The 121,538-nt window shown below is 42.1% G+C and overlaps 1 protein-coding gene across 1 annotated transcript; it reads right to left on the bottom strand.

The window, feature by feature from the left end:
- Window positions 1-10,424: 10,424 nt before the first annotated feature.
- On the bottom strand, window positions 10,425-118,770 carry myom3 (myomesin 3). Its single transcript, XM_060847300.1, has 36 exons — window positions 118,671-118,770; window positions 111,197-111,336; window positions 105,693-105,843; window positions 102,841-102,998; window positions 100,661-100,753; window positions 99,047-99,135; window positions 97,395-97,439; window positions 95,634-95,774; window positions 88,176-88,337; window positions 86,719-86,860; window positions 85,375-85,574; window positions 79,461-79,511; window positions 76,263-76,390; window positions 74,411-74,594; window positions 69,523-69,697; window positions 67,931-68,052; window positions 54,586-54,773; window positions 51,935-52,061; window positions 50,047-50,225; window positions 46,822-46,936; window positions 45,258-45,414; window positions 44,490-44,596; window positions 44,358-44,402; window positions 42,244-42,380; window positions 39,109-39,253; window positions 36,904-36,963; window positions 35,986-36,053; window positions 34,205-34,315; window positions 31,162-31,249; window positions 27,091-27,129; window positions 24,679-24,784; window positions 24,156-24,319; window positions 23,999-24,035; window positions 21,953-21,975; window positions 17,503-17,558; window positions 10,425-12,509 (listed from the first exon to the last, which is right to left on the bottom strand). The coding sequence occupies exons 2-36, from the start codon at window positions 111,304-111,306 to the stop codon at window positions 12,267-12,269; spliced, it is 4,146 nt and encodes a 1,381-aa protein (XP_060703283.1). The 5' UTR covers window positions 111,307-111,336; window positions 118,671-118,770; the 3' UTR covers window positions 10,425-12,266.
- Between the last annotated feature and the right edge of the window lie 2,768 nt (window positions 118,771-121,538).

Here is a 121,538-nt window from a genome sequence, read left to right as displayed (position 1 = left end):
CTTGAAAGTGGAGTCACAGGTAGATAGGATAGTGAAGAATGCGTTTGGCATGCTTGCCTTTATTGGTTAGTGCATTGAGTACAGGAGTTGGGAGGTCATATTGCAGCTGTACAGGACATTGGTTAGGCCACTGTTGGAACATTGCGTGCAATTCTGGTCTCCTTCCTATTGGAAAGATATTGTGAAACTTGAAAGGGTTCAGAAAAGATTTACAAGGATGTTGCCAGGGTTGGAGGATTTGAGCTACAGGGAGAGGCTGAATAGGCTGGGGCTATTTTCCCTGGAGCGTCGGAGGCGGAGGGGTGACCTTATAAACATTTATAAGATCATGAGGGGCATGGATAGGATAAATAGACAAGGTCTTTTCCCCAGGGTAGGGGAGTCCAGAACTTGAGGGCATAGGTTTAGTGTGAGGGGGGGAAAGATTTAAAAGCGACCGAGGGGACACATTTTTCACACAGAGGGAGTATGGAATAAGCTGCCAGAGGAAGTAGTGGAGGCTGGTACAATTATAACATGTAAAAGACATTTGGAAGGGTTTAGAGGGATATGTGCCAAGTGCTGACAAATGGGACTAGTTTAGGATATCTGGTTGGCATGGACGAGTTGGACCGAAGGGTCTGTTTCCGAACTGTACATCTCCAGGACTCAATATAGGAGACTTCAAAATTCATATGTAAAAACTATTAAAAAATAATTGAGTTGAACTTCTGATTTGATTTAGAGGGACAGTTGCTTTTTTTTTATTTGGTTAACAGCAGATAGTGTTCAGAAAAAGGATGAAACTATGCTTTGTTGTGTGTTTTAAGATGGTTTCTATCTGAATAGCATGGATTGTGTTGTTTGCTCTCACCATTTGTGTGATAAACTTCTATTCTGTTGTTAAAGGAATGCTGCAACCTCGTGTGACGACGTTTCAGTAAATTGATTATAGATTAGATTCCTTACAGTGTGGAAACAGGTCCTTCGGCCCAACAAGTCCACACCAACCTCCAAAAAGTAACCCACCCAGACCCATTACCTGAACTGACATTTACCCCTGACTAATGCAGCTAACACAATGAGCAATTTAGCATGGCCAATTCAGCTAACCTGCACATCTTTGAACTGTGGGAGGAAACCCATGCAGACACGGGTAGAATGTGCAAACTCCACATAGATAGTCGCCAGAGGCCAGAATCAAACCTGGCACCCTGGAATGGTGAGGCAGTAGTGCTAACCACTGAGTCACTGCGCCATCCTTAAATAATTAAAATGCTAACTAAAATTTTTAACAAATCTATCAATCCATGTTTCATTCTGAGATCTGACTTAACCAGTTTTACCATCAGATGCACACATAATATGTCAAAAGACTATTTAATTTTTAATGGATTGTGCTGACACTGGGATTTAATCAATTAAATTCTGTATCATTGAAGTTAATACTTTGTATTTCCCTCAGAAACTGAAATAAAAGGTCTTTTACCTGGTATGAAGCCAAGTTTAAATAAAACATCAGCAATGAAGGTCTCTATTTACTCAATCTAACCTGTATTCTGGGCAAATAACCTTATGAGTCAAAATCCTAGTGGTTAAGTACAAAATGTTGACAGAAATGGGGTAACCTTCCAACGCTGAACATAGAGTCAGATGCTGCATGGTGGGACCTATTGAAAAAGAGTTGAAAGAGAAATATTGCCACATTTTCACTTTGACTTTTTCTTCATTTGGTTTCCTCTGTTTTTACTTCATCTTGTTCTTCTATTTGTCCAGGACTGACATCAACATAAGGAGTCAGCACTCAAACAGATTAATACAGTGAGGTTAAAATAAACAGATTCTCGATTAACATAGATACATTATCCACCCATTCTTACTCAAATCCCCTTTCCCTTCCCCTTTTACTGCCTTAAATTACCTTGGCATAAAACTAGAGGTTTTCACACTCACCTTTAGTGAATTATGTTGTAAGAGTGAGCACTCTATGGGACTGGTAATTCACAACATACATGTTTGAAACCCACCGTGGTAATTATAGAGTCATAGGGATGTACAGCATGGAAACATACCCTTCGGTCCAACCCATCTATGCTGACCAGATATCCCAACCCAATCTAGTTCCACCTCCCAGCACCCGGCCCATATCCCCCCCCAAACCCTTCCTATACATATACCCATCCAAATGCCTCTTAAATGTTGCAATTGTACCAGCCTCCACCACTTCCTCTGGCAGCTCATTCCATACACGCACCACCCTCTGCGTGAAAAAATTGCCCCTTAGGTCTCTTCTATATCTTTCCCCTCTCACCCTAAACCTATGCCCTCCAAGTTCTGGACTCCCCAACCCCAGGGAAAATACTTTGTCTATTTATCCTTTACATGCCCCTCATGATTTTGCAAACCTCTATAAGGTCTTCCCTCAACCTCCAACGCTCCAGGGAAAACAGCCCTAGCCTGTTCAGCCTCTCCCATAACTCAAATCCTCCAATCCTGGCAACATCCTTGTAAATCTTTTCTGAACCCTTTCAAATTTCACAACATCTTTCCAATAGGAAGGAGACCAGAATTGCATGCAATATTCCAACAATGGCTGAACAAATGTCCTGTATAGCCGCAACATGACCTCCCAACTCCTGTACTCAGCACTCTGACCAATAAAAGAACGCATACCAAAAACCATCTTCACTATCCTATCGACCTGTGACTTCACTTTCAAGGAGCTATGAGCCTGCACTCCAAGGTCTCTTTGTTCAGCAACACTCCCTAGGACCTTACCATTAAGTGTATACTTTCTGCTAAGATTTGCTTTCCAAAAATTCAGCACCTCGCATTTATCTGAATTAAACTCCATCTGCCACTTCTCTGTCCAATGCTCATCTGGTCAAGATCCTGTTGTAATCTAAGACAACCTTCTTTACTGTCCACTACACCTCCAATTTTGGTGTCATCTGCAAATTTACTAACTGTACCTCTTATGCTCACATCCAAATCATTTATGTAAATGACAAAATTAGAGGACCCAGCACCGATCCTTGTGGCACTCCACTGGTCACAGACCTCCAGTCTGAAAAACAACCCTCACTATTTTAAATCTAATAGAATTATGGCCGCTGGCCCCAAAGTGCTCCCCCACTGACACCTCAGTCACCTGCCCTGCCTTATTTCCCAAGAGTTGGTCAAGTTTTGCACCTTCTCCAGTAGGTACATCCACACACTGAATCAGAAAACTGTCTTGTACACACTGAACAAATTCCTCTCCATCTAAACCTTTAACACTATGGCAGTCCCAGTCTATATTTGGAAAATTAAAATCCCTGACCATAACCACCCTATTATTCTTACAGATAGCGGAGACCTCCTTACAAGTTTGTTTCTCAATTTCCCTCTGACTATTAGGGGGTCTATATTACAATCCCAATAAGGTAATCATCCCTTTCTTATTTCGCAGCTCCACCCAAATAACATCATTGAATGTATTTCCAAGAATATCCTTCCTCAGCACAGCTGTCATGTTATCCCTTATCAGAAATGCCACTCCCCCTCCTCTCTTGCCTCCCTTTCTATCCTTCCTGTAGCTTGTATCCCAGAACATTAAGCTGCCAGTCCTGCCCTTCCTTGAGCCATGTTTCTGTAATTGCTATGATATCCCAGTCCCATGTTCCTAACCATGCCCTGAGTTCATCTGCCTTCCCTGTTAGGCCCCTTGCAAATCATGCAATAAAATGTTTTTGCTAAATGCTACACCCAGCTGTTCACATTGTAGTTTTGTTTCATTCAAGCTTGGAAATTTTTGATCACATTTGCTCCTCAACAAACACTTTTTGTGTGTTTTAAATCTCCCAAATTTAGCTACACAACACTGCCTTTTAGAAAATGCTCTGGTGAAGAGCTTTTCAAAACATTACAGGATTTAAACTCTCACAGTCCAGGACGATTGGATGAAAGGCTTGGTGATGTGCCGGGGGAAATTTACCGGCTTGATTTCAGAAAGGTTTGGCTTGTCCATCAATGTCGATCAGAGTAGTGATCAATTCTGTTGCAGATTTATGAAATGTGTAATATTTAACAAGAAATTAAATAAATGGGATCCCTTTAAGGGAATTGGAGTGTTTTACTCAAATATTCTACAGTGTGGATTCAGTGAAGACTCGAGAGCATGCTGTTAAAATAATTGGTACAAAAAGTGAATCTGAATGTACCTCTGGCATTGTTTAATAAACCATGTGACTAATGTGTTTTTTTAAATTTAGTCCTTGTGGTTTTATCAACATTTATGGCTGAAGTGAGAGTGACTCGGTTGCCAGTGAGAATGGTGTGTGATTTAAGACTAATCATACCTTACATAAGTACATCAGGGTAATATAACAGAATGCAGAATACAGTGGAACCTCGATTATCTGGTATTTGATTATCCGACTATCGGAATATCTGGCAAGATGGCAAGGTCATGACGCTTGGCTAAACTATGTAATCCGGAATTCGATTATCCAGAATTTGATTAACAGAACAAAATACTCTCTGCCCATGTCCTTTCAATAGTTGAGGTTCTTTTGTAAAGTGTTACAGCTACAGAGAGGGTGCAGAGAAAAATCAACTCTAATATACAAGATGTCCATTCATAATTCTGGTAACAGCAGGGAAGAAGCTGTTCTTGATTCTGTTGGGACACGTTTTCAAACTTTTATATCTTCTGCCCAATGGAAGAGATGGAAAAGTGTATACCCGGGGGGGAGGGGTCTTTGATTATATTGGCTGCTTTTCTGAGGCAATGGGAAGTATCAATGGAGTCCATAAGACCATAAGACATAGGAGTGGAAACAAGGCCATTTGGCCCATCGAGTCCACTCCGCCATTCAATCATGGCTGATGTGCATTTCAACGCCACTTACCCACACTCTCCTCTTATCCCTTCATTCATTGCGAGATTAAGAATGTATCAATCTCTGCCTTGAAGACATTTAACGTCCCGGTCTCCACTGTGCTCCGTGACAATGAATTCCACAGGCCCACCACTCTCTGGTTGAAGAAATGTCTCCTCATTTCCATTCCAAATTGACCCTCTTTAATTCTAAGGCTGTGCCCATGGGTCCTAGTCTCCCCACCTAATGGAAACAACTTCCCAGCGTTCATCCTTTCTAAGCCATGCATTATCTTTTAAGTTTCTATTAGATCTCCCTTTAACTTCCTAAACTCTAATGAATACAATCCCAGGATCTTCAGCCGTTCATCATATGTTAGGCATACCATTCCAGAGATCATCCGTGTGAGTGTCCTTCCTGAGGTGTGGAGCCCAGAATTGGACACAGTATTCTAAATGAGGCCTAACCAGAGCTTTATAAGTCTCAGTAGCACATTGCTGCTTTTACATTCCAACCCTCTCGCGATAAATGACAACATTACATTTGCTTTCTTAACCATGGACTCAACCTGCAAGTCAATCTTTAGAGAATCCTGTACTAGCATTCCCAGATCCCTTTGTACTTTGGCTTGAGGAATTTTCTTACTGTTTAAAAAATAGTTCATGCCCGTATTCTTTTTTCCAAAGTGCAAGACTTCACACTTGCTCACATTGAATTTCATCAGCCATTTCCTGGACCACTCTCCTAAACTGTCTAAATCTTTCTGGAGCCTCCCCACCTCCTCAGAACTACCTGCCTGTCCACCTAACTTCGTATCATCGGCAAACTTCACCAGAATGCCCCCAGTCCCTTCATCCATTTCATTAATACATAAAGTGAACAGCTGCGGCCCCAACACCGAACCCTGTGGGACACCACTTGTCACTAGCTGCCATTTTGAAAAAAAACCTTTTACCCTAACTCTCTGCCTTCTGTCAGACAGCCAATACCCAATCCATGCCACTAGCTCACCTTGAACACCATGGGCCCTCACCTTACTCAGCAGCCTCCCGTGAGGCACCTTATCAAAGGCCTTTTGGAAGTCTAGATAAATAACACCTACTGGGTTTCCCTGGTCTAACCTACTTATTATCTCTTCAAAGAATTCTTACAGGTTTGTCAGGCACGACCTCCCCTTACTAAAACCATGCTGACTTGTTCTAATCCGACCCTGCACTTCTAAGAATTTAAAAATCTCATCCTTAATAATGAGGTCTAGAACCTTACCTACAACTGAGGTTAGGCTAATCGGCCTATCATTTTCCATCTTTTGTCTTGATCCTTTCTTGAACAAGGGGGTTACAACAGCAATTTTCCAATCAAATGGGACTTTCCCTGACTCCAGTGATTTTTGAAAGATTACAACCAATGCCTCCACTATTTCCTCAGAACTCTAGGATGTAGCCCATCGGGGACAGGAGATTTATCAATTTTTAGACCTTTTAGCTTTTCTAGAACTTTCTCTTTTGTAATGACTATCAAACGCAATTCTGACTCTCCTTAATTGTTGGGATATTACTCACGTCTTCCACTGTGAAGACTAACACAAAGTATTTATTAACTTCTTCAGCTATTTTCTTATCTTCCAGCACTAGCCTTCCTGCACCAATTTGGAGCAGCTCAATTTCTATTTTTGCCTCTCATTTGTTTCTTATGTATTGAAAGGAACTTTTACAATCATTTTTAATATTACTGGCTAGTTTACCTTCATATTTGACCCTCTCCTTCTGTATTTCTCACTTGGTTATCCTCTGTCTGTTTCTCTACTCTTCCCAATCTTCTGATTTCCCAGTGTTCTTGGCCACTTTACGGGCTCTCTCTTTTTCTTTGATACATTTCCTGACTTCCTTTCTCAGCCATGGCTGTCTAATTCCCACCCCAACCCCTCACCCTGGATAATCTTTCTTTTCTTTGGGATAAACCTCTGTATCGTGTCCTCAATTATATCCAGAAACTCCTGCCATTTTTGCTCTACTGTCTTCCCCGCTAGGCTCTGCTTCTAGTCAATTTTCATCAGTTCCTCTCTTATGCCCCTGTAATAACCTTTACTTAACTGTAACACCATTACATCTGACTTTGCCTTCTCTCTTTCAAACTGCAGACTGAACTCTACCATATTATGATCGCTACCTCCTAAGTGTTCCCTTACTTTAAGATCTCTTATAAAGTCTGGCTCATTACATAGCACTAAGTCCAGAATAGCCTGCTCCCTTGTGGGCTCCATCACAAGCTGTTCCAAAACGCCATCCTGTAAGCATTCCATGAATTCCCTTCTTTTGCACCCACAGGCAACATTCACCCAGTGCACCTGCATATTGAAGTCCCCCATAATCACCATGACCTTGCCTTTCTGACATGGCCTATCTATTTCCCAGTGCATCTTGCATCCCTAGTCCTGACCACTGCTGCTAAGAGGTCTGTACATAATGCCCATTATGGTTTTTTTTGCCTTTGTGGTTCCTCAACTCCACCCACACAGACTCCACATCATCTGACCCGAGGTCATTCAGTTCCATAGTTTTAATTTCATTCTTAACTAACAAGGCAACCACCCTCCCCTCCCCCCACCTCTGCCCACCTCCCTGTCTTTTTGATAAGTTGTAAATCCTTGGATGTTTAACTGCCAGTCCTGAATCCCCAGCAACCACGTCTCGGTGATGCCTACCACATTATAATCATTCACAATGATTTGTGTTGTTCATTCATTTGCTTTGTTACAAATACTATGATCACTTAGATAAAGCGCCTTAATGGCCAAGAGTCAATGGATGGAAGGCTGGTTTGTGTGATGGACTGGGCTGTGTTCATGACTCTATAATTTCTTGCGGTCTTGGGCTGACCAGTTGCTGTACCAAGCTGTGATGCTTTCTGTGGGCATCTATAAAGATTGGACATGTTGAACGCTCTTGACCTCCTGAAGAAGCAGGGTATTGGTGTGATTTTCCCCCCAGGCTCCCTCTGAGGCAGCTCTCTGTGAACAGGACCTCTGACTGTACTGTTCATTTCTTTTTTCCTCTTTTGTCTTTTTTTTGGTGTGCTTTCTTAACTGCAGTCTCATTGGGAACTGGCAAGAGGGCTATTTACATACATTAACATCTCATTACAATTCAAGATACTGTTTTATACAGAGAAGGCAATAGCCTGGTGGCATTACCATTGCACTATTAATCCAGATTGCATTCTGGGGCCTGGGTTTGAATCCCACCACAGCAGATAATGGAATTTGAATTCAATAAATATCTGCAATTAAGAATGTAATGATTGCCATGAATCCCTTGTTGATTGTTGGAAAAACTCATCTGGTTCACTCATGTTGTTTCGGGAAGGAAACTGCCATCCTTACCTAGTCTAGCCTATATGTGACTTCAGATCCACAGCAATGTGATTGACCCTTAATTGCCCTCTGGGCAATTAGGGATGGGTAATAAACGCTGGCTTAATTAGTGACACCCTCATCCTTTGCATGAATAAAGAAAATGAAAAGTTTCCTCCTCCCCCTTCCCATTCCCCAGATAGAGACAATTCCCGACATGAAAGTCCGAGTATGTTCCTGGAGACTCCAGTTCACCAGCGGGTGGCACAGTGGTTAGCACTGCTGCCTCACAACGTCAGAGACCCGGGTTCAATTCCCGACTCAGGCGACTGACTGTGTGGAGTTTGCACATTCTCCCCGTGTCTGCGTGGGTTTCCTCTGGGTGCTCCGGTTTCCTCCCACAGTCCAAAAATGTGCAGGTTAGGTGAATTGGCCAATCTAAATTGCCCGTAGTGTTAGGTAAAGGGGTAAATGTAGGGGAATGGGTGGGTTGCGCTTCGGCGGGTCGGTGTGGACTTGTTGGGCCGAAGGGCTTGTTTCCACACTGTAAGCAATCTAATCTAAAACCTCTTGCCCCTCTGGATCTCTATCAATCACCACCAGCTCATGGTACACTCCATAGATAGTGACAGTACATACACCCCCATCCACCAGGAAGCCCACGTGCCCATCGGCAGAGAGAGTGCCAACTCCCCTCTGCCCAACATAACTGGTGCAATTGACATGGATTGTGTGGGGTAGCTGTGGATGGCCAAGACTTGACCAGGTGCCCAGCTGGACTTTAGAGATGGTGCCAGGAATCCCAGGAGATCTCAGCAGTGAACAATGTTTCTGCCTGTGGTGAATGAGTGAAGATGATGAACCAGGTGCAATAGTGGGGCGATGCAGAGCTAATAAATTGGCTTGGGAAGAGAGTGGGTGAATCACTTGCCAGGGTTCATGGAGAGAAACAGTGCATGAATCTCTTCAAGAAATGACACTTACTGATTTCCAGAAAAATCCAGACCAAAATGCTCAGTCTGGGAGAGTTGGGCACTGTTTGGAATCTGATTGGCTCGGAGGAACCAAGGTAGGTGTCACAACATATTGGAACTGCTGATGGATCAGGAACAATGCTGCCCCTTGGTCTGACAGTGGGTTTGTCCTCTCTTTTGACCTTTGGAATAAAGCACTGTTCTCCAATTCCCTCTGCAATTAACTCCAGTCCCCTTACAATCACTCACGACTATTACAGGAGGGCATGGCCTGCTGGCAATATCACTGGGTGATTAATCCAGCATTCCAGGTACTGTGCAAGGGATCTGGGTTTGAATCCTGCTGTGGCAATGGTGGAATTTGAATTTAATGAAAAAGAAATGTGGAATATGGAGTCCAATAATAATCTTTGCCAATTGTTGGAAGAATGTGAATAGGAAGGGTTTAGAAGGAAATGGGCCAAGTGCTGGCAGATGGGTCTCAATTAGTTTAGAATATCTGGTTGGCTTGGATATGTTGGATTGTTTCTGAGCTGTACATCTCTAAGACTCAATGACTCTATAACTCACATGGTTCACTAATACCCCTGTAGTGAAGGAAATCCACCATCCTTACCTGGTCTGAACAACATATGACTCCAGACCTACAGCAATGTGGTTGAGAGAGTAATGTGGTGGCTCTCTCTAACAATACCCAATGAGAGAAAATCTCTGGCAAATGTCTTTTAATCACTGGTCATCCGTGTTACACACAAAAAAACATTCTGTAAACATGCCACAGGAAGGGTGCTTACTAAAACAGATTAATATTCTCAATAATTAATGATGGAACAGAAATCATTTCCAGCTTTATTACTGTGATGCATAACAAATCAGCAACAACACTGTTCAAATAATAACAAATTAAATTGTTTTAATTTAATTACTTGATGCTCATGTGTAAACAGAAGTTAGTGGCGAAGTAGGAGCTGCTGTAATGATGGTGAAAGCAACTGTTTGATTATCTCTGTAATTGTACAGCATCCATATCACACTTGCTCCACAGACACTTGGCCATTTCTAGAGAGCTCTCGTTGGATACTTGTCCAGAATTTAAATTAGAGTGGTGCTGGAAAAGCACAGCAGGTCAGGCAGCATCTGAGGAGCAGGAAAATCGACGTTTCGGACAAAAACCCTTCATCAGGAATGGCTTTTGCCCAAAACATCAATTTTCCTGCTCCTCAGATGCTGCCAGACCTGCTGTGCTTTTCTAGCACCACTCTAATTTAAATTCTGGTTTTCAGCATCTGCAGTCTTCACTTTTGCCTACTACTGCTCAGATTAAAGTCCATTCACAGTTGAGTGCTATCACTATCTCCAACCTTTGAGGTAGGGAAACAAATTTCATTCAGTGCTCACTTGGCACAACACCCTGGATATTTAAGCTGGGTTGCAATTTGAAAATTTCTAATATGTTAAGTGTGGGTTTTGCTCAGAAAGATGTAAAAATGTTAATCTTGGAGAATGGAACACTCATTGTTTCAGACACCTACATTCAGTACTTGACAATCACAGGTTAGATATTGCAGGCTTTGCTGCAGATTAGTTTCCTTGATCCTGTCATAACAGCATACTGTTTCTGTGCTGTACATCTCTATGACTACATGACTCTAAAAGCATACTCCACCTTCATGGAACACGCCACACTCAATTAGTGCAATTTTGTTCCATTCTCTCAATCAGTGTTCGCTGGAAATGGATAATATGGGGCCATACCCAAGCAGACAAAAAAACCCAAATAAACATAAACAGCAGCTCTGGTGACATCAGTGGTGGCAGAAGCAGAAAAGGACTCTTCTTTGAAAGAGTCTCATTGAACTTGCAACATTCTGTTTCTCTCTCTATAGAAGCTACCTGAGCGGCTGAGCTTTTCAAAGCAGCCCCTTCAGTTTTTGTTTGATTTCCAGCCTCTGCAGTAATTTGTTTTTACACTTTAATTGGAACGATAGCATTCGAACATATTTATTGTAGGATTCAAACAATCAGCGACGTGTATTGTCATCCTACTAATTTGGGCTGGATGTTAATCTAGATCCCACAGAGAAAGGTCTGTGTCTAATCCACTATGCCAATATTTGAGAGCTTTTGAATGCATGTAGTATATTTGATCAGGACAAATTTCCTACATGTGCCGTAAATTTGTACGGTGGAAGTGATTGGTTTACTAAAAGCAGTGAAACACTGTTTGGAAAGTAAGTATTGATAAGCATTCAGCACACTTGAGAAAAGGTCATGATGTCCTTTCAAAATCCCTGTACTCCCACTCAGGATTCCTGAGCTACAACTGTCAGCAAAGACTGTGGCCACTTTCAGTTCTTGGGTTTAGCAACACACATCTATGCTGCTCTTAACCCTAACCCTACCCCTGATTCTAATCTTAAACCCAGCTCTAATCCTAACCCTAACCCTATTCCTCTCTACTTCCACAGGAACAAGTGCAAGTGAATCTAGAACAGGTTATTAAAGAGCACACGATCCTTTTCATCAGATTTTCTCTTTTGCGTCATGGACAAGTATTTTTTAATGCTGAGATTGTTAAAATGAAAATCCAACTCCCACAATTTGGAAAATGAGAAGGTAGCTAGGATTGTTGAAGTTGTTAGCATCGAGAAAGAGCCTTTGACACATTTCTCACCAAAGCCCAGTTGTTGCATTCTCATCAAATCTCAGCTTCTTCTCTTTGCTGAAGTGCATCCAATTTTCTTTCGAAAATAGTTTCATTGATGCCGAAGAATTTCTTTATTCCCAAAACTTATCTTCCCCAGGCTCTGTCTTTACTCCCAATTTCCTAGATTTTCTGAAATGCTGTCACTCTCTGTCACTTTCTGAGAGATACTGCTCTCCATCATTTCATCAAAATGATTTCTATCTCACTCGATACCAGCTGCAAATTTCCATATTACTTTCAGAACCAAAGCACTAAAAAACACCACAAACTATAACATTCTGGAATTCAATATTTCACAAAAAAAAATTTTTTTTTTTTAAAACCAGTGAGCCTTTTACCTTAAATGCTGGACTATTCTAAATCCTGAACTAGAGATTTCATTTCAAAATTACTCACTCTTCCCCATGTTTATAGACACCTATTGTTACAGTAGCTGTTTCAGAACCATACTTGTTCTTTACAAATATGCTGTACTTTCCAGAATCTTCAGAGGTGACCTGTTGGATGGTGAAGTTAACAGTCATCTTGTCGACAGCAACCTGATAGTGCTCTCCTGAAGTGATTGCACGGTCATTTTTCATCCAGAATACCTCCGGAATGGGATCTCCCGAAATGGTGCAGGACAAACACAGAGCCTGTTCAAAACAATTAAATCTTTTAACTTTACTTTTTGGTTACTGTAGCATAATTCAGCTGTATATTATTTCACAGCAAAAAAGATGTTAGCATGAATCTAGTCAACATTCTCTTTAAATAATTTGTCACACCACCACTGTTGCTGTATCTAATATCTGTGAAGGATATTAGATTAGATTCCCCTACAGTATGGAAACAGGCCCTTCGGCCCAACAAGTCCACACCGACCCTCCAAAGAGTAACCCACCCAGACCTATTCCCCTACATTCACCCCTGACTAATGCACTTAACACTATGGGCAATTTAGCTCGGCCAATTCACCTGACCTGCACATCTTTGGATTGTGGGAGGAAACCCACGCAGATACAGGGAGGATGTGCAAACTCCACACAGACAGTTGCCCAAGGAGGGATTTGAACACAAGTTTCTGGCACTGTGAGGCAAAGTGCTAACCACTGAGCCACTGCGCCACCCCAGGACTAAAGGATTCCACTGGAATATTAAAGAAACTGAAATTTGGAGATTTCTCTCAAAACAGTTGCACTGAAGACCACAGTGGATCAGGCAGCATCCATGGAGAGAGAGCAAGCTCATGTTTTGAGTCAAGATGACTATTCATCAGAACTGATGTGATGAGTGCAGAAGGTCAGTATTTATACTATAATTGGTGGTGGGTGTTTGGAGGTGGTGCTGGTGGGGGAGAAAGGATGTTGATAGTCGTAATAACGTTTTGCTTTCTCCTTTTTAATAACTGTTTGGTTCTACCTCTAGTTATGCCTTTTTATGTTTATTTGATTCCCTCACAGTCCCTCTTTCCTCACAAATTCTTTTATCTCTTTCACGAATTGCATTAAATAAATTGGACTGTTAAGGCAGGACTTCACATACAGATAAATTCCACAGTATCACATTGAATACTCTTTGGGGATCTTAATTTCCTGTCACATTTTATAGAAATCAAAACATGGAAATAGACCATTTAGCCTCCTGCGTCAATGTTGCTAATAACCCTCCACATGCCCAGTATTCCTAATTGCAAGTATCTGTCTTGTTTTCACAATACATTATTTCACCTTTCCATCAACCAGGTGCATAAACAACATAATGCAGGTATAATTGTTGTTTCAAATAGGAACTCAGGTGCTGCATCTCACCATTAGAGGAGCTGGACCAGATCAAGATTGATGAAGTTGATGTGCTAGAAATTTTGGAAAACATTAAGATTGATAAGTCTCCAGGGCCAGGCCAGATTTATCCTAGGCTGCTCCGGGAAGTGAAAAAGGAAGTTGCTAAGAGGATTGGAAGGAGGCGAATGTTGTTCCTCTTTTCAAGAAGGGTAATAGGGAAATCCCTGGCAATTACAGACCAGTCAGTCTTACGTCTGTGGTCAGCAAAGATTTGGAAAGCATTCTGAGGGATAGGATTTATGTCTATTTGGCAAAGCATAGTGTGATTAAAGGCAGTCAGCATGGCTTTGTGAGGGGCAGGTCATGCCTCACAAATCTTATTGAGTTCTTTGAGGAGGTGTCAAGACAGGTCGACGACGGTCGAGCAGTGGATGTGGTGTATATGGACTTTAGCAAGGCATTTGATAAGGTTCCCCATGGTAGGCTCATTCATAAAGTCAGGAAGTATGGGATACAGGGAGATTTGGCTATCTGGATTCAGAATTGGCTGGCTGACAGAAGGCAGAGAGTGGTTGTAGATGGAAAGTATTCTGCCTGGAGGTCAGTGTTGAGTGGGGTCCCGCAGGGCTCTGTTCTTGGGTCTCTGCTTTTTGTGGTTTTTATAAATGACTTGGATGAGGAGGCTGAGTGGGTTAGTAAATTTGCAGATGACACAAAGGTTGGAGGTGTCATCGATCATATAGAGGGCTACTGCAGGCTGCAGCACGACATTGACAGGATGCAGAGCTGGGCTGAGAAATGGCAGATGGAGTTCAACCTGGATAGATGCAAAGTGAGGCATTTTGGAAGGCCAAACTCGAATGCTGAATATAGGATTAAAGACAGGATTCTTGGCAGTGTGGAGGAACAGAGAGACCTGGGTGTGCAAGTACATAGATCCCTCAAAGTTGCCTCCCAAGTGGATAGGGTTGTTAAGAAAGCATATGGTGTTTTGGCTTTCATTAACAGGGGGATCAAGTTTAAGAGCCGTGAGGTTTTGCTACAACTCTACAAGTCCCTGGTGAGACCACACTTGGAATATTGTGTCCAGTTCTGGTCGCCCGATTATAGGAAAGATACAGAGGCTTTAGAGAGGATGCAAAGAGGGTTTACCAGGATGCTGCCTGGACTGAAGGGCTTGCCTTACGAATAAAGATTGGATAAGTTTGGACATTTCTCTCTAGAGAGAAGGAAGAAGAGAGGAGACCTGATAGAGGTGTAAAAAATAATGAGTGGAATAGATAGAGTCAATGGCCAGAGACTTTTCCCCAGGGCAGGATTGACTGGTACGAGGAGTCATAGTTTGAAGATATTAGAAGGAAGGTATAAAGGAAATGTCAGAGGTAGGTTCTTTACACAGAGTTGTGAATGCCAGCTGTGGTGGTGGAAGCAGAGTCACTGGGGACATTTAAGCAACTGCTGGACATGCACATGGATAGCAGTGAGTTGAGGGGTCCGTAGGTTAAGTTACTATATTTTACATTAGAATTAAATCTCAGCACAACATCATGGGCCAAAGGGCCTGTTCTGTGCTGTACCTTTCTATGTTCTATACCACAGATACTAAAGTAATCATCTTGCAGTCACCTCAGTTTGACTGATAGAAGTGATGAAGGATTTATGATCTTTTTGCCCAAGTGCTCGTGCTAATGTTGTAATGGCAGGTAGATGAGACCAATTTCTTTTTTAAACGTATTCATTAGTGGGATGTGGGTGTCGCTGGCTGGGCTAGCATTTATTGCCTGTGCGTTTGAGAAGATGGTGGTGAGCTGCAGCAGTCCACCTGCTGTGGGTTGACCGTCAATGTCATTAGGGAGGGAATTCCAGCATTCTACGTCATTCATATGTCCTTCAGTAATAAGAGCCAGTCACATTCAAGTGCCTTTGGCAAATAGGGATTTGATGCTGTGGAATGACTAAAATAACTAAAGGTTTGCTTTAGCATGAACAATTGATTGTGAATCATCATACTGCTTATGTATTATTTAGAAAAACAAACATATATCCTTTAATGATAAAACTTGGAACATCCCTGAGGCTTCTGCTATAGCTATGTTTTCTAAAGATTGCCTTAAATACACAGAATAATCCGACCTCTGAAAATGACCATGTCCCATTAAGAAGTACTCAGATTGTATTAAAGTAAAAAAAACATTGAACTGCAGGCAAATTGCAAACAACAGATTCGAGTGCGGCTAGCAATCATTGTTTTGATTAGAGACTGTCAGTCAAATTATAGACACAGTGATTCCTGGATCAAGAATTAAATTTATAAACACTAACATTGGAATTCCTCCATCGCTCCAAGTGAAGTAAAGAATTAATTGGAATTGGGCTGGGTTACATTTTATTGGGATTTTGCCCAAATTTCATTGGAGGGGCCACCTTTTGCTCACTATCTCCTTGGTATAAATGTGATTGAGGCGAGACTGTGGGATGTCCAATTTGCTTTCTCTCTCTCCACTCTCTTCCCCCCCTCCCCCACTCCTCCCCCCACCCCCAAATATTAGATACATCTGTATTCAACAGGTTAAAGAATAATTAAGACCCAACCATCTCAGTACTGGGGCCAGCTGTAATTTTACAATTCCCATTGGGATAATGATGATTTGAATTTGTTGCTTTGAACAAGATATTGTTGAGGAAAACTCTTGCTGATCGGGTCAGCAAAATCATTCATGGCAAAGGGCTATGGTGATGGTCAAGATTAGAGTGGTGCTGGAAAAACACAACTGGTCAGGCAGCATCTGAGTAGCAGGAAAATCAATGTTTTGGGAAAAAGCCTTTCATCAGGAATCCTTCCTGTGGTGATGGTCAATTCCTTTTCTGAGACAGAGACAACAAATAGCTTTAAGTTTGCTCAGGGCTATGGCTGCTACAAGTAATTAGCACATAATCAAAATTAGTAGCTTATCAGGAAAACTGGTCCCACAGACTCACGGAATACAAACATTTTGCCATTGAGTACAACCATCGAGACGGATGGTAAAATTAGGCACATGGCAGAAACGAGATAGCATGGCAGCATACTGCACATCTCCACTGAAATGAACACTGACCAATGGACTGGGTATGAAATTGGCTGGAAATCTGTATTAGTAGCTGTCTTTCCCTGAATCTGCTGCTGCATTCAATGAACAGTAGGCATTCCAGCTATGTGTGAACAATTAGGTATCAAATTAATCAGTTTGGATCAATAATGAATGGATTAGCCTTTAATAAGAATTGATGTAAAGAGAAGCCTGGAAACTAAAGACCTAGGAGTCTGACATATGAAAGATAGGATTTATATGTACTTGGAGGGGCAAGGAATGATTAGGACCAACCCATCTTCCTCTGCTTCAATGACATTTCCTCTACCAGTGCCAAAAGTGGGAAGGTTCACTGATGATTGCATAATGTTCTGTACCATTTGTGACTCCTCAGGTTCTGATTTGAACAAGAAGGGTTTGGAGGGATATGGGCCAGGTGCTGGCAGGTGGGACTAGATTAAGTTGGGATATCTGATCGGATGGATGGGTTGGACTGAAGGGTTTGTTTCCATGCTGTACATCTCTATGACTCTAATGGTTCTGAAAATTGAGCCATTAGTTTACTGCACAAGCAGAAATTGTGTACAAAATATTAAACACTAACTGGAAACCCATCTTCCAATAACTACAAAAGCTGACATGCTTTTATTGGCAACAAATACTGTACTGTACGGAAGTAACAATATTAAATGAATTTTAAAGAAACACTGAGCGTTAAGCATAGTGGTTAAAACAGGCACTATAAAATACTGCATGAAATTTGATTGTTCTAAGCTTATATTTCTATTCTTTACCTTATCCTCCATGATGTTAACGACATCAGGTGGACCCTTGACCACTTTAGCTCTATCTGAAAGAAAGAAAATAGAAAATTAGATGAAAGTCCAACAAGTGACTGAATTAGAATCCTAGTGAAAAGAAGCTCCTTGAAAGTCCTGTGTTTATTCTGCCAAAAGTGTTTAAGGGGGAAGTGGAGACACTTTGGGTGGATGGCCCCTTCCCTCAGATGCCTGTTTAGTTCAAAGCTACTGACAGAGGCCAGATTGCTCTTTTCCTTTTATTTGTGACATGACAGGAAGATGAGAGACCTCAATGCAGGTGATGGACAGGTGGCATTGTCACTGAGTAACATTCCAAAGATCAGGAAAATGTTCCTCAGACCAGGGCTCAGGAGGTACAGCTTGATATTTGAAAAAGTAATCAAGAATCATAACTCTAATAATGACCTCACACCCACTGTCAGTTGTTCAAAAATCCACCAGGTGCACTCATGCTCATTCTGGAAGGAAATCTGAAATCGTCACAGACATGAAATCCTGTTTTCACATTATGGATAAGTGTCACCTTGTTGTGTGGTACTAGCACCATGCTAAATGGGATAGATTTCAAACAGATCTGGCAACTCAAGACAAGACATTCAGCAGGTGCTGTGGACCATCAACAGCAGCAGAATTCTAATCCAGCACAATCTGTAACCTCATGGCCTGGCATATGCCCCACTCAACCATTACCAGCAAACCAAGGGATCAACTCTGGTTCAATGGGTAGTGCAGGAGGGCATGCCAGGAGCAACATCAGACATGTTGAAAAATGAGGTGTCAACTTGATGAAGCTATTAAACAATATATGATTTGGAGATGTCGGTGTTGGACTGGGGTGTACAAAGTTAAAAATCACAACACCAGGTTGTAGTCCAACAGATTTATTCCGAAGCACTAGCTTTCGGTGTGCTGCTCCTTCATCAGGTGGTTGCGTGATCAACCAAAATCTCCAAATCAAAACTTTCAGTACAGCTAAAACACTGGCATCTATATAATGTGGAAAATTGCCAAGATATGCTCTGTATGCAAAAGAGCAGAACAAATAAAACCCAGCCAGTAAAACGATGGTAAGGATCGTGGAGGGGAACATAGCCGTTCCCATGTATCCCATTGGCCTTCTAGGTGGAAGTGGTTGTGAGTTTGGAAGGTGCTGTTTAAGGATCTTTGGTGAATTTCTGCAGTGCATCTTGCAGATGGTATACAATGCTACAGCTGTGCATTGGTGTGGGGGGGGAAGTGGATGTAATCAGTCAAGTGTGGTCATCAATGGTGCTACCACACATCATCTGCTCAGAAATAACCTGTCAGTAACACTGAGTTTGTGTTCCACCAAGGTCACCCAGCTCCTGACCTCATTACAGCCTTGGTTCAAACGTGGACAAAAGAGCTGAATTCCAGAGGGAAGGGGCGAGGGACAGCTTTTGAAATCAAGGCAACAATTGACTGAGTGAGGCTTCAAGAAGCCCGAGCAAGAATGGAATCAATCGGAATCAGAGGAAAAACTCTCTGCTGCTTGGAATACTGCCTAGCACATAGGAAGATGGTTGCAGCTGTTAGAGGACAATCATCTCAGCTCCAGGACAGGGGTTCTCTGTAGGAATAAGCGAGGACTGCTGCCTGACCTGCTGCGCTTTTCCAGCAACACATTTTTAAGCTTTATTCTCTGTAGGAATGCCTTAGGGTAGTGTTTTAGACTGATCCATCTTCAACTGCCTCATCATTACCTTCCCTCCATCATAAGGTCAGAAGTGAGGATCACCAATATTCAGAACCCATCAGATATTGAAGTCGACAATGTCCATGTGCAGCCAGACCTTGACAACGTGCATGGCTTGGACTAACAAATTGCAAGTAACATTCACATTACACAAGTGCCAGGCATTGATCGTGTCCAATAAGAGAGATTCTAACCATTGCTCCATGATTTTCAGTGGCATTGCCATCACTGAATCTTGCATTATCAACATCTTGGAGTTTTACCATTGAACCAAGACTTGATTGGACCGGCTACATAAATACATTGGCTACAAGAACAGGTCAAAGGCTCAGATTTCTGCAGCGAGTAACTCATCTCTTGACTCCCCAAAGCCTGACCACCATCCACAAGGCACAAATCAGGAATGTGATGAAATACTCCTCACTTGTCTGGATGGGTGCAGCTCCAACTACATTCAAGAAACTGGACATTAGATCAGCTTGCTAGGTTGATCACATCCACAAACATCCACTCCCCCCACTGCCAGTGCTTAGTCACCACAGTGTATACCATCTACAAGATGCAGTGCAGAAAACCACTAAAGATCCTTAAACAGCACCTTCCAAACCCACAACCACTTCCATCTAGAAGGCCAAGGGCAGCAGGTACATGGAAACATCCACATTCCCCTCCAAGCCACTCACCATCATGACTTGGAACTTTATCTCCATTCCTACAGTGTCACTCGGTCAAAACCTGGACTTCTCCCCCTTACAACATTGGGAGTTTACTGCAGCAATTCAAGAAGGCAGCTCACCCCCACCTTCTCCAGGGCAACTAAGGAGGGGCAATAAATACTAGACCAGCCAGTGACACCCACCTCCCATGGGTGGATGGGGAAAAAAAAAGATAAGATTTTTACAAGTTCTGTTTTAAGTGAGCCCTGGAACACCTTTTCCCGAAAGTGGAAACCCTTTGAGTGAAAAATTGCTTCTTTAACTTAAGTTACTGGCTACATGCCACCCACTAATTTTGGCTGCCTCTCTGATGATGAATGGTAGATTCAGTGCTGAAATAGAGTCAAAGCAAGAGGTCCCACCCACTTTCCTTCCTGATATTCAGGTGAATGGAATTTCCACCTCAGCACTAATACTCCCCACTGAGATCGGAAATGAATACCTCCCAAGTGGCACTGATCGAAGGATGATTCAGACAATGCTGAGAAGGCCTATAAGGAGAATTCATGCAGTCCAGCTGGAGGAAGCCAAAGAGAATAGGAATTAAAGTTCACCTGTGTGCAATTACTGCTTGTTTTACCTTGTCATTCCTTCAATGCCCATGATTTCTAATGGAACTGATGGATCAATCAGACTCAACCTGGAGCTTACGAAAACAACATCAAACTAACATTAATCATGAACTATTTAAGAGGGAATGGGGTGAAGTTTGGTTGAACTGGTGTACATAGATATGGAAGCAAGGCAGGAGATTGGCTCCTGGAAATTGAACTAGTGCAAGCATGGTGGGCCAAACGGCCTCCTTTTGTACATAACAATTCTGTTATTTGTGGCTGTTATCCACACTCAAACTGGGAGATACAGTCTGAATACAATAGCCCTGAAGCATCCCTTCTCAATGGTACAGAGTACACTCCTGTGTTCCTCAAATAAAGTTTGGACCTTCTCATTGACAAAACCCTTTGTAACTGTTGAAACACTTTGCTGCCAGGTTCCAAGCACCTCGAGTATTGAAGATCCAAAGCCTCGGGTTGCTCGCTGTTGTGGAAGTGGACAGTTTAGAAGGACTCAGCGTTTCACTGCTACTCTTGGAGGTGGACATGCATTCACTCCAATGTGTCCTCTTGGGCAGGATGACCAACTCCTCAGAAATAAAATAAAGAACACCTTAACCTTGTGAAATGGACAAAGGGGTGGTGGTGGTGGTGGTGGGGGAGAGGGATGTGTGGCTGGTGATCCCTAGACTCATGCCCACATAGCATTTTGAGAAATAAGGGATAGAAGGTGTACTTTTAGGGACATTAGACAAAGGGTGAAAATAAGGGGCAATTTAAATACAGGATAGTTGATCACCTTGCTGTTATGCATCTTATGAGCAGAACAGCTGCTAATGATCTGAGCAGTGCATTTCTTTGCTCCTTAGGAGGGAAACAATTGTTTAGCTGTTCCTCTAAAACTGCAGTCATTCCAACCTTAACACTGTCCCTTGTTGTATTCAAAACTTATTAAAATATCTCCTACTCAAACATTCTTTCTCAGGTCCTCCGAGTTATGAATTCCGCAGCACCCCTGCTCCTGAAACTGCTTTTACAAAATTTGAGATTTTAAAACTTGCAGCATTATATGATTGCTCACATTTCCTTGTTTTATTTCTCTACTGACACTGGTCGATAGTGGGGTTGTCCAGAGGCTATCAGGGATGTTGTGAGGGAAGAATCAGACTCAGTTATTGCAGCTACCTCTCCACTTCTAACCCATCCTTAAATTTTCCTTGTGCTTATTCAAACCTCTCACTCCAGGAGAGCCGGTATTCACTGGGTGAAAAAGGCTTGAAAAGGAAATAACAAACATTTAGAAGTTTGTAATTGGAATTAGTTGAGATATGGAAATTTTCTCTCTTTAATTTTGAACCTTCTTTATCCCAGTGTTAGAAAATGATTTGAAAGCTCTTCTGTATTTGAGCGAGTCATATTTGATTGAAGTTACTTACTTTTTTCTGCAATCGCTGCCTGCCTGAAAAATAGATAATATCAAAATCAGGAAACACTTAATAATTTGTTGTCGGAAGCACATATATGTCTAGATAGTTTCATTTAGACTTATCAGGAAGAGCAAGCTATTGGCTACCAATGAGGGTTCAGCTGTGGCCCAGTCTCAGCGCTGAGCTGGAAAGTTATGAGTTCAAGTCCTTCTCCAGGGAAATTAACACAAAATGCACGTTAACTCCCCCTGGATTACCGAGAGAATGCTCCGTATTTTGTTGGATGCAATGTAAAACCAAGGCCTTGCTTATTGTCTCAGTTGGGTGCACCAATAATACACAATAGCTTTCATCTAGAAAGAGCAGAGGAGTTCTTCCCAATGTCCTGGTCAATTTTTAAACACCCCGCCCTGGTCCAATATCTGTAAAACAGATGTAGGGTCTTTATCACATACTGGTTGTGTGAGGTCTCTGTGCTCACATCAATTACTGCTTTGTTTCACCTACTACAGTGGCTACACTACATTGCTTCATTGTTTCATTGGGTATAACTTACTACAGGGCATCTTGAAGTTGTGAAAGGTGCTATATAAATCTAAGTGATTTTTAAGAAAAAAATGCAATACTTATCAGGCTTTATCTTTCTAATCTGTGGCTGGGGTATAACAGCATGACACATTTACAACTTTATTAAAGTGCTCAAGGAAAATTATATTTTGCAATCCTGGAGAATTTATTTTTACAGTTCTGTAATTAACAACTTGTTAATAGAACTATGATATTTGAAATCATATGTTTGAAAGTCATGCTTTAGAAATTGGTTTGCACCATGTGTGTTTGAGAGGTGGATAACAGAAACTTATAGAGATTTAATGTAAAATTAAAGCAAATGGGTCTGGTAGTAGTGTATTGAAGTAGATAGAAAATTAGTTAGCAGACAGGAAACAAAAAGTAGGAATAAATAGGTCTTTTTCTGAATGACAGCAAGTGACGAGTGGAGTACCACAAGGATCAGTACTCAGACCCCAGCTATTGACACTGTATGTTAATAATTTAAATGAGGGAACTAAATGTAATATTTCAAACTGTGCAGGTGACACAAAGCTGGGTGAGAGGGTGAGCTGTGAGGAGGATGCAGAGATGTTGCAGTGTGATTTGGACAGGCTGTGAGATTGAGCAAATGCACAGCAGATCCTGGATAAATGTGAGGTTATTCACTTTAGTAGCAAAATGGAAAGACAGGTTATTATTTGAATGGCTATAAATTGAGAGAGGGAAAAGTTTAACAACTCTGGAGTGTCCTCGTGCAACAGTTGCTGAAAGTAAGTGTGCAGGTGCAGCAGGCAGTAAAGAAAGCTAAGTGTATGTTGGCCTTCATAGCGAGAGGATGTGAATACAGGAACAGGACATTGGTGAGGACACACCTGGAATACTGTGTGCAGTTTTGATCTCCTTATCTGAGGAAGGATGCTTTTGCTACTGAGGGAGTGTAGCAAAGGTTTACCAAATGGATTCCTGGGATGGTAGGGCTAATGTATGAGAAGAGATTGAGTTGGTTAGGATTTTATCACTGGAGTTTAGAAGAATGAGAGTGGAATCTCATTAAAACCTATCAAATTCTAACTGAACCAGGGAGGCTAGATGCAGGAAGAATGTTCCCGCTGGTAGAGTTCAGACCAGGGATCATAGTTTAAGGATAAGAAGTAAACCTTTTAGGACTGAGATGAAGAGACATTTTTTTACCCAGAGAGTGGTGGGCTTCCGGAATTCACTGCCACAGAAAGCAGCTGAGGCCAAAACATCATGTGTTTTCAAGAAGGAGGTTAATGCAACTCTTGTGGTTAAAGTGATGAAGTGATATGGGGAGAGGGTGGGATTGGAGTGTTGAGCTTGATGATCAGCCATGATCATATTGAATGGTGGAGCAGGCATGAGGGGTTGAATGGCCTACTCCTGTTGCTATCTTCTATGTTTCTATATGTTACTACCACAATTAGATGGGAAATTACATTGAAATGTAAATACATGAAAGGAATTGTTGAAAGAGAAACTTACTTTAGTCTTTGATGCTCTGTTATTGCTTCTCTAAATACTGAAAGATAATCCAACAAATCAGGTCTCAAAAATTAAATGCTAAACAATAAATGGTATAATGCATCTCAAACATTTAAAAAAGAAATGAAGGAATGTACTTAAAATCACAGTTTCATACCTTGTTCTGATAAGTTAAGGATGCGTTTATGTGTCTCTTTACCATCAAACAGATCCAGGGTATACTTCCCTTTGTCTGCTTCAGTTGGATTGAAGATCTGCAGCCAAATGTGTTCATTATCAAATCCCATTCTCCTTCTTTCATGAGACTCCAGGCTTTTTTCACTGAAAAGAGTGTGTGGTTTTTAATTAGTATGTCAGAATTCTATCATTTTAAACAAATCTGGAGTGTCAGCTGTACCAGGGCTGTTTTGGGCCATATTTTATGGGAGGTTCATAAGCCAGGAACAGGTGATTGTACCAAGGGAACAACTATAGATATTTATATAGACTGTCTCATCCTGCACAGGTGCACTCACACATCACAGAAACAAAGAGAATTGGATCAAATATTCTGTTGAATTACTTGAATATTTCACTCACATCATTTGTGATCACTATCAAGGAACAGTAGCCAATTTGCCAAATGTCAGAAGTTTTACCTTTTAATACTTTCTGAAATCTATTTAAAGCATTTTACTTACTTTAAATACCAGGTCTTTTTCATAAATTCCATGTTACACTTTATTAGAGAATATAGCTTTATTCCTTCAGCTGTGCCCTGTACTTTCAATGCTGATGCTGAAAAGCCTGTGGATAGGAGAAAATACAACTAAACAAACCTTCGATTAAGTCCAGTGCACCTTGAATGGCAAACACTGGGTATTAATAGAAATTTTAATGTGAACTCATTGCAGAAATAAATCAGTGTGCTGGACAGTGTTGTTACAAATAAGTTAGTGATACCCAATAGCAATAAAATTATATTTCTCTGGCTCCTTATAAGGTTTATCACGGTAATAATAATGATGAAACCATCAGTGCCAACAGACATTCACTTTGTGAAACTGAGTCTGAATATGTGTGGTTGAATGCAGAAATGTCAAGGTTGCTATCAGTGATCCTTAGCGTCTCCAGGCCATGCTTTGGTCAATTTTCTTTAGTCTGCAAACAATTAGAAGTCACTGAACTAATGAGAACTTCATCTTTCACATTCTGAGAAAGCTTTTCTGGTGAAATAGCAGTGAAATTATGTTCACTGTGTACCCAACCTTAGTTCGGGCACAGAATGAACTGTGAACTGCCCTGGCCTTCATATCATAAAAAAAATAAAGGTTATAGAAGCTCTGAAAAGTGATATACAATACTTCTACTAGAACCAAGACGCTACTCTGATCAAGGAAAGTTTAAAAGGTTGGTCCTTCTTCTGGGAATGTTGGAAGGAGGTGGTGTGACAATAATGTTAATACCCTGAGAACATGGATTCAAACCCCACTATGACAATAATGGGTGGCACGGTGGGTCAGTGGTTAGCACTGCTGCCTCACAGCACCAGGGGTCCAGGTTTGATTCCTGCCTCGGGTGACTGTCTGTGTGGAGTTTGCATATTCTCCCTGTTTTCGTGCGTGTTTCCGTCCACAATCCTGTGCAGGTCAGGCGAATTGGCCAAGCTAAATTGCCCTTTGTGTTAAGTGCATTAGTCAGGGATAAATATAGGGTAGGGGAAGGAATCTGAGTGGAGGGTCTGTGTGGACTTGTTGGGCCAAAGGGCCTGTTTCTATACTCTAGGGAATCTGATGTATTCCAGCTGTGGTCTGACTAGTGTTTTGCATCATCTTAGCAAGACAGCTATTTTTATACTCAATTCCCTTTGAAATACAGGCCAACATTCCATTTACCTTCCCAGCTGCAACAATTGCCAAATCCCTACAATCAACCTCAGCATTCCTGGGCTCAGGAAAGGAAGAAACCTGCTCCCGAATGTCACTCCTTATCTTGAGAGAGCTGACCTTGGCTTGATAAGAAGTATGAGCTGACCAGAAACCTACTGGGTAGATACTTCAATCAACCTGTTCAGAGATGTCATTGTGCAGCTCTGGAGTAGGTTGGGTTTGAACCCAGACCTCCCAGCTCACAGAGAGTAATGTGTCTCATGCCACAAGAGCCCTAAAGAAATATATGAGATATGATGGGTTGGTTTTCTTCAAACTCATTTCAATTTCGGGAGAACCTAACACTGCAGGTATCCCATGTGGTGTGGTCCATTCAAAATCCTTCATATGGTATCTTGCTTTTATTTCATTTTGATGGCCTAAATTAATGGTCAAGTACAAACAATTTCAAGCAGAAGATTAAATTGCAAATCCACGCAACAGCAATTCAGACTAATAGTCTTTAATTTATCTCCTAATGAAGGTTCTTTGACAGGATTTTCTCTGGATGTTTATATGCATGTTTGTGAATTGGATACTTCTAAACAACCAGATCAATGGAAGTATCATTGCTAGAATTGAGCAATGCAGGAAGCACCTCAGAAAATTAACCTCTTGTTAACCTGTACTGAAATAGCACCCCAGAAAAGTGACAAGTATAATGGATAACTTTACATCTGAATTTCTGAGGGAGCTCTCACACTGGAGAGATTGGTGACACACTATAAAAACAGTGGAAATATTGTTTAGTTCTGAAAAGGGGTGACTGGACCCACAACAGTGACTCTGCTTTCTACCCACAGATACAGCCAGATCTGCTGAGTTTCTCCAGCAATTTCTGTCTTTGTTTCAGACCTTCAGCATTTGCAGTTCGTTTTATTTCATTAAATTACTTTTTGTGCTGTTTCTCTGGTGTTTTCACCCATCCTTTGCCAAAGCTATGGTGAGATATTGGACAACACCTTTAAACCGGCCACCCTTTAATATTTAATTCTGCAAACAACATGTGGTCAAGGCCAAAAAAGATAAAAACAAAGAGAAACAAAGTGAATGTTGTGTCCAATGATCTTCATCAGAAATGAAAATACCTACTTTTGAAGGTCAAGTTTATTTTCAAAACTTGTATACGATGGAAACTTCAGCAGGAATTAAATTGTAAATTTGTCACCAAATAGAGTTACTTACCACCAGTTCTGCAGATTTCCTTGAGAATGTCATCAAATGCTGCAGTAAAGCAAACACACCATTAAAACAAAGACACTTCTGATTTACAGCCGATTAGAATATAGCAAATGCCATTATGGTAATTAGCATATTGGTAACATAGTTTGCAGGTAGTAATGTTGATTTTTAAAAAACAAAATCAAATGCTGCTTTGTATTCATCAGAAATGTTTCAGAAATCTCAAGGTGTTTGTTTAACTGCTCCCTGTCCTCAAGGAGTCTTCTCTAGCCTCTCCAAGTATTCATAACTGTCTTCCTGATGAAGGGCTCTTGCCCAAAACGTCGATTCTCCTGCTCCTTGGATGCTGCCTGACCTGCTGTGCTTTTCCAGCACCACACTGTTGACTCTAATCTCCAGCATCAGCAGTCCTCACTTTCTCCACAACTTCCTTCTAGACAAAGTCACCTCTCAGTTACAACGGGTCTCTCTCCGAATCAGCCCTGATTTTTGAAGCGCTGGAATATACCATAGCCGACCAACTTGTTTCTTTCTCTCCAATTGCCCCTCTCCTATCAGGGCAATGGTCTAGTGGTATTATTGCTAGGCTGTTAATCTGAAGACCCAGGTAATGTTCTGGGGTCTTGGTGGGATTCCCACAGCAACACATTGTGGAATTTGAATTCAATAAAAATCTGGACTTAAGAGTCTAATGATGACCATTGATAATTGTCAGGAAAAAAAACGAGGTCACTAGTGCCCTTTAGGGAGGAAATTGCTATCTTTACCTGGTCTGGCCTACATGTGACTCCAGACCCACAGCAATGTAGTTGACTCTCAATTGCCCTTTGGGCAAATAGGAATGGGCAATGAATGCTGACCTAGCAATAAAGAAAAGAGTCTGTCTTCCAACTCAGCTGGGACACTGAAACATCCCTGAACAAAGTGAGCAATAACATTCTGTTTGACAAGGGTGGCCCAGCTCTTCTGGGCTGGTCTGTCGGACCAGCCACTTCCAATGTTTCCTTCCATGCTCACTGCTAAGACCTGCTTCCACTGAGTTCAGAAATCCTATTTCTGGCAGTGACCTCTCTTCACTCTCTGACCTTTAGTTTATCTAGGTTCTTCTTGTTATTGGCTGGCACAGTGGCTCAGTGGTTAGCACAGCTGCCTTGCAGTGCCCGGACCTAGGTTTAATTCCAGCCTCGGGCTGCTGTCTGTTTGGAGTTTGCACATTCTCCCCAAGTGTGCATGGATCTGGTGCTCTGGATCCCTTCCACAGTCCAAAAATTGCAGGTTAGGTGAATTGGCCATGCTAAATTGCCCAGTGTTCAGGGATGTATGGATTAGGTGCATTAGTCAGAGGAAATATAGAGTAGTAGGGTAAGGGAATGGGTCTGGGTGGAAACTTATTGGAGGGACAGTATGGAGTTGTTGGGCCAAATGACCTATTTCCACACTGTAGGGATTCTATGATTATTTATTCAACCTTGGGTGAAATAGTTTGCAGGCATGCAGTTGGACTGTTTTTAAGCTAAGGATGCACTGTTTTACATGTGCATCACCACTCTTGACTCCATAACTGTTGCTGTCCTCCCCAACTCCTTAACAACATCTTGTGGATGAGTCAGAACTTCTGGGAACTTGATAGTAACAAGATTGAAACTATCCAGTTCAGCACGCTCACGTCTTGGTTCCGTACCCTTCCCAAATGCCTGCATAAGACTGTAGAGCATAAATTTGGTATCTTGTTTGACATCAAGCTGAATACACAGCTAGTTCATCATCAAAAACTGCCTAACCCCAGCTTAGAAATATGGATCTTCTCCATCCCACCTGGTCACCAAGGGAGTTGAGGCCATCGTCTTGGCTTGTCTTCGTTCCTGACTTCAAGCCCACCCTCGATAAACCCCTCCTCATCCAGAATCCCATTATTGACATCCATCTTCTTCATTTATTTTAGTTATTTCGAAGAGTAACACAGTCAAGGCCAGCATTTATTGCCCATCCAAACACCTTCTTGAAAACAACTGAAATGGCAGGATTCCATAAACATTTTCACCCCCGTCTTGCTGATTCTCATTATCACTACATCAAACTAATAATTCAAGTTATTGTATCTAAATCTGCCTTGCCCTATTTTGCAATCTTATCACTCTGTTTTTGCTTCATCATCAGTAGAAGAACTTTGAACACATTCCCCACCTCACACAAGATTACAGATCTTGGTCAAATACCACAAACTTGGTCACATGCATTAGCACAGTCAAACCAAATGCTCTATGCTGAGCTAACAGTAGGTGCTCTTCCTGCTGTGTAGGATGAGCAGTCTCTGTCATTCCATTGTCAATATTTTGTAATCAACTTGTTCAAAGATGTTATCACACACCTCACACCTCAGTTGTGACTTGAATCCGGGTCTTCTAAATCACAGATAGGGACACTACCACCTGGCTACAAGACCTCTCAAGAAGTAAGAACCATTGTGAAAACCAGAAATGTTAGCAAGTATGAGGATTAAAAACACAACCATGGTATTCTTCACACCATGTGGTTATCATGGTAACTAACCAGACACCATACTCTACAACCACACACTACCAGTTATGGGATAGTTCTGAATGCTCAGTTATTGAGATTGACTGATTAGAAATGGAAATGATTCAATTGTTGTGAATTAGAAAGTATTAGGTAATCAAGCATTTTTTACAAACATTTTTCTGCCTAATACTCTTGACTTTTTATTATGCAGTTACATTTCATATTTTTTATTTTAATTACAAATGTAACAGAAATTTATCCAGCCATAATTCTGCACTATAAAAAATTCTATCCATGGATGAATAAATTGCTCTAATTAACAGATTAACTTAGTCACAGGAAAATTTCTCCCGACAGAACTCAGAGCTAGCACTAAGTACTCATCGAAACCATTCCACTCTACAATCTAATGCAAATCTTTCTACATTAATAGACATCTTCAAGTTATACTGTAGCAACTTGTAAGAGTTCTTCAACAGGAACAACTTGTATGTCTTGTTAACCTAGGACTCTTACAAAACAGAAGGATAAGGGCAGCAGGCACATGGGAACATCACAAGTTGAAAGTTCCTTTCCAAGTAACCTAGCATCCTGATTTGTAACTACAGTTTATCACTGTTCATGCACTAACTCTGGATCAAAGTCCTGGAACTGCCTCCCTAACAGCGCTGGGTGTACCTACAGCATATTGACTGCAGGGGTTTAAGAGAATGGCTCACTACCACCTTGTCAAAGGCAATTAGAGGCAGGCAATAAAGGTTGGTGTTGCCACCAATGCCCTCATCCTATGAATGAATAAAAACAATGCTTTCAGTATTTCATACATTATTACATGTCTGTTGCAATCTTGCATATAAATTATCCTGGAGAATTAGATTTGATGATTATTGCTGTTCTCCACATTAATTGAGTATTTGGGGAATCAATAGACAACTATAAAATCTATTTGACTTTCATCCTGTTTCTGGGAGCAATCTCCTTTCTCAATTCTCCACTATTTTTCAAGATTCTTCTTAAACATCCTTAACCAAGGGCGTGATCACCTTTCTCAATACTTCATGTGTCCTGATGCCAAGGTTTGTCTGTAACAGCTCTTGTGAATTGCCTTGGGACATTTAAACCTGTTAAAGGCGTTATATAAATGTATGTTGTTGCTGTGTTGCTGTTGCATTCTTACACTGACTGCCAGACCTGTGATGTCTGTAGTGCCATGTGACTCCACTGTTACTATGGTGACTAGCACCCATGGGCACTGAAGCACTTTCCCATAGACACTTTCATTAAACAAATGGATGCTACTCAGCATCACATCAATAGGCAAGTGTTTATTATAGGTCAGCTGGTTGACACTGGGCAGTGCAGCCAATACAGGAAGTATTACATTTCCTCAGTTGGCTGCAGTCCTTCAATATTGAAGCACAATGTGATGATGAGTCACTTTCTTTCTTATTTCTTCACAGACTGGTTGTCACTCGATGCCCACTTCCTAAATAATCTTAAAGGTAATTTGTCTCTAAATAATTCCACATTTTAATTAAAACAAAACATTCATACCTTGATTGAGCAATTCAAGAACACTAGAATCTCGTCCCCTTTCATCTGCCACCACTGCTTTATAAACTCCTTCATCCTTCCTAGAGACCTGGAAGAAAAGTGATTCTGAGAAAACCAAATGAAAACACAATGGGATCTGTGCACAGAGATTGCCCTCTTCTGAGTGGGATTCCTGCCCACTGCTCTGGATTTGCCCTAACCTCATCTCATCCTCTGGGTGGGGCTCATTCTGAAGTTGGTCATTCCTGTTGGATTACTGTGAGCAACAGTGGGAAGTCTTGGTGGTGCTGAATTGGAAATGTGTATGTAGCAATGGAAGAGGCAGCGGGAAGCCCTTTGATAAACATATGGATGAAAATGGAATAGTGCAGGTTGGGTGGGCTTCAGATTGGTTCTGCAGGTCGGTGCAACATCAAGGGCCAAAGGGTCTGTACTGTGCTGTAATGTTCTATGTTCTAAGCCATTAAGAGACACAAGAGGCTGCTCAATATATGAGGAGGCTGCTACAAGACCTTCAGTCTCTGTGGACAATCCGACCAACAACTCCTGGGACTCTGCGGACCCACCATCAGCTTCCAAATAGCATCCTGAGGAAACATTTGTAACTGGGGTGGGGAGAAGGGATCTTTCTATGGATGGGAAAATCTTCTATTTGTATGTGACAGACAGAGAGATCTAGCAAAAGGTAACTTCCAAAATGTCGCATTGAGGTGCAGAACACTGTGTATGGCTAGAACAGCACCACAACAAAACAAAATACGGTGAATGTTGGAAACCTGCATTCAAAACTATCAGCAGGTCAGTCAGCAGTTGTGCAGGCAGAGAAAGTGAATGTTTCATGTTGATAATAATGGACCTTTCAGGAGAATCCAATGAAAGGTCATTGACCTAAAATATTAGCACACTCCAGCGATGCTGCCTGAGCTGTTGTGTATTTACAACACTTTCTGTACGCTTCTGGTAAAGAACTTTCTGCTCCTCAGTGGGAAATAATGGGAATGTTTTGAATAAATCATTTACAAAATTATAAAAAGAAGTTGTCTATGTTTGCACATAAATCTCAGTAGGAGCCACTAGCTTTTTATTAAAACTGGTCCTACTTTCTCTGGCTGTCAGTTCATTAATACACTTTTATAACAGAAAATTCAACATGAATCACTCGGATTAACATAAGCTGTTTTACAATAAAACCTAGGCTAAGAAACTGTCCACTGTTGTTCATCATTTACATAACCAATTTGGATGAGAATATAGGAGGCGCGGTGAGTAAGTTTGTGGATGACACTGAAATTAGTGGCATAGTGGACAGTGCAGAAGGTTATCGAAGGTATAATGGGATCTTGATCAACTGGGTTTATGGGCCGAGGAATGGCAGCTGATGTTTAAATTAGATAAATACGTGCTATTGTATTTTGATAAGACAAACCAGGGCGGGACTTGGCTAGTTAATGCTAGGCCCTGAGGAGTGTTGTCAAACAGAGAGATCTAGTGGTGCAGATACATTGTTCCTTGAAAGTGAAGTCACAGGTAGACAGGGTGGGGAAGAAGGCAGGAGCAAATGACTGCAGATGCTGGAATCTGAACTGAGAACAAATGCTGGAGGTCATAGCGGGTCAGGCAGCATCCATGGAGAAAGAGCAAGCGAATGTTTCGAGTCTAGATGACTCTTCATCAGAACTGAAGTGAAATGTGGAGGGGAGCAACATTTATGAAATGGTGGGTGGGGGGGGCGTATGGTTGGAGTGCTGGGGGAGAAAAGATATTGTAAATTCAGATTAAGTGATCAAAATGTGAGAATGGCAGAACAATATTGTGTCTAACTACCAGACTGCTTGCCTTCAATTGGTCAGAGCATTGAGTGAAAGAGTTGGGAGGTCATGTTACAACTGTACAAGGCATTGCAGAGATCATGTTTGGCATACTGTGTATAATTCTGGTCACCCTGCTATAAGAAGGATGTTATTAAACTTAAGGAACAAATTACTGCTGATGAAGAGCTCTGACAAAGACTCATCTAGACTCAAAAAGTTAGCTTGCTCTCTCTCCATGGATGCTGTCTGACCTGCAATGATCTCCAGCATTTGTTGTGTTCAGTGTTATTAAACTGGAAAGGTTGCCATAAAGATTTACAGGGATGTTCCCGAGACTGGAGGGTTTGATTATAAGGAAAGGCTGGATAGGCTGGGACTTGTTTCTCTGGAGTGTAGGAGGCTGAAGGGTGACCTTAAAGATTTAGTGGCAAGATAAAGTGAATAGGAAAGGTCTATTCCCCAGTGTCAGGGAGTTCAAAACTAGAAGGCATGATTTTAAGGTGAGAGTGGAAAGATTTTAAAGGGACCGGAGGGTTAACTTTTTCACACAGATTGCGATATGTACATGGAACGTATATGTCACCTCAGAAAGTGGTAGCGGTGAGTACAATTCCAACATTTAAAAGACATTTGGACAGGTACACAGAGAGGAAAGGTTTAGAGGGATATAGGATAAACGGGCGGCACAATGGCACAGTGGTTAGCACTGCTGCCTCACAGCGCCAGGGACCTGGGTTCAATTCCCACCTCAGGCGACTGACTGTGTGGAGTTTGCACGTTCTCCCCGTGTCTGCGTGGGTTTCCTCTGGTTTCTTCCCACAGTCCAAAGATGTGTGGGTCAGGTGAATTGGCCGTGCTAAATTGCCTGTAGTGTTAGGTAAGGGGTGGGTGGCAGGTCGGTGTGGACTTGTTGGGCCAAAGGGCCTGTTTCCACGCTGTAAGTAATCTAATCTAATACACACAGGCAAATAAGATGAGTTCAGTTTGGGAAACCTGGATGGCATGGAGGAGTTGGGCCAAAGGGTCTGTTCCCAAACTGTTTGACTCAATGATTCTAAATGACATAAAAACTTTGAAGTTGGAACACTAGTCAGCATTAACTCTTGCACTATTGTATAATTTCCACATGCTTTTCAGATAAACTTCATGATTGGGACTGTTGAGCAGAGAACACACAATGAGAATTTAAATGTGTTTGATAGACCCAGGAATGAAGAGAAACCAAACATTACCTGTGAGATTGAAAGGGAACTGAGACCAGTCTGAGGATCATATGTCACATTTGAGATTTTTTTTCCATCTTTGCACCACTCAAGAATGGTCTGGGTCTTAGTGTTTGCCACCTGTTTAATGAACAGAGTAAAACAAGAATAAAAAATTGAGACATTGTTCCGGTACTCCTCACTTTTTAGTTTTATGTTATGCTACAATAAATGATGATTAGTAAAGGGACCAAAGATTACAGAGAGAAAGCAGGAGAATGGGATTAATAAACGTATCAGGCATCATTGAAAGGCAAGGCCTAATTAATGGACCAAATGGAGTAATTCTGTTCCTAGATCTTCTGATTTTCTGGTTTTACTTATAAATGAAGCCATGAATGGAGCAGGGAATGTGGTGGTGTTGGGGAAATATCACAAGGTTAGTAACCTAAAGGTTCGAACTGATGCTCTGGGGCGGGGTTAAAATTCCATCATGGACATTGGGGTGAGATTTAAATTCAACTTCTTCAAAATCTGGTTTAAAAAGTTAACTTCAGTAGTTGTTGTAAAAATCCACTAATTGCATTTAGAGAAGGAAATTTACCATCCTGATAAAACCTGGCCTCCATACAATTCCAGATCCACAGCAAAGTGGTTAACTGTTAACTGCCTTCTAAACTAGCTCAGTGAGCTATTCATTTCATTGGAGTTCAGAGTAGGTTCAGGCCATTCAGCCCATTGAGTCTACTCTTCCATTCAATGAAATCATGATTGGTCTGATAATCCTCAAGTCTGCTTCGTGACCTTTTCCCTCTATTCCATAACTGATAAAAGTTCTGTCTATCCTAACCTTGAGTATTCATATTGACCCAGCCTCTGTAGAGATTCATTACTCTTTGAGAGAAGAAATTCCTCCTCATCTCTGTCCTAAATATGTGACCCCTTTGAGATTATGCCTCTGGCCCTAGACACTCCAAAGCAAATCACAGCAGTTACTCTGTCAAATAATCTTACATATATCAAAAAGGTCTCCTCTCATTCTTCTTTTCTTCCAGTCTAAGTGCATAAGATTATATTTTTCCACATTATATTCCATCTGCCAAGATTTTGCCTTGCACATAATCTGTCTGTATAATAATGATGGTCCTAGTACTGATCCCTGTGGCACTCCACTAGTTAGATTACCATTCTGAAAATGCTGCCCTTATGCCAACTTTCTGTCTTCCAGTCATTTGTTAAAGACCCATTCCTAAGTCCAACACCATGTGTTTTTGTCTTATTAATAAGTCTAATATGTGATACATCATGTGGATTCCACATTTTCCAATCCAAGAACATTTCTTGCTATCATAGTTATTACATCTTATACTAACAAAGCCACAACACCACTGTTTCCTTCCTGCTTGTCCTTCTGAAAACTCATATACTCCTAAGTGTTTATTTTCCACCTTTGATCTCAAGAGTAATTAGCGATGGGCAACTTTAAAACAAAACTTCAGTCACATGATGAGGGTGTTGCAGGCTAGGCAGCATTTATTACTCATCTGTAATTACTCAGGAGGCAGTTAACACTCAACCACATTGCTGTGGGTCTGGAGTCATGTGTAGGCCAGACCAGGTAGGAATGGCAGTTTCCTCCCCAGGAACGTTCCCAGGGTGTCTGGATTAACAGTCCAGTGATAATACCACCAGCCCACCGCCTCCCTTGAGTACCTGACCCACTCCCTAAATGTTGCCCTTGGCACTAATACCCACACCCCATGAAAGATTACTGAAAATAAGCAATTCATTCTGACAGAACAGGTCCATACCTTACAGGTGAGAAGAAGATCACATTCTTCAGTCACTTCCCAGCGCAAGTACTTCTCAAAATAAGGCCCTAAAATTTTGATTAAATAAATTTGAACATCAAACACAATTAAAATTGAGGTAACAAAATAATTCATCATAGTGAAGTGTCAAGGTTTCACTGTGGGAAAATGTGTCTGAAGAACCATTTTGCTGCTGTTGGGTTGAAAAGAACCTTCACAAAATTATTTTGTCTGTTTATGAAATGTCTTGAGATGTTTCTTCATGTGAAAACCAACATTATAATGCCACTGATTTGATCATTAAAATGCAGCATTCTGTGATAATGTAAACTAATGACAATCTCAGCAACAGAAAATCTAACCATACACATCATATAGAACAGAGTAAGGATAACAAAGTGGTAGATTACAAACGAAGTCTTCGATAAGTTTGGTTGGCTGTGTGGAATTAGTGCAGTAAGGTAAAGAATTGTCAATTTTAATAAACTTATACCCATGAAGGAAAGACAGTTTAAGACTGTGAACATGAAGGTTGTAATTCAACTAGCCTTTCATTTGACTCTTATATTCCATGTGCAAAACAAATATCTATTATTTGCTCTAGAACCTGTAACGATCTAAATGCTGAGTAAGTTTCTTAGTTTATGAATTCTCTCCGGTTCATTGCCAAATATGGGGAGGAAACATCCTTCCCTTCGGTTGGTTTAATTTAGTAAAAGTGGATATTATATCATTCTGCTGCAAAACAAAACTGGCTACAATACAGCCAGCTCCGAAGCATGCCTGTCATGCAAGGATAAAGCTGCAACATGAAACTGTAAATTAGTAACTAAACCAGGGCCAATGGCTTTGTGCAAAGGTCCTTCACCTGCAATGTAACCACACAAATAGGGTTAGTGACATTTTGGACTCAGTTACCTTGTTTTCTTTTCCATTCATTCTTCTGGAAATCAGACTGCGATAAAGTATCTCGGAACTCTGAAAAGATCAGACACAGAAAAGCATGTATTTTACATGTTTAAGTTCTATTTAAGTGCCTTTTAATTGATGAGCCAGTATATGTTTTTAGCAGAGAGTTAATCCCTAACCCCCAGTGAGATATTTGAAGCCTCATTCCTGGTGAGTGAAGTTGGGGAGTTGTATTCTGATTGGTATCCAGTGGGATACTGGAGTTCTTGAGAAGACTCTTTATCACTGGGATGTGAAAATACTGTCCTGAAATTTGGACTAACTTTTAAAGAATGTAATCACCCTGAGTTTTACTTAGTAGGCTAATGCTTTCACTACTTTCCAAAGCCAGACTATAGGTACATGATTTGTGAAGCTACTTGGCAGTTTAAAAAAATCCATTTATTAATATCTCATCAATATCAAGCTGACTTTTTTGTTATATGACAAGCAAAATAGCTATAAAGTTACAACTTCAAAATCAAGCCATTGTGCATCTAGGTCAGTGTGTATTCTCCAAATGTGTAAATAGTTCATATTAACTTATCATGTTTCCTTTCTCTCACCAGTCTAATCTAGATTTGGAGATGCCGGTGTTGGACTGGGGTGTACAAAGTTAAAAATCACACAACACCAGGTTATAATCCAACAGGTTCAATTGGAAGCACTAGCTTTCGGAGCGACCTGATGAAGGAGCGTCACTCCTTTAACAGTCTAATCTAAATTTGAATGCTGACAGGGTTTAATGTGTCAATCACTAATCTTATCAGTGAATTAAACTGTGTGTGTGAACAGGATTCAGAGGCTAGGTGCTCACATGGTCCTTTCTTTATGATTTCTCAATATTGGGAGTTAGGCTGGTTCTATCCGTCATGTTCGCTCCTTTCACCCTTTACAGTTCCTGTGCTTTCTGGAGCTAGCTTGCTCCTTTCTTTCCAAAAAGGCTTTTACGCAGAGGGTTGTGAATCAGTGGAAACTTAGTCTTTTGAGTAAGTTAGAAGTTGGTGGATTTCTGATTACGAATAGTGCAAAGGGTTGAGGTTGAGTGAGTAAAAGGCATGGAAGTGTTTGATCAGTATTGATTGCATTAAATGGTGCAGCATGCTGGACAGGCTAAATGGCCTAATGCTATTCTCCTGACCCTATGTTCCTAAAATTTGCACCAATCCAATTCTGGTGCTTTAGTTTTAGCATTTGCCACTCTCTAGTTGGAACTTTAACCTGAGGGTCATTACTCCCATGGTACTCATACACATTTACTTATCCATCTGATGGACAGCGTTACTCTTACTTTTAACTGGAAAACACAAGAATAGTCTGTGTACTTTACTCTCTAGTTTCCAAATACCAATTAAAGGCTGCATTTTAATAAAGAACCAAAAGGAAACTCATTTCTTTGCCAGTATTCACCAAGTAAAAATAAAGTTCGAAAAGCTTATATTTTTACTGTTTTTTCAACAACGCCCAATTATGGCCTTCATTACAGTAAACATTTGAAACAAGGTGCCCCGTGCAAAAGAATTGCTCAATTAAGGAACACGATTGAACGCATACATTTTGAGAAACATTGTAATGATGAGTAGAAAGATGGAATTGTTAGGGAGAGAGATCCAGGTTTCATCTGGGATGGCAAAGAGAGGGATTCCCCAAGATTCCAGGGTTGTAAGAATTCAGGGTAAGGCACAGAGTTAGAGGGAATTACTAAAGTAGGATGAACAAGGCCTTCTGGGGAATTTTAAAACAGACCTGGAGTTCATAGATGAATGGGAGAATGGGAGTATTACGTGAGTAGACAGGGAATGGGGCATAACATGGGAGGTCAAGCTTCAAATCATCTAAAAACCCATGTAGAAAACCTGGACAGGATGAGATTAGAGGTAATGAAAAGTAATAAAAGGTGACAGTTACAGAAAATGTGAGGGTGGGGAGGATGAAAAACATTGTGGAGCTATAAGTGGTTTGCTCAGGAGCAGGGCATGAATTTGAAACTTAGCTCCAAGTTAAATGGGAACAAATGCTCTCAAGCTCAGTATCTGGGAACAATGCAATGTGGGATTGTCTCATTGAGTTTGTGTTATGACATGTCAATTCAACCTGCTCTTGGCTGAGTGACTCTATTTCTGGATATAAAACGACAGTGTAATTCAAGAATACATTCAAGTGAATTTAACTTACTCTCATCAATCAGCACCAATGTGAACTGACCCTTGGCTTTTCCATCCTGTAGCTGGGCAGTGTAGGAGCCTTCATCTTCATCAGAAAACTTCTGAATGATCATTTCTATGATCCCATTGGCTTTATCAAAATTGATCTTGTGAGTCTGTGGAGAAAAGAGTCTAGTTTTTATCATTTCCTTTTCACATTCCAATCTTTCACTTCCACTTTTTTATCTTTTTGTTCACTGTGAATTTACATTTCCTAGTACTCAACCCTAGCCATGTCTATTTCAAAATTCCTCAAACTGATTAGATAAACAGATGCACAATTGTATCCAGCACCTCAATGGCCTCTATTCTCCAGTATATTGTCATTAGCTCACCCTCAGAGCAATTTCCCAGGTAATACATAAAACCTAAACATACACGGTCAAGTCTCTCTCAAAGTGGATGACACTAAATGCTCTGCTACAGACAATTATAGCCCATTTATAAAAAACAATATTAGCTGGCATTAATAACAAACACGACTGAATGCAATTGCATCAACATTCAATTTAGAGGAACAAAACTGACTAAAAACTTAATGATGGCTGCAGTATGTTTATTCATGGCTACTCTTAGGTTCAGGAATTCAGACAAATTCTGAAACTAGGGACTGAGAGCACTCTTGATTTGCCAAAAGGACCATTAACATTTATGAAGCTGCCGATTTCAGATCTTTTCTCTGAATGACAAACTTCACATCATTTTTTTAAAAATGTCTTCTATTACTTGTATGCGTTAGCAGCTACAAAAACCACAATAGTCTCTTGTTGAGTTGCCTGTAGCTGTAAACATTGTTTATCTACAGCACACCTTTAATCCCTCTTGGTATTTTTGATTGTAATTATTTCCATTTTTGCCAATTTCCATCCCTTTCTGTCTTGTAACCAAGTCGATTCTCACTAGGATACCGTTCTGTGTGTCAGCCTTCACTTGACCAATGTTGAAATGAGTGTGCTGGGCCCAATCCGGTCTCTGCTCTACACCCACTGCACACTGGGAAAAGCAGCTGCTGGATTGATATCAGGATTAGGAAGGAACTGAAATAACAGCAGAGGCCAATATCCCATCACCAAGTCACCCTTTATTTATACATGGAGAGTCCTTGACCCTGATCCAGTTGTCAGAATGATCATGACAGGAACATCAGTTCAATTTCTTCATTTACATTTGAGGTCAGCTGACCCATCAACACTTTAAAAAGACCATTCACGTGATGTGGCTAGATCAATATTCATTGCTCATCCCTAACTGCCCTATGCATGTGGAAGTGGTGAGTCACTTCCCAGTAAAGGGTCATGTAGACATGACTGGTTAAGAAAATTAGAGATCCATCAGTGACTTTTTTTTAAATGAGAATCCAAACCCATGGTCATTATTGATAGTTTTTAAATTCCAGATGTGTTTTGTCAATTGAACTTAAATTTCTTGGAAGCTGTGGTGGGACTTTGAGCACTTGTCCAGGCTTGCTCGTCCAGTAATATGACCATCGAATACTATCATCCTCATGATCGCAAAATACAGCAGGAATTGAACTCGTCTATGCTAATTTACAACTTTGAATCAATTCATGAAATAATCTAACATAAAAATGCTAATCTCAGGAATCAACTTGTGCTCACTGACCTACATTGGCCCCCAGTTAAGAAATGCCGTGAATTTGAAAATCTCATCCACATTTCTGATGTCTCCGTGACTTCACTCTACCTTTATAAACGCCTTCAGCCCGAATATGCAACAAGATGTCTTCATTCCAGTAATTCTGATCGGTTGACCATTCAGTATCATCCCACCACTGGCAATGTGTTAAACTACCTGCTTCTTAAACCCTGGAATTTTCCTTTTAAACATCTCTGCCTCTCTATCTCAAATCAAATGCCTTTTTTAGTATCTGCTCTGGAGATGCTAACCCTCCTGGAATGGCCAGCAGCCAATCAGATTCATCGCCAATTTCCCAGCTGCTATTAAAAGCAAGCTGGGAGCTTGTAGCTCTGCAGGGTTGCATTAATTCACTCCCAGAATTCTCACAGTCCATTCAGTTGATCAGAATAGATGATGTGCAATTACAGGCAGAGCTCCAGTGTCATCATGTAGTTGGGTCTGGCAGGGATGCCGAGAACAAAAGGGATTATGGGAATAGGTGATGGTGATGTTAATTAATGGAAGTACTTGACTGGGTGTATATAAATGGAGGAGGTGCTCTTGTGTGGCAGTGGTAATGTCCTTACCTTTGAACCAGGTGGCCTAGCTTCAAGACCACCTCCTACAGCAGTGTGTCAAAACACACATGAACAGGTGGATTAAACATATTTATAAGTGTCAAAGATGTGGCATGTGAGCTGAAATGAAACTCTGACTGGTAAAATATCTGACTGGACTTTGTCTAAACAGCCGCTGGTATTTAGCATGATACACAGATGCAGAGTATTGACACAGTTACATTGCAGTTCTGGAGGTATGCTGCACTCTGAATGCTCATGGCCGTCATTCCTCACTGTACTGCCAGGGACCAGTAGTGACTCTGACAGTGAGCACTAGTGAGCCTCAACTTGCAGAGTCGACCCAGTCAGTCTCAAGAGAGAGGGAGATAACGAGCAGTGAATCCAAACACATCCATCTTGCCGGAAGGTAACGTTACTAGTGGTGTGGCTGATTAAGCCATGGACCGTGTCTGCCTAGAAAATTCAGTCCAGAATCTAGAGAGCTTTAATGGCTCTCATGCTGGAAATGAAAAACCCCCATAGAGTTTAATTCAAACGGGTTTGGAAATGACTGGTGAAAAGACATTTTGGTGCATTCAATGCAAGTTGGTGTTGGGATCACATCCCTGCAAAGGCAGCTTGGAGATCATAAGTGTCAACATTTCCAGGAACAATTCTTCAACAATTGACAGAAACATGAATACGTATTTAATAAGAAAGAAGGTGGCTGTTTTTAATAATTAAAGCTGTATCAAAGTATACCATAGTGAAATATTAAATGATATGTCGCAGGTAAAGTGTGGATTTGCTTATAAAATAATGATTTATTAGAGCTAAGAGTGAGAAGTCACAGGAAAATGAAATGACAAATAAAACATTGTGGATTGAAACTATGAAACAAAACTTACCGGAGTGCTTGAAACTTCCTTCTCATTAAAGATGAACCGTAACTGCGCAGCTGGTGATAAACTCTCAACCTGCAACCAGAGACGAACAGCACCCTTCTCCAGATGCTCAATGGCCCAATTCGACTTCACCTTAATTACTGACAATAACACAAACCAGCCAACTGTGTTAACAGCTTTTACATTTAGATCACATATCAATGATATTTCCACCATGGCTTTGGTTACTGTCAATAATGATGTCCCCATCTATTGAAGATCAGCTGTCAGGCCATTACATTGTTTGTCCTTCACTTTTGCATCTTCATGTCTATTTCTAGCAGAGCTCCTGTGATGCTGCTCAGAATACCATAACAGGAGCACACCATTTATTATTTTTAGGAGGCTAAACCTGAGTAAGTCCTGAGTGGGGTGTGGAAGTTGGTTCATGTGGGAACTTGATGCATAGGAGAAAGGAGGTGAACAGGGAGGGGAACAGAGGTCAATGGGAGAGAGAGGTGCATGAGGGAGAAGGAGTGAATGGAGGGGGGAAGGGGTGAATAGGGGAAAGAGGTGAATATGTTAAAGGGGAGAATTAGGGAAAGAGTTGAATGTGTTAAAGGGGTGGGAATGGGTGGAAGGTATGCTTCAACTTCTACCAGTTTATCAATCTTCAGCAATTGATGAGTTTTGCTTCCTTTGTCCCTAAACTAGGAAGAGCAGGTCTCTGTTACATTACTTCAGCTGTATTGCTGAACAAAGACACATTTAACTGAAGCTTTCTGTGTTGTACTAAACAGGACAATTTGCAAGAAATGCCAAAGTAAAGTTGGGAAACTTTTTATACCGTATCAAAGAGAGTGTTGATATGTTGGCAAGTGTTCGCTGATCAGTGGAAGCATTCCCATGGAGAAAGCACTTTTTCAGGATAAGTAACAAGGTCAACTGATACACAAAGGAAGGACAGGGTAGCTCCAGTCCCAAGAACTCACATCTGTGCAATGTGGGAACTCCAGGATGCTTTCCGACTCCTGGATAGCCAGTTGGAAATCAGCAGCCTGAGGTCCAGTGTTAAAACGGTGAGCAGTGGTTGACCCTATGAAGGGATTTGGGAAGCTGAGAGCTATGTGGATGGTTATGGAGGTGACTCTGTAACTTAAGAGAGTACAGGAAGTGAGGGACAGGTGAATACCAGACAGTTGAGAATGATCAGGCAAATGGTACAGAAGATACTGAGTGCCTGGACTCTCCAAACAATAATCAGTTCAGAATACTGAGGCGAGGGACGGTTAATTAGGGAAGGGCATGACTCCATGGGATGTTCAGCTGCACAAGGAGCTACAAGAGAAATCTGGAAGAGTCATTGTGATAAAAGTTTCAATCGTTAGGGAAATAGATTAGTGGGTCTGCAGCTGCAGACGTGACTCCAGGCTAGTGTATTGGTTCCCTGATGCCAAGTCAAGCATGTCACTGAGCGACTGTGGAGTGTCCTGAAGGCAGAGGATGAACTGTCAGTGGTTGTGAAATAGGGCTGAGGTTCTGCAGTCAGAAGATTGAGAACTAGGTAGAAAATTAGTAAGCTGGACCTCAAAAGTAGTATTCTTCAGATTACTTCCAATGGTTAGAGGGAAGATTTCAGACCCTTGGGTCATTGGGACTGATTCTGGAGCACATGAGACCTGGGTGTGCTGGACAGGTCAGACATGAACATTTTGATGTCGACTGAGGGATGGACACTTGCCCAGACACAGGGGCAAACTCCCAGGCTCATCTTTAAGATATTGCCATGAGGTCCTTTATGGGGTCCACCTGAGAGGGCAGTTTTACACCCTATTCAACAATTCTAACAATGTAGCACTCCTTCTGTCCTGCATTGGAGTGTCAGTGTAGGTCAAGCTTTAAGAACTCTAATGCCAAGAAGGTTAGATGGACGGCTGGAATATGGTGCCTAATGAAGCCAATTGCGCAGGTTCAATGCCTGTGCTGGCTGAGGAAGTTCTTGGATCTTACCTTTTAGTGCTATTGTTGTATAAATGATGATGCGTAACCCTCAAACAGCAGCACATTACATGGATGGTGATATTACCTTCAATTTTCAACAACAGAAAAGAAATCTTATAACAACAACAAAAACTTACACGGGTTTCTTTTTTGATGGCTCAGTTTCTTTAGATTCTGCAACTCTGCAAAAAAAAAGTTTTAAATCTTTACACTTAAAAGTACTAAGGTAGGTTAGCTTGCTTTTCATAAGATTGGAGATAATAGTTTACCTTCATCTGTTAGAGTATGACTAGATGAAACTCCATCAGTTCCGGTTACAATGACAGAGTAAGTACCCAAATCTTCTTCTGAAGGATCAATCAAGATCAGTTTAGATCTAGAAAAAGAGATTTCAGTTCACATTTCTCACCATCGCTGTAAGGCAGTCTGTTAAGAGAATTTTCTCTTTTGAGCGTGAGATTTAAACCAAGTTTTCCCTTTGAATTTCTTCTCATTGGGACGGTAAATGGATGGGACTTAGACACTTCTAACAAACGTTTTTATTCTCTGAGTATCGGGACCATTACTCAGTGATCCAGACAACGCTGGGAAATAATTTCAAAACTTAATCCCCATTTTTCTTTCCTCATCATTTTGTTTTCTTTTCTTGTGCAAAAAATTATTTTAAACCAAAAGGAATGTTCACACTTTAACATGAATGCTGCAAACACGAGGAAGTTGAAAATGGATATTTAAAAGGAGGAGGTGATTGCAAAGTGGAAAATAAAACTATTGGAACTGAAGATTTCCTGTTCAGTTTGCCAAAATGTGAGAATAATCATCATTAGCATTTTTTAGTAAAATTTTCTAATCCTGGATTGAGAATAGAGCAGACATAATTTATCACCCATTCAAGTATCCATCCCCCACCCGGTGATCTTAGGCCAAGACTGTGGCAATCATGAGAGCGATGTAATTGTTGCATTGCAAATCGGGATCTATCTTGTTGCTTGTTGCTCATTTTGAGACTGAAATTCCAGAATGTTCCAGATTCTTACGTGTCTCCAGTTGTTTCAATCAGCACTCTCTCAGGGCTTGATATTTCTTCATAATCCTTGCACCAAATAAACTTTGATGTATCAAAAGCCTCAGGGGTCTGCAAAGCCAGGAAAATATTCCCATCTTCATCGACACCGACATCAATCTCTGAGGTGCCTGTGGAAGTTAACAGATCTGCCTCATTTCATGTTTATATATAAGTTCCACTGATTCATTTATTAAATTCCATTAACAGCAAATAAAAGTGTATTACATGGTGACTTACATTTTAGCCTGGCCTGTTATTCTTGTAAATATGTGGATTAATACTAGCCTTGTTCCAGTAACAAGCTGGCTATACAGGGTTGCAACAATCTTTCAATTATGTGGCTCAGAATAGCAATTTTTTTTATTCCAAATGAATAAATGCTAAAATTCTCAGGATAGTTTTTCTGAGGAAAGACTTTAGGAGAGTAATCCCATTTGAAAGAAAAGTTTGCATTTGCGTAGTACCTTGCCACAGGACATCAAGTAGCACTTTACAGCTAATGATGTGCTTTTGAAGTGTATTCACTGTCATAATGTAGGAAATGCAATAACTAATTTGTGTACTTCAAGATCCCATCCCGTATGGTGATTATGTCAAGATAATCTGATTTTGTGGTGTTGATTGAGGGATTAAGATAATTAAACTCGAGAAGGTTCAGAAAAGATTTACCAGGATGTTGCCAGGTTTGAGTTATTAAAAACAGGCTGGATAGGCTGGGACTTTGTTCGCTGGAGCATAGGAGATTGAGGGGCGACCTTGTAAAAGTTTATAAAATTGTGAGGAGCATAGATAGGGTGAACAGCAAAGGTCTTTTCTCTACGGTAAGAGAGTTCAAAACTAGGAGGCTCATTTTTAAGGTGAGAGGAAAAAGATTTGAAAAGGACATGAGGGACCATGTTTTTCTACAGCATGGAAATAACTGCCAGAGAACATGGTGGGTACAGGTACAATTACAGTGTTTAAAAGACTTTTGGACAGGTACATGAAGAGGGAAGATTTGGAGGGACATGGGCCAAGTGCAGGGAAGTGGGACTAGTTTGGTTTGGGAACACGGTCGGCGTGGACTAGTTGCAACAAAGGGTCTGTTTCCATGCTGTATGAATCTGTGACATTGTAGCTCTATGACACAAGGAAGAACTCCCCAGGTCTTTTTACAACAGCACCATTGGATCAATTATATTCACTTAAAAGAGCAGGCAAGGCCTCAGTTTAATAACAACAACAACTTATATTTATATCACACTTAATGTATTAAAATGTCCGAAAGCATTTCATTGGAGCATTATATGACACTAAGTCATGTAGAATACATCACAGCAGGTGACTGGAACCTTGGTCAAAGAGACAGGTCTCAAGGAGCATCTTAAAGGGGGAAAGTGAAACAGAGAGTCAGTAAAATTTAGGAAGGCAATTTCAGAGCCAGCAGCCAAAGGTACAACAACCAATGTTGGAGAAATCAACAGCTTTGCATCTTGGTGAACAGAACAAGCTTCAACGGAAATGAGTTTCTCTGGATATTCAGAAAGACACTGTACCTGGTCTAGTTTCTGTAAGAACAGGGTCAGATGGCAATGAGGGTAATCCAATTCCAGCTGAATTTAATGCCAACACTCGGAAGGTGTAGGTTTTGCCTTCTTCCAAGTCAGAAATCTGATAAAATCGAATACAAACATGTGGGTCACATAAATTGCACTTTATATCCACTGGTGGATTGGGGAAAACTATTTCAACTGCTGAGGAGTCTTGGACTCTGGGTCATCATCTCCGACTTTCAGCCAGAACAGTCAGAGGTGAAATAAGGAAACACACAAAGAGGGTACAAGTTTGTAACTCACTTCTGGCTTTGGCAATCATTGTGAGATCGATTATTAATTTTAAAATTCGTGGCTGGTAGTTTTTGTTGATCAAGTTAAGGGTGTGGACAAAGTAGGATAGGTCTCAGAACTGCTATGGATGAATTGAAATATGCTGAAAATGTGTTGCTGGTTAAAGCACAGCAGGTTAGGCAGCATCCAAGGAACAGGAAATTCCCTCAACTAGGAGTAGAGGGAATTTCCTGTTCCTTGGATGCTGCCTAACCTGCTGTGCTTTAACCAGCAACACATTTTCAGCTGTGATCTCCAGCATCTGCAGACCTCATTTTTTACCTGAATTGAAATATGGAAAGGCTTGAAGGCTCACTTCCTCGGAGTGACCTACATTATCCTTTCTGCACAGATCCCAGGGTTCCTGGGAGGTCGATCATATTCCCCCATATACAAGTCTGCGAAGTTCGTTCATTAGCGAGAGAAAAATGACCAGTTTCAAGTTCAACCTGTGAGCCAGCACTCCTCAGACAAGGGCTAACATTGAGAATGTGGAGCTCTCAATGGGAACCTCAGGTAGGGCTGGAAGTTAGCCCACACTGCTGGTGTCAGGCAGCATCACAAAGCAGCTGTCCAGTTAACTGAGCTAACCAACTGCCCATATCAAAGCTCAGTCACTGGACAGCTGCTGCAAAATCAGCTGGGAAACGAGGTTTAAAATATATTTAAAAAGGGATTGCAAAACATATTTCATTTGTGATATTGCTGCAATCCCAGCACCATCAGAAGAATTGTTTTTTTTTGTGAAAGTTTATGACAGAATAACTGACACAGAAGTAATCAGCCCCAAAGCTAAAATGAAGCAGAGCACTTGACAGTGACATATAAAATGTCAGCATGCAGAAAAACCTGCTCTGAAGGTCTTTGAACTGAGTATTCCAAATTCCAAAGCAGCTGTCATATTTACCTTTACTACTAAGCTCAAGTGCACACCTGCAAAGAAATATATATTAGGCTTTAAAATTGGAAATGTAGTAAATTAGTCTTTTCTTTTTTATGCTGTAATTGCATCTAGACCTGTCAGTCCTTGCTTAGACTGGAGGCTTGTGAATGAGGATTATGTCTCATAAGTAGGTCATATTCTCCCTCAGGTTTCCCTCCTGGCTAATTTCTTCCTTAACATACTCAGTGACCGGGGCACAGACTGCATACAGTCAAATCAGATGTTACTCCAAGCTGTTTGCCTGTTCCACTCCTCTGGAAGTGAGACAGTGACCTTCTTAGCCAACTCTCCACTATAGTCAAATTCTCTCCGTTGTCTGAAATGCTGCCAAAAGCAGCAGATTCGATGCAGTGAAAGTGAATGAATCCTAATTAGCAGCAGGAGACCAGGCTGACGTTGGCAGGGTGGGATACTCTTTAAAATGCTCACCAAAGCCACAAGGAACCTGTTCACGTGAAAAATTAACAGATATAAAGAGTTGGTCACAATCCTGAAATGGTGAGTTAGAAGCTTTGTGATGTCATCTTGTATAATCTTAAAGCAACCCAGGCAGGCCAGGAGACATTGAGCTACTCAAACTTATCGCATCACCATTCAACATGAACCCTAAAGATGAGCAACCAAACTCCCTATACCCAGCTCTGCCCACTGTCCCTTCACCCCACCAGACAGTAAGAAAATGATCAGTCTCAGATTTAAATTAAACCATTGATCAAACATCAATGGTCATTTGTGAAAGAGAATTCCAAATGTTCACCTCCCTTTCTGAGAAGAAATGTCTCCTAACTTTACTCCTGATCTGGGTCTCACACCTGAACTCTGCCTCCTGGACCTAGACTCATCAGCCAACAGAAACAGCGTCCCCAAATTGACTCAATTTATTCTCCTTACAAATCGGACAAGTTATATGAGTCCTGAAAACTTTGGGGCTTCCATTCCTCGCCCGACTTATTTATTATTTCTTTCCTGCACAGCTGTGCACCATAATATTTTCCTGAGTAAGAGGGCAGTTTATTTTTCTCATCAACATTTTTCAAAAACACTGATTTATGTCGCATTAATGTTAGTAAAACTTATTAACAGAAGACTCCCTGTTCCTCAGTCTCTGCTCTGGTATTCAACCAACAGTTAACAGTGTGTGCGACACCGTTCTGAGAATGAGTTAGAACATAGAACAGTACAGCACAGTACAGGCCCTTTGGCCCTTGATGTTGTGCTGGCCTTTTATCCTCCTCTAAGATCAGACTAACCTACACACCCTTCACTGTACTATCATCCATGTGCCTATCCAAGAGTCGCATAAATGTCCCAAATGTCTCTGACTCTGCTCCCACCGCTGGCAGTGCATTCCACACACCCACCACTCTCTGTGTAAAGAACCTACCTCTGACATCTCCCCTAACCCTTTCTCCAATTACTTTAAAATTATGCCCCCTCATGATAGCCATTTCCACCCCTGGGAAAAGCTCTTTGACTATCCACTCTATCTATGCCTCTCATCATCTTGTACACCTCTATCAAGTTGCTCTCATCTTTCTTCACTCCAATGAGAAAAGCTCTAGCTCCCCCAACCTTTCTTCATAAGACATGCCCTCCAGTCCAGGCAGCATCCTGGGAAATCTCCTCTGTACCCTGTGTAAAGCTTCCACATCCTTTCTGTAATGAGGCGACCAGAACTGAACACAATATCCCAAGTGTTATCTGAGTCTCTCTATTCTACCACAGGGAAAACCACCTGACCTTCTCCTCTTTTCACCACAATGATGGGGTTGATGAGACTGACATCTTAACATCCCATGGAATTGCAGAGGTTAAAATCCTGTGAATGTCATGGAGTGTCTTGAACAGAAAATGGCACCAGACTCATCTCATTCGCATTGCTGGAGTAACACTGTGGTGCTGAGAAGTCCCTCTGTTTAATAAGGAACAGACTCAGAAGATCATTTACCAACCCTCATGTGTGTTTTCGGCGTTGGCTCTTTATTTATGGTTTTCCACTCTTCTGAATCAGCTTCACACATCTGCACAATGTAGCCTGTGACAGGGCCTGCCCCTGTATATACTGGAGGCTGCCATAGAAGCACAAGCGAGGAGCTGCGTACTTCAGCAAATATCACATCGAAAGGTGGCCCTGTGGAAACAAGCTGCAAACTCACTTTGAACTTTCAAAAGCAATTTAACAATCACAACAGGATGGCACGTGCGACTCGGGTAAGAAGAAGAGGTGCTTCCACTTTGATAAACCACATTCATTTTATATCATTCATGTAAATTTAACCAAGTGTCTCACGTGTAACAGTGCTGGATATAGAAATGTAAAAACATAGGAACCAGGTGCAGGAGTAGGCCATTTGGCCCTTCAAGCCTGTATTACCATTTAATACAATCATGGCTGATCATGCAATCTCAGAATTCCATCCCCACCCTCTCCCCATACTCCTTGATTCCTTTAACCACAAGGGCCACATCCAGCTCCCTCTTGAACGTATCTAATGAACTGGTCCCATCAGCTTCTGCTGGAGTGAATTCCACAGGTTCACAACTCTCTGAGTGAAGAAATTCTTCCTCATCTCAATCCTGAATGGCTTACCCCTTATTCTCAGACTGTGACTCCAAGTTCTAGACTTCTCCAACATAGGGAACATTATTCCCATATCTAGCCTGACCAGTCCCAACAGGAGTTTATACGTTTCTGCAAGATGCCCCCACCCCCTCATTTTTCCAAATTCCAGTGAGTATAAGCCCAGTCAATCCAATCTTTCCTCATATGTCAGTCCTGCCATCCCAGGAATCATCCTGGTGAACATCCGCTGGGCTCCGTCAATAGCAGGATTGTCCTTCCTCAGACTAGGAGACCAAAACTGCACACAATACTCACCAAGGCCCTGTATAACTGCAATTGGACGTCCCTACTCTGATACTCAAATCCTGTTGCTGTGAAGGAGGGCACACCATTAGCTTTCATCACTGTCTATTCTAGACTTCAACATGCATAAGGGAGCACTAAAGGGAAAAGTGAGTACATGCCCAATTAGATTGCACTTAGAATAAAGTATGAAGTGATAAAACAATAAAACCATTAGTAATAGGAATTGGAGTAGGCTATTTGGCCCCTCTAGTCTTGATAGGATCATAGCTCATCCAACATCTCTCAGTTTCACTTTTCTGACTTTCCTCGTAACTCTTCATTGCCCTACTCAACATGAATCGATCTATAATGGCCTTAAATATACACAAGGTCCCTGCCCTCACAGCTCTCTTTGGAAAGGAATTCCAAAGACTCATAGTCCTCAGAAGAAATTCCTCCTCATCTCAGTCTTAAACTGGTGCCCCTTTATTCTGAGACTGTATCTCCAGTCCTAAACTCTCCCAAGAAGGGAAACATCCTCTCACTATTTACCCTGTTAAGCCCCTTTCAGAATCCTGCACGTTTCAATGGGATCACCTCTCATCCTTCCAAACTCAAATGAGTAGAGTCCCAATCTATTTAACCTTAGCTCACAAGTCAAACCTCCCAGAATGGGACCATCCAAGTGAACTTTCTTGGAACAGCCTCCTTAAATTATTAAGGATTATTGAAATAGTATTAAAATACTGCTGAAATAATCTTACATTATTTTTCTTATCTTCACTCACTTCTTTGTGAAGTGTATGAATCAATGCAGGATTAATCAATGCTAATTAATGATCTGAACTTGTTCATTGCTTCTGATGCTGTAACTATCTAAGACCAGCTGATAGGATGGTGAGTACAATATGGAGGTAGAGCTTTCTGGGCTACTTATTGCATCAGCATTCTATTTTTTGAAGTTTAGCTTAAAAAGAGAGACAGCAACTCACCAGGCTCTGGCATAGTCCACTCTTCACATTTAAATTGGTCACTGGCTTCAGACGGTTGCCCAACACCAGCCCAGTTCATTGCAAAGGCACGGAATTGATAGAAAGAACCTTCTGTTAAGTTTTGGATCTTCAGAGGAGAGAATTTCAAATGTTAATCTCACAGGCATGCTGCAGTGCTCAATATCAAGTTCAATAATTTTAGGGCCTGAACTCCCCCATATCCCTAGCCCCCTGCCACATACACCAGGCCTTGCCATTAGATAGTCTGCCATTACACACTACCTATTGTCAGTCTCCATTAACAGCTGTTCACCCACTCAGCCATTCCTTTGTCTGGGGTTTAGATCGGAGTGGTGCTGGAAAAGCACAGCAGGTCAGGCAGCATCTGAGGAGCAGGAAAATTGACATTTCGGACAAAAGCCCTTCATCATCATCTATTCCTGATGAAGGACTTATGCCCGAAAGGTCGATTTTCCTGCTCCTCGGATGCTGCCTGACCTGCTGTGCTTTTCCAGCACCATTCTGATCTAAACTCTGGTTTCCAGCATCTGCAGTCCTCACGTCTGCCTAGTTACTTTTAAATTTACTGCAAATGCTCTTGCAAGGATGGCTACCTTGAAGAAGCTCTCCTCCTCTCTCTACAAGAATCTCAGTGAGTCTCTCTCTCACTGCAACCCTCAGGTCATCTCCTCTACCCTGAAGCTCTTCAACCATGTACTGAAACAGACTTGTACCACAGCTATATTTGCTTCCTCAGTGGCTGCCTCCGTAACCAACTGGTCCCACATGGACTCCGGGCTACATTCATCCCAACACAGTTTGGAGCAGAACTTTTCTATTCCTGACGAAGGGCTTTTGCCTGAAACATCAATTTTCCTGCTCCTTCGATGCTGCCTGACCTGCTGTGCTTTTCCAGCGCTACTCTGATCTAAACTCTGGTTTCCAGCATCTGCAGTCTTCACTTTTGCCTAGCTGATTCGCTCCTTTGTCTGTCCAACTGTTTTTTCTCTCTCTCTTTGGGCTCTATCTCCACCTATTGCTTACTCCCTAACATCCCCACACCCACCACCCTACCTTTTGCATATAAATTGACACTTTCCTAGCTGCCATCAGTTCTGACTAAGGGTCATCGGATCCAAAATATTAACTCTGATTTCTCTTCATAGATGTTGCCAGACATGCTGACCTTTTCCAACAATTTCTATTTTTGTTGATAATCTCAGCAGGTCTGGAGGCATCTGTGAAGAGAAATCGGAGTAAATGTTTTGGCTCTGGAGATCCTTCCCCAGAACGGTTTTTATCAAGTGTTTATAGAGTCAGCAAGTCACAGAGATGTAGAGCATGGAAACAGACCCTTCGGACCAACCCGTCCATGCTGACCAGATATCCCAACCCAATCTAGACAGGAGTTGCATGCACTATTCCAGCAGTGGCCTAACCAATGTACTGTACAGCCGCAACATGACCTCCCAACTCCTGTACTCAATACTCCGACCAATAAAGGAAAGCATACCAAACGCCTTCTTCACTATCCTATCTACCTGTGACCCCACTTTCAAGGAGCTATGAACCTGCACTCTAAGATCTCTTTGTTCAACAACACTCCCTAGGACCTTATCATTAAATGTATTAGTCCTGTTAAGATTTGCTTTCCCAAAATGCAGCACCTCACATTTATCTAAATTAAACTCCATCTGCCACTTCAGAGCCTATTGGCCCATCTGATCAAGATCCCATTGAAATCTGTGGTAACCTTTTTTGCTGTCTACTACACCTCCAATTTTGGTGTCATCTCAAAATTACTAACTGTACCTCTTATGCTCACATCCAAATCATCGATCCTGTGGCACTCCACTGGCCACAGGCCTCAGGCCTCCAGTCTGAAAAGCAACCCTCTACCACCACCCTCTGTCTTCTACCTTTGAGTCAGTTCTGTATCCAAATGGTGAGTTCATTATTCTGTGGTACAAATTCAGGCAATTACTCTGGAACGAAGACTGTTCAAACTGAAGTAATTTTTAATTCTAAGGTTGAGAGCATTACCCTTCAATTTTAATTAGGTTTGCAAAGAAGTAAAGAATCATGGAGCTGATCTTTATTACATCATTACATTTTCCTCCATCAATTCACTGCCATTTTCATCATTCAGGTCTACACAGATAACATACAATGAAGGATTGTCCCGGTATTTCCCACTCGGTCTCTTTCATAGAAATCCTTGTGACCACTCTGTCCATCTTAGTTTGAAAATGTCTGAACTTAGCTTTGCCCTGGCTCCAGGTTTCTGAGCAGAGTTTAGAAACTTTATCTCTTTTAGTAAACCCCCCATTTCATGGTGTGGGTTATCACTGCATCATATGCCTTTGCGAAGCTGAAGGAAAGGTTTCACTCCTTGATGAGGAACAAACCACATGCATCCAAATGTTTAAATGCATGTTTAGTCGGTGCATTTTCCTGGACCAATCGCAGTTCACTTCTCATTTAATATCGCTGTTAATGTTAATCCATTTTATTGAAATCACTATCTTGGGAAAAGTGTAGAAACTAGTCAGAAATGCCCAGCCATCACCTATTTATTTATCTCATTTTGACAAAACAAGGACATGAAATAAATTGAGTTTATACCTATAGCCTCATAATATCTAACATACCTTGTAAAGTTTTGTTTTGATAGGTTTAATATTAATTTCATGCCACTCAGCATCTACCGCATCACAGAAATCCAGGAAATAGCCTAAAATCTCTGGTCCAATTGGAAATCTCGGTTCCTTCCAACCGATAACCATTTCGTTTTTTCCAGAGGACAGCTGTGTCAGGCCATAAGGAGCTGTTGGAAGAACTTCACAAGAAAATAAACACATTAGACAGAAACACAGCAATGATTATTAATCTTTCCAATGGAACTCCCTGCTGTACTAGCGATTCTATCTAACAATGTGTTGCGCTTCAAGGGAGTTATTCAATCTACTCTTGCTACAACCTCCATTGATATGCCAAACCAAAATCCAGCCTGCTTCTCAGTAAAGTCCTTGCTTTCCTATGCCTTACCGGAAACTATCCTTCATGATTTGTGTTCAAAAGTCTGCTAGTTTAGTTATCCAATACCAAATCAAATATTCCTCACTTCTCTTCTACACCTCTGAGCTACATTAATACACAATATTTTCTTTTTGCCTTCTTCTTTCCAATGAAAAGTCCCATGAACATTGAATCGACCCTGTTATTTTATTCTCCAGTTACCTAATAAGTCAGTAGCTGTTCTGTACCTTGTCCAAAGAATTCTTATTTATCCTGTAGTGTAGCTTTCAGAACAGCACCAACTACTTTAGTTGTATTCTCAACAATGTTCCCTGATAATCTTTGATCTGTGCAGTTTTGGAATTCAGTGCTCGGTCCTGAAGGCTGTAAGATCTGGGAAATGAGATGCTGATCTTCCAGCTTGTATTGAGCTTTGTTAGAACACTGTGGCTCAGACAGATACAGAACAGTTAGCAGGGGAGCATGGTGTTATGATGACATGGCAGGCAACTGGAAGCTTGGGGTAATATTTACATACGGAGTGTAGATGTTCCGCAAAGTGATTGCCCAGTCTGTATTTTGTTTCACCAATGTAGAGGAGACAGCATGAGAAGTGAATGCAGTTGACTAATTCCATCCATAACGTTGTGTTGAACAATTTCAGAGGATGGACACCTTCCTCCATGTTTGTTACACACTCAACACCCCCACATCTCGTTCTGTAATGGGCTGCTCCCAGCATATCCAACGCATTTCCAATTAATCACATTTCCTGTTAGCACCTATTCAGCATTTATCTCTCTCTTGGCTTGTCATCAGCAATCCTTTTATCTGCTTCTCTCTCTGGAAACTGTCTGCATCTATTCCTCTCACTCCTTTCCCCACCCTCCCCCTCTCATTCCCTATCATCAGTATAAATACCAACTTTTCCAAATTGCTTTCAGTTCTGATGAAGAGCTGCTGGACTTGAAATGTTAATCCTGTTTCTCTCCCGACAGATGCTGCCAAACCTGCTGAGATTCTCCAGCAATTTGTGGTACAAATTCAGGCAATTACTCTGGAACGAAGACTGTTCAAACTGAAGTCATTTTTAATTCTAAGGTTGATAGCATTACCCTTCAATATTAATTAGGTTTGCAAAGAAGTAAAGAATCATGGAGCTGATCTTTATTGTATCATTACATATTCCTCCATCAATTCACTGCCATTTTCATCATTCTGGTCTACACAGATAACATACAATGAAGGATTGTCCCAGTATTTCGCACTCGGTCTCTTTCATAGAAATCCTTGTGGCCACTCTGTCCACCTTAGTTTTTGTTGCATACTTCTTTGACTTGTTTATTGCTAACAATCCGATCTCCACTCACTCAGAGTGTCTCCAGTAGGGGATCAATGACAATCATAACAACAAGTGGGATTCCTCCAAGCTCCTCTACTTATATGGCTTTGTATCACATGTGGACTTGGGAAGTTCCGGTAAACTTGAGGAGCCACACAAATTGTTGTTGTAGGTGTTCAAACTCAGCGCCTTCTGGCTCAGTGGTGGGAATGCTAACACTAAGCCAAAGGCTTGCTTCAACAATGGGGCTTAGAGAGGGGACAGGGTAGTTCAGGGGCGGGGCAGCACGGTGGCTCAGTGGTTAGCACTGCTGCGTCACAGCACCAGGGCCCCAGGTTCGATTCCAGCCTCGGACAACTGTCTGCGTGAGTATCCTCCGGATGCTCTGGTTTCCTCCCACAGTCCAAAGATGTGCAGGTTAGGTGAATTGGCCCGTAGTGTTAGGTGCATTAGTCAGGGGTAAATGTAGGGGAATGGGTCTGGGTGGGTTGCTCTTTGGAGGGTCGGTGTGGACTTGTTGGGCAGAAGGACCTGTTTCCACACTGTAGGGAATCTAATCTAACCTAATCTAATAATGGCTTGCCAGTTATTCTTGCATTTGCTTAGAATCATAGAGTCATAGAGATGTACAGCATGGAAACAGACCCTTCAGTCCAACCCGTCCATGCCAACTAGCTATCCCAATGCAATCTAATTCCACCTGCCAGCACCTGGCCTATATCCCTCCAAACACTTTCTATTCCTATACCCATCCAGATGCCTCTAAAATGTTGCAATTGCACCAACCTTCACCATTTCCTCTGGCAGCTCATTCCATACACGTACCACACTGTGTGAAAAGTGTGCCCCGTAGGTCTCTTTTATATCTTTCCCATCTCATCCTAAACCTATGCCCTCTAGTTCTGGACTCGCCGACCCCAGGGATAAGACTTTGCCTATTTATCCTATCCATGCCCCTCATAATTTTGCAAACCTCTATAAGGTCACCGCTCAGCCTCCGATGCTCCAGGCAAAACAGCCCCAGTCTGTTCAACCTCTCCCTATAGATCAAATCCTCCAACCCTGGCAACATCCTTGTAAATCTTTTCTGAACCCTTTCAAGTGTCACAACATCTTTCCGATAGGAAGGAGACCAGAATTGCACGCAATATTCCAACAGTGGCCTAACCAATGTCCTGTACAGCCGTAACATGACCTCCCAACTCCTGTACTCAATACTCTGACCAATAAAGGAAAGCATACCAAATGCCTTCTTCACTATCCTATCTACCTGCGACTCCACTTTCAAGGAGCTATGAACCTGCACTCCAAGGTTTCTTTGTTCAGTAACACTCTCCAGGACCTTACCATTAGCTGTATTAGTCCTGTTAAGATTTGCTTTCCCAAAATACAGCACCTCGCATTTATCTAAATTAAACTCCACCTGCCACTTCTCAGCCCATTGGCCCATCTGGTCAAGATCCTATTGTAATCTGAGGTAACCCTCTTCGCTGTCCACCATACCTCCAATTTTGGTGTCATCTGCAAACTTACTAACTGTACCTCTTATGCTCGCATCCAAATCATTTTTGTAAATGACAAAAAGTAGAGGGCCCAGCAGTGATCCTTGTGGCACTCCACTGGTCACAGGCCTCCAGTCTGAAAAACAACCCTCCTCCACCACCCTCTGTTTTCTACCTTTGAGCCAGTTCTGTATCCAAATGGCTAGTTCTTCCTGTGTTCCGTGAGATCTAACCTTGCTAATCAGTTTCCCATGGGGAACCAAATCGAACGCCTTACTGAAGTCCATATAGATCACATCTACTGTTCTGCCCTCATCAATCCTCTTTGTTATTTCTTCAAAAAACTCAAAGTTGTGAGACATGATTTCCCACACACAAAGCCATGTTGACTATCCCTAATCAGTCCTTGCCTTTCCAAATACATGTACATCCTGTCCTTCAGGATTCCCTCCAACAACTTGCCTACCACCGAAGTCAGGCTCACTGGTCTATAGTTCTCTGGCTTGTCCTTACCATCCTTCTTAAACAGTGGCACCACATTAGCTAACCTCCAGTCTTCCGACACCTCACCTGTGACTATCGATGATACAAATATCTCAGCAAGAGGCCCAGCAATCACTTCTCTACCTTCCCACAGAGTTCTAGGGTACACCTGATCAAGTCTTGGGGATTTATCCACCTTTACCCGTTTCAAGACATCTAGCACTTCCTCCTCAATAATATGGACATTTTACAAGATGTCACCATCTATTTCCCTATAGTTTATATCATGCATATCCTTTTCCACAGTAAATATCGATGCAAAATATTCATTTAGTATCTCCCCCATTTTCTGCAGCTCCACACAAAGGTCGCCTTGCTGATCTTTGAGGGGCCCTATCCTCTCCCTAGTTACCTTTTTGTCCTTGATGTATTTGTAAAAACCCTTTGGATTCTCCATAATTCTATTTTCCAAAGCTATCTCATGTCCCGTTTTTGCTCTCCTGATTTTCATCAAGTATACTCCTACTTCCTTTATACTCTAAGGATTCACTCGATCTATCCTATCTATATCTTACATATGCTTCATTCTTTTTCTTAACCAAATCCTCAATTTCTTGAGTCATCCAGCGTTCTCTATACCTACCAGCCTTTTCTTTCACCATGACAGGAATATACTTTCGCTGCATTCTCGTTATCTGATTTCTGAAGGCTTCCCATTTTCTAGCCATCCCTTTACCTGCGAACATTTGCCTCCAATCAACTTTCAAAAATTCTTGCCTAATACCATCAAAATTGGCCTTTCTCCAATTTAGAACTTCTACTTTTAGATCTGGTCTATCCTTTTCTATCACTATTTTAAATCTAATAGAATTATGGTCGCTGGCCCCAAAGTGCTCCCCCACTGACACCTCAGTCACCTGCCCTGCCTTATTTCCCAAGAGTAGGTCAAGTTTTGCACCTTCTCTAGTAGGTACATCCACATACTGAATCAGAAAATTGTCTTGTATGCACTTAACAAATTCCTCTCCATCTAATCCCTTAACACTATGGCAGTCCCAGTCTATGTTTGGAAAGTTAAATTCCCCAACCGTAACCACCCTATTATTCGTACAGATAGCGGAGACCTCCTTCCAAGTTTGTTTCTCAATTTCCCTCTGACTATTAGGGGTCTTTAATACAATCTCAATAAGGTTATCATCCCTTCCTTATATCTCAGTTCCACACAAATAACTTCCATGGATGTATTTCCGGGAATATCCTCCCTCAGCACAGCTGTAATGCCAACCCCTCTCCTCTCTTGCCCTCCTTTCCATCCTTCCTGTAGCATTTGTATCCTGGAACATTAAGCTGCCAGTCTTGCCCATCCCTGAGCGATGTTTTTGTAGTTGCTGTCATATCCCAGTCTCCTGTTCCTAACCATGCCCTGAGTTCATCTGTCTTCCCTGTTAGGACCCTTGCATTGAAATAAATGCAATTTAATTTATTTGTCTTACCTTGTCCCTGCCTGCCCTGACTGTTTGACTCGCTTCTGTTCTCAACTGTACCAGTCTCAGATTGATCTCTTTCCTTACTATCTCCCTGGGTCCCAACCCCCCACCTTACTAGTTTAAATCCTCCCGAGCAGCTCTAGCAAATTTCCCTGCACTCTGCGGCAATGAATTCCACAGGCCCACCACTCTCTGGCTGAAGAAATGTCTCCGCATTTCTGTTCTGAATTTACCCCCTCGAATTCTAAGGCTGTGTCCACGGGTCCTAGTCTCCTCGCCTAAAGGAAACAATTTCCTAGCGTCCACCCTTTCCAAGCCATGTATTATCTTGTAAGTTTCTGTTAGATCTCCCCTTAATCTTCTAAACTCCAATGAATACAATCCCAGGATCCTCAGCCGTTCCTCGTATGTTAGAACTACCATTCCAGGGATCATCCGTGTGAATCTCCGTTGGACATGCTCCAGTGCCAGTATGTCCTTCCTGAGGTGTGGGAACCAAAACTGGACACAGTGCTCCAAATGGGGCCTAACCAGAGCTTTATAAAGTCTTAGTAGCACAACGGTGCTTTTATATTCCAACCCTCTTGAGATAAATGACAACATTGCATTCGCTTTCTTAATCACGGACTCAACCTGCATGTTTACCTTTGGAGAATCCTCGACGAGCACTCCCAGATCCATTTGTACTTTGAATTTTCTCACCGTTTAGAAAGTAGTCTATGCTTTTATTCTTTTTTCCAAAGTGCAAGACCTCGCATTTGCTCACATTGAATTTCATCAGCCATTTCCTGGACCACTCTCCCAAACTGTCTAGATCCTTCTGCAGCCTCCCCACTTCCTCAGTACTACCTGCCTGTCCACCTAACTTCGTATCATTGGCAAACTTCGCTAGAATGCCCCCAATCCCTTCATCCAGATCATTAATATATAACGTGAACAGCTGCGGCCCCAACACTGAACCCTGAGGGACACCGCCTGTCACCGGCTGCCATTCCAAAAAAAACCTTTTATCCAAACTCTCTGCCTTCTGTCAGTCAGCCAATCCTCAATCCATACCAGTAGCTCACCTCGAACACCATGGGCCCTCACCTTGCTCAGCAGCCTCCCGTGTGGCACTTTATCAAAGGCCTTTTGGAAGTCTAGATAGACCAGATCCACTGGGTTTCCCTGGTCTAACCTACTTGTCACCTCTTCAAAGAATTCCAACAGGTTTGTCAGACACGACCTCCCCTTACTAAATCCATGTTGACTTGTTCTAATCCGATACTGCTCTTCCAAGAATTTAGAAACCTCATCCTGAATGATGGATTCTAGAATTTTACCAACAACTGAGGTTAGGCTAATTGGCCTATAATTTTCCATCTTTTGTCTTGATCCTTTCTGGAACAAGGGGATTACAGCAGCGATCTTCCAATCATCCGGGACTTTCCCTGACTCCAGTGACTTTTGAAAGATCTCAACTAATGCCTCCGCTATTTCCTCAGCCACCTCCCTCAGAATTCTAGGATGTATCCCATCGGGGCCAGGAGATTTATCAATTTTAAGACCTTTTAGCTTTTCTAGCACTTTCTCTTTTGTAATGGCAACCATACTCAACTCAGCCCCCTGACTCCCTTTAACTGTTGGGATATTACTCATGTCTTCCACAGTGAAGACTGACGCAAGGTACTCATTAAGTTCTCCAGCTATTTCCTTATCTCCCATCACTAGGCTTCCAGCATCAGTTTGAAGTGGTTCAATGTCTACCTTTGCCTGTCGTTTGTTTCCTATGTATTGAAAGAAACTTTTACTATCATTTCTAATATTACTGGCTAGCCTACCTTCATATTTGATCCTTTCCTTCCGTATTTCTCTCTTTGTTATCCTCTGTTTGTTTTTGTAGCCTTCCCAATCTTCTGATTTCCCACTGCTCTTGGCCACTTTATAGGATCTCTGTAGTGGTTCTGTTCGCCAAGCTGGAAGTTTTTGTTGCAAACGTTTCGTCCCCTGGCTAGGAGACATCATCAGTGCTCTGGAGCCTCCTGCGAAGCGCTTCTTTGATGTTTCTTCCGGCATTTATAGTGGTCTGTCCTTGCCGCTTCCGGGTGTCAGTTTCAGCTGTCCGCTGTAGTGATTGGTATATTGGGTCCAGGTCGATGTGTTTGTTGATGGAGTTTGTGCAACAAAAACTTCCAAATCGGCGAACAGAACCACTACAACAAGCACCCGAGCTACAAATCTTCGCACAAACTTTATAGGATCTCTCTTTTTGTTTAATACATTTCCTGACTTCCTTTGTCAGCCATGGCTGTCTAATCCCTCCCCGGATAATCTTTCTTTTCTTGGGGATGAACCTCTGTACAGTGTCCTCAATTATACCCACAAACTCCTGCCATTTTTGCTCTACTGTCTTCCTCGCTAGGCTCTGCTTCCAGTCTATTTTTGTCAGTTCCTCTCTCATTCCCTCATAATTAACTTTATTTAACTGTAACACCATTACATCTGATTTTGCCTTCTCTCTTTCAAACTGCAGACTGAACTCTACCATGTTATGATCGCTGCTTCCTAAGTGTTCCCTTACTTTAAGATCTTTTATAAAGTCTGGTTCATTACATAGCACTAGGTGCAGAATAGCCTGCTCCCTTGTGGGCTCCATGGCAAGCTGTTCCAAAAAGCCATCCTGTAAGCATTTCATGAATTCCCTTTCTTTGGATCCACTGGCAACATTATTTCCCCAGTCCACCTGCATATTGAAGTCTCCCATGATCACCGTGACCTTGCCTTTCTGACATGCCTTCTCTATTTCCTGGTACATGTTGCCTCCCTGGTCCTGATCACTGTTAGGAGGTCTGTACATAACTCCAATTATGGTTTTTTTGCCTTTGTGGTTCCTCAATTCCACCCACACAGACTCCACATCATCCGACCCTATGTCATTCAGTGCCATAGATTTAATTTTGTTCTTAACTAACAAGGCAACCTCGCCCCCTCTGCCTGCCTTCCTGTCTTTTCGACAAGTTGAAAATCCTTGGATGTTTAACTGCCAGTCCTGACCCCCCTGTAACCACATCTCTGATGCCGACCACATCCATAATCATTCACGATGATCTGTGCCATTAGTTCATCTGCTTTGTTACGAATGCTATGAGCATTCAGGTAAAGTGCCTTAATGCTAACTTTCTTATCATTAGACTTATTGGAAGTCATAAGATGTTCTAAGTTATCCTTCCTTTTTGCTGCATTCCCAGTCTGCCTCAAGTTTAAATCCACCTGCACACATGCTATCCTGCTGCTTATGTTTCCATTTAACTCCGTACTCCCTGTCGCTTTCACTTTCCCTTCCCCCCAACTCAGAAGTTTAAAGTCCTACTGACCACCCTATTTATCCTCTTCGCTAGAACATTGGTACCTGATCGGTTCAGGTGGAGACCGTCCCAACGGTACAGATCCCCCCGGTTCCAAAACTGGTGCCAATCAGTTGCACTAGACCCCTCATTGTATTAGAGCTAGTCTCAATACCAGAAACTTAGCTGTTCGTGCTACGTTCCCCCGAGAATCCATCACCCTCAAAATAGCAGCATACCTGTTTCTATATCTATAAAAGACTCCTGCGCTAGGTGCCTACCTCTCTTACCCTTTCTGGAGTTAACCCATCTAGGTGACTTATCTGAGACATCCCCCCTTCCTAAAACTGCCATCCATCACATACTGTTGCAAATTCCTCATCGCTTCTTACTGTCTCTCCAACTGATCCATTTGATCTGATGATATTCGCAGCCAACAGCATTTATTGCAGATATAATCTGCTGTAACCCTTAAACTCTCTTTAAACTCCCACATCCGACAAGAAGTACATATCACTATTAAAAGCCATTTTTGCTTCTTCACAATCTGCAGCCCAAAAATTAACACCGTCTTATTCCTCTACAAACACTACCCCAGGTTAAATTAATATTTATGACTTATATTTTAAGTTTAATCAAGAGACATATCTCTAAAAACATATAATCAAGAAAGAACCCACTCTACTCACTACTTCAGATTCTCTGTAGGCCACACTTAAAACAACAATTAACTTATCTGATTCTGTGCTGTGAACTTTGCCAATAGTTCCTCCAAGATTAGTTGTGAATTTCACTGTTTGTTAATTTTCCAGATGCACTCCGATGTCCAACGATACATGAATTCAAACAGCAAAGGCTGTAGCAGTACAGGTTCTCTCTCTCTCTCTCTCTCTCTCTTCTACAATGACCTCACCATGTGCTTCTTTTGTCTGTTCTTCTCCCTTTTAAAACTGCTGTTGTTTTGACTTTTTTCCAAAGTTCCAAAACAATGCAACAGCATATGAAACAGTAATTGCTGCTCCTGCAATTTGAGGAAATCACCTCCAGCACCTAAAATACCTCAAAAAAAGGATCAGCTGTTACAGCCAGAATTTTTTTCCCATCCTCCATTTTGTTCCTCTCATGGCTGTAGCCCAGAGTAGATAGACTGACCTGTCTCAAACATGGTCAGGTATACTTCCCATTTTCTTGACAGTAATGGGTTTTATCATGGACATAACAAGACCTCAGTACTTTTCTCAGAGTACAGTAAAAGAGGGATTTTATTTCTTGTTTGTCGATTAATTGCACCAATTAGTTGCTCTGCCAGCAAATCTAAAGGGCAAACCCCGTGGATTCGATACAAGGCGTGAGAATCAAAACATTAGGTGGCAGTGCCAGATAAACCTGCATGAAATTGTGCCCAACATTTCTGTTATACAATCATGTATTTTTCTTGAAACATGTAAATGACATAAAAGTTGTATAAACATTTCAATCCCCTATCTCCTAACAATACATAAGCTTTACACAAATGCTCTGATGCTTTCTACACCATGATTTACACTTTATAGTGCTTCATAGATCGTATCGAAGACATTATTTTGACAGCTAAACTCTGGAGCTGAAAATTTAAAAGACACTGATTTTCTTACAGGGTTTATTTTAAGAGAAATCTCTTATTTGGCAATACAATCTGTTTGTGGATTTCCACTGAATGTTGTTTAAAATATCTTAATATCTGAATGTGTAAAATGTGGTTCCGTACTTGGTATTCTAAGCTGAAAGCTATAGCAACTAAAATTGACAAATTCACAAATTATTCACTGGATAACATTTATTTCCAAAATATGGTACTAGAAAGTGTTATAATCCCAGCTGATAGTAATACTGGACAAGTATAAATACTGGATAAATCCTGGCTTGATAGATCATGCATTTTCTTTTTGCGATGTGCTTTGTGGTGGTCTGTCAATAAGGGCCACTAATATACTTTAAACAAAAGAACATAGAATTTATTACACATTAAAGGAAAAACACGAACAACATTCACCACACAAGAACTATAAAGAACTAGTTGAAAAGATCATAATATCATAAATAAAGATTCATCACTTCTACCCTCAGCAACAACCTTACAGATACTCAAACCTCAGTAAAAGATCAACTTGTTTCCACTGATTAGACTTACAGTGTGGAAACAGGCCCTTCGGCCCAACAAGTCCACACCGACCCGCCGAAGCGCAACCCACCCATACCCGTACATTTACCCCTTACCTAACACTACGGGCAATTTAGCTTGGCCAATTCACCTGACCCGCACATCTTTGGACTGTGGGAGGAAACCGGAGCACCCGGAGGAAACCCACGCAGACACGGGGAGAACGTGCAAACTCCACACAGTCAGTCGCCTGAGTCGGGAATTGAACCCGGGTCTACAGGCGCTGTGAGGCAGCAGTGCTAACCACTGTGCCACCGTGCCGCCCACAAATTGCTCAGTTGCAATTGGTTCCTTTTCAGCATTTTCTTACTTCCACCAATGTTATTTATTTACTTAATTTCTCTTCCAGAGACTTAAACAAACTGCAAACTCAGCTCAATTATATTTTTACAATGGGTTCCTTGAACTCCTTTTCCAAAGCACTCACTTTTAGGAGCTTTTACATACTTCTAAGCCAGTCAGAACTTCATTCCTTCTGCTGTTTGGAGACTACTAAACTGCCAGATGCTCTTATTCCTGATGAAGGGCTTTTGTCCAAAACATCGATTTTCCTGCTCGTTGGATGATTCCTGACCTGCTGCGCTTTTCAGCATCACACTCTCAACTCGAATCTCCAGCATCTGCAGTCCTCACTTTCACCTCAATGCTCTTATTGGCCTTTTCTCTCCAGATGAACAGTTTCTCTGAAAGGGGCTTGTGCACTCTGAGCTTTTGGATAATTCAATCTTTTTAAATAATTTGTTCCTGTCTCCCTGTACCATAGGCCACCTGTAGCTCAATTATTTTCTCACATCTACCTTTGCTTCTAAGCCATTCAACTACAGGGCAACCTCAACTATCCAAACCATACGGGCGGGTAGCATTTTGTTTGGATAGTCAAATGTTCAGATAAACTAATGTTTGGATAATCAAATGTTCGGATATTTAAAATGTTTGAATAATCAAATGTTCGGATAATCGAATGTTTGGATAACACAGTTTACCCAAGTATCGGAACTTTGAGATCATGTTTGGATAACCGGAAATTCGGATAATTGATTTTCAAATAACCGAGCTCATTGTCTATTCATTTTAAAAGGGTTTAAAAAACATATTGTGTGTGTGTAAATGTCCAATCAGGATCTGTCTATCCTTGGTTTCCTAAACATTGTGAATGCTTCCTTTTTCTTTTTGACTAAGCTCAGAACTTTTCTTATCATTAAATGTTTCTAAATATTGTCATCCTTACCCTTGGATTTCATAGGAACATGCTGATCCTGAACTCTAATCAGCTGGCCTTTAAAAGATTATTAGCGATAGATAACATGGCTTTGTGCAGGGAAGGTCATGTCTCAAAAACTGGCTTGAGTCTTTTGAGGAAGTGACAAAGATGATTGATGAGAGCAGGGTGGTAAATGCTGTCTACATGGAATTTAGCAAGACCTTTGGCAAGGTCCCTTATGGCAGGCTGATACAGAAGGTCAAGCCACATGTGATCCACAGTAAGCTAGTAAGTGGATACAGAACTGGCTTAGTCATAGAAGATAGAGAGTAGCAGTGGATGGGTATTTTTCCGACTGGAGATTTGTGACCTGTGGTATTCCACAGGGATCAATGCTGGGCTCCCGGTTGTTTGCATCACTGTATACAGAATGTAGAAATTAGTAAGTTTGTGGAAGACACAAAGATTGGGCAAGCTGCAGGTAGTGAGGAGGTTTGCCGGAGGATACAGCAGGGTATAGATAAGCTGGAGACTTGGGTGGGGAAATGACGGATGGAGTTTAATCCAGACAAATGTGAGGTGATGCAGTTTGGAATGTCTAATACAGTTAATGGCAGAACCCTTAGTAACATCAATATCAACATGGACATACAGGTCCATAGTTCCCTGAAAGTGACCAATAAGTGGATAAGGTGGTAAAGGCAGCATTAAATATGCTTGCCCTCATCAGTCAGGACATGGAATATAAAAATTGGCAAGTCATGTTACAGCTGTGTAGAACTTTAGTTTGATCACATTTGGAATGTTCTGTACAGTTCTGGTTATCACACTACCAGAAGGAAGTGGAGTCTTTGGAGAGGGTGCAGAAACTGTTTACCAGGATGTTGCCTGGTTTAGAGCATCTTAGCTATGGGGTGAGACTGGACAAACCTGGTTAGTTTTCACTTGAACATCGAAGGCTGACGAGCAACCTGACAGAAGTTTACAAAATGATGAGAGACCCGGAGAGAATGGAGAGTCAGAGTCTTTTTCTCAGGGTACAAATGTCATTTACATGGGGACATAGGTATAAGGTAAAAGTGGGCACATTAAAGGAAATGTGACAGGCAGAAAGTGGTGAGTGCCTGGAATGTGCTGCCAGAGGAGCAGTTACAGATGGATACAATATCAGTGTTTAAGAGGTACCTTGGTGAAAACATGAATATGCAGAGAAGAGAGGGATATGGACCGCACAGAGGCAAAAGGTTTTTTGTTCAGAAAGGCAGTCTTGGGGGTGGAAGGGCCTGTACCTGTGCTGTACTGTTCTTTGTTCTTTTAAAACTATGCATTCCCTTCTTAACATGCACAATATAGAAAAGGCATAGTCATGGTTCAGGGCATGTTAGAACCCAAGCTTCCAAATAATAACAACATATCTGGAACTTTCCACACAGTACTCACAGATGGGGTTGTTCACCACAATGGGTGTAGATTCAGCAGAATAGTCACTGAGTCCCGCTGGACTGACAGATTTCACTCGAAACACATATTTCTTTCCAGGAGTAAGGCCATGCACTGGAAAACTGGTGGATGTAAACAGACACAAATGTAATGAGTCTCTGTGGTTTAATTCTGTTCGACACAACCACCATCATGTCTCTGCTGATAAGACAAAGCAATCAATAGCAATGGAATCAACCAATTCCTCTGTTTCTTTGTCCCTTTCATTCTCCTGAGAGGGAAGTGGTGATGTGATGGTCTGGTCACTGGACTAGTCATCCAGAACTCCAGGGAACAAAAACAGAAATTGCTGGAAAAGCTCAGCAGGTTTGGCAGCAGTGATGCTCACACCCCAGCAACAACAAAATAAGTCTCCCCTTTCGTTCACTGCTTTATAATATCCCATCCAAGGGTTGGGTGTATCCCTCACTTCTGAATGCACTCAGTGATGATCAGAGTTTGGTCAGGACTAAGACGTTGCAGAAGTCACACTTTGGACCTCACACCAAGAGTCTTGTATGGTGACCAGCATCAGAGTCACCCCCTCTCTGTCCAAACGACTCACACACCAACTGTGGAGTTTGAATTGCAGCCCGAAATGTGATTAGTTGACCGAGCACAGACCAGGAGCAGAATATGGCACCAACAGTTGTCTGTGGAGAAGTCATTGTATAGCAAGAAAATTGGAACATAGAACCATCAGAATCACTTGCTTTCACTTATTTCTTATTTATGTGCATCAAGTGTGGGACATCACTGGGACCTGACAGAATGGTTTCAACTCAACAGTACAAGGAAATTTAGACACAATAAGGATTTGTAGCATTCAGTCTTTATGGTGCAATTAGTTTGCACATTTAACTGTTAATTGAAAGGTTGATGGTTTGAGCTCACTTAGGGATTTTGTAATGTAGGTGCATACCATTTACAAAGTACACCACAGAAACTCGCCAAAGCTCCTTTGATAGCATCTTCCAAAGCCATGACCACTTCCATTTAAAAGGAGGAGGGCAGCAGATACATGGGAAAACCACCCCTGCATGTTCCCTTTCAAATCACTCATCATCCTGACTTGGAAAGATATCACTGTTCCTTCCTTGTTACTGGGTTAACATCCACAAAGACCTTCTTTAAGGGCATTTTGGGTCTACCTACAGTTCATGAACTGCTGCGGTTCAAGAAAGCAGCTCACCCCAACCTTGTCCTGGGCAAATAAGTACGGTCAATACATGCTGGCCCCAGACAGCGATGCCCCATCCCATCAGTGAATGATTAAAGTCCCTGAAGTGGTTTTGGTTAATAATTATTTAATTCAATTATCTTATTAAATACAAAGCATGTTGGGATCTTCTGAAGATTATGAAAGATGAACACAGAATCCTTTCTATGTTTCACTATTTTACAAAACAAATGGCAGATTATGCAGAAATATGAGAAAAACATTAAATATATATTTGTACATGCTGCTGATAATGGAACAGGTTAAGCAATCATTTTCAGCTACAATTAACTTTCTTAAATATTTCAATCTCCTGGCGAGATGGTGCTCTCACCTTTTTGAGTTGACAGGTTTATTGTTGCAGGTCTCCCAGTTGTTTGTCCCAACCTCACAAGCATAAATATAAAAACCCAAGAGGTCAGTTTCATCTTCAGGCCCTTTCCATTGGACCATCACAGATGTCCTTGTGTTCCTGATGGCAACAACATCATGCGGAGGAGAAAGAGTGGCTGGGTAAAAGAGGGATAACTCACTTTAGTAATCATGGCGACTTGCTCAGTTTGGGAGTGAACTGTGCAAACGTTAATGTACAGTCTCCAGTAAGACTGGGACTTTCTCATGAGTTTGATCATTCTCTCACTTCTGCACCTCATGTCTTCTCTAAAGCATTGAAGGTGGGTTGCAAACATCCCACGACTCAAAGCCTGATTGAGCTTCAGGAATTTGAAATTGATTGGGCTGCATGAAGAAATTAACACATCAATTTTCCCATTTAGCACTAATCACCTGCCCTTTTCCAAACTCCGAGAGGTCAGCCTGATTTTGCCCAGCACGGCAGGATCTCAGCTTGTGCTGACAATGGGTGTGTCCTCTGGTGGAGTGCAGAGGAAACTGTGTAAACTTTCAAGAGGTAATAGACAATATTTAATGTCTGAAGTCACTGATCACAAAGAGATCATTTTCCTTTTTTCTCTAAAACTACAAAAATGCTATATCTGTTTTGAACATGGCCAAATAGAGATATGAACAAGGACTGGCAAATAAGAAACCAAACTTCAAAAGGGAAACCCAATTTATACAGCATGAGAGGAAGGTACTGTTGTGGTTCTGTTCGCTGAGCTGGAAGTTTTTGCTGCAAACGTTTCGTTCCCTGGCTAGGGAACATCATCAGTGCTATTGGAGCCTCCTGTGAAGCGCTGCTTTGATGTTTCTTCCAGTATTTATAGTGGTTTGTTCTTGCCGCTTCCGGGTGTCAGTTTCAGCTGTAGTGGTTTGTATGTGGGGTCCAGGTCGATGTGTCTGTTGATGGATGTTCTTGCCGTTTCCGGGTGTCAGTTTCAGCTGTAGTGGTTTGTATATGGGGTCCAGGTCTATGTGTCTGTTAATGGAGTTTGTGGATGAATGCCATGCCTCTAGGAATTCCCTGGCTGTTCTCTGTCTGGCTTGTCCTATGATGGTAGTGTTTTCCCAGTCAAATTCATGTTCCTGGTTGTCTGAGTGTATGGCTACTAGGGTTAGCTGGTCGTGTCGATTTTGTGGCTAGCTGATGTTCATGGATGCGGATTGTTAGCTGTCTTCCTGTTTGTCCTATATAGTGTTTTGTGCAGTCCTTGCATGGTATTTTGTAAACTACGTTAGTTTGGTTCGTGCTGGCTATTGGGTCCTTTGTTCTAGTGAGTTGTTGTCTGAGTGTGGAAGTTGGCTTGTGTGCTGTTATGAGTCCTAAGGGTCGCAGTAGTCTGGCTGTCAGTTCTAAGACGCTCCTGACGTATGGTAGTGTGGCTAGTCCTTTTGGTTGTGGCATGTCCTTGTTCCGTGGTCTATCTCTTAGGCATCTGGTGATAAAGTTGCGTGGGTATCCGTTTTTGGCGAATACCTTGTATAGGTGTTCCTCTTCCTCTTTTCGCAGTTCTGGTGTACTGCAGTGTGTTGTGGCTCTTTTGAATAGTGTCCTGATGCAGCTTCGTTTGTGTGTGTTGGGGTGGTTACTTTCATAGTTTAGGACTTGGTCTGTGTGTGTTGGTTTCCTGTGTACCCTTGTGGTGAATTCTGCGTTGGGTGTTTTCTCTACTAACACATCTAGGAATGGGAGTTGGCTATCCTTTTCCTCTTCTCTCGTGAATCGTATTCCTGTGAGTGTGGCGTTGATGATTCGGTGTGTTTTTTCTATTTCTGTGTTTTTGATGATTACAAAGGTGTCATCGACGTATCTGATCCAGAGTTTGGGTTGGATTTGTGGTAGGGCTGTATGTTCTAACCTTTGCATAACTGCCTCTGCTATGAGTCCCGAGATTGGTGATCCCATGGGTGTTCCGTTGATTTGTTCGTATATCTGATTGTTGAATGTAAAGTGTGTGGTTAGGCACAGGTCTAGTAGTTTCCTAGTCAGCGGATCCAAACACTCCATACAATCAACACAGGAATTCTTGGACATCATCAGGAATACACACATAGACAAAGAAGAAACCATGGTATCATTCGACGTGACGGCACTGTTCACATCAATTGACAAAACCCTAGCCAGAGAAACAATAGCCAACCTACTGGACATACATAACAGAACACAGGAGGCCGAACCTAACAACAAGGACGGCATACTTAAACTACTAGACCTGTGCCTCACCACACACTTTACATTCAACAATCAGATATACGAACAAATCAACGGAACACCCATGGGATCACCAATCTCGGGACTCATAGCAGAGGCAGTTATGCAAAGGTTAGAACATACAGCCCTACCACAAATCCAACCCAAACTCTGGATCAGATACGTCGATGACACCTTTGTAATCATCAAAAACACAGAAATAGAAAAAACACACCGAATCATCAACGCCACACTCACAGGAATACGATTCACGAGAGAAGAGGAAAAGGATAGCCAACTCCCATTCCTAGACGTGATAGTACAGAGAACACCGAATGGAGAATTCACCACAAGGGTACACAGGAAACCAACACACACAGACCAAGTCCTAAACTATGAAAGTAACCACCCCAACACACACAAACGAAGCTGCATCAGGACACTATTCAAAAGAGCCACAACACACTGCAGTACACCAGAACTGCGAAAAGAGGAAGAGGAACACCTATACAAGGTATTCGCCAAAAACGGATACCCACGCAACTTTATCACCAGATGCCTAAGAGATAGACCACGGAACAAGGACATGCCACAACCAAAAGGACTAGCCACACTACCATACGTCAGGAGCGTCTTAGAACTGACAGCCAGACTACTGCGACCCTTAGGACTCATAACAGCACACAAGCCAACTTCCACACTCAGACAACAACTCACTAGAACAAAGGACCCAATAGCCAGCACGAACCAAACTAACGTAGTTTACAAAATACCATGCAAGGACTGCACAAAACACTATATAGGACAAACAGGAAGACAGCTAACAATCCGCATCCATGAACATCAGCTAGCCACAAAATCGACACGACCAGCTAACCCTAGTAGCCATACACTCAGACAACCAGGAACATGAATTTGACTGGGAAAACACTACCATCATAGGACAAGCCAGACAGAGAACAGCCAGGGAATTCCTAGAGGCATGGCTTTCATCCACAAACTCCATTAACAGACACATCAACCTGGACCCCACATACAAACCACTACAGCTGAAACTGACACCCGGAAGCGGCAAGAACAAACCACTATAAATACTGGAAGAAACATCAAAGCAGCGCTTCACAGGAGGCTCCAATAGCACTGATGATGTTCCCTAGCCAGGGAACAAAACGTTTGCAGCAAAAACTTCCAGCTCAGCGAACAGAACCACAACAACGGACACCTGAGCTACAAATCTTCAACCAGACTTTAGAGGAAGGTACTGATTGGTTGGACCATGGTTGAGGTGACAATGTAATAGAATCGATTAACTATCAATCTTAGATGATTAACCTTGGACGATGCAGGTAGTTTATGATTGGTCAGAGATTGATTGGAGGGAGATGGTGGGGTAAGGAGGGAATGCACTAAAGTTTAGCAATCTACATAATACTTTGCAAGTTTTGAGAAGACTTGTAGTTCAGATTGAGTTTCTGGATGTAGGTTTGCTCGCTTAGCTGGAAGGTTCATTTTCAGATGTTTTGTCACATTACTAGGTATTATCATCAGTGAGCCTCCAGATAAACCATTGATGGTATGGTCCACTTTCTATTTATGTGTTTAGGTTGCCTTGGGTGGGTGATATCATTTCCTGTGGTGACATCATTTTCCATGGTGACATCATTTCCTGTTCTTTTTCTCAGGGGGTGGTAAATGGGATCCAACTGGGACAACACATCCATCCTAGGACAAGCCAAACAGAGACATGCATGAAAATTCCTAGAAGCAAGACATGGATCCAATTTACCAGGGCTTTTGCCCGAAACGTCGAATTTCCTGTTCCTTGGATGCTGCCTGACCTGCTGCGCTTTAACCAGCAACACATTTTCAGCTCTGATCTCCAGCATCTGCAGACCTCACTTTTTACTCCAATTTACCACCCCCAGAGAAAAAGAACAGGAAATTACATCACCACAGGAAATGACAGTGCCAACCCAAGGAAACCTAAACACATAAATAGAAAGTGGGCCATACCACCAATACTTTATCTGGAGGCTCACTGATGATGATACCTAGTAATGTGACAAAACATCTGAAAACGAATCTTCCAGCTAAACAAGCAAACCTACATCCAGAGCATAATCCTTTCTTAATGAAAAAAGAAAAATACACACCCAAGTGACTTTGTATACAAACAATCCATCTGGTCACTTGTGTCATTTAGGGAAGCAAATTTGCTGCCCATTCCTGGTCTGACTGCACACCGACAGGAATGGGTTGACTGTTCTTGAATGCCCCTTGAAGTGGCCGAGTAAGGCACTCACTTATCACAAATAACAGCAAAAAATGCTGGAGAAACTCAGCAACTCTGACAGCTTCTGTAGAGAGAGAAACTAAGTTAACATTTTGAGTCCAGTGTGATTCTTGTTCAATACTGAGTTGTGAAGAATTCATTTTGGAGAAGAGTCATATCAGACTCGAAACATTAACTTAGTTTCTCTCTCCAAAGATGCTAACCAACCTGCTGAATTTTCCAGCATTTTCTAGTTCTATGATGTTAAACTTTAATTTCTGGATTTGATTTGGATTAGGTTTACGTGCTCCAGGATTGGATTAGATAACTGATCATCTTGTCACAGGTGAATGATTTTACCTGGGGTTTCTCCAAGTGAAACAGTTTCAGAAGGCTGTGATGGCTCACTGATCCCGTACTTATTGACAGCTCGGACTCGGAAGCAATATAACTTGCCCTTGACCAAGTCAGAGACAGCAAACCTTGGGCAGCTCACTGGAATTTCACAGTTTACTCTTTGCCAACTGCTGCTCCCAGCTACTGACTAGACAAAGAAAATAAAAATACAGGTTAAACATATGTTTGAAGATAGTACATAATTGTAAATGAAGAATTTATGACTTTATTTGAAGGTCACTGACTATAGGTTTTTTTTTAGACATTGCTGTCAATTAGTTTCCAATCAACCAAAGGGCAGCACCTGAGACATTCCTGTTGTTTGCAAACCCACGATGAAAAATCATAAATTATCTTCTTTTTATGTACTGTAAAGAATTGGGTTGACCCAAATGAAAAATTTAAATTACGAGGAGTTGGTTCTGATGTAAGCAACAAAAATTTGACTAAATTTGGTTGATTTAGGTTCATCAGTTTTCTCAGAGTTTGTTTCTTTAATACAGTTTCTAATGTTTACGAGGAATAAAACATTCTAAACCAAATGGCGCCAAAGTGTCTGACACACTTGGAGTATTGTGTACTGTTCTGGTCACCGCATTATACGAAGGATGTGAAGCTTTGGAAAGGGTTCAGATGAGATTTACTCGGATGTTGCCTGTTGTGCAGGGAAGGTCTTATAAGGAAAGGTTGAGGGACGTGAGGCTGTTTTCGTTGGAGAGAAGAAGGTTGAGAGGTGACTTAATTGAAACATATAAGATAATCAGAGGGTTAGATAGGGTGGACAGGGAGAGCCTTTTTCTTCGGATGGCAATGACTAGCATGAGGGGACACAGCTTTAAATTGAGGGGTAATGGATATAGGACAGATGTCAGAGGTAGTTTCTTTAATCAGAGAGTAGTAGGGGCATGGAACGCATTGCCTGCAACAACAGTAGACTCGCCAAGTTTAAAGGTATTTAAATGGTCATTGAATAGGTGCATGGATGAGAATGGAATAGTGTAGGTTAGATGGGCTTCAGATTGGTTTCACAGTTCAGCGCAACATCGAGGGGCCGAAGAGCCTGTACTGTGCTGTAATGTTCTATGTTTTATGTTCTACGTGTCTGACACACTTCTGCTCTGGGATTGTTGGAAATGTGTCAAGACTTGAAGCTGCATACAGTAGGTCCCAGACAACAGCATCGGAGTATATTCCAGGATGTCAATTGGAAATGGACCCTTCATCCATGCCAAATATGAACAGGCTGGGGCTGTTTTCCCTGGAACATCAGAGGCTGAGAAATGACCTTATAGAGGTTTATAAAATCATGAAGGGCTTTGATAGGTTAAATATAAAAGGTCTTTTCCCCAGGGTGGGGGAGTCCAGAACTAGAGGACATAGGTTTAGGGTGAGAGGGGAAAAATTTAAAAGGGACTTAAGGGGCAACTTTTTCACACAGAGGATGGTACGTGTATGGAATGGGCTGCCAGAGGAAGTGGTGGAGGCTGGTACAATTATAACATTTAAGAGGCATTTCGATGGGTATATGAATAGGAAGGGTTTGGAGGGATATGGACCGGGTGCTGGCAAATGGGTCTAGATTTATTTAGGATATCTAGTTGGCATGGACGATTGGACTGAAGGATCTGTTTCTGTGCTGTACATCTCCATGACTCTGTTACTCTAAGTTGGAATGCACAATCTTGAGGATGACGCCAAAAAAACAAATGACAAGTTGAACTATTAAATAACACATATACAAATAGGGCTAACATTTTTTTCAGTCCACCACAACTCTGCTCCATATCACTGATACTTGCACACATTCGCATATCACCTTTTCCACAATGTATGTCAGTGGTTCTCTGCCTCGGGGACAAGGCTCCTTCCAGCAGAGGGCAGCATATGTTTGTCCGATATCTGTGACCTGCAGATTAGTCGGAGGGTGTGGAATACGGACATCCCCTAAAACAGACAATGTTTACTTTATTAACTCTTTAAAGAGACTTACACTCTGGCCTTTGATGGCACAACAATCCAAAGACTATTATCTATGGCTGACATTTTACAGGTCCTCAGAGAGCATGCTCATATAACTGTACAAAATGGCACCTTTATCAGTGACACTCAAAGTTGGTGGATGGTTGTCCTGCCAGTGGTCATTGAGGTCAATTAAGGATCTCCTGAAGCACCACTGGTACTGTAACGGGACTGGGCAGGCACTATACAAGGTGGAAACTGTGCTTGGCATCTTCCATCTGAGCTTGGAGAAGGTGGTGGCATTCTTGATCGAGCATCTTGTCAACCTCTAACATCACCAGAGGCAACAAGGGCTGCCTGTAATGGGAGATCGCTCCCTGTCTTCATGATTGACTCCTCATTGTACCCGGGCTCTACCTGAATGACTCAATGACTTAATTAGACAGGCAGGAGGCTGGAAGAACACAGCAAGCCAGGCAGCATCAGAAGATGGAACAGTCAACATTTCAGGTGTAACCCTTCTTCAGGACTGGGGTGGGTGTGGGGGGAGCTGCAGATAAAGGGAGTGGCGGGGTCAGGGTAGTGAAGTGATGAAAGGTGAAGACAGGCAGAGGGTACAACCTGGTTGGTTAGTGGGAGGAATGAATCTGGTTGGTGGCAGGGAGCAGTGGAAAGGTTGGGGAGGGGATGGGAAGGTAGTCAGGAGATGGGAAGGAACGTTATTTGGAATTGGAGAACTTTCTGGGCTGTACGCTGCCCAGGCGGAAGATGAAGAGTTGTTCCTCCAATTTGCGCTGTGTTTCGTTTTGGCAATGGAGGAGGCCAAGCATAGTCGGAAAGGGAGTGGGAAGGGGCAATTAAAATGGGCGGTGACTGGGAGATCCGGTCAGCCCCTGTAAGCCCGGTGAGATGCTTGGTGAGCTATTCCCTAAGTTTATGTTCGGTCTCCCTGATATAGAGAAAAGCTCATCGGGAGCACCTGATGCAATAGACTAGGTTGGAAGAGAGGCAGGTGAACCTCTGTATCACCTGTAAGGACTGTTTGGGACCCTGGATGGAAGTGAGGGGGGTAGTGTACCGGCAGGTATTACATCTTTTCTGATTGCAGGGGAGGGTGCCTGGGGGTTCGGAGGCATTGGTGGGGAGAGTGGCGCAAACCAAGGACTGTTGAAGGGAACTGTCCTTGTGGAAGGCAGAGAGGTTTGGGGAGGGGATGGTGTTCTTGGTGGTGGGGCCTAGTTGGAATCAGTGGAAGTGTTTAAGGATGATGCTTACCAAGTGGAGACTGTTGGAGTGGGAGGTGAGGACAAGGGAGAGTCTGCATTGCATTGGGAGGGTGTGGTTTAGAGCAGTGGAACGGGTTGGGGGGGCAGAGGGCTGTCTGGATGATGGAGGGAGGAAAAGTACATTGTTCAAAATAGGTGGACATCTGGGATGCTCACGATGGAATGTCTTCTCGTCTGAGCAGATGCAGTGGAAGCAGAGAAATTGGGAGAATGGGATGGGGTTCTTGCAGAATTCTGGGTGGGAGGAGGTGTAGTCCAGGTAGTTATGGGAGTCTGTGGGTTTGGAATAAACATCTGTCTGGAGACTATCGCCAGAGATAGAAATGGTGAGAAAGGGGAGGAAGGTGTCCAAGATGGACCAAGTGAATCTGAAGGCGGGATGGAAGTTGTGGGTGAAGTTGATGAACTGCTTCAGTTCAGCCTGAGTGCAGGACGCTGCACAAACGCAGTTATTGATGTAACGGCGGAAGGGTTGGGGCATAGTGCCTGTGTAGGTGCTGAAAAGGGATGTTTGAGGCAGGTGTAGCTGGGGATCATCTGGGTACCCATGGCCACCCCCTGGATTTGGAGGAAATGGGAGGAATTAAAGGAAAAGTTATTGAGGGTGAGGACCAGTTCGGTGAAGCAGAGGAGGGTATTGGTGGAAGGGGTCTGGTTAGGACTATTGGAGAGGAAGAAGAAGAGGGCTTGGAGGCCATCATTGTTGGATATGGACATGTATAAGGACTGCACGTCCACAGTGAAGATAAAGCTCTGGGGGCTGGGGAAATGGAAGTTGCTGAAGAGATGGAGGGCGTGGTTGGTGTCATGGATGTAGGTGGGAAGTGTCTGAACTAAGGGGGAGAGGATGGAGTTGAGGTAGGATGAGACGAGTTTGGTAGGGCAGGAGCTTGCCGAGATGATGGGTTGGCCAGGGTAGTTGGGCTTGTGGATCTTGGGAAGCAGGTAGAACCGGGCAACTCGGAGCTGGGGACTATGAGTTTGGAGGCAGTGAAGGGGAGATCACTGGAGGCAATGAGGACACGGACAGTGTGGGTGATTTTGGCCTGATGGTGGGGTCATGGGTAAGGAGAGATAGGACGTGCTATTGGAGAGTTGGTGGTCAGCCTTTACGACATAGAGGCCCATTCCCCAGTTTACCACCGTCCCACCTTTGTCAGGGGGTTTGATGGTGAACTGCGGGTTGGTGCAGAGCGAATGGAGTGCTGCACATTCTGCAGGGGTGGGGGGGGGGGAGGTTGGAGTGGGTGAGGGGGCATGGAGAAATTTCGTTTGCAGTCAGCAATGATGAGACCAAGGGGGGTACAAGGCCGACAGGTGGGTTAGAGGGAGTGGTTAGTGGTTAGGGTAAAATAGCTACACTTCCCCAGAGGAGACAGTCGCACAATGTAATGTAAATGTGGCAACATAGCCAACACTGGATGAGTAACCCAAAGACTCAGGGATTCAAATGCCACCACAGCAGGTGGTGAAATTTAAATTCAATTAATAAATGAGAAAAGTGAGACTCGCGGGAACCAGGAAATCCCGAATGATTGTTGTAAAGATCCATCTGGTTCAGTAATGTCCTTAAGGGAGGGAAATTGGTCATTCTCACATGATCCACCCTACATGTGACTCCAGACTCACAGCAATGCAGTTGACTGTTAACTGCCCCCTGAAACAGCTGAGCAAGCCAAGGGGGCAATTAGGGATAAGCAATAAATGCTGGCTGTGGCAGTGATATCCACATCCTGTTAAAGAGTAGGGATTCTTTAAGCCAGACTTACCTTCAAGCTCATCTTTAGTAATCAGAATGATTCCGATATCAGTCTGGATATCTGCAGTTAAAAGTAAACAATTTATATTTTCATCATGTCAGTTGAGCACCAACAGAAATAACAGAAACAAATCACTAATTCATGATGAGATCCTAATATTTAAACTTTACACACAATCTTGAAAGCTTCAATCCATTCAGTACTTTACAACAAACCGATCCTCAAGCCTACGTTTCTTCAGAGAGATCATTCACATTCTCTGCAGTTTGTGCAGCTGAGATGATTGTATTGAATTATACATGAAAGTGTGAATTGGAATTTTTATTCGAACCTTTCCAAGCAGAGGCCAGTGTTCCACCTGGGACACATTCACATGGTTTCTTATAGCAATAAATAATGACCACAGCCACATAAATAAATATATGTTGTTCCACATTAAGAACATAGAACATTACAGCGCAGTGCAGGCTCTTCGGCCCTCGATGTTGCACTGACCTGTGGAACCAGCTGAAGCCCATCTAACCTACACTATTCCATTATCATCCATATGTTTATCCAATGACCATTTAAAAGCCCCTAAAGTTGGCGAGTCTACTAATGTTGTAGGCAGTGCATTCCCATGCCCTCACAACTCTCTAAGTAAAGAAACTACCTCTGACCTCTGTCCTATATCTATCACCCTTCAATTTTAAGCTATGACCCCTCATGCTAGCCATCACCATCTTAGGAGAATGGTTCTCCCTGTCCACCCTACCTAACCCTCTGATTATCTTATATGTCTCAATTAAATCACCTCTCAACCTTCTTCTCTCGAGAGAAAACATATGAACTAGGAGCAGGAGTAGACCATCCAGGCCCTCAAGCCTTCTCCATTATTTAATACAATCACGGTTCATCTCATCTTGGCCTCAACTCCATTTTCCTGCCCGCTCTCCTTCAATCTGTTACTCATTAAAAAATCTCCTTAAATTTGTCCCACCATTGACTGCACTCTGAGGTAATGATTTCACAGACTAATGGCCCTTTGAGAGACGTAATTTATCCTCATCTCTGTTTTAAATCTGCTGCCCCTAATCTCAAAAACAATGATTTAAAAATAATGTCGCAGAGATAGAATCAAACATAAATGGATGCCAAGAACAGGTTCAGAACATGGTGTCTAAAAGTCTTGGTCAGAGAGGTGGCTCTTAAAGTGGTCTTAAAACAGGAGAGATCAGTTGAAAGGCAGGAAGTTTAAGGGAGAGAGTTTCAGAGGGGAGAACCATGACTAAGAAAATCATATCCACTAACAGTGGGGTGAAGGGGAGGGTTACATAAAAGACCAGGATGATGAGTTGAAGGTTATGGATCCGGAGGAAGATACAGGAAGTGAGATGTGAGGCCATTTTATGATATAAACGCATGGACATGTTAGAGACAATCTCTTCAAATTGGGGTAGATTAATGAGCTTTTTAAACAATTTGTTAATTGGATGTGGGCATTGCCAGTATGTGTAAAAAATGAGGTCTGCAGATGCTGGAGATCACAGCTGAAAATGTGTTGCTGGTTAAAGCACAGCAGGTTAGGCAGCATCTCAGGAATAGGGAATTCGACGTTTCGAGCATAAGCCCTTCATCAGGAATTGCCAGTTTGTGAGCTGGCATGTATTGCCCACCGAGTGGCTTGCCAGGGCATTTCTGAGGGCAGTTAAGAGCTAACCACATTGCTGTGGGACTGGCGTCACATGGAGGCCAGAGCAGGTGGATTTCCCTCCCTGAAGGACATTAGTGACCAAGTTGGGTGTTTTTGTGTAATTGCAGTAGTTACATGGTCATAGAGTCATAGAGACGTACAGCAAGGAAAACAGACTCTTCAGTCTATGCTGACCATGTATTCCAAATTAATCTAGTCCCATTTGCCACCACTTGGCCCATACCCCTCCAAACCCTTCCTATTCATATACCCATCCAGATGCCTTTAAATGTTGTAATTGTACCAGCCTCCACCACTTCCTCTGGTAGCTCATTCCATGCATACACACCACCCTGTGTGTGAAAAAATCGCCCCTTAGGTCTCTTTTATATCTTTCCCTTGTCATCCTAAACCCATGCCCTCTAGTTCTGGACTCCCCCACCCTAGGATATATTTACCTTATCCATGCCCCTCATGATTTTATAAACCTCTATAAGGTTACCTCTCTGCCTCTGATACTCCAGGGAAAACAGCCCCAGTTTATTCAGCCTCTCCCTATAGCTCAAATCCTCCAACGCTTGCAACATCCTTATAACTTTTTTCTGAACCCTTTCAAGTTTCACAACATCCTTCCTACAGGAGGGAGACCAGAATTGCATACAATATTCCAAAAGTGGTCTAACCAATGTCCTGTACAGCCGCAACATGACCTCACAACTCCTGTACTCAATACTCCGACCAATAAAGGAAAGCATACCAAATGCGTTCTTCACTATCCTATCCACCTGCGACTCAACTTTCAATGAACTATGAACCTGCGCTCCAAGTTCTCTTTGTTCAGCAACACTCCCCAGGACAGTACCATTAAGTCACCATTAGGTCAGGTCTTTATTCCAGATTTTATTGAATTCACATTTCATCATTTGCCCATGCCAAACTGGGTCAGCTGGATTCCTGGTCTAGTGGCATTACCAGTGTGCCAACATCACTCTTTGCTTTCCCTTTCCTCCTTGAAGACTCATGTTGAGCTGTGGTTTCTATCCGGGCAAAAGTGAGGACACAGATGCTGGAAACCAGAGTTTAGATCAGAGTGGTGCTGGAAAAGCACAGAAGGTCAGGCAGCATCCGAGAAGCAGGAAAATTGACGTTTTGGGCTACAGCCCTTCATCAGGAATAGAGGCAGGAAGCAGAAAAGATGAATGGGGGCAGGGTGGGGCTGGGGAGAAGGTAGCAAAGAGTACAATAGGTGAATGGGGGTGGGGATGGAGGTGATAGGTCAGAGGGGAGGGGGGAGCGGATAGGTGGAAAGGAAGATTGGCAGGTAGGACAGGATGCTGAGCTGGAAGGTTGGAACTGGGGTGAGGTGGGGGAAGGGAAATGAGGAAACTGGTGAAGTCCACATTGATGCCCTGGGGTTGCAGTATTCCGAGGCGGAAGATGAGGCGTTCTTCCTCCAGGCATCGGGTGGTGAGGGAGCAGCAGTGGAGGAGGCCCAGGACCTGCATGTCCTCAACAGAGTGGGAGGGGGAGTTGAAATGTTGTGCCACGGGGCAGTGGGGTTGATTGGTGCGGGTGTCCCGGAGATGTTTCCTGAAGCACTCTGCTAAGAGGCATCCAGTCTCCCCAATGTAGAGGAGACCGCATCAGGAGCAAAGTGAGGAAGATAGTGAGGAAAGATAGTTTCTGAGTAAAGTACAATGTAACTCTGCAACTCTGAGCTCAAAAACTGCATGAATTCATGTAAAACTCTGTTATCTCACTTTTTAGATTAGAATCGATTTAAACATCATGGCATAGACAGAGAACACAGGGGGCTAACACCTTCAACAGATTGTCGAGCTATCACCATTGTTACAGTTAAGCTGATAATGCAACTTTTAAAAATAAGTTTTGTGATTTACACATGAAAGAAGTGAAACTATCATGGTATTCAAACAGATGAAAGACACAACAGACAATCAAGGTATTTTTCAATGTATAATTTCAATTACATCACACTGTAAACTTTTGCTATAAATTCTGTGTTTTACAATCATGTACTCCACAACCACCTGATGAAGGAGTGTCGCTCCGAAAGCCAGTGCTTCCAATTAAACCTGTTGGACTATAACCTGGTGTTGTGTGATTTTTAACTAAGTCAGGTATAGACAGGATAGATTGAGTGAATCCTTAGAAGAGTATAAAGGCAGTAGGAGTGTACTTAAGAGGGAAATCAGGAGGGCAAAAAGGGAACATGAGATAGCTTTGGCAGATAGAGTTAAGGAGAATCCAAAGGGTTTTTACAAACACATTAAGGACAAAAGGGTAACTAGGGAGAGAATAGGGCCCCTCAAAGATCAGCAAGGCAGCCTTTGTGTGGAGGCGCAAGAGATGGGGGAGATACTAAATGAGTATTTTGCATCAGTGTTTACTGTGGAAAAAGACATGGAAGATATAGAATGTAGGGAAATAGATGGCGACATCTTGAAAAATGTCCATGTTACAGAGGAGGAAATGCTGGATGTTTTGAAAAACAAAAAGGTGGATAAATCCGCAGGACCTGATCAGGTGTACCCTGGAACTCTGTGGGTAGCTAGGGAAGTGATTGCTGGGCCCCTTGCTGAGATATATGTATCATCGATAGTCACAGGTGAGGTGCTGGAGGACTGGAGGTTGGCTAACGTGGTGCCACTGTTTAAGAAAGGTGGTAAGGACATGCCAGGGAACGATAGACCAGTGAGCCTGACATCGGTAGTGGGCAAGTTGTTGTACAGAGTCCGGAGGGACAGGAGGTACATGTATTTCGAATTGCAAGGACTGATAAGGAATAGTCAACATGGCTTTGTGCGCGGGAAATCATGTCTCACAAGCTTGACTGAGTTTTTTGAAGTAACAAAGAGGATTGATGAGGGCAGAGTGGTGGATGTGATCTCTCTGGACTTTAGTAAGGCTTTCAACAAGGTTTCCTATGGGAGACTGATTAGCAAGGTTAGATCTCATGGAATACAGGGAGAACTAACTATTTGGATACAGAACACAGAGGGTGGTGGTGGAGGGTTGTTTTTCAGACTGGAGGCCTGTGCCCAGTGGTGTGCCACAAGGACCAGTGCTGGGTCTGCTACTTTTTGTCATTTATATGAATGATTTGGATGTGAGCATAAGAGGTACAGTTAGTAAGATTGTAGATGACACCAAAATTGGATGTGTAGTGGACAGCGAAGAGAGTTACCTCAGATTACAACAGGATCTTGATCAGATGGGCCAATGGGCTGAGGAGTGTCAGATGGAGTTTAATTTAAATAAATGTGAGGTGCTGCATTTTGGGAAAGCAAATCTTAGCAGAGCTTATACACTTAATGGTAAGGTGCTAGGGAGTGTTGCTGAACAAAGAAACCTTGGAGTGCAGGTTCATAGCTCCTTGAAAGTGGAGCTGCAGGTAGATAGAATAGTGAAGAAGGCGTTTGGTATGCTTTCGTTTATTGACAGGAGTTGGGATGTCATGTTGCGGCTGTACAGGACATTGGTTAGGCCACTGTTGGAATATTGCGTGCAATTCTGGTCTCCTTCCTATTGGAAAGATGTTGTGAAACTTGAAAGGGTTCAGAAAAGATTTACAAGGATGTTGCCAGGGTTGGAGGATTTAAGCTATAGGGAGAGGTTGAATAGGTTGCTGCTGTTTTTCTTGGAGCGTTGGAGGCTGAGGGGTGACCTTAGAGAGGTTTATAAAATCATGAGGAGCATGGATAGGGTAAATAGACAAGGTCATTTCCCTGGGGTGGAGAAATCGAGAACTAGAGAGCATAGGGGGTTAGGGTGAGAGGGGAAGGATATAAAAGAGACCTAAGGGGCAACTTTTTCACACAGAGGGTAGTGTGCATGTGGAATGAGCTGACGGAGGAAGTGGTGGAAGATAGTACAATTGCAACATTTAAAAGGGCACCTGGAGGGTATATGAATAGGAAGAGCTTGGAGGGACACAGGCCAGGTGCTAGCAGGTGGGACTAGATTGTTTTGGGATATCTGGTCGGACGAGTTGCACCAAGGGTCTATTTCTGTGCTGTACGTCTCTGTGACTCTATGACACGCTATGACAGACAGAAGTATTGAAACATTGTGAGGATGAAACGTCATCACTCATTCATCATTTAAAAAATGTAATTAATGTGGCACCAGTGTAACTGTGTCAAGTTGAACAATTCTCTCAAACTACTAATTTCTGGCTAAACATTTGAACAGGGCTGATTAAATTTTGCTTTGACGGGTAGCACTTACTCATTACTCTGTCTCCTGCTGTAGGGTCAGTTGTGGTCACTGGGTCTGAGATCCGGGAAGGCCTGCTGATCCCTGCTGCATTGATGGCTCTGACACGGAATTGATACGTCCGGTTTTCTGACAGGCCCACAATGGGAAACTTGCATAATTTCTCAGGAACTTCATTGCACTGAATCCACCTGTTACTTCCTAATTCAATTCTAAAATCATAAATCAGAAAGGCCCAAGTTAATCCCCTTCACATACAATAAAATGACTTCAGACCAATAAAAAAAAGAATATTCTCAATCAAATCAGGATTGAGAAGTGAATAATTATGCAATGCACTACATAATAATTATACAATGTATTTTCAGTAAAATTGAGATAATAAGTGGAGCTGGTCCCTAATTTTATGCAGAAAAAAACATCATACAGCCCTGAATACCAAGGGATTAAAAATGCCTATCAACTATGTTAAAACAGTATTGTGCAAACTTTCTATTTAAAGCTTTCGATCCAATCTATTGATCTGAGTGAGATTGTGGGATGTCAGCATTGTCAAACTCTGATATGCTTCATGCTGCAATCTCTTCACCTGCAGGAATCGCAGAACCAGTCACAGATCAATTCATGGCAAATATTCTTGGAGCTAAAATTGCCTTTGATCTATTGAGATAAGCTGCTCAAAGGTTCTATTTGCATTTCCAAGATGCCGCATCAAATATCAATCCTATCACAAAGGGGTTCTGATGCCAGTAATTGGCAACTACTGACAAATTTGCCATTGACCTTAAACACTGGCAGAGTGGCTCAGTGGTTAGTACTGCTGCCTCAGCAGCAGGGACCTGGGTTTGATTCCAGCCTCGGGTGACTGTCTGTGTGGAGTTTGCACATTCTCCCTGTGTCTGCATTCATTTTCTCTGGGTACTCCAGTTTCTTCCCATAGTCCAAAGCTGAGCAGGTTAGGTGGATTAGCCATGGGACATTATACATAGTGTCCAGGAAAGTGCAAGCTAAGTGGGGTAACGATGGGAAATGCAGGGTTACAGGGATGGGGTGGTTCTGGGTGGGATGATCTTTGGAGGATCAGTGGGCTCGATGGGCAGAATAGCCTGTTTCCCGAGTAAGGATTCTATGATTCTGTGATGATTCTTTGAACAGATGTGGCAGCTGGCTGTTCTCATTGGCAGAGGAATCCAGATTGCTTGGAGTTGAGCAGTCAATGAGGGTGTCACTGTTAACCAGGTCTCCCTCCAGAGTTTCTGTACCTTTGCTGTTGAATGTGTCCAGCAGGGTTATATCCACTGACCTCGGAGAAAGTGTTCCTCAGGGAAGTGGGCAGCCCAGCTGATCATTACTGACCTGTCAATGAAATAGCCAATCACTGCACTCTTTCCATCAGCACTGGGTGGTTTCCAGGTAACAAACACATAGTCTTTATTAACATTGTGACACTCGACATCTAATGGTGAACCTGGAGCACCGACTTCTGCGGCCGGACCATCTGCAGGAGAAAAAAAGACTTAACATTGTGTTCGACTGAATTCTAAAGAAATATTTATTACAGAATAAGTCAAAATTTTTAAAAGTCTTATTCAATAGTCAATGCATCATAATTGTTGTAGAAAACCACTCTTCTGTAAATATGTGGTTGCTCGATCCCTAAGGGAACGAGAACATTTGGTGGGACCAACTAATCCTTCCGAGGAACTTTCCTGTCATCTCAACATTTCACTATTTCAGCTCGAGCTGGAAATGGAACTTCAAGTGGAAGCATTGCTTTGCACAAAGAAACAAAAACATTCCTGTTTCTTTGAGTCATTAATAAAACTTGCAATAATGCTCAGGATTAAATCTGCCGACATTATTTTTATTCCACTTTGGGATGTGAACCTTCCCAGCAAGACCAGTAACCCTACTTGGTCTTGAGCTGAATGGCTAGCTCAGCTATTTCAGAGGGCAATGAAGAGTCAATGTGTGATTGTGGATCTGAATTCACACAGCAGGCTGGATAAAGCCAGCAGCTTACCTTGCCGAAAGGACATTCATGAATCAAATGGGTTTCAACAATGTTTTTCTCATGGTACCATTGTTAAAACTTACTTGCAATTCCAATTTAAATTTCAGCTTCAACCCTTGTGAGATCTTCAACTTGTACCTCCAGAACATTAGTCTGGGATTCTCTGTTCAGAAAAGCAAAATACTGCAGATCTCAAATGAAAACAGGAAATGCTAGAAAAGCTTACACCTCTAGCAGCACATATGGAGACAGATATGAAATTACCATTTCCAGCCCAGTATGACCCTTTATTGGAACCCGAAGAATGGTTTTCTTGGAAGAAGAATCATATCAGAGTCAAAACATTAACTCTGTTTCCTTTGCTATAGATAGTGCTGGAGCTGCTGAGTTTCTCCAGCAATTTCTGTTTTAGTCTCTGGATTAATGCACCAGTGACATTACCATGATAACATTCAGTGAATGTTATATTTGTTCACTTAACGTTTCAGTCCCCTAATATCAGGGGCTGCTGTTGTCACCTTTTTAAGCATGTACGTGCTCCTCCAATGCTTTTGCAATCAAATCTAAATACACCTGCTGAAGATGTTTCCTGATGAACAGGATCAGAATAACAGAATGATTTTAGATGCTGCTTGTGTTGTTAATGACTGACCCACAATGGCTTCTCAGGTTCCTGATAGGATCTGAATTAATGTTTCTCACAAGTGGGACATCAAAAAGGAGAGTGATCTTCTTTAAAAGATGCACAGAAACTTTTGTGACTGTGAAGTTGCCGTGGATTGCTGTAAATTTTTCATACCTCTAACAAAGACATATCTACTGTGCTCCTTGTATCCAGTCCGTGTGAGAAGACACATGGTATAGAGGCCCTCATCTTCCTTATGGACCTGAGGGAGAGTTAGCTTGGTAAATTTATCGGAGTGCTCAATCTTTATCCACTTGGATTCCTTCAGCAAAATACCTGTAAAAGCAATAACTTCTCATCAGTGACCTTAGTTACAAAGATATTCAATAACCACACAATAAACCTTGACCTTAACATTTACATAATTAACACAATCATTTCCCTCCTTTAAAAGGTTATTTATTGCCATCCGTCATAACTGAAAATGGAAACAGTGACCAGAGAACCTGAATCTGGTTTTTCTGTAATCCTTAATTTCAGGTGACTGGAGCTTGGTATAAATCCAGCCGAGGAGATTCACCGGAATGCTGCTTAGGCCAGAGTATTTCAGCTCTGGAGAGACACTCGACAGGTTGGGGTTGTTCTCTGCAAAGCAGAGAAGGCTGAGGCCAGACCTGAATGAGGTGCTGTAAGTCACAAGGGGAGTATGCAGGATAGACAGGGAGAATACAACAAAGAATTGCAGTTGCTGGAAATCTGAAACAGGAACAGAAATTGCTGGGAAGTCTCAGCAGATCTGGGAGCATCAATGGAGAGAAAATGGTGTCCAGTGGCCCTTTGTCAACACTTTCCCTCCGCAAGTGCTGCCAGACTGTAATATCAGGAGCAAAAGTAGGCCATTTGGCCCATCAAGACTGCTCCACCATTCAATCATAACTGATATGTTTCTCAGCTGAAAATGTGTTGCTGGAAAAGCGCAGCAGGTCAGGCAGCATCCAAGGAACAGGAGATTCGACATTTCGGGCGTAAGCCCTTCTTCAGAAACGTCAAATCTCCTGTTCCTTGGATGCTGCCTGACCTGCTGCGCTTTTCCAGCAACACATTTTCAGCTCTGATCTCTAGTATCTGCAGACCTCACTTTCTCCTCCCTGATATGTTTCTCAACCCATTCTGCTGCCTTCTCTCTGTAACCCTTGACCCCTTACTAATCAAGAACCTATCTCTGTCTTAAATACACTCAATGACTTGGCCTCCACAGCCCTTTGCAGCAATGACTTCTACAGATTCATCACCCTCTGAAGATATTCTTGTTCATCACTGTTCCAAAATGTTGTCCCTTCATTTTGAGGACAAGCCCTCAGGTCCCAGTCTCTCCTACCAGTGGAAATATATTCTCCACCTCCACTCTACCGAGGCCTGTCAGTATTCTGTAAGTTTCAATCAGACCCACCTCATTCTATTAAACTCTATTGAGTACAGACCCAGAGTCCTCAACCTCTCCTCACATGACAAACTCTTCATCCCCGGGATCATTCTTGTAAATCTCCTCTGGACCCCTCCAATGACAGCACATCCTCCAATATAGGGCCCAAAACTGCTCACAATATTCCAAATGCAGTTTGACCAAAGCCTTATACAGCGTCAGCAATATGTCTCTGCTCTTGTATTCTTGCCCTGCTGAAATGAATACTTACATTGTGTTTGCCTTCCTAGCAGCCAACTGAAGCTGCAAGTTAACTTTAAGAGAATCTGGAACTTGGACTCCACAGTCCCTTTGTGCTTCAGATTTCTGAAACCTTTTCCAACTTCGAAAATTGTCTAAGACTCGATTCTCTGAGCAAAATGCTTCACCTCAGGTTTTCCCACATTGTAGATTAGATTAGATTACTTACAGTGTGGCCCAACAAGTCCACACCGACCCGCCGAAGCACAACCCACCCATACCCCTACATTTACCCCTTACCTAACACTACGGGCAATTTAGCATGGCCAATTTACCCTAACCTGCACATCTTTGGACTGTGGGAGGAAACTGGAGCACCCAGAGGAAATCCACGCAGACACGGGGAGAACGTGCAAACTCCACACAGTCAGTCGCCTGAGGCGGGAATTGAACCCGGGTCTCTGGTGCTGTGAGGCAGCAGTGCTAACCACTGTGCCACCGTGCCGCCCAGGACATTGTATTCCATCTGCCATTTCGTTGCCAACTCTCCTAGTGTTCAATCCTCCTGCAGCTTCTCTGCTTCCTCAATACTGGTATGGACCAAACCAAACCAGACCAGAACCCCAAAATATTTTAATAAGTAGCCTAGACCCTAACTTTTTCTTATTTTAAAGATAGATACGAACTGGATGTTCCAGATGAGATATGACTGGTCAAACCACTCAACGTTAAGCAAAGCACAATTTATTTAAACAACACAGTTAAAATATAAACAAAAGAAGGAGGAATTTAGAATAACTTAGCTGGAAAATGTAATCAACTAATAGGCATAGCATCTATTATTAATTAACTGTTTCAATATAATAACATCCCATAAATACATCCCTCCGCAAAAAGGTAAATTCAGACTCAGGCACTCCTTTTTTTGGGAGGGAGGGGTATGGTGGCTCAGTGGTTAGCATTGCTGCCTCACAATGCCAAGGACCCGAGTTCAATTCCAGCCTCGGGCGATTATCTATGTGGAGTTTGCAAATTCTCCCCGTGTCTGTGTGGGTTCCCTCCAGGTGCTCCGGCTTCCTCCCACAGTCCAAAGATGTTTAGTTTAGGGTGAACTGGCCATGCTAAATTGCCTGTAGTGTTCAGGGATGTTTAGGTTAGGTGCATTAGTCAGGGGTAAATCTAGAATAATAGGTTAGGGGAATCAGTTTGAGTGGGATACTCTGCAGAGGTTCTGTATGGATTTGTTGGATCACACTGTAGGGTTTCTATGATTCTTATATACGGTTCTCCAATCAATGAGGAAACAACATCAAGAGAGATTTCAGAGAAAATAGCAGCTAGAGATCATTCTAGAAACCCAGAAGCTTCCGATCTTTCTGGGACACAAAAAGCTTCTGGCTGCTACAGCTAAAAACAGCTAGAGATCCTGGTCTGTGAGACATGGCTACTCCCCTTCCATTGTTACAACTGTTTTAATAAAACCTGAAGGCCTCTTAAATGAAAGATTTTGGCCTTCTCCAGTAGTTTGTTCAGCACCTCTGCCTTTACAAACTCTCTTAAAAAAGAACCCAGGGAAAAAATATTAGATTACTAACAGTGTGGAAACAGGCCCTTCGGCCTAACAAGTCCACACTGACCCGCCGAAGCACAACCCATCCCCCTACATTTACCCCTTCACCTAACACTACGGGCAATTTAGCATGGCCAATTCACCTGATCTGCACATGTTTGGACTGTGGGAGGAAACCGGAGCACCCGGAGGAAACCCACGCAGACACGGGGAGAACATGCAAACTCCACACAGACAGTCACCTGAGGCAGGAATTGAACCCAGGTCTCTGGCGCTGTGAGGCAACAGTGCTAGCCACCATGCCACCGTGCCACCCATAATAACCTTGTTACAGTAACAGCATCATCACAACATGACCTGCTGAGTTTCTCCAGAAATTCCTGATTTTGTTTCAGACAGAGAGAAACTTTGTCCCTTAGTAGAAGAGTCAATAACCAAAGGGCCCAGTTTAGAGCAAGGAACAAAGAATTTAGAGGGGATTGAGGGAAAAATAAGACCCCCCAGAAGATTGTAGTTATCTGGAACTCGCTGCCTGAAAGGGTGACCAAGGCAGGAATTCTTAAAACATTTAAGAAGATTTTTGAAGCAAACTTGAAGCACCATAAATTTTTTTAAAAGCCATGGGCCTGGTGCTGGAAAATTGGTTTAAAATGAATAGATATTCGATGACTGGAATAGACACGATGGGCTGAAGAATCTTTCTCCATCATAACTCGAAACCTATGGCTGGTGCCCTGGTTGAAAGCCCTCTAGCTGTTAGTAACACTGTGACCTTATCACTTTTATATTCCAGGAGTCTTTTCTCCCCCTTTGTGAACACGGATATGCAGCAGTTCAAGAAGACAGCTCACACCCACCTTCTCCAGGGCAACTAGGGACAGGCAATAAATGCCAGGTCCAGCCAGTGACACCCACATCCCACAAATAACCCATGAACTTACCAGACCACTGGGCCCCACAAATTCTGATGGAGTTTACTTATGTGACCATTCAATATAAAGGTTGCTCATGATTCTGGTAAAAATCATTTAATAGCAGATGCATTTTGCAGAATGCAAAATTAAGGGAAAGATAATAAGGATGGTATAAAGTTTGTAACAGGGATGAATGAGGGTGAACAAATGTGAGTGTCATGTTTTGATGTCTACATGTCATATAATTTTTGATAAAACACATCTTTGAAATGGGGTTTAATTTCTTCTAATGGTGGAGGCATATAAACACCACTATCGTGCTTGGACTGTGGACTTAAAATGGGAGAAGATATTATTTTAAACCAAGGGATTATGGAGGAAGAAGAAGCACTTTTTTCTTTTATAAATGAGATACTGGGTCTAATTGTGTACAGTATCTACAAGATTCCCTTATTGAAGCAGTGATGGGGGTTGGTGGGTGTTGGGGGAGTATGTTGGGTGGGAGTTAGGGGATGGATTTTGGATACCTTGCTCCAGTATAGCCCAGCGATAGACTTTTGCTTGGTTTTCAACCAGGACCACTTGAGTGTGTAGAGAAGTACTCAGCATAGTAATAACTTCTTGACACGTTTCTGGGTGAGTGGCTACAGCTTTTTGTTCAGATGATACAGCAGAAACATCCAGCCTGCCTTTCTCCCTTCTGTGAGTGGCGAAGGTAAAAGTAAAGCTCAGGCAGCTAGCTATTCTCTCTCTCTCTCTCTGGCCCTGTGTCCCTCTCTCTCTCTCTCTCTCTCTCTCTCCCTCTCCCACCACTCCCCCCTTCCCCTCCCCCCGCCCCACCTCTCCCTCTCTGTGAAAATTCACCTCTTGAAAGGAAAAAGGTGGAAAACCACATTCAGAGATGTTGAGAAGGTAAATGTTCGACCAATAGATGAAGATTGATGTGTCTACAACTTCTGTCTTTATCAAGAAATTGAAAAGGAACAGAAGTGAACCAAAGGAAGACCTCTCATTGACACCGGTAATCCAGACTGGCGCCAGAACTGCACTTCACTGAGTTTTGTTGGTCCTTCTGTAGTGATTGGAATGACGTCAGCCAGGTGGATCTCATAAAGTATGAGTCCCCTGATTGGAGTGTTAATCTGGTCCAATCAGGGAGCCCTAGCTGACAGATATAAACAAGAGTGTCACTACCGCAGTTAGGCGGTAGTGTGGGGGTTAGAAAAAGAAAGAGAAAAAAAAGAAAAAAAAAGAAAGTTAAAAAAAGAAAAAAACAAAAAAAAACACAATAACCGGGAGTGTTACCGCAGTTAGGCGGTAGTGTGGGGGGGGGAGGAAAGAGAGGAGTGCCAGGGCCCTGCTTGTCAAAAAAAGAAGAAAAAATAAACAAGAGTGTCAGAGGTTCTGCTCACTCGATGAGCTGGCTCTGAGCTAGCTGGGTCATGTACTATCCACATGTAAATAAAGGTTGACTCAGTAATAGGATACTGGCCTTTGTAGAGCTATTCACCCTCCTCATGTTTAATATTTGTGTATAGCCTTTGTGCCCCTGTTTGTATGTGTTTGGGAATTTTTTTTAGAAGTGTTTAAAGTTATAGAGAGTTATAAATTAGCAATGTGTGTTTCTCTTCTGCCACCAGTCAATCCAGTCTGTTTGATTTGACAATCAACCTGTAAAACAGCTGTTTTCTTATTAAGGATAGAAAGCTGGTGAGTGTTTTCTTTTAATTTTGTCTCATCTGTCTGCTAAGTCAGGGACTTTGAACTGTTTGATTAAATCATTTCACATTTGTGAGGATTTCAAGAGTGGGAGCTGATTTCCAATGTACTATCCCAGTCAGTCAGGATACTTTCCAACGCTTCCAACAGGATTTCCATCGTCCCCATAATAGCAGTCTCTCTTAAACAGTTCAAGCTCTGTCTGGATGTGATGTAGCTCTGATGACTGTGCTGCAGCATTTGACTCACAAACCAGCCAGAGTTTGCAGGTAGACAAGGAAGAAACATTTACAGACTATGAATCCTTCCAGTGCTTCACACTATTTTCAAAGAAACAAAATTATGTTTAAATATGAAAATGCCTGTGGTATGGTGAACAGTAAAAGGTATGTTAAGATAGCGTTCCAGTGAAGGGTTTGCATATTTCTGCATCACTTTGCTTGGAAGAAACATCCTGATTTTGCTTTGCTTTTCTGAAAGAAACATTTGCCTCTTAGATTAGGAAGCAGAGTACATGAGAGAGAATGGAATAAACTTTGAAATGGAAGATGCCACATGCTCATAACTTTGGAGTGGCTCAGTGGTTAGCACAGCACCAGGGTACCAGGTCAGTGTGGAGTTTGCTCATTCTCCCCGTGCCTGCATGGGTTTCCTCTGGGTGCTCCGGTTTCCTCCCACATTCCAAAAATGTGCAGGTCAGGTGAGTTGGCCATGCTAAATTGCCCATAGTCAGAGGGAAATGGGTCTGGGTAGGTTACTCTTCGGCGGGTCGGTGTGGACTTGTTGGGTCGAAGGGCCTGTTTCCATGCTGTAGGGAATCTAATCTGATCTAATCTAAAACTAAGCTCACCCAATTGTCAGTCATTTAAATGAACAGGTACAGAATCAAATGGGACCAGGTGCAGCACTAAAATCATTGCACACAAGGAAGTATTTTACACTTAAGCTCAAAAATGGAAACCATTCTTTGACATGTTTTAATCCCTGCAGACTTAGTTTCCTGACTGAATTGGTGCTGAATAGTTTGAATTGGTCATGGTAATGTGGTTGTGAAGTATTGTTCAACCATGTGCGAGGCTGACAAAATATTAAAGATACTATAAAGGAGAAGGGAAAAGTTGAGCCAATAAACGTTATAGTCCATTAAGGAATTCAGGATAAACATCTTTACTCAGAGAGTGATGACAATATGGAATTCACTGCAATGTGGGTGGTTTGAGTTGAATGGCATCAAGGCATTTAAGTGGATGTCAAATAAAGACAAAAGGAAGTAATAGAAAAATATGTTGATGGGCTGAGACAGTGTGGGGCATAAACACCAACATGTTGGGCTGAATCGTAGTCTGTTTCAGAGCTGTAAATTCAATGGAATGTACTAGGTGTTTACCCTACTCCACCACAGTATGAGGAATAAAGCTTAATCATAAACTCTTCTATTTTAAATCACACTATAATAAAACACAAAACAAACCAACACATTGTGTTCTGCAGATCCATTGATTATTTTAAAAACATGTATAAAACAGATCAACTTTGAAAGTTACAAAAGACATTCATGATGTTATTAGGGGCCTGATTTGACATGTTTTGAAACTTTAAAGGCAAATTTAATCAAAGCTCACAGTTATTTAACACTGTTTCAGCACTAGACACAGCCGAATAGAATAGGTTCAGCTACAGTAAAACATTTTCACAGGAGAGTGTAACAAAGCACCAGGTAAGTAGGTATCTACCATGAGAAGAATGGTATTTCAAAGAACACTGACCGTCCCTGAGCCAGCAGGTTTCTTCCTGGTTGTCTGTCAAAGGCGATGAAAAGCTGCAGGTCAGGGCCAGGGAATCACCTTCTTTACCGAATGAAGTTTCAAACCCATCAACAATATCAACATCCAGCTCAAGCTGACTGGCTGAGGACAGAGGGGGTGCAGTGATTAGCTTCAATCCCTGTTACAAATATACGTTACCAAGCAAAGCAGACAATGCAGCAACACAAGCACAGAACAAACAGAGCTCGGCTACATAGTCCATTCAGATTGAAATGAGGGACAACAATTTCCTCTGTTTGTGAGTTGAAGATGAAATAGTCATTAGTCAGACCATTGAGGAGAGAGTTGAGAGTGTGGTGCTGGAGAATGGAATAAACAGCCGGTCAAGCAGCATCCGAGATGCAGGAGAATCGACGTTTCAGGCATAAGCCCTTCAAATTCAAAGTCATTCCTGATGAAGGGCGTATGCCCGAAACGTCGATTCTCCTGCTCCTCGGATACTGCCTGACCTCCTGTGCTTTCCAGCACCACCCTCTCGACTCTGATCTCCAGCATCTGCAGTCCGCACTTTCTCCGAATTAAGGAGAGAGGTTAGGTTGGGTTTTTCTTTGCAGCTTATTGTTGGAGTGTGTAACATGATCACAGGGAACCTCCAGGCTACATTACATGATGGGCTATAGAGCTTTAGTCTGTACAGAATATTTTGATATTTTGGTTTTGTATTGTACTAAATAGTTGATTTATGTAAATCAATTTGTGCAAGATGTCAAATGATTCAAAGTGAAAATCAATCAGAAAGAATACTGAGTTACTACTTTATTTTCTCTCAACCAAACTGTAAAATAATTGGGAATGTCTTATGATGTGAGCAGTGCAACAGCAATACTATCTATTGTTGTTATAATGATTCTAAACTTTACAAGACCCAATTATTATAGTTTTTAAGAAGCATTATATGAGGTGACCAAATGCAAAAGATACAGGTCAGAAAAAAATACAGCAATTCATTCCCACATCACTGGAAATGTTTTTCTCCCAGGGATGGAGAGAAGCCGATTAACAATCTCTGGAAGAACTAGAACAGACTGGACAATTATCCATGTGTCTCAAAAATGGCAGTGTTTTTTAAAATCAGTCATTCATGGGACGTGGTCATTGCTGGCTGGGCCTACATTTTTTTGCATTTTCCTAATTTCCAGGTAAGTGTTGACCTCATTGCTGTGGTTGGAGAGTCACAGGTTGGTCAGACTGGGTAAGGACAACCGATTTCCTTCCCTAAAGGATATTTGTGAATGAGATGTGTTTTCACAATAGGCAACAGCGGTTAAATTGGTTACTGTTAGGTGAGTTGGTTTATTGCAGGTTTTTACACAGTTCAAACCTCACCAACTGCCGTGCTGGGATTTAAACATTTATCTCCACAGCATTAGCCTGGAGTTCTAGATTATTAATCTACTTACACTATCATCATGCCATCACATTCCCATTGTGTGAGGCTGGGGAGCAACAAATATATTCATACATGTTTCTTGCTCATATCAAACAAGATTAATTTAATCCACGAGGTCTGAAATTGCGTATACATTGCTTTTTCTATAGTTTGACGATGAATAAATAAAGCAACAAGATGCTCAGCGATCTCAACAAACCAGAGACAAATTGAATCATGACAGTCTGGGTGTACAGCATCATCATTACAGCCACACTAGAAAGGGTTAATTATAATTAACCAGATCAGAAATAAATCCATTGGTCACTTACATTCCAGCTTGAGAGAGTCACCTCCTGAATCTAAGCCTTGATGCTCTGCAAAATCATTAAACATCAGAAAGTTAAATAAAAACCCAAAGAACTATGGATGCTGTAAACCAGAAATGGAAACAAAAATTGCTGGAAAACCTCAGCAGGTCTGGCAGTGTCTGTGGAGAGAAATCAGAGCTAACGTTTCTAGTCGCGTTCTGAGGAAGGGTCACTCAACCCGAAACATTAACTCTGATTTCTCTCCACAGATACTGCCAGACCTGCTGAGCTTTTCCAGCAATTTCTGCTTTTGACCCAAAAGTTAAAGAAGTTTTGATATTGGCCAGATCTTGCTGTTGAAATAAAAGAGAGGTGAATGTGTCCCCTAAACTTTACACACAAATTCCACAGAAAGTTTTTAATATGGAAATCAGTAAGTTACTGTTTTAGTTTTGTCACTTTGCCATTAGTTTTGCAAAGCTGTCATTTTGCTGCCTGTTTTCCCAGCCTCACCAGCAGCCTGCAGGACTGCTTCCTCCTTTTGACCATCATAGTGGGACCTTGACAATTTGATGTGTCCAACTGAATATGAAAGTTCTCTAGGTCTCTTCCCCCTCCCTTTACAGTAAAGCAAGCAGGAACATCAGAACCCCACAATAAATACAGAACAACACAACAAAAGATACAATCAATATTAGAGATAATAAGAAGAAGAAGAAGTTGGGTACAAAGGTAAAGTTTCAGACCATGCATATTTCTGTTAAACCACAGCCAATGATCACTCAAAGATGTATTCCTCAGATTTTACAGAGAAAAGCCATTTCACATTCTTCAATTTTTAATGATCTGTAGATTAGATTACCTACACTGTGGAAACAGGTCCTTCGGCCCAACAAGTCCACACCAAACCTCCGAAGAGATTGAGTAGTTTGTGTAAAATTCTTATAAATTATTATCAGCCTCACTGTTGTATATTGTCCATTACGCTCACTGTGGTCTCCTTTACATCAGGGAGACAGGACGCCAACCTGCAGAGCCTTTCAGGGAACATCTCTGCGATACATGCACCAAACAACACCACCGCCCTGTGGGCAACCACTTTAACTTCCCCTCCCACTTCCCCAAGGACATGCAAGTCCTTGGCCTCCTCCACTGCCAAATCTTAGCCACCTAATGCCTGGAGGAAGAACTCCTCACCTTCTGCCTTGTGACCCTCCAACCACACAGCATCAACATCGTCTTCATCAGTTTCCAAAACTCCCCTCCCCCCACCTCATCCGAGATCAAACCCTCCAACTTGGCATCACCTTTATAACCTGTCCTATCTGTCCATTTTCCTTCCCACATATCCACTCCACCCTCCCTACTGGCCTATCACTATTACTCTCCATTTATATCCACCTATCGCCTTCACAGATACTTTCTCCCTCAGCCCCACCCTCGCCCTCCTATTTATTTCTCAACCCCCTTCCCCCTATTCACGGCATTCCTGAGGAAGGGCTTATGCCTGAAACATCGACTCTCCTGCTCCTCGGATGCTGCCTGACCTGCTGTACTTTTCCAGCTCCACACTTTTGGACTCTACTATATGTTGAAGATTCATCAGGTTGCATTCTACTCCATCTTTTCAGCAACCTGGAGTTATTGAAACTATTCAGTCTCACAGGACTTACTATTTACAAGGACTGTAGAATAGGAGAAAGCTTCTCCATGTGAATTTGTAGCAACTGCAGAGTACTCGCCTGAATCTTCTGGGCTGCATCTAGTGAAACAATAAATAAAATAATTTAAAATTCACAGTATTTAATGTGTTTTTAAGGGATTGTGAACAAGTTTCTTACTACTAGATTCTAGCAACTTGCTAAAATATTAAGTTATTTTATAATATCTGTACATTATAACTATAAAGCCATTGTAAATTGTTACATGTTTGGGCCTTGAAAATTTTAATTCAATTAAAATTTATATTGAAAACAAATACCTGAACAGTCCACAAACTCTGGTGCACCTTAGGAGATATACTAGTTGTAAGATATTGCCTGCTAGTGTATGCAATCAACTTGACCATGTCCCAGATTGTGTGCACAGTGCATGTTATTAAACTAGAAAGACTGCAGAAAAGATTTACTAGGGTGCTGCCTGGACTGGAAGGTTTGAGTTATAAGGAGAGGTTGGATAGGCTGGGACTTTTCTCCCTGGAGCATTGGAGACTGAGGGGTGACCTTATAGAAGTTTATAAAATCACGAGGGACATAGATCAGGAAGATAGCCTACAGCTTTTACCGTGGTAGAGAAGTCTAAAGCTAGAGAGTGTGGGTTTGAGACGAAAAGGGAGAGATACAAAAGAATCCAGAGGAGACTTTTTTTTCACACAGAGGGTGGTGAGTGTCTGGAATGGGCTGCCAGAGGTAGTGGTGGAAATGAGTACAATTCTATCATTTAAGAAACATTTTGGCAGGTACGTGGATGGGATACGTATGGAGGGATATGGAGCAAATGGGACTAGTTTAAGTTGCGAAAATTGGTGGCATGGACACATTTGGCCAAATAGACCTCTATGAGTCTATGGCTCTATGACTGACAGAGGTAAATGCGTTAATCACTAATGAAACAACTAGGATTCCAACTCATGGACTAAGCACGTTCTCAGAGCAGCACCTAGCTTACCTGGTCCAAGTCCTCACTGCCACTTCACTTGGAGTGTGGAGTCTCAGTCCTAAGCACAGTGAATTATCAGCCTGCAATGTTTGAGCTGAAGGGTATGAGGAACAAGACTAAAAGGGAAAGTCCTGCTCAATCAAATGTTGTTCTAATGTATCTGAGATCAATTAGAGTTGTGTTTGAAATTTTCGCCAAAATAATTAAAATTTACACACACTTTTTCTTCATTCTCCCTACTCTGGAGGTAACTTTCCTGAACAGGAGGAAGCTGCACTTTCTAATTCATTTCGACTGTATTTCATTGGCAGTATTACAAACCATAGTGGTGTAAATTGGAATCACCTGGTATTTCAAGGGTAAAAAGAGAGTGCCCTTTATTTAGCTCATGGAGAATGTTTCAAATATAATGCCTGTGCCGCTGTTATTCCAGCAAAGATAGGAATCCATTTCTAACTATTGGGTCTTGAACTGTTCCTTTTCCAGATCACAGGTAAATGAAAGCTGATAGTCACAAATATAAAGGTTTGACATCATATTTCTTCACCAGTCTGTCTCAATTTTGTGGTTAGCTTCATGCAAAATAAACAAAAATTACTCCAAATTCTCAAAAATCAAAAATATCTTACCTACTAATCCCCAGAGTCTGTAAACCAATTTTATTCTCAATTGTGTATTTGCCAGGAACAGCTGTTGGTTGAATCAGAACTCCATCCTTATACCTGACAGTGATGAAGATCGATTTATTTAATCTATATTTAACACAAGATTTCTTGATTAACAAATAAATTGTAATCTAGCATTTGTTAAAGGGGGCTTTATAAGAAGGTTATGTGTTCAACTATCTCTTTTAATTTAATGTATGGAAGAAACATGGTTTCCTGCTAACTTGGCTCAGCAGTGCACCAAGGTGACCTGTGCCGTAGAATTTTGTGTCAGATTTACTGCCTGGAATGATGATAACCATGTGCCTACTGTTGATTGTTGGGGGAAAACCCATCTGGTTCACTAATATCCTTTAAGGCACGAAAATTGCTGTCATTATCTGGACTAGGTCAGAAGTCACATCTTATAGTCCAACAGGTTTATCTGAAATCACAAGCTTTCAGAATGCTGCCCCTTTGTCAGGTGAACAGGACTGAAGTGGAATGAAGGTTTTGACTCTCACTGCAGTAGAAACTAACTGAAGTCTGAAGAAATAAAGTTAGTTTCCTTCTTGTAAGCTGTTGCTTTTAACCAATAAGTCAGAGACTTTGTAATTTGTGAACCAGCCACTCCGAGCATCTTGCAAGGAAGTGAAAAGTAGCTGGCAAAAGGAAATTGAAGAATACAGGTCGCTCTATTATAACATGCATTTCGTTAACATGAATTCGCTGTAACACAATTGACGAATTGAGGACACTCTTTCTACAGCTTGAACTTTTAAAACGTGTGTTGGTTGTAAAGTGATTGTGTGTTCTTGTGCAATCCCGCACTATGGAAAAATTGCACTTTGGAACCAGAGCTTAAAGTAACACGATTACATCGCAATTGTACACAACCATCACATTATTGAAGAACTGACTGTACCAACATCTGGCAGGAGAAAAGGATATCCTCAGTGAAATCTCAGTTTTTCTGTCCACTCTTTTTGCCATTTTTTTGTCAGGCTGTATATGTGTGCAAAAGGAGGTTTACAAGCGGTTAGAATTTTAACCAGCAGTTATATGTCAACAGTTCACAGCTTTTTGTACTTGTAGCTGGAATCTATTTATGTGTCATCAGTAGTTATCCTGGTTAAGTGCAGAAACCTGGTCCATGTTATTTGTTAGCCTGAGTCTAAAACAAAAACAGGGTCATTGTGGAATTTTTGCAAACTTGCATCAATGCTGATTGCTAGCTGTGCACAATATTGATCTGATTTTTAAAAACTAAACGCTCTACACTATTTAACAGTTTATTTCTGTGACCCATTCCATTCTTTCATTAACATTGTCATTAATTGTTTTTGTAAATATTTATGGCGATATTGTTGTTAATGTGCATGTTCCTAAGTGACAGTAAGATCAGCCTTTGGAACCCTGAATCCTCACTTTGTTGAAGATCTCAGAGAATTCCAGTTCTACTGTCCTTTTAGATAGATCCAGATTCAAATTGTTCCTGTGGAAACAAACACTGACTAGGTTGGTCTATGGTTTGTTTTCCTTTCTATTTTCTCATGATGACAAATGGAATGTTAAAATAGAATCACAAAAGAGAAAGAAAACCAAATGTTGCAAATCTGGAAATTGGAAATAAAATTGGAAATTCTCAGCAGCTCAGGCAGCTTCCACGGAAACAGAAACAGTTTGAACCTTCCGAACAGAAACAGAAATTACTTAGGAAACTTTGCATGTCTGGCAGCATCTGGAAAGACAGAAACAGAGTTCATGTTTTGGGTCCAGTGACTCTCCTTCAGAATCTTACGAACCTTCCTCTGACAAAGGGGCACAGATCTGAAACACTAACTCTGCTTCTCTCACTCTCTCGCTCTCTGTCTCTCTCTCACACACACACACACACACAGACACAGACACACACGCTCCACAGATGCTGCCAGGTCTGATGAGTTTTTCCAGCATTATCCAAACATAGTAACGCCAAGAAGAAGGTCTGACTTGTGGGGTTAGGAGATTGCTGGCCTATTTCTAGTCATCTGTCATCGGGCCACAGCACTGAGGATGAGATAATAATTCCTCTTTCATATTTTAATCAGATTATATTCTGGAGCAATTGGATTATTTGTGGCTGCAATCTTTCTTTCAACCAGTTTTGTTTCAAATGTTAGTACCATTTAACCTGAGGAGAAGGTGCTCCCTGGACAATGCAGGAAAGGCTAACGTTCATCTTCTCCCAGACTGTGTGGGGCCTGAGTCCAAGCACAAACTCTGGAGCATGGGCCTCGATGTCAGCAGCAAGCTGCCTTTCCTCCTCTGCTCTTTTCTCCACCTGAAAAAATGTTGGTTTTCAATGTTAAGCCTTCTCAGCATTACTTCCTTACATCTTGAGATTTCACTGTGCAATATGTCCAAAATAATGATACATACATCCTTTGTCCATTAACTAGAATTAAAGTGTTAATGCAATGCCAATAAACTGATAATACCTCCATTAAAATCATAGACAGAATGGGAATATTGTTGTAAACTTGAAAATGTTCAGGGATTTCATGAGTTCCTTAAGATATTGAAGATGGGTGTATAATTACAAAGTATAGGGTTTTGGAAAACTCCAGAAGTGCATTAAATTTCCTGCCTGAGAGGGTGATGTGACAGCATGGAGATAGACAGGTATGATGCAGGGACAACACTGAAGGAGCATCCATTTACACTGGGTATAATTCTATGATAGCTTGGATTTCACTGAGGGGACAGGGATGGACTGCACTTGAGGTTGTTGTCTAACAATCCCATATCACAATGGAAACTGGGGGAATTCATCATTCTCTGCAGTTCACTCCAGTCCTGCTTTGGTCTCTCCTGTATGGCAGCAAGAGAGACAATCTTTCACGTTGTGGTAGTGGAAGCCTTGCAGAAGTTGTGGATAAAAAACATTTCTTAAGAAAAACACGGATTTCTCCTTTTGTGAAATTTATAACCAGCGCTTCCCACTCAAGTCTCCAGGTCTTGCCATGTACTCCTGGCACTCTCTACTGTCCCCAGAAAGATGGGAGTTTGCCATGCTGAGAGTGGTTGGCATACCCAGTTGGTGACACTGCCTCCATGTGATATTTCCTGAATGTATTGGAGCATATATGTCCCATGTGTTGGATATCCTGCTCTGTCTGTGTAACAACTGAACATTGTCGTGTGGCATATCACAAAGTGAGAATGTAGAACTAGTTCCAATTAAACAACTGAAATATATCAGGAACAATCGTTAATGTATCTTTGGTTCTTACATGGTTCTAAAAACTTCTTTGGACATCTCCTTCCTCTCCCATTCTGTTGGGCCTATTTCCTTATATAATTCATAAAGGAATTGAAATGACAGGCAAAGTCACCATGATCCTTCCGGACGATGGAGTTACTATCTTAAGGAGGTTTTAACTGAGGACACCACACCTCCGGAGAGGGGTAAGATTGAGAAGGAGAGTCCCTCAAAGGGGCCTCAACCAGTGCGGGAATTGTATCCGTGATTGTCGTCACCATTCTGTTTCATAAAACAACCGTCCAGCCAACTGAGCTAACCAAGCCCAATAGCTGTAATGTTGAACATATTTGTTTAATTGCACAATGAGTCATAAACATTATGCATAGATTTAACATTTCTAATAAACATAATGTATCTCATCATGTTGCAATTCAAATTCTATTCTCTTCTTAAAAATCAGTTGGTAGTATCCAGTACAGGCTGATGGGATGTCTGAGACCGAAAGGAATGTGACAATAGGTGATGGTATATTAGTTAAGATTTAATTGGGTGTGAATCGCTTGCATTAAGATAGGGAATTAGTAATTTTGGAAAGTGCGTTTTAAGAAATGCAGTTAACCGAAATCAAGCTCTCACTGAAAGTGTGGACTTAACTTCGCTTTGAATCCAGTTATCTCCTTGTGCCTAACAACAGTCAAAGTACAGTCACTCCAGTCTCACTGCAGTCCCTCCAATCTCAGTACAATCACTCCAATCTCAGCACAGTCACTCCAGTCTCAGTACAGTCACTCCTGTCTCAGTACAGAGCTGAAAATGTGTTGCTGGAAAAGCGCAGCAGGTCAGGCAGCATCCAAGGAGCAGGAGATTCGACGTTTCGGGCATAAGCCCTTCCTGAAGAAGGCTTATGCCCGAAACGTCGAATCTCCTGCTCCTTGGATGCTGCCTGACCTGCTGTGCTTTTCCAGCAACACATTTTCAGCTCTGATCTCCAGCATCTGCAGACCTCACTTTCTCCTCCAGTCTCAGTATAGTCACTCCTGTCTCAGCACAGTCACTCCAGTCTCAGCACAGTCAGTCCAGTCTCAGTACAGTCACTCCCATCTCAGTACAACCACTCCAGTCTCAGTACAGTCACTCCCATCTCAGTACAGTCACTCCAATGCCAGCACAGTCACTCCAGTCTCGGTACAGTCACTCTGTCTCAAACAGTTACTCCCATCTCAGTACCGTCACCCCAGTCTCACACAGTCACTCTAGTCTCAATACAGTCCCTCTGTCTCAAACAGTCACTCCAGTCACAGTACAGTCACTCCCATCTCAGTACAGTCATTCCCATCTCAGTACAGTCACCCCAGTCTCACACAGTCACTCCAGTCTCACACAGTCACTCCAGTCTCAGTACAATCACCCCAGTCTCAGTACAGTCACTCCAGTCTCACTACAATCACCCAGTCTCACACAGTCACCCCAGTCTCAGTACAATCACCCCAGTCTCAGTACAGTCACCCCAGTCTCAGCACAGTCAGTCCAGTCTCAGTACAGTCACTCCAGTCTCAGCACAGTCAGTCCAGTCTCAGTACAGTCACTCCAGTCTCAGTAAAGTCATTCCCATCTCAGTACAACCACTCCAGTCTCAGTACAGTCACTCCCATCTCAGTACAGTCACTCCAGCCTCACTACCATCACCCCAGTCTCACACAGTCACTCCAGTCTCACACAGTCCCTCCATCTCACACAGTCACTCCAGTCTCAATACAGTCCCTCCGTTACCTTCTGACGTATCGCTTTATGATCAGCCTTTGTTGACACGAGTTTCTGAGCTTTGTAGTAGTTTTCATCAACCGTCTTCATCTCATTTCCAAATAAAACCTCCTTGCCTGGTTCTGGTTTTCCTCGTCCATACTGGCTCCTTCTTTCAGGCCTGCTTGAAAGATGTTCCAGATTATGTTTTGTCTTAACAAAGAATAGAAACTAATTAATTACCAAATAAATTCCTTTCACCCTCAGTCAGCTGCGTCAAACAAAAATCTAAATCTTTAGATTAGATTAGATTACTTACAGTGTGGAAACAGGCCCTTTGGCCCAACAAGTCCACATCGACCCGCCGAAGCACAACCCACCCATACCCCTACATTTACCCCTTTACCTAACACTACGGGAACAATTTAGCATGGCCAAGTCACCTGACCCGCACATCTTTGGACTGTGGGAGGAAACCGGAGCACCCGGAGGAAACCCACGCAGACACGGGGAGAATGTGCAAACTCCACACAGTCAGTCGCCTGAGTCAGGAACTGAACCCGGGTCTCTGGCGCTGTGAGGCAGTAGTGCTAACCACTGTGCCACCATTTAATCGCTCTTACTCTCCATTAATATTAATAATCCTCAGTGGTATCTTTCTACATGGCACTGCTAGATGACAGCAACTTTGTTGGTGTTCTACCGTTTTTCTTGGTGTGGTGAAGCTGTTGTTTTTCATTGGTGGGATGCAGGTGTGGCAAGGTCAGTAATTATTGCCCCGTCCTAGTTACCTTTGTGAAGAGAATGCTGAGTTGCTCCTTGAATCTCTCTCTCAGTCCTCACAATGAGCAGGAGGTTTGGCACAGCGTACAGCCCATGGCAAGGATGAGTATTTTGAATTTGTAACATAAGACCATAAGACATACGAGTGGAAGTAAGGCCATTCGGCCCATCGAGTCCACTCTGCCATTCGATCATGGCTGATGGGCATTTCAACTCCACTTACCCACATTCTCCCCGTAGCCCTTAATTCCTCGAGACAATAAGAATCTATCGATCTCTGCCTTGAAGACATTTAGCGTCCCGGCCTCCACTGCACTCTGCAGCAATGAATTCCACAGGCCCACACTCTGGCTGAAGAAATGTCTCGCATTTCTGTTCTGAATTTACCCCCTCTAATTCTCAGGCTGTGTCCACGGGTCCTAGTCTCCTCGCCTAACGGAAACAATTTCCTAGCGTCCACCCTTTCCAAGCCATGTATTATCTTGTAAGTTTCTGTTAGACCTCCCCTTAATCTTCTAAACTCCAATGAATACGATCCCAGGATCCTCAGATTTAGAAGAATTAACATTTGAAAGGTCTGTTCAAAAGTATGGTAACAGTGAGGAAGGACATATTCTTGAATCTATTAGTATGCATTCTCAAACTTTTATACCTGCTCCCCAAGCTCAGTGAAGGAGAGATTGTTGTCTTTACCTCAGGTTGCTAAGCTCTCCATCTCTTCCTTGTTTTCTGTCTCGTTGTTTGGAATCCAACGTACAGTGGTGGTGTTGTCAGTGAACTTGTAAATGGAGTTGGAGCAGAATTAGGCGACATAGTCATGAATTTATAAAGAGTACCACAGGGGGCTGAGCACACAGCCTTGTGGAACGTTGGTGTTGAAGATTATGGTGGTCGCCTATCCTTACTGATTGGGGCCTCTGGGTCAGGAAGTCAAGGATCCAGTTACAGAGGGGGAACCGAGATCTAGGTCTTGGAGTTTGGAGATTAATTTGTTTGGAATTATAGTGTTGAAGGTGGAACTGTAGTCAATAGGTAGGAGTTTGACGTAGGTGTCCTTGTTTCCAAATGTTCCAGGGACGATTGTAAGGCCGGGAAGTTAGTGCACAGGTAGGCAAATTGCAACAATTAAGGCACACTGGGTGGAGATGTTGTTAAACTTGAAAGGATTCAGAATACATTTAAAGGATGTTGCCAGGGTTGGAGAGTTTGAGCTATAAGGAGAGGCTGAATTGGCTGGGGCTGTTTTCCTGAATTGTCGGACAGTGAGGAGTGATCTTATCGAGGTTTAGTAAATCATGAGGGGCATAGATAGAGTGAATAGCCAAGGATTTTTCCCTGGGGTGGGAAAGTTCAGAACTAGATGACTTAGGTTTAAGGTGAGAGGGGAAAACTATGCAAGAGACCTAAGGAGCAATTATTTCAAGCAGTGGGTGGTACGTGTATGGAATGAGCTGCCAGAGCAAGTGGTGGAGGCTGGTACAATTACAACATTTAAAAGGCAAGTCAATGGGTATATGGATAGGAAGGGTTTAGAGGGATATGGATTAATTGCTGGAAGATGGGACTATATTCATTTTGGATATCTGGTCAGCATGGACGAGTTGGGCTGAAGGGTCTGTTTCCGTGCTGTACTTCTCTACGACTCTATAATTATGGAGGCTGGAGTTGATGTGAGCCATGACTAGCCTCTCAAAGCACTTAATAATGATGGAGGCCAGAGCCACCAGATGGTGCTCATTGAGGCACGCTGGATGACTTTGCTTTGGCATTGGGATGATGGTGGTCTTCTTGAAGCAAGTTGGCATGCCAGATGGGAATAGGAGAGGTTAAAGATGTCAGCGAACACTCCTGCCAGCTGGTCCACACAGGGACTCCATGTCCCTGGTCACTTTCCATGGGTTCACCCTCAGGAAGGGCTGGCCCTTCTTCTGCTCCTACATCTAATGGCCTACAGAAGCAATCTGTGCAGTGAGCTCAATGGAGATTGGTGCCTCTGTTTGAGTCTCAATGGAATGGGGTTCCAGCTCTTTTATTTGTCCAATCCTCCTGTGCAGTGCCTTGTGATGTGTTTATTGTATTAAAGCTGCTATATAAATACTCGTTGTTGATTGAAAAACAAGTGGTCAGCTAGTGTGTGTACAAATTCACCTTGAAAGTTATCTATATAGTCTAAGCAACACATATACTGCACTCAATGGCTGATGATCTATAGCAAGAGTATTCCAATGAGTGACAAAACCCACATAGAAAGAGGATAGATTGCTCTTAATTTAAAATGTGACGTAGATCCAATTTTAGCTACAGAATAAAACATATTTTAGATTCATTTGAGATTAGTAGACAGAACAAGTGTGTGTAAATAGAAAGAAAAAGCTGCTTTAAATGTTTCTCTAACCCAGAGAGTAAAAGCTGACAAATGGGAACAGCTGCTGAGTTTGTGTAGGAAGCTGGGATCCCCTAAGTTCAAACACAACTTTGCTTAATTGGAAATTCTAATGTGTTAACTTATTCAGGTAATATCACTTGCATTAATTTTAACCAATCTCTTCCTAACAAACCTGTTACAGCCAACAGCGGGGTTTATCATAGCCATCCACGAAGCTTTCAATGGCTTCTTTCTTTGGCTGAGGGGCCTGGGACATCTTTCAACCTTCAAACCCCTCTGAGTGTAAGATTGTTTTACTCAAGGCACAGAGATGTTTTAAATTTATTCATGGAATGTGGGTTTGTAATGAAGGTAATGTTGAGACATTGCTCTCTATACACTGCTGACAGAATGGGCACAGCTGACATAGCAGATGAATGCCAGAGAGAGGGATTATTTGCAACGTGCTTTTTGTTTTACAGTCAGAGGTCATTCTGCTCCTGAGCGTGGGAGGCATCAACATATGCTTTTAACTCGGAACACACTGTATTCCACACTGACATGACATTGAAAATCCAGTGTCTAGTTAACCATTTGTGTTCCCACAAGAAGGAAGCATCATCTGAGAACTAATTCAAATGATAGACATTCAGTATTCAATCAGAATCCAGTTGCCAACCAATCAGCACCCTCCTCTCATGTTTTTCCTCCACAGTGGTATTCTTGTGAACTGTCCTGATCAGTGCAAGATAATAAGTTTCAACAGGAAGTGCCTTTTATCAGCAGTTCTGTTCGACCAAACAATTATTTGACAGAAATTCCCTTCAGTAAGAACTTCTGTAAGAAATGATTTATTTTGGAGGAGTAAGAATATAGTCGTCATTTGCATTTCTCAGTTAAGAATCTGTATCAAGCCAATTTCAGAAAGAAATGCAGTGTTAAAAGTGATTATATCTTTGTCAAAAACATAAGGAATCGTTTTAGCTCAGTCAGCCCAGATTAAAAGTGAAATATCAAATAGGCTGCAAGCAAGATGGAAATTCCAGAAATCAACAAATTTTCTATGGTTGTGTTCTACTAACAAATTTATTTTGGGTATTTAAACCCCCCACTCGGCCAAGTGAAGTTCAGGAGAGAACATTGGAATGCAGCAATATTTCCTCCAGGTAAAGAAAGGTATAACATACAATTTAATTTCGCTGTAGTACTGAGACCTACTGCACTTGTTATTACTAATATGTACACCAAATGTCAATGCTCCCAACCATAGATTAGATTAGATTACTTACAGTGTGGAAACAGGCCCTTTGGCCCAACAAGTCCACACCGACCTGCCGAAGCACAACGCACCCATACATTTACCCCTTACCTAACACTACGGGCAATTTAGCATGGCCAATTCACCTGACCCGCACATCTTTGGACTGTGGGAGGAAACCGGAGCACCCGGAGGAAACCTACGCAGACACGGGGAGAACGTGCAAACTCCACACAGTCAGTCGCCTGAGTCGGGAATTGAACCCGGGTCTCTGGAGCTGTGAGGCAGCAGTGCTAACCACTGTGCCACGTGCCAATCATAATTAAACATGGAAATCTAGATGCTGCTGTTCCACCTGCCAAGTCCCTGCAAAAGTGTGAGAATCGTTTCAACATTCAAACACGTGGAATACACGCTGAACTCATCAGGAAAGGTTAGTGCTTGACCATTTCAGATCAAATACATTTGTAACAGTCAATCTTACCTACTTCCAAACAACCTCTTAGAGATACAAGATTAACTTTAACAAATGTGGAGAACAATTCATTCAGATTTCCATTATTGTTGGATATTTAAGTAATAGAATCTGTCATTTACTTTTGCTTTTTATTTCTATTCCTGTTATTTACCCAGACTTAATTCCATCTTTCTTTTGATCTCTTCCTTTTGATATCTTTACCTGATTTCACACGACACCAGGTTATAGTCCAACAGGTTTATTTGACGCCACCAAAGGTTTGTGACCTCAAATAACCCTGTTGGACTATAACCTGTGTGACTTCTGACTTTGTTACTCCAATCCAACACCAGCCACCTCCACATCATGTCTACCTGACTTGACATTGGGTTGAATGCTCGAATGGACCTTCCTTGGGTCAGACCCTGTAATTTCTCCACCACTATCAGAAGACAATTACATGTCACAACTACAACATTCTGTGGATGAAGCATGCAATTAGTTTGCTCGATTTAATAAAAAATAGAAACGTAATAATTCATAGCTAACACTAATATTCAAAGTTAATTAAATGATGTCACAGCAACTAAAACGAACACTTGGCAAACACGCCAGCATGAATGATTAAATCAAACTTCCAATAAGCCAACAATCTATAACCTCCAGCTTACCTGAGAACAGTAGTTAAAATCGCCCTTTCAGCAGAATGTCTTTTAGCATGAGATGAAGAGCCAAAGAGCTCAGGCTCATTGTGATAATGATGTAGAAGTCTGGTTGCCATGTCTTGATACAAGTGTTTGTTTCACATTGACTACAACATAAACAGAAAGATACTTAATGGGCGTGAGTGAGTTGGAGAACTATCCTTCATCATCATAAGCCATTTCTGGAGCTGTTTGCAGGGAGATGGTGACAATGCAGATTCACACCTGGGATTCTCCACACAGCAGCATTTCAGTTGTCACCACACGAACTGTTTGATGAGCAGAGGCTCAACAGATTCACACAGGCAGTGAGAGAACACGCTGAGGGAATGCTGACCTTTCGACCATCACAACAGTCAGTTCATGAATAATTCAGAGTCGCTCCATCCTGTCAGCTAGAAAATACTAAATACAATACTGTAGCATGAAGAAACCTCAGCAATGAAGAAATAGTTAGGATTATTAAAAAACATTTTGAATTGTTCAGAGGATGGAATCATGGAGCTAAACAGCACAGAAACAGCCCCTTCAGTCCAACCAGTTCATGCCAACCATAATCCCAAACAAAACTAGTCCCACCTGCCTGCATTTGGCCCATATAATTATTCACATGCTCATCTAAATGTCTTTTAAATGCTGTAACTGTATCCATATCAATCACTTCTTTTCTGGAAGTTCTTTCCACAGAAGAACCACTCCCTGCGTAAAGAAAAATTGCCCTCATATCTTTTTAAATCTTTCTCCTCTCACCTCGTGGGTGGCACGGTGGCACAGTGGTTAGCACTGCTGCCTCACAGCGCCAGAGACCCGGGTTCAATTCCCGTCTCAGCGACTGACTGTGTGGAGTTTGCACGTTCTCCCCGTGTCTGCGTGGGTTTCCTCTGGGTGATCCAGTTTCCTCCCACAGTCCAAAGATGTGCGGGTCAGGTGAATTGGTCATGCTAAATTGCCCGTAGTGTTAGGTAAGGGGTAAATGTAGGGGTATGGGTGGGTTGCCCTTCACTGGGTCAGTGTGGACTTGTTGGGCCGAAGGGCCTGTTTCCACACTGTAAGTAATCTAATCTAACCTTAAAAATATGTTCCCTAATCTTGAAATTCCCCATTCTAGGGAAAAGACACATTCAATTTATCTATACCCTTCATGATTTTAAAAACTTCTATAAGGTCACCTTAAAACCTCCAACACTCCAATGAAAAACTCCCAGCCTCTCCTTATAACTCATACCATCCATTCCTGGCGACTTCCTGGTAAATCTCTTCTGCACTGTCTCCAGCTTAATAATATCCTTCCTATAACAGGGCCACCAGAACTGGACACAACGCTCCAGAAGAGGCCTCATCAATGTCTAGTACAACCTTAACATAACATCCCAACTCCTGTACTCAAAGGTCAGAGCAATGAATGCAAGTATGCTAAATGCCACTCTGTCCACTCTGTGGAGGCCGGGACGCTAAATGTCTTCAAGGCAGAGATTGATAAATTCTTGATGTCACAAGGAATTAAGGGCTATGGGGAGAATGCTGGTAAGTGGAGTTGAAATGCCCATCGGCCATGATTGAATGGCGGAGTGGACTCGATGGGCCGAATGGCCTTACTTCCACTCCTATGTCTTATGGTCTTATGGTCTTATTTGCGATGCAAACCTCCAAGAACGATGTACCTTTTAAGAATCTAGAAGGTTTGGAAAGCTATTCCCAACATCATTAATTTCACAAAGACATACATGAGTCATGCTTGGACAACTCCCTAATCCCTAATAATCAATCCCTATTTCACCTTGTCACAGAGCCCATAGTGTGCTGCTGACAGGTTCTCCTCACTCGGGAATGAAGTTACCAACTTCAAAGACAAGCAATAAACACTATAAAGATGATAGAATTTTAGTTTCAATTTTATTTGTTTTCAAACATTCTTTAAAAGGTATTGTATCATAATATTATTTCTGCATTTTCTAAAAGATTAAGACAACCGGTTGTTGAACCCTTTTTTTTGAGTAGGATTCCAATCATCTATTAACATTGGTCAGTCAATTAGAAACTAAAAAATTAGATTTACAAATTGAGGTAGTATTCCCATTAGGTAGATTTTGTTGCAATTTGTGCATGAAGGTTTAACACTGACATCTCCATTTTCAGACCAGCTTTTATTATCTGTCCCTAGTTATCCCTTGAGAAGGTGGGGGTGAGTTGCCTTCTTGAACCGCAGCAGTCTATGTGCTGTGGGTAGACCCACAATGCCATAAGGTAAAGAATTCCAGGATTTTGACCCAGCGACAGTGAAGGAGCGGTCATTATTTCCAAGTCAGGATAGTGAGTGACTTGAAGGGGAACTTGCAGGGAGTGGTGTTCCCATAAATCTGCTGCCCTTGGCATTCTAGATAGAAGTGATGGTGGGTTTGGATCAAAGGTGACTGGGTGGGGTATTACAGTGCATCTTGTAAATATTTTGATCTTCTTGAGTAAGTATGATGACCTGCGGAAGTCAATGATACAGGTAGGTACATAATGTGATTCCTAGTCTGTCAGAGACAGCAGGAACTAAACAGGTTTAGGTATTTACATAGTAAAAAAGAAAATAAGCCAGTTTTTATCAGGAGAACATATATTGGGACAGACAACAAATATGCACAAATATAGTTCATATAAAAAAATGTGTACTCATGCAATAATGTGGGTGGAATTCAACTATTGCACCTCTTTAAGTGACTCAGTCAGGTGGCATGTGGAGTACTATCATTGACCTCAACATCTCTGAGTTTAAGGAAGCAAAGTTCACCATAGTTCCTCCTCCTGATTGCTCTCAGATCCTTACATTAGGTATTATGGCAGGATCAAATTACACTTTATTACAACAGTAAAATGTACTTTGAGTATCATGAGCAAAAAGCTCATAAACTTGTTCCACTTCTGTAATTGAAACAGAGTTATCCATAAAACAGCTGTTACTTTTTACCTTAAAACTCTGTTGGTGCTGGATGCATTTAGATCTTATAGCTTTAATTCTATCGCTTCTTGAAAGAGATTCCATTAAAGAATCAAACTGTTGTGCATTGGGTTCAACTGGCTTCAGTGAAAAGGTGGGCTGTGTGTTTAGTATGAGACAGATCCTCTTCATGTGTGTCAGAAAGAGGGTTGTGGGATTCCGGGACTGTGCAGATTGAGGAATGTTCTGTTGATTATGGTGACTCTGGTCAGGGGGTGGGGCGCGCGCAGAGGGAGAAGGTGATGATTTGGGAAGAATATTGTTTGGGAAGAGAGAATATTGTTCAATTCTGAGATGCCGAGAGATCCAGGTGATCTAGTACATAAATCACAAAGAGTTAGTTTGGAAGAACAGCAAGACATTGACATGGCTAATGGATGTAAGCCTTTATTTTAGAGAAATTGTTCATGAAAGTGAACATGTTATACTTCAATTCAACAGGACGCTGGTGAGGACACATCTCAAATACTATGTGCAGTTTTTGGGCTCTTTATTTGAGAAAGGAGATGATATAGAACACCTCCAATGTAGAAACAGGCCCTTTGGCCAGGCAAGCCCACATCGACTGCCCGAAGAGTAACCCACCCAGACCCATTCCCCTACTGCTCTACATTTACCCTAGACTAATACACCTAACCTACACATCCCTGATCACTATGGGCAATTTTAACAGGACCAATTCACCTCACCCGCACATCTTTTGGAATGTGGGAGGAAACCAGAGCACCCATGCAGACACGGGGAGAATGTGCAAACTTCATATAGACAGTCACCCGAGGCTAACTACTGAGCTGCCGTGCTGCCTGTTAGTGTGTTGGAGACAGTTCTGAGGAGCTGTACTAGATTAGTAGAAAGTGAGGACTGTAGATACTGGAGATCAAAGACAATTCACTCTGCAACTCTCTCGTCAGGTCCATACACCCCACCAGCCCAGACTCCACTTCTGGCACCTTTCTCTGCCACCACAGGAAGTGCAAAACCTGCACCCACACCACTCCCCTCACCTCTGTCTAAGGCCCCAAGGGATCCTTCCACATTTGTCAGAAATTTACCTGCACCTCTCCCAATGTCATCTACTGCATCTCCTGTGGTCTCCTTTACATCGGGGGGACAGGAAACCTTCTTGCGGATCGTTTCAGAGAACATCTCTGGGACGCCCACACCCATCAACCCCACTGCCCCGTGGCTGAACACTTCAACTCCCCCTCCCACTCTGTCAAAGACATGTAGATCCTGGGCCTCCTCCACCGCCAAACCATTACCACCCAACGCCTGGAGGAAGAATGCCTCATATTCCACCTTGGGACCCTGCAATCACATGGGATCAATGTGGATTTCAGTAGCTTCCTCATTTCCCCTCCCCCTACATTATCTCAGTCCTAAGTCTCCAAGTTGGCACCGCCCTCTGGACCTGTCCATCATTCCCCACTCTGACCTATTACCTTCTCGCTCACTTTCATGCACCAATGCTTTCTCAGCTACCCACCCCACCTCAACCCCAACCCCCTCCCATTTGTCTCTCAATCCCGGCATACAAACCTCATTCATATTAAATGCCTATCTATCCTCAAGTTTTTCAAGTTTTTCAAAATTTCCAGTGTATACTCCTCCTTAACATCAACCTGTTCAAGTGTATCAGCCTGTTTCACATTGTCCACACAAACAACAAGGACACACTCACGAATGAATACTGAAGCAAAGTATTCATTAAGGATCTCCCCTACCTCCTCCGACTCCAGGCACAAGTTCCCTTCGCTATCCCCGATTGGCCCTACTCTCATTCTGGCCATCCTCTTGTTCCTCACAGAACTGTAGAATGCCTGAGGGATTTCCTTAATCTAAACAACCAAGGCTTTTTCATTCCCCTTTCTAGCTCTCCTGAGTCCATTCTTCAGTTCCTTCCCGGCTACCATCTAACCCTCTAGAGCCCTATCTGATCCTTGCCTCCCCAACCTTAAGTATGCTACCTCCTTCCACATCTCTTGTCATCCAAGGTTCCTTCACCCTACCATCCCTTCCTTGCCTCAGTGGGACAAACCTGCCCAGCACTTGCAGCAAGTGCTCCCTAAACATCCTGCAGGTTTCTATCATGCATTTCTCTGAGAATATCTGTTCCCAATTTATGATTAGATTTCCTACGGTATGGAAACAAGCCATTCAGCCCAACAAATCCAGACCGATCCTCTGAAGAGTAACCCACCCAGACCCATTCCCCTCCCCTATTATCCTACATTTACCCCTGACTAATGCACCTAACCTACACACCCTGAAACACTATGGGCAATTTTGCATGGCCAGTAAAAGCAAAATGCACATCTTGGTGGGAGGAAACTGGATCACCTGGAGGAAACTTACTCAGATACAGGGAGAATGTGCAAACTCTACATAGACAGTTGCCTGAGGATGGAATTGCACCCAGTTTCCTGGCACTGTGAGGCAGCTGTGTTAACCACTGAGCCTCCATGCCATCCCAAAGTCCCCTGAGCCAGATGGGACATATCCAAGGTTACTATGGGAAATGAGGGAAGATATTGCTGCGCCTTTGGGATCTTTGTATCCTCACTGTCCATTGGAGTAAAACCAGATGATTGGAGGGTGGCAAATGTTATTCCCTTGTAATAGGGATAACCCTGGGAATTATAGACCAGTCAGTCTTATGTAGATGAAGACCTGGAGATTTGTCAACTTTTAGATGTAATAATTTTCTCAGCCCCCTTTACCTGGTGATTGTGATTGTTCCATAAGTGTTCAAAACCAAAGTTCATCAAAGTTCATTTGTGGGCGGCACGGTGGCACAGTGGTTAGCACTGCTGCCTCACAGCGCCTGTAGACCCGGGTTCAATTCCCGACTCAGGCGACTGACTGTGTGGAGTTTGCACGTTCTCCCCGTGTCTGCGTGGGTTTCCTCCGGGTGCTCCGGTTTCCTCCCACAGTCACAAGATGTGCGGGTCAGGTGAATTGGCTAAGCTAAATTGCCCGTAGTGTTAGGTAAGGGGTAAATGTAGGGGTATGGGTGGGTTGCGCTTCGGCGGGTCGGTGTGGACTTGTTGGGCCGAAGGGCCTGTTTCCACACTGTAAGTCTAATCTAAAAAAAACCCTCGGCTCTTTTTTGTTAATGTTTTCTTCACTCTCTCTATTGCCTTCCTTCTTAAAATGTGCTCCCAGAACTGGGTGCAATACTCCAGCAGAGGCTGAACCAGTTTGTTACACAAGTCCAACATAACATCCTTACTATTACATTCTATGTTCCTACTAATAAAGCTCAGAATGCTGTCTGTTTTATGAGTCGAAAGTGTGCTGCTGAAAAAGCACAGCAGATCAGGCAGCATCTGAGGATTAGGAAAATTGACATTTCGGGCAAAAGCCCTTCATCAGAAAAAGTGCTTTTGCTCCTCAGATGCAGCCTGATCTAGGTGCTTTTCCAGCACCATACCCTTGACTCTAATCTCCAGCATCTGCAGTCCTCACTTTTGCCCGTCTGCTTTCTGAGCCAGCCCCTCAACCTGTCTTGCCACTTTTACATTTCTGTTTGTAACAACAGCCTCCCCATTGAGCACAGTAGATAAAACACTGAACACTGATCCTGATCCCACTGTAAAAAGAATTGAAATTTTCATCATCGTGATTCAATTTAAATATGAACCCTACTTTAACGAAGTAATACTAAACAAAATACAAAGAACTGCCGATTCAGAAACCTGAAACAAAAACAAGAATTGCTTGAAAATCTCAACAGGTCTACCAGCGTCGGTGGAGAGGAAGCAGAGTTAACATTTCAGGTCCAAAAACCGTTCTATAGAACTGATAGTGGCTTTGAGAAGGTGGTATATATGCTAAAGACAGTGGTTGGGGGAGAGAGAGGGGTAAATGAGAGATAGGAATAAAACCCAGAGAGTAAGACCGCTAGTCATTCTCCCTGGCTCACAACTATCCATGCCTTCAGTTACCCAACTGCTGTTCCCTCTCGCTGGGCTCTGTCTTCACCAAACATTTGCTCCTTCCCCTCTTCCCAGCCCATCTTCAGCATATATACTAACCCTTTCCTAGCTACAATCAGTTCTGAAGAAGGATCACTGGATCCAAAGTATTGACTTGGTTTTCTGTGCACAGATACTGCCAGACCTGTGGGGTTTCTGCAGCAATTTCTGTTTTTGTCATGAACGAAGGAAAGTCAGCCTTCGTATCAACTGCGGCTATCGGAGAGGTGACATGGACTGTGGCTCAAAAACACGATCCAATCAAGGTATGTTCCTGGTCTGAATTCTGGGAGAAAGTGAGGATTGCAGATGCTGGGGATCAGAGTTTAAAAATGTGTTGCTGGAAAAGCGCAGCATCAAAGGAGAAGGAGAATCAACGTTTCGGGCATAAGCCCTTCTTCAGGAGTGAAGAAGGGTCTGAATTCTGGTTAAGAAGCCACTTGTTAATTCAGAGCCTGCAATTCATCAATTAAGTACTCACCAAAGTGAAAGCTGATGTTAAAATCGAACCATCCGGATACAGAAACTGTGATGAATCAAGAGGCTGCACAGTCTGGAGGAGAGCTAAAGGACAAAATGAGCAGCTGCTTCCCAGTGAACAATAAAAGCAATGACTAGCAGAGAAAGAATATGTTACTGTTGCCTACAGTGACCTTTTAAGTGAGTTATATATAGCAACTTTATTTTTCACCTGAATAAATATAGAAAATAAGCTAATTGTTCTTGTGTTCATTAACTTATAGATGGATATAAGTATTGCATTAAATTAACAAAGAGAAAGCATTTCATGGCAATTTGTTGTGTAAATCCAATCATTATTTTTCTGTGATATTTATGTCTCTGGATCATTTTCCTAAACCCAAAGTAAGAATGCCACGTACGCTGCAGACAGGATTATGTAGCCAGAGCTTGCAATAAATCAACAGAGTCACCTTCCAATGAAAACACTGCAGTGATGTCAATCTGTAAATCCAAATTTCAAACTGTAAACTCTGTAAAGTTCCATCACCATACAGCGGGATAGACAAATGTGCCCTTCCAGAAACCATCCCATTAAATGGTTATTCTTGAACAAGAGTAGGACCTAAAGAAATGAGCCCATGAATTGTCATGGGCCATACTGAGAGTTGCTGATGCTCCGACGCAGCACCGAAGGAATGCTTCATTGCTGGAGGTGCCACTAAGATGCGTCTGCATTCTCAGGTGGACATAAACAATCTCATGGTTCTAATTTACAGCTAAGTAGAAGAACTACTCCATGTATCATAGCCAATAAATGACCTCCAATCAACATCACAAAAACAGATCATTATCATTTTGCTCTTTGTGGGAACTTTATTTAGATATCTGGTCAGCATGGACCAAATGGTCTGTTTCTGTGCTACGTGTCTCTACGACTCTATGACTCTTTGTCTCCTACATTACATTAGTGACGATATTTCAAAAGTACTGTATTCATTGTGAGGTATTTTGCAGCATCTGGGCTGGGGAATTTGCGATATTCATGCATGTTTTTCTTTTTGATGTAAATGTATGAACTCTCTTGTCACTACTTGATGAAATAAAATAGTGCCACAGAACTTGGGTATTGCTGAAAAGATACATTTTGTTGAAGCTTTTTATCTTACTCTCATCAGGATAATTCACAAGAATGCCAAAGTAAAGGGAAGACAGCATTTATACAGTAAAAGAGTTAATTGGTTGCCAAGTGGACTCTGAATTATTAGAGACATTGCCATAGAGAATGCACTGGTGGTAGATGACTAACAGTCATCTCAAATGCTCATTAGCAGCAGCATGTACCATCTACAAGATCAGTTGTGAAATTCACCAAGGTTCTTTGGACAGCACCTTCCAAACCCTTGACCATTTCCATCTGGAAGGACCAGGGGCAGCAAATATATGGGAACATCACCGCCTGCAAGTTCCCTTCCAAGCCACTCAACATCCTGACTTGGAAATATATCACTGTTCATTCACTGTCACTGGGTCAAAATCCAGGAATCCCCTCACTGATACTGTTGGGTCTAACTACACCAAAAGGAGAGCGGCAGTTCCAGAAGGCAGCTTCCTACCAGCTCCTCAAGATGTAACTAAGAATGGGAAACAACTGCCAGCCCAGCCAACACCAGCTACATTTTGTGAGTGAATAAAAGTTATGCCAAAATTTGTTTAAACCTTAAAATAGACAAGATGACTCATTTGTCAAGGTATGCCAATGTGCTATTTTAACAACTATACTCAAAAGAAAATAACTGAACTGAGCAATACCTTGAGTAATTGTCAGTAGAAACACTTTGTATACAATTGCACCACATTCTATTGTAAAATTTGTTAAAGAATTGTTCAACTGGAAAGCAACATTAACATTTATATTTATTAAAGATTTATGGATTAAAATATCATGTTGAATGTTCAGTCTTTGCCACACATTTTCTGATTACTTTTCTCTAAGACCACTTCACTCCAATAACTATTAGCTGTTGGTGTCTCCATTGCTAGAAAACAGGTTTTTGAGTGACTTATCCATACTAATGCAATATTTCACTCAACATAACATAAATGCTAATATTCAATCACTGGGATGAGTTAGTGTGGAAAAGAGACAATTCATGTGAATGAGGAAGTGCTAGAGATGTAAGCAACATATTGAAAATAACACATAATTGGAGAAAGCATCGAAATCAGTATTATCTGGAAACACAAGGGCAGCAGACACATGAGAACATCAGAATCTTCGAAGTCTCATGCCATCCAGACTTAGAAATACATTGCTATTCCTTCAGTATCCTTGGATTAAAATCCTGGAATTCCCTCACCAATCAATTTGGTGAATTCTACTTTTACTCTGTTCTGCTATTCTAGTTATATCTGTATAACCTTGTAAACTTAACCCTGTGAGTCAAGCAGCCCCTCAATATGCTCTTCCTGATATATCTCTAGATGTTAAAATTCTATATCATTACAGTAAAACAACTATGGACCAAACACTTCACTTAAAGTTGCAGTCAAGATTTTGCATTTATGATATTTTTCCTATTGAAAACTTAACATTTCAATATTGATTCAAAATTCCAACACAAGCCTGGGAAAAAGTGATGAACAAATGGTTACAAAGGCACAATACATTTAATTCAACTTAAGGAATAGAAAGGAAGCAGTGATACTGCTGGTTTTACACATCACAGTGACCAATCGGAAAGCACATTCATTCATAAACGAAAAGCCTGTAGAAAATCAAGAATAGGAATTTCAGCAAATTTGATTTGATCTTGCAACAAAGTGATTGACAATGAGGGAGAGAAATACCTGAAAAGTGCACAGGAGAACTTGTCTGATCAGTGAAAGG

The sequence above is a fragment of the Hemiscyllium ocellatum genome, chromosome 30 (assembly GCF_020745735.1).
Source record: "Hemiscyllium ocellatum isolate sHemOce1 chromosome 30, sHemOce1.pat.X.cur, whole genome shotgun sequence".
Lineage (NCBI taxonomy): Eukaryota > Metazoa > Chordata > Chondrichthyes > Orectolobiformes > Hemiscylliidae > Hemiscyllium > Hemiscyllium ocellatum.
This window is presented reverse-complemented; position numbering and strand designations above follow the sequence as displayed.

What these genes read in the sequence shown, in the direction of transcription:
- myom3 (XM_060847300.1), bottom strand. Translation starts at nt 111,306, where the DNA reads ATGGCAACCAGACTTCTACATCATTATCACAATGAGCCTGAGCTCTTT. An exon ending in TGAATGGAAAAGAAAACAAG is followed by an intron (nt 36,054 to 36,903) that starts GTAACTGAGTCC and finishes TCAAAATTTTAG; the next exon opens with GGCCTTATTTTGAGAAGTAC. An exon ending in GTTCCCTTTCAATCTCACAG is followed by an intron (nt 31,250 to 34,204) that starts GTAATGTTTGGT and finishes CTTTTCTTCCAG; the next exon opens with GTCTCTAGGAAGGATGAAGG.